Here is a 140,606-nt window from a genome sequence, read left to right as displayed (position 1 = left end):
TTTCATACCGATGCTAGTGCTCCTAAAGTCCTGTAGCAAAGACCCTCTCAGATGTTTATGAAATGAACAGACAGGCCAGATGCAGTGGCTCACGGCTGTAATCCCAACACCTTGGGAGGCGGAGGTGGGAGGATCACCTGAGGTCACGAGTTCAAGACCAGCCAACCCCATCTCTACTAAAAATACAAAAATTAGCCGAGTGTAGTGGTGTATGCCTGTCATCCCAGCAACTCAGGATGCTGAGGCAGGAGAATCACTTGAACCTGGGAGGCAGAGGTTGCAGTGAGCTGAGATCATGTCATTGCACTCCAGCCTGTGCGACAAGAGCAAGATTCCATCTCAAAAAAAAAAAAAAAAAAAAAGAATAGATATATATATATAACTGAAGTGTTTACAGATGAAGTAATACTATCTGGGATTTAATTCAAGACAACTGAGAGGGAGTAGAAGATAGAGATAAAAGAAGATTTCCAAGTTTTGATAATTGTTGAAGCTTGGCAATGGGTATATGGGTGTTAATCACACCACTATTTACTTCATATAATCTTTCCATAGTAAGTTTTTTAAATGTTTCTAATTTTAATTACTGTACTTCTAGGAATAAGGATTTAATAGGAAACACAGAAAAACAAATACATAATTGAGCTCCTTGTACTTTTATTTCTAACTTTTTTTTTTTGAGATGGAGTCTCACGCTTGTCCCCCAGTCTGGAGTGCGATGGCACAATCTCGGCTCACTGCAACCTCCGCTTCCCAGGTTCAAGCGATTCTCTTGCCTTGACACCCCCCAACCTCCCCCCCCCGCCAACTTCACCAGTAGCTGGGATTATAGGCACCTGCCACCACACCCGGCTAATTTCTGTATTTTTAGTAGAGGCAGGGTTTCACCATCTTGGCCAGGCTGGTCTAGAACTCCTGACCTCAAGTGATCCGCCTGCCTTGGCCTCCCAAAGTGCTGGGATTACAGGCATGAGCCACCACACCCAGCCTTATTTTTAATGCCCTAAAAAAACTAGATATACAGTGGGCGCGGTGGCTCACGCCTGTAATCCCAGCACTTTGGGAGGCCAAGGCGGGTGGATCACCTGAGGTCAAGAGTTTGAGACCAGCCTGACCAACATGGTCAAACCCCACCTCTACTAAAAATGCAGAAATTAGCCAGGCGTGGTGATGCACACCTGTAATCCATTACTCAGGAGGCTGAGCCAGGAGAATTATTTGAACCTGGGAAGTGGAGGTTGCAGTGAGCAGAGATCGTGCCACTGCACTCCAGCCTGGACGACACAGCAAGACTCCGTCTCAAAAATGAATGAATGAATGAATGAATGAAATACCATTCAGCCACAAAAAAGAATGAAATTCTGTCATTTTCGGAACATGGATGGAATTGGAGAATATTAAATAACATGAAATAAACCAGGCACAGAAAGAGAAGTATCACGTGTTCTCGCTCAAATATTAAAGAACTAAAAAGCTGATCTCATAAACAGAGAACAGAATGATGGACACCAGAGGCTGGGAAGGGTGTGTATGAGGGGCAAAGGGGTGCATAAAGAGAGGATGGTTAATGGGCATGAACATACAGTTAGAAGGAATAAGTTCTGAAGCTCAGTCGTAAGTAGGGTGACTATAATTAATAACAATGAAATATATATATATATATATATAATTTATTTATTTATTTATTTTTTTTGGAGACGAGTCTCATTCTGTCGCCCAGGCTGGAATACAGTGGCACGATCTCAGCTCACTGCAAGCTCTGCCTCCCGGGTTCACGCCATTCTCCTGCCTCAGCCTCCCAAGCAGCTGGGACTACAGGTACCTGCCACCACACCTGGCTTATTTTTTGTATTTTTTAGTAGAGACAGGGTTTCACCATGTTAGCCAGGATGGTCTCGATCTTCTGACCTCATGATCCGCCCGCCTTGGCCTCCCAAAGTGCTGGGATTACAGACGTGAGCCACCGCGCCCGGCCAATAACAATGAATTGTATATTTCAAAATAGCTTGAGAGGAGGACCTGAAATGTTCCTATTAAATATTCAAGGTGATAAGATGCCCCAAATACTCTGACTTGGTCATTACAATCTATGCATCTAATAAAGTATCACATGTACCCCCAAAACAATATGGAAAAATTGTTTCGCATATGAAGAAATGGTTAAATAATAAGGGACAGAAGTAAATGGATGGGTATCTTCAGATGCTTGTGTTCCCCAAAATATAATGTTTAGGAGAGTTCCTAATATTTTCATCGATGAGACAACGTGGAGTGACATTCCAAAGAGAGGGGGATAAACTGAGAAAGTGCCCACAAAGCTAAATGAGTAGTATTTATCAACCTTTGACTTGAGCAAGCGTGAGGTAAGAGGTCTGGAGAAAAATTAAGTAATCCATGTAGTAATTAAAATATAGCGTTTTTTAAACTAGTTCTACCTAATAAAAAGTGATCCAAATCTATGGTGATACCTCATGACGTTAACCCAGAATCTCTGGTAAGGTTCTTCATAAAGTAGACTCAATAAATAACTGGTGAATTAAATATGCTACTAGAGACAGAAAGGTTAATATAAATAAATCAAAAGTATACTTGTAACTTTTTTTTTTTGAGACAAAGTTTCACTCTTTTTGCCAGGCTGGAGTGCAATGGCACAATCTTGGCTCACTGCAACCTCCGCCTCACGGGTTCAAGCAACTCTCCTGCTCCAGCCTCCCAAGTAGCTGGGATTACAGGCGCCTGCCACAACGCCTGGCTAATTTTTTGTATTTTTAGTAGAGGCGGGGTTTCACCATGTTGGCCAGGCTGGTCTCAAACTCCTGACCTCAGGTGATCCACCCGCTTCCACCTCCCAAAGTGCTGGGATTACAGGAGTGAACCATCGCGCCAGGCCTACTTGTAACTTCTTTTAAGGTTTTCTTGAGACAGTCTTGCTATGTTGCTCAGGGTGGTCTTCCGGCCTATATTCTTTGTATAAAACCATGATTTTTTTTTTTGAGACAAGATCTCACTCTGTCACCCAGGATGGAGTGCAGTGGCGTAACCATAGCTCACTGCAGCCTTGACCTTCCAGGCTCAAGTGATCCTTCCACCTCAGCCTCCCAATTACCTGGGACTAGAGGTACACGCCATGACAGCCAGCTAATTTTTGTATTTTTTGGAGAGACGGGATTTCGCCATGTTGCCCAGGTTAGTCTCCAACTCCTGAGCTCAAGCCTTGAACTCCTCCTGCCTTAGCCTCCCAAAGTGTTGGGATTATAGGTGTAAGCCACCGTACCCAATCCACAAACCATGGTATTCTCTCTCAATTGGTGGTACCACCCATCAACCAGGAACTCAACCTAAGAACACAGGAGTAGGCCAGGTGCGGTGGCTCACGCCTATAGTTCCAACACTGTGGAAGGCCAAGATGCACACATCAGTTGAGGTCAGGAGACCAGCCAGTGCAACACAGTGAAACCCGGACTCTACTAAAAAAATACAAAAATAGCCAGGCATGGTAGCACATGCCTCTAATCCCAGCTACTCAGGACCTGAAGCAGAAGAATCACTTGAACCCGGGAGGCAAAGGTTGCAGTGAGCCAAGATCGTGCCAGCACACTCCAGACTGAGTGACAGAGCGAGACTCTGTCTCAAAAAAAAAAAAAAAAAAAAAAAAAAAAAATAGCAGCAGCAACCTTGCAACCTTTGGGCCAGTCGTGGTGGCTCATGCCTGTAATACTAGTACTTTGAGAGGCTGAGGCAGAAGGACCACTTGAGCCTAGGAGTTCAAGACCAGCCTGGGCAACCAACGTAGACAGATCCATCTCTAAAAAACAAAAAGAGGCTGGGTGCAGTGGCTCACGCCTGTAATCCTAGCACTTTGAGGGGGCCGAGGTGGGAGGATCACCAGAGGTCAGGAGTTCAAGACCAGCCTGGCCAACATGGAGAAAACCCATCTCTACCAAAAATACAAAAATGTGCTGGGCGTGGTGGTGGGTGCCTGTAATCCCAGCTACTTGGGAGGCTCAGGCAGGAGAATCATTTGAACCTGGGAGGCGGAGGTTGCAGTGAGCTGAGATCATGCCACTGCACTCCAGCCTGGGGGACAAAGCGAGACTCCGTCTCAAAAGAAAAAAGAAAAAAGGAAAAAAAAAAAAAAGTAGCAATCTTTGGCTGGCAGGGCTGCAGGGTACACTTACTTGCCCTGGCTTGGTTAACTGGTGTCACCAGGAAGGGCGTAGTAATGGGCCCCTTCTGTACTCACTGAAGGTTATTTAAATAAGACTTAAGGAGCATGGTGGGGGGAGAAGCAGTCTTCAAAAACTTAATACTACTGCCTGTGATTCAAGGATACTGTGCCTAAGATACCATTAGTGGTTTAGAAAAATGTCAGCAAATTCAACTGGCAGGAAATATGAAGAAACGATTTTAAAATAACTTTAAGCTGTGAAGTGTGAAATTAAGGTAGCTACCTCTAGTTAATTTTTTGTTTCCAACAAACAGAAAAACTGCTACAACAATTCCAATGGTTCTCAAACTTTACCATCTATCAGAATCACCTGGAGAACTAGTTGAAACACAGGCTGTTGAGTCCCCACTGCCAGACTTTCTGATTCAGTACGTTTGGGGTAGGATCCAAGAATGTAGTGGCACAATCTTGGCTCGCTGTAACCTCCACCTCCCAGGTTCAAGCAATTCTTCTGCCTCAGCTTCCCTAGTAGGTTGGATTACAGGTGCACACCACCACACCCAGTTAATTTTTGTGTTTTTGGTAGACATGGGATTTTGCCATGTTGGTCAGGCTGGTCTCGAACTCCTGACCTCTGCTGATCTGCCCACCTCAGCCTCCCAAAGTGCTGGGATTACAGGTGTGAGCCACCGTGCCCAGCCCAAGAATTCCCTTTCTAACTAGTTCCCAGGTAATGTGGTCTGGGGAGCACACTTTGAAAACAACTGGTTTAAATTATTAGAACTAAGAACCTTGTAGGTGAATAAAATAAAGCTAGATAACTAACCTATGCAACCTGACTAGCAATCTAAGGTTCTTTTCATTGTTGAAATTCACTTACTGTGTTCTCTACATTTTATGTATTTTTAGGACTACATAACACATTTTTGTTCAATTCAATAGACAAGTTTTGAGCACTTGAATAAAACATATTCCTTGACTTATAGAAGTCTACTCTTACTAGGTAAAAAGAGACTCACGGTCAAATACAGACTTGTGCCACTTAACGGCATTTCACTCAACAACTGTATATGTGACGGTGGTCCTATAATATTATAATACTATAGTTTGGCCAGGCGCGGTGGTTCACGCCTGTAATCCCAGCACTTTGGGAGGCTGAGGCAGGCGAATCACAAGGTCAGGAGATAGAGATTATCCTGGCCAACATGGTGAAACCCCGTCTCTACTAAAATACAAAAAATTAGCCGGGCATGGTGGTACATGCCTGCAGTCCCAGCTACTCGGGAGGCTGAGGCAGAAGAATCACTTGAACCTGGGAGGCAGAGGTTGCAGTGAGCCGAGATCGCACCACTGCACTCCAGCCTGGGCGACAGAGCTGAGACCCCTTCTCAAAAAAAGACCCAATCATATGCCAGTAAGTCCTTCCTTAGACCCAGAATCATACCCAATTATCTACTCAACAGTTCTACTGTGATATTTCACAAGCACTTCTCATTTAACCTTTTCAAGTTTTCTCAAAACTGAACTTATGCTCCTTTGCTCAGTCCCCAAACCTGCTCTTCCTTCAGTGTACCCTATTTCAATAAAAGAACTGTATTATAAGCCATGCACTAGGAAAACTTGGGAGTCATACTTATATTTACCTCCTTTACACTGACCCTCAAAACATTCAATGAAAAGTCCCATGATTCTATTTCATATATAGTTCTCATAGAATCAATCATAGAATCTCAATCATAGAATCAATCTCCTCTCTAGTTCTGTCAGCACTCAACCATACCACATCATTGTCTTACCTGAACCAATATAGTAGCCTCCTAATTAATCTCCCCAAATCTATTCTTGCCCTCTCCCTGACCCTTTCTCTACATTGCAACCACTGACATTGGTCCAAACGCATTACTACTCTGCTGAACTTCTGCCTTCCCAATGCCTTCAGGATAATGCCCTATTTGATCTGACCTGTCTACCTTGTCAAGAATTTTAACTCTCTCCTTCACTTATGTTTCTTCAGTTACAATGGCTTTTTTGGTGTTTTGTTTAGTTGGTTGGCTTAGCTGGTTGGCAGGTTTCTCAAACATGTCAAATTCTTTCCAACCTTAAGAGTTTCTGCATGTGCTAATCACTCTGCATCTTTGCCTGGTTACCTCCTAGTCACCCTTTAGGTCTCAACTTCAAAGCCTCTCTCAGGAAAGTGTTCCCTAATGTTTCTATCTACTACTGAAGTCTAGATTAGCTCACTCTATCATATACTGTTACTGCAGCCTATGTTTACCTTTGTAGCCCTTTGTGTAACTGTAATTAACATTACTAGTATTTGTTTAATGTCTGACTTTTCCACCAGACCAGAAGCTCCATGAGAGGGACCATACCTGTTTTATCCATTACTGTAAGCCAGAGCCCTACATGGTATCTGAACATGGTTAAATGCTTAGTATTATTTTCTCATTCCTACCTTAGGACTTTGCATTGCCTGTTCCCTATACCTAGGGCCCCAGACCTGGTCCCCAGAACCCCTGAACATCACAAGATTGGCTGTTCATCACTCAGGTCTCAGTACAAAATGCCACCTTCTCAAGAAGCCTTTCACTGATCACTCAATCTCAAGGAATTCTCCATCCTACAAGTATCTCATCATCCTTGTAATTTCTTCAAAGCACTCAGCATTATCTGAAACCACAGCATTTAGAAGACCCAAATAAAATGCTTAGTACAACATAAGCACTCAACAAACATTTGTTTAAGTGAATGAATCTCCTGAATGAGAACAGATGACTTGGGAAACACCCTCAATTCATCAGTGAAACATTTATAAACTGTGTCCCAACAAAGTTGATGAAGAGGCAGTATAACTTAAGTATGCTCTGGAATCACCAGACTGTTTACTTTGAATCCTGGCTCTGTCCCTTAACTGGATAATCTGAGACACTTAACTGCACTTTGGATCTGTTTCCAAAACTTTAAAATGGGAGTCAAAGAACCCATTTCAAAGGGTTCTTGAGAATTAAATTAGTGAGTATATCGAAAATGCCAGTACCAAGCACACAGTACACATTCAATCAATGTGTGCTATTATCCATGAGATTGGGTTTTTATCTCCTACTTTCAAATATGCAGTGTGACTTTTCCTTTACCTTATCCCCCAAAAATGGTTTCTGGCCTGGTGAAAAAGTCAGATATTAAACAAACACACTAGTAATGTTAATTATAGTTACACAAAGGCAACAAAGGTAAACACAGAATGCAATGAAAGTATATGATAGGATGAGCTATCTAGAATCTAGACTTCAGTAGTGGGTAGAAACATCAGTTCATAGTTCTACAGGGTGTGCACCATTGAATTCCAAGGGCATCTTTATTCACATAGATTAAGATATGTGAATGGCAACTTTTGGGATTACCCAACATGTAGCACTGTCCACAAGTTCTGGCAACCCCAAGAGTGGTGATGATCAAAAGACTAAGATGGGTGATGATCAAAAGACTAAAATGACAAAAACACACAAGAGACAAAGAAGTACTTTGCAAACTATAAAACTACTATAAAACGATCACTACATTTATGAATATATATTATCTTGAGGTCACTTTCAGAAACGAGTCATTTACGCAGATTACTGCCTTGACAAACAAAAAAGTTGCTAACGTCTGTGATCCAGGATCTAAAGAGATGAATTAAGGCTGAGGGCCACAACCAGCTCATGAGGCAGTTTTTCAGAGTGATCATGCGGTCTTCAGCTACAGGGCAATTAAAAATATTTTAACATTTGCTCACAACAGCACCACAACTTTTATCTCATTTCCCTATCCTTCAAAGAGAGTATCAAAAGGAAATCTGTGCTGGGCGCGGTGGCTCACGCTTGTAATCCCAACACTTTTGGAGGCCGAGGCAGGTGGAACGAGGTCAAGAGATCGAGACCATCCTGACCAACATGCTGAAACTTTTTCTCTACTAAAAATACAAAATTAGCTGGGCAGGGTGGTGCATACCTGTAATCCCAGCTACTCGGGAGGCTGAGGCAGGAGAATCGCTTGAACCCAGAAGGCGGAGGTTGTGGTGAGACGAGATCGCGCCATTGCACTCCAGCCTGGGCAACAAAAGTGAAACTCCGTCTCAGGGGGAAAAAAAAAAAGAAAATCTTATCTGCTGTAGCTTAATGACTGATGTCTAGACAGTGAATGCTTATGTTACCAAAATAAGTTGATCTTTGCGTATGTTAAAAGGAGTAAAGAAAATATGCAAGTGGGTTGAGGATTGTCATGACCATGAAGTTAGTTTTGTGAAAATTCAACAACAGAAAAAGGGCTTCATGCTTACTTTTGCAAAGCATGATATGGGAAACACAATGTGAGACTGCTTTTGAGATGTTTTGTGTTAGATTTATCTAAAATTCAAGGCCAGGTGAGGTGGCTCACACTTGTAATCCCAGCACTTTGAGAGGCTGAAGCGGGTGGATCACCTGAGGTCAGAAGTTCGAGACCAGCCTAGTCAACGTGGCGAAATCCTGTCTCCACTAAAAATATAAAAATTAGCTGGGCGTGGCGACGCATACCTGTAATCCCAGCTACTCAGGAGGCTGAGGCAGGAGAATCACTTGAACCCAAGAGGCAGAGGTTTAAGTGAGCCGAGATCGCACCACTACATTCCAGCCTCGGCAACAGATTGACTGTCTCAAAAAAAAAGTAAATAAATAAATAAAACTTTAAAAAATAAAATTATAAGATGAATAGCAGATAATCAGGACGGAAACACGCAACCTATCTACTGGGTATTTCCCTTTACATCAGGGTTTGTCAACCTTGTACTACTGACATTCTGGACCTGTTCATTCATCGTAGTTAGGGCTGTCCTGTGCACTGCAGAATGCTTTAGCAGCATCCCTAGCCTCTACTCATTAAATACCAGTAGCACTACCCCAGTCTGACCATCAGAAATGTCCACTGCTAAATGTTTCCTTGGTGGCAAAATCATCCCCAGTTGAGAATCTGCTTTAAATCTTCTAGTATCTCCAACTGTCTAAAGCCTCATCCACTCATATTCTCTCCTCAAAGTTTCAAAAAATCTTTCCCCCGGTCTTCCTGGTAATCCAAGCTAAATCCCAAAGTCTACCTTAATATTTCATTTGTCTTTGCCTTCAAAATCCTCAGAAAGCACACTGTACAACTTCAACAAGGACAGGTCAGTTTTCTTGTTTAAAACCACAGTTGGTGCCGGGCATGGTGGCTCACGCCTCTAACCCTAGCACTTTGGGAGGCCGAGGTGGGAGGATCACAAGGTCAGGAGTTTGAGACCACTCTGACCAGCATGGTGAAATCCTGTCTCTACTAAAAATACAAAAATTACCTGGGTGTGGTGGCGCAGGGCTGTAAACCCAGCTGGCTGAGGCAGGAGAATCGCTTGAACCTGGGAGGCGGAAGTTACAGTAAGCCGAGATGGCGCCACTGCACGTCAGCCTAGGAGCCAGAGACTCTGTCTCAAAAAAAAAAACCACAGTTGGAAGCCGGGTGCAGTGGCTCACGCCTGTAATCCCAGCACTTTGGGAGGCCGAGGCGGGCAGATCACCTGAGGTCAGGAGTTCAAGACCAGACTGGCCAACATGGCAAAACCCCGTCTCTACTAAAAATATAAAAATTGGCTGGGCGTGGTGGTGGGAGCCTGTAATCCAAGCTACTCGAGAGGCTGAGACACAAGAATCACCTGAACCCAGGAGGCAGAGGTTACAGTGAGCAGAGATTAGGCCACTGCACTCCAGCCTGGGCAACACAGTGAGATTCTGTCTCAAAACAAAAAATAAAAATAGGCCAGGCACGGTGGCTCACACCTATAATCCCAGCCCTTTGGGAGGCCAAGGCAGATGGATCACTTGAGGTCAGGAGTTTGAGACCAGCCTGACCAACATGGTAAAACACCATCTCTACAACAAAAAACACAAAATTAGCGCGGTGTGGTGGCGCACACCTGTAATCCCAGCTACCTGGGAGGCTGAGGCAGGAGAAGTGCTTGAACCCTGAAGGCGGAGATTGCACTGAGCCGAGATAGCACCATTACACTCCAGCCTGGCCAACAAGAGTGAAACTCCCTCTCAAAAAATAAATAAATAAATACAAATAAAAGCACAATTGGTAAGAGACTTGATACTAAAACTCAAGGCTCAACATCCCCAATTAAGTACTCTTCTCTATCATAACATGCTGCTATCCATCAGTTACAAAGTTTAGTCAGTCCTTCACTGCCAATGTGTCTTGCTTCTATCTCTTCCTTTCCATTTCTACCTAAAACCCACAGCAATGGTTCTCAAACTTTTGCGTGGATCAAAATCACCTGTCTTGTTAAAACACAGATTGCTAGGCCCCAACTCCAGAGTTTCTGTTTCAGTAAGTTTGGGGTGGGGCCCAAGAATCTGCATTCTAATATGTTCCTACTCAGTTAATGCTCATGCTGCTAATGAGAGACCTACACTTTGAAAACCACTGCCTTAAGAGTTCAGGGTTCCTGTCACCTCAAAAGGCAAGCTATTTGAATTTCCTTCTAGACCACCCCCTGACCTGAAACTGGAGACATTACTCCCAAAATGCCACTTTGGCCAAATCACTGTTATATTAAAACCAAACTGGCTGGACGCAGCGGCTCATGCCTATAATCCCAGTACTTCGGGAGGCCGAGGCAGGCGGATCATTTGAGGTCAGGAGTTCCAGACCAGCCTGGCCAATAATAGTTGAGACCCCGTCTCTACTAAAAATACAAAAAATTAGCCAGGCGTGGTGGCACGTGCCTGTAATCCCAGCTACTTGGGAGGCTGAGGCAGGAGAATCGCTGGAACCCAGGAAGCGTAGGTTACAGTGAGCCGAGATCGTGCCATTGCACTCTAGCCTGGACATCGCAGTGAGACTCCATATCCAAAAAACAAAAAAAACAAAACTTCTAATGGCTATGTCCATACTTGGCTTTCAAAGTTGTTTAAAATTTCTACCCAACGTTATCAGCAGTGCCCCTCAAAAGACACCACCTACTTCAGTCTGCTCATCTATCAGAGATCCACAGAATAGGCCTTATAGTAGTAGTATAAAGCTTATGCTGTCTTTACCAACTGAAAGGCCACCCTCTTCCCTCCTCCTCTCTACCTACCTGAAGGAGGCCTTCACCAATGTATTTGCCAAAAACATTCGTTTGGTCACTATTTGCTGCCTTTTATCTTTAGGGTTTAACTTTTTACCAAGTACTCACAGACAGAGAAAAACCCCAAGAACCTAAAATTTAAAACAGAAAACAAGGATATGAGTGACATACATAAATAAAAGCCTTGACATACACACAAACTGCACAATACTGCCGTTTTAACAGATCAAGTGCAATAAGTTCAAAGTTCATGAAAAGAATGAATGTGCCATCTTTGTTTGAAACATAATCAAACACTGGCTATCAAATATTTATAGCTATCTAATTCAGGATGTTAAGCAGACAGACGTTAGCAAGAAAATGTTAAAGTAGGCGGGAAGTGGTGGCTCATGCCTGTAATCTCAGCATTCTGGGAGGTCAAGGCAAGTGGATCACCCGAGGTCAGGAGTTCCAGACCAGCCTGGCCAATATGGTAAAACCCCATCTCTACTAAAAATACAAAAATTAGCAAGGCGTGGTGGCACACGCCTGTAATCCCAGCTACTAAGGAGGCTGAGGCAGGAGAATTGCCTGAACCTGGGAGGCAGAGGTTGCAGTGAGCCAATATCGCACCACTACACTCCAACCTGGGCGACAAGAGCGAAATTCCATCTCAAAAAGAAAAGAAAAGAAAAGAAAAGAAAAGAAAAGAAAATATTAAAGTAGCCTCAAAAGAGAGAAAGTACTCAGCCTACACACCGTGGAGTAAGAGTGTTATTATTATTTTTTTTTTGAGACGGAGTTTCGCTCTTGTCACCCAGGCCGGAGTGCGATGGTGCGATCTCAGCTCACTGCAACCTCCACCTCCCGGGTTCAGGCGATTCTCCCACCTCAGCCTCCCGAGTAGCTGGGACTACAGGCGTGCACCACCATGCCCAGCTAATTTTGTATTTTTAGTAGAGATGGGGTTTCGTCATGTTGGCCAGGCTGGTCTTGAACTCCTGACCTCAGGCGATCTGCCCGCCTCGGCCTTGCAAAGTAGTTGGGATTACAGGCGTGAGCCACTGCACCCGGCCTGTTTTCTATATAAAGTACATAAGAGACGTTGGATGGTATGAGAGAAGAAACCTGGGAGTTTGGAGTCAGGGTACCTGAGTTCAAGGTCTGGTTTCACCTCTTACCGACTCTGTGATCTTGGGCAAGTCATGGCCCCTCCCTGGGCCTCTCTCTCCATAATTTAAAAAAAAAAAAAAAAAAAAAATCAAGGTTTAAAACGATACCATCTACCTTCCAGGGTTGTTTTGAGAATTAAATAAGGTAATATATATGAAAGAACCTAGCCTACTATCTGGCATATAATAAATGTTTACTGAATTTTAACCCTTTTTGATGTGAAAGTGCAAAGCAAAAATAAAGTATTATTCCAAAAGTGAGATAAACAGAGAAAATTAATGAAACCTAATTAAGAGTGTCCGTTACCCCCCCAAAATAGAAAGATACAAAGAATGTATGTCTATCTACATGATATACATAATGTATCAATTCCTTGACTTAATAACCAAAACCAAGACCCGAGAATAACACAAACATCATCACTTGCAACTTCACAGCTTTAAGGCTGTCTAAAGGTCAGCAAAAGCTAGGCACAGTTTAGGACAGGATTAGAACAGGAGAGCTTAAGGCCGGGCATGGTGGCTCACGTCTGTAATCCCAACACTTTGGGAGGCCAAAGTGGGCGGATCACTGGAGGTCAGGAGTTTGAGACCAGCCTGACCAACATGGTGAAACCCTGTCTCTACTAAAACAATATAAAAATTAGCCAGGTGGGGTGGCGGACGCCTGTAATCCCAGCTACTAGGGAGGCTGAGGCTGAAGAATCACTTGAACCCAGGAGGCGGAGGTTGCAGTGAGCAGAGATCGCACCATTGCACTCCAGCCTGAGTGACCACAGTGAAACTGTCTCACAAAAGAAAAAAAAAAAAAAGAATAGGAGAGCTTAAAATTCAGACTAAACTTTAATTTTTTTAATTTTTTTTTTGAGACAGAGTCTCTGTCGCCCAGGCTGGAGTGCAGTGGCACGATCTCGGCGTACAGCAACCTCTGCCTCCCGAGTTCAAGCGATTCTCCTGTTTCAGCCTCCTGGGTAGCTGGGATTACAGGCATGTGCCACTACGCCCGGCTATTTTTCTTTTTCTTTTTTTTTTTTTTTTGAGATGGAGTCTCGCTCTGTCACCCAGACTGGAGTGCAGTGGCGTGATCTGGGCTCACTGCAAGCTCCGCCTCCCGGGTTCACACCATTCTCCTGCCTCAGCCTCCTGAGTAGCTGGGACTACAGGCGCCCGCCATCACGCCCGGCTAATTTTTTGTATTTTTAGTAGAGACGGGGTTTCACCGTGTTAGCCAGGATGGTCTCGATCTCCTGACCTTGTGATCCGCCCGCCTCCGCCTTCCAAAGTGCTGGGATTACAGGTGTGAGCCACCGCGCCCAGCCTATGCCCGGCTAATTTTTGTATTTTTAGTAGAGACGGGGTTTCACCATGTTGGTCAGGCTGGTCTTCAACTCCTGATGTCAAGCATTCCACTGGCCTTGGTCTCCCAAAGTGCTGGGATTACAGGCCTAAGTCACTGTACCTAGACAGACTAAACTTTTAAAATCAACTAGACACTTTATTATTTGTTCTAAATGGTCCAAATACCAAATATCATCAATGTGGTAGTCTGACATGTGTGCTACACATACGTTTTTATTTGTTACAGTTTAGGTCTCTGTTTCTTATCTACACTGCAAGACCCAATATCCAGATATCCTCCTCATCCCTACCTGCCAAAGTGTCCTCCATTCTAATTTATTCATTTTTTTAGAGACAGGGTCTTGCTCTGTAGCCCAAGCTGGAGTGCACTGGCACAGTCATAGCTCATCACAGCCTTAAGCCCCTGGGCTCAAATGATACTTCTGCCTCAACCTCCTGAGTAGCTGGGACCACAGGTGAGAGCCACTGCATCCAGACCCTCCTCCACTCTAGTGGCTTAATCCTAGCATTCAAGAAAATTGGTAGCAAAGAAGAGCATATATCCGGGCTTTCAACAATATCAACAAATACTTATTCAGCACTTGCTATGTGTTACGCCCTATTTGAAGCATCTAGCACACAGCATAAACAAAAACAAAGCCCCAACTCTCAAGAAGCTTATACTCTAGTGGAAAGCTATACACAAAGTACAGTAGTGATTAATGCTCAGCAAAATAAAACAACAGAAAATAATAGGGCTTAAATTTAATCCTCATTCTAGGGGCCCAAAATATAGCTTACTGTGGAAGACTGATGTATAAGAATAAAAAATTAGTTGTCATTATCTGCATTTTTGAATCACCCAAAAATGGTCAAGTTTTTCCTACATTATTAGGAGGGAGGCCGCAACAATGAGACCAGTGCGCTCTCTACCAACACAGACTAAAGACTAAATCTCATAAAATAATTAGAAATAAACTAATTCAACAATGTAGACCACATATAATTTTTTCTAGCTAACATTATACTTTCATACTAGAAAAAAAAAAAGGCTTAAAATAAATATTCTATTTTATCTAGTCCATTCTCAGTCAGAAAGACCTCAGAGTGGGAACGGGTCCAGGCGCAGTGGCTCACACTTATAATCCCAGGAGGTGGGGAGGCTGGAGAGGCCTCCAGGCAGGAGAGAGGATCACTTAAGCCCAGGAGTTCGAGACCAGCCTGGACAACACAGTGAAAACCTGTCTCTAGAAAGAATTTAAAAATAAGCCAGGTGTGGTGGCATGTATCTGTGGTACCAGCCACTCAGGAGGCTGAGGTAAGAGGATCACTTGGGGAGGCTGATGCTGCAGTGGTAGTGCCATTGCACTCCGGCCTGGGCAACAGAGCAAGACCCTGCCTAAAAAAAAAAAAAAAAAACGCCGGGTGTGCTGGCTCACAACTGTAATCCCAGCACTTTGGGAAGCCGAGGCAGGCAGATCGCCTGCCTGAGGTCGGGAGTTTGAAACCAGCCTGGCTAACATGGTGAAACCCCATCTCTACCAAAAATACAAAATTAGCCGGGCATGGTGGTGCATGCCTGTAATCCCAGCTACTCAGAGGCTGAAGCAGGAGAATCGCTTGAACCCAGGAGAGGGAGGTTGCGGTGAGCCCAGATTGCGTCATAGCACTCTACCCTCGGCAACAAGAGCAAAACTCCATCTCAAAATAAATAAATAAATTAATTAATTAATTAATTTAAAAAAGATAATCTGGTAATCGCTGCTGAATTTGGGGAGGCACTTTCAAAGGTAAACCAAGGAAAGGTGGGACTATTGCCAGAGTTTCAGTGGCCGCAGTTCCTTGTAACAGATAAATGATTTAGCTATTTCATAATTATATGTAAGACAGGTTAACAGGATTGAATATGCGATAATAACATCTTTTATAAAAGCTCTCAATTTCTTATTTTTTATTTTTTTTTGCTAGGTGAAAGTGCTAAAAACTCTCAATTTCATCAAGATTGACAAGCATACCAGGCATAGTGGCTCACACCTGTAATCCCAGCACTTTGGGAAGCCAAGGTGGATCACTTGAGTCTGGGAGTTCAAGACCAGACTGAGCAAAAAAAACCAGACCAGCCTGAGCAGCCCGAACAGGGAGAGCCTGCCTTTACAGAAAAAATTAAAAATTAGCCAGGCATGGTGGCACATGCACGCCTGTAGTCCCAGCTACATGCTGAGATGGGAGGACCACTTGAGCCAGGCGGTTGAGGCTACAAAGAGGAATGATCACACCACTGCACTCTAGCCTGGGCAACGGAGTGAGACCCTGTCTCCAAAAAGAAAAAGAAATACAGAAATAAATCATTGTTACCTCAGAACAACCCACCCCAGGATCAAAAGGAAGCTTCTATCCCTCCCACTTGAGTACCTTCTCAGGTATACAAACTTGCATCAGAGTTCTGGCTTTGTTCTGGCAATCAATATACAAAAGTACTAATATTTTCATTACCTAAAAAAAATTAAGTCTTGCTTAAGAGAAGCCAAACATTGTTTATCCACCCTTGTCATTTCCTAGCTGTTCCACTCCAACACTGCAAAACATTCTGGTTCCAAGTTCCAGAAAGTGTAGCTTATGTTCCAAATCTACACATACACACAATCTTCAAAGGTGCATTTCTTTTCCACACGTAATAGGTAAATAATGAATCTTGGCAAAAAATACTTTTTTTTTTTTTGAAACGGAGTCTCGCTCTGTCGCCCAGGCTGGAGTGCAGTGGTGTGATCTCAGCTCACTGCAACCTCCACCTCCCGAGTTCAAGCAATTCTCCTGTCTGAGCCTCCTGAGTAGCTGGGACTACAGGCGCCTGCCACCACATCCGGCTAATTTTTGTATTTTTAGTAGAGACAGGGTTCCACCTTGTTGGTCAGGCTGGTCTCAAACTGCTGACCTCAGGTGATCCACCCGCCTCAGCCTCCCAAAGTGCTGGGATCACAGGCATAAGCAACCGCACCCGGCCAAAAAACAATCTGTGTGTGAGAAACAGGGGTCTATGTTGCCCAGACTGGTCTCGAACTCCCGGGCTCAAGTGATCCTTCCTCCCTGGCCTCCCGAAGTGCTGGGAATATAGGTGTGAGTCACCATAACTGGCAAAAGACAATTTTTTTAAACTAGTTATTCCTTTTTTTTTTTTTTTTTTTGAGACGGAGTTTTGCTCTTGTTCCCCAGGCTGGAGTGCGACGGCATGATCTCAGCTCAGCACAACCTCTGTCTGGCGGGTTCAAGCGATTCTCCTGCCTCAGCCTCCTGAGTAGCTGGGATTACAGGCATGTGCCACCATACCCAGCTAATTTTGTATTTTTAGTGTAGACGGGGTTTCTCCATGTTGCGTCAGGCTGGTCTCGATCTCCCGACCTCAGGTGATCCACCAGCCTCAGCCTCCCGAAGTGCTGGGATTACAGGCGTGAGACACTGTGCCTGGCCTTTTTTTTTTTTTTTTTTTTTTTTGAGGTGAAGCCTTGCTCAGTCACCCATGCTGGAGTGCAATGGTGCAATCTCAGCTCACTGCAACCTCTGCCTCCCGGTTCAAGTGATTCTCCTGACTCAGCCTCCTGAGTAGCTGGTATTACAGGCGCCCTACACCACGCCCGGCTAATTTTTTTTTTTTTTTTTTGAGATGGAGTCTCACTCTGTCGCCCAGGCTGGAGTGCAGTGGCGCAATCTCTGCTTAGTGCAACCTCCACCTCCCAGGTTCAAGCGATTCTCCTGCCTCAGCCTCCCAAGTAGCTGGGATTACAGGCACGCACCACCACCCCCAGTGCCCAGCTAATTTTTGTATTTTTAGTAGAGATGGGATTTCACCATGTTGGCCAGGCTGGTCTCAAACTCTTGACCTCAGGTGATCCTCCTGCCTAGGCCTCCCAAAGTGATGGGATTTCAGGTGTGAGCCACCACACCCAGCCCTTAACTAGTTATTTCTGATTTTTTTTTTTTCCCCAAAAAAATGACTTGTTGGGAGGCCAAAGCGGGCAGATCGTTTGAGCCCAGGAGTTCAAGACTAGCCTTGGGAACACGGCAAAACCCCACCTCTACAAAAAATACAAAAATTAGCCAGGCATGGTGGCACAGGGCTGTAGCCCTAGCTACCTGGGAAGCTGACATGGGAAGATCACTCGAGACCAGGATGTCGAAGCTGCAATGACCTATGATCATGCCACTGCACTCTAGACTGGGCAACAAAAGACCCCTATCTCAAATAAAAAAAAAAAAGAAAAAAAAAAAAGAAAAAAAAAAAAGACAGTTCCCTCCAGGCTGGGTGCGGTGGCTCAAGCCTGTAATCCCAGCACTTTGGGAGGCCGAGGCAGGCGGATCACGAGGTCAGGAGATCGAGACCATCCTGGCTAACATGGTGAAACCCCATCTCTACTAAAAAATACAAAAAAAAATTAGCCGGGTGTGGCGGCGGGCGCCTGTAGCCCTAGCTACTCGGGAGTCTGAGGCAGGAGAATGGCGTGAACCCGGGAGGTAGAGCTTGCAGTGAGCCAAGATCGCGCCACTGCACTCCAGCCTGGGCGACAGAGCAAGACTCTGTCTCAAAAAAAAAAAAAAGAAAGAAAAAGAAAGTTCTCTCCAAATAGACGATGTGTCCTCTTACACAAACACTGCTAAGATAGCACATTAAACAAAAGAAAACATATGCTAGTTAAGGGTTAATGTATGCAACAAGTACCAATCACCTTACAACTTAAAGAAAAAAAGAGAAAAAAAAATCTTGCCAAGACAGAAGTCAAGAGTACTTGACTCTCCTTCCCACTACTCCTCCCTACCTTGTTTAAAAAAAAAAAAAAAAAAAAAAAAAAAGGGGGCCAGGCACAGTGGCTCGCACCTGTAATCCCAGCACTTTGGGAGGCCGAGGTGGGTGATCATCTGAGGTCAGGAGTTCGACACCAGCCTGCCAATATAGCGAAACCCCGTCTCAACTAAAAATACAAAAAAATTAGCCGGGCATGGTGGCAGGCGCCTGTAATCGCAGGTACTTGGGAGGCTGAGGCAGGAGAATCATTTGAACCTGGGAGGCAGAGGTTGCAGTGAGCCAAGATCGTGCCACTGCACTCCAGTCTGGGTAACAGAGTGAGTCTCCATTTCAAAAAATATATATAAAAATAAAGTGAAGCCGAGCACGGTGGCTCACACCTGTAATCCCAGCACTTCGAGAGGCTGATGTGGGTGGATCGTCTGAGGTCAGGAGTTCAAGACCAGCCTGGCCAACATGGTGAAACTCCATCTTTACTAAAAATACAAAAATTAGCTGGGTGTGGTGGTGGGCACCTGTAGTCCCAGCTACTCAGGAAGCTGAGGCAGGAGAATCACCTGAACCCGGGAGCCAGAGGTTGCAGTGAGCCCTGATAGTGCCATTGCACTCCAGCCTGGGCAACAGAGCGAGACTCACTCTCAAAACAAACAAACAAACAACAACAACAAAACCCAAAAGTTCGGGTCCAGTGGCTCATGCCTGTAATCTCAGCACTTTGGGAGGCCAAGACAGGCGGATCACCTGAGGTCAGGAGTTCGAGACCAGCCTGGCCAACAAGGTGAAACTCAGTCTTTACTAAAAATACAAAAATCAGCCAGGTGTGGTGGTAGGCACCTGTAATCTCAGCTACTCGGGAGACTGAGACAAGAGAACCACTTGAACCCAGGAGGAAGAGGTTGCAGTAAGCAGAGATAGTGCCATTGGACACCAGCCTGGGTGACAAGAGTGAAACTCCGTCTCAAAAAAAAAACAGTTAAAAGTTTTGCTTGCTGGAAAGGCTCTTCCTTTAAAGTCTGGACTGCAAAATTCCTTAGATACCTACCTAACAACTTGACATGATAAAAGTGAATTCCATATAGCAGTAACTACCTGGGAAAGGAGTTTTATGGCATCATCTTTTTCTGTTCCCAAAGAAAAGTTAAATTCAAGAAATGTAAAAATAAAAATAAATTCCAACGATACAATATTCTACTACAGATATGCTTAATTTCTACAAAATTAGAGATAAAGAATTATAATCTCAACACATGAACTGGGAACAAGACAAATCTCTGAAATTAGGCTCACCGGAATATATGCATGCTGAATATATACTTCCCAATACACACCAAACCTTTCTAGCAGTCACAAAAAAAAAAAAAAAAAAAAAAAAAGCCAGGTACTGTGGCTCACGCTTGTTAATCCCAGCACTTTGGGATGCCAAGGTGGGAGGATCGCTTGAGGCCAGGAGTTCAAGACTAGCGTGGGCAACATAGCAAGACCCCGTCACTAAGAAAAAAAAAAAAAAAGTCTGAAAATTACCCTGGCATGGTGGCACACGCCTGTAGTCCCAGCTACTCAGGAGGCTGGAATGGAAGATTGCTTGAGCCCAGCAATTTGAGGCTACAGTGAGTTATGATCACACCACTGAACGTCACCCTGGGCAGAGCAAGATCCTGTCTATAAAAATAAAAATAAAAGGCCAGATGCAGTGGCTCACACCTGTAATCCCAGCACTTTGGGTGGCCGAGGCGGGCAGATCACAAGGTCAGGAGATCGAGACCATCCTGGCTAACACAGTGAAACCCCGTCTCTACTAAAAGTACAAAAAATTATAAAAGTACAAAAAATTAGCTGGGCGTGGTGGTGGGCGCCGATAGTCCCAGTACTCGGGAGGCTGAGGCAGGAGAATGGTGTGAACCCAGGAGGCGGAGCGTGCAGTGAGCAGAGATTGCACCACTGCACTCCAGCCTGGGCAACAGAGCCAGACTCTGTCTAAAAAAAAAATAAATAAATAAATAAAAATAAAAATAAAAAATAGGCCATGGCCAGGCGCGGTGGCTCACGTCTGTAATCCCAGCACTTTGGGAGGCCAAGGTGGGTGGATCATGAGGTCAGATCGAGATCATCCTGGCCAACATGGTAAAACCCTGTTCTTTACTAAAAATACAAAAATTAGCTGGGCGTGGTGGCACGTGCCTACAGTCCCAGCTACTTGCGAGGCTGAGGCAGGAGGATCACTTGAACCCAGGAGGTGGAGGCTGCGGTGAGCTCATATCACGCCACTGCACTCCAAGCGTGGGCGATAGAGTGAGACTCGATCTCAATAAAAATAAATAAATAATAAAGAAGTCTCTTCTCAAAAAGAGTAAGGATCACTAGAAAATGTATTCGAGAACCATTCTTTTTCTCCTAAATGCAGAGCCAAATAAAACCACCATGAATTCCTTTAGTAATCTTCTAGGCCTTTCAGGTCAGCAAATTTCACATACTACATACAATTCTGTCGCTTTCCTCATAGCCCACTCTTCAAACACAAATTCAAATTTTTATTAATACTGTGAGACTATTATTAAAGCTCTCTTTGGCTAAGAAAAACAAAAATTGAATTCTTAAAACTCCAATAGGGAAACCTTACGAGGAAAGCATGGCTTAAAGGATCCAAGTGTTCATATACAGATATAAGCCAATCCTTTCAAATCATGTCTAAAATTTCTTTCAACAAGATCTATCTCGTACATTCCTCCCAAAACACAGAACTTTATCAGCATCCAGTATTCTACCTGTCTTCAATCAATCCCAACAACCCTTCAAAGCTACCAAAGGTGTTAATTTATAAAATAAAAGAAAATAATCCATAGTTCTCCCCGCTCAAAGTCACAAATCCTGGGACAACAAAATCTTAAAAAACGTATTGAACTATCCTTCCTCAAACAGCTTTGCCCCCAAAATTTATATTCTAATCTAACGTAATCAGATGTATTACAATGTCCGTACTGTAAAATCAGGAATCTTTGTCACATTGTAATCCACAAAATCCTTTGGTATACAATGGTTTCTATAAAAACTAAAGGCTACATATAACTCCATTTCCAAACAAGATAAATATATAAAATATAAAACATTTTTGGCCAAAAGCCAAATTCGATATTAATACACCTTTCCCCCTCCTCTGGTGCACAGAAAAGTCACCCGAAAAGTTTTAATCACACATTCACAGTATATTCACAACTGGAAACAAAATAGTTATCCTACTTCAAAACTGGAGGGTGTGGTGGGGGGAGAAAATACTAACCAATCTCTGGCTGTAACGAATCCTTTCTTCTTCGGGTTCCATCTCTCACTCTTCTGTTGAAATTACTGTAAAGAAACCACTCCAGGGCTGCCTTCCTCTTCCTCCTTAGGAACCAGATTGCAACACTAAAGAATAATGATATAAGCAGAAATGAGAACTCATTCTCAAACTTGTGCTTTCTGTTCACGGAAAGGAGTATTTAAGGTAAGTGTTAAAGGCTCTCTGAAAAATCAGGTTCCTCTTCATGAGTTTGGGACCTTTCTGCTCTTGGGCAAGTGGTTCCATGTCATGTTCAACATTAATCACATTACAACTGTCGGAGGCCTAGACGAAACGAGATGTTGGTTTCAGTTCCTTGTGGAAGGGCCACACCACCAGTTTCTCCCCACAGGATTACAACTAGCAAGGATCTCCTTCATGGCAGCATCAGCAAGAAAAAAAAAAGCCCAGGACTTTTATCTCCAGAGAGCTGACCAGGTGAAGCACCACTGAACTAATCCAGATCCTAACCAAATTAGTTCTCTCTCACCGGTAATCAGAAACTAAAGGAAAGAAGGGCAAACTGACTATGTAAAAAGAGGACAAAAAATTAGGATTTAAATGACCCCAAAACAATTTCCCATACCCCTCCTGTAAGGCCGTGCACAATCGTCGCCTTCCTTTCTAGACTCCCCGGATCTTATCATTCCCAAATCTACCCTCCACCCCAACACAAGATGTGCACAACTCTGAAACAAATTTCAGAGGTGCAAATCAAGGACCAAAATTCCATCTGATCTTTTTGGATAAAGTAATAAAATAAACGATTGCATCTAAGGATACAAGGAAAATACATCTTGTCCAAAAAGACCGGCCGGCGCGACGGTCAATACGTAATACCAAGAAAGGGTTTTCTTTTTTCTAAATATTCTCGTGGATAATGGCTTCCATTGAGAACACAGGTTCCCCCCGTTTTTGTCACTACATTACAGCCACGTTAACAGCATCCTTTCAAAACTGCTACGAGACCAGAGGACCCGATGACACAGTTTGCAGAGCAGTTGGAGGCAGAGCCCTCCCGGAGGAAGCCCTGGCCCGAAGTCGGGAGGGAAACCGTGCTTGCACCCCCTGGGCGACGACCGCCTGGGCATGGAGCAGCCAGGGCCGGAGAGGAAAAAGGGCGAATCTCGCTGGGCTCCCCCAGGAAAAGGCGTTTCAATGGTTCACCCATCGGAAAAAGAGATAGAAACTTTGCATTCAGTCTTTGGATAACACAGTCAACCAAACTTCCAAATGAGGGGGGGAGGGGGAAACTCACCGGAGATTCTGCTCTTGAGTTCTTGTCCAAGTGAGAAGTAAAAGATTCCAAAGCTGAGAGGAATAATTAAATCCCAAACGTCGTCTTCGGTTTTTCCGTGGATCACCCCAGTATCCAGAGAGGGTCAGAGCGACCAGGAAAAGGGAGCAAACAGTTGCTGAATCAAACCTTCTCTTCTGGCTTTGGAGACCGGGAGTCGGAGGCGTCAGGAGAGGGGAGCGCGACCCCTCGGCGCCGAGCCCGGGGCGCCCCCGCCTCCCCCAGGCCAGCGGTCAGCAGCCCGGGCCCGAGCCCCGGGCCGGCCCCGGCCGCAGGGAGCGCCCTCCTCGCCGTGCCCTCGGCCAGCAGGGGCTGGTCGCCTGCGGGAGCAGCGGCCGATCAGCTGAGACCGGCCGGCCCGAGGCTCCCCGCGCCGCCCCGGCCCCCCGGAACGCGGGCCCCGGCCCCGGGGGGCGGACAGGGCGGGAGCGGCGCGGCGCGCCGGGATGGGGGCCCTGGCTGCCCTCGCGTCTCCCCCTCAGGTCTGGCTCCGCGCTGCGGGACGAACCCCCCGGCTACTCCCCAGTCGCAGAAGAGGGATTCCGGGGGATGGGCCCCCTGGCGTTGCCCCTCCTCCCGGAGCGTCCCCTGCCCAGGAAAGACAGAGCGGCGACGGGCCCAGCCGCTGGGAAGGTGCTCCGAGAGCCGCCGCCGCCGCCGCCGCTGCCGGGGAGGGGTGTTGTTTCCCTCACACAGGAGGAGCCGCTGAAGCAGCCGCCGCCATTTTGAACCCGTCAGACTCTCACATACACACAGCTCCTCCGAGGCGCACTGCGCAGGCGCCACCTCCCCACCCCTCCTCCAGCTCGCCTCTCCACCCCCCACCCCCTTCAGGCCTCCCTGCGCTTCTTACCGCTCTCCCGGGCGCGCGTGAACGCGCACGCGTCACTCCCCTCTAACGCGAACACGCCGCCGGCGCGCGCACGCGCGGATGCGTCGGCCTCGAATCGCCCGCGCCCCGCGACGCCGACGCGGCTCCCTGCGCCCCCTCGCGTCAGGCCGCCCGCCCTCCCTCCCTCCCTCCCGCCGGCCCGCCGCCCCCGCTCCCGCTCCCCGTCGGCGTTCTTCCAGGGCTCGGGCCAGGCTGGCTGCTCGCGCCTGCGCGCAGGGCACCGATCCTCCTCCGCGCGCCCTCCCCCCACACACCCTCACACACACTTTGCCTCTGTGACCCCGCCCCTCGCGGCCAGCTGTGCTGGCCGCCCTCCCCCACCCCCCTGGGAGGGTGGTGACCCCCGACCCCCCACAAAGCACATCACCCCCCACAAGCAGTGGGAGACCTGCGCCCCCTTCCCCTTCAACCGCCTTTGGCCCCAGGCGGCCCGTCACAGTCACACAACCTGAGGGCCGGGAGGCCTGGGCCAGGGCAACCGATACCCGCCTCAAAGCAGGGTCTCCCGGGGTCAAGCCGCCGGGCTGGGCCCGCGGGACCTGGGCTCCCGGCTCAGGCCTGCCCAGGGCGAGAGGGCGCAGGGAAGGGGCGCATGGCCGCCGGCTGCCCTCCCTTCGCGTGCCGGCCGGTGGGCCGAGGCCGGCTTGCCCGCCATTCCCGGGCAGGCCCCGGCGCCGCCGCCACGGGGCCCGTCTGCCCTGGGCCCGGGGGCTCCTCGGTGCAGCGGCCTGGCCCCGCCTCACCCACTGCTCGTCGCTCCAAAGGGGCAGGAAACAGGAGTAGCATGTCTGTCCTGGGCTCGGCTCCCCGGGGGAGCTGCAGGCGCTTAACAAGGGCGTCCACAGGTACCAGGCGCAGGAGCGGTCTCCGCGACGGCCCGGGGGCGGTGGCGGCCGGCGCGCCCACCGCCGGCCGGAGGCGCCCGGCGAGGTGGCCCAGGAAGCCCCCGCTCCTCGGCCACGCTCAGCTTTCCGCCGCGCCGGTGCCCCCGGCGGCCCGGGTGGGACGTGACCCCGCCCCCGGCGAGTCGGGGCGCCCCCCACGGAGGGGTGCGCGGGCCGCCCCCGGCCCCCGGCCCGACCCTGCCGCCCCGGGCCGTGGCGGGCGCGGGAGGCCGGGCCAGGAAGATGTCTCCTGTTGGTGCGCGCAGCTTCGCGCGGGGGTCAGCGACGGGGCAGCGGCCGCCCGAGCTGCGCCGGCCCTGCCCACGGACCGATTCCCGCGGCCCGACAGCTGCCCGACGGGCCAGCAGGCTCCGAACGTCGACGGAGCCCGGCCGGAGGTACCCGAGCAGTGCCATGCGAGCAGCCCAGCCGCGATCCGGGCATTTCCCCAGCCAGTCTCTTGCTCTGGGGCCCGTTTAAATTCTAAATCCCACAAAGGACGGTGGCTGGGGCGTTACACATCGGGGTTGGCACTATTGGCTCCACTACGCCCTTGCTGAGCGGTGTCACACAAATCTTTTTCTCCCTGCCTTGGTTTCCCACTCTTTAAGCTCTGACTCCTGGAAGCAGGGAATGGAGCAGAGAGGTAGGGCATGGAGTGAATCGTATAACCTGCATAAACAGCCATCAACTCTTTCAGGAGGACGTTAGCGAGACAATTAAAATAATGATATCTTCTAATTCTATCAAGGCTTGAACTCCAAGGTAAAAGCGCTACGTAAATGCAAGGTATTATTATTTATTACCACAGAAGGTTTTTCTGCATGCACAACTTGGGGAGTTTGTACAGACATTCTCTGCTTTGTTTCACAACCTCCTTAGGAGACAAGCTAAAGTGCCTGTTAGCGCTATATTCATTTTAAAGATAGACAACTGAAGTATAGAAAGGTTAAAGAGCTTGCATAATTACTCCAACAGCCGACTGAAACATCTCACAAACAGCAAAAAAGGTTTGTTAATAAGATATCATCTTCTTGCATTCTAGTCACTGGGAAATATTCTTTATTTTGATACCAGTTTTGTTCAGACTTCTTAGATTTTCAGAGCACTGATACGAAGAAGATAATCACAGAAACTGTATCAGATCTAAAGCCTCTTTAAATCTTTCCGACTATGGTAAAATATATTTTAAAAGCAGCAGTCTCTCACACTGGTGCTACCAGATATGGCCCCATAAGCATCTGGCTCTCTGTAGTTATAGAAAAAGTCAGCAGCTTGTTTTGTTTGTTTTTTAAGCAGGAGAGAAAGCTTTTGCCATTGTCAGATTAAGTGTTGGGCCTTGTTGCTATTTGCAAAATAAACAGCTTTATTTCCTTCCCACTCACCCTTATAACCCAGGGAATACTTGGCGGCAAAGAGAAAGTCTCTAGGAGTAGCTCAACTTGGTCTTGCCCTTTTTCTTAACATTCAGACCCCCTTAAGTAATTAACCCTCAAGGAGGTGAGTTGCACACCCTTGGCAATCAGATACCTCCAAGTTTAATTCAGATGGGCATGCTGGGAGAACCCTAGAAAGGCTTTAGAACAGGCCGGGTGCGGTGGCTCACGCCTGTAATCCCAGCACTTTGGGAGGCCAAGGCAGGTGGATCACCTGAGGTCAGGCGTTCAAGACCAGCCTGGCCAACATGGCAAAACCCTGTCTCTACTAAAAAAAAAATACAAAATTAGCCGGGCGTGGTGGTGCATGCCTATAATCCCAGTTACTTGGGAGGCTGAGGCAGGAGAATCACTTGAATGCAAGAGGTGGAGGTTGCAGTGAGCCGAGATGGTGCCATTGCACTCCAGCTTGGGCTACAGAGTGAGACTCCATCTCCCCACCCCCCCCCCCAAAAAAAGGCTCTAGAACAATAATAGTAGTACTTATTTTGAATGGGACTGCCAGTAGAGCAAGATTTGTCAGATTGCAGCCAGCTCTTTTGCCGTAGAAAACCATTTGTTAAGTAGTCTGCGTTGGGGGAACGGGACATTTAAACAGATACACCCAATGGTTTCTCCACAGGCAGGCTTTGTTAATAATCCAGAGCAGATATACAGGGTGAGATAAGAGGTAGACAGATGGCTAGTGATTCCTCCCGCCATCACAGTGGCTCTGATTGGCAAGGACAGATCTGTGAGGCTGCATTGCCCTAAAACAGCCATTTGCAGGGAGAATAGAGCTTGGGGGATTCCCTAACTATGAACTCTCTGGCTTCAACCCTGACAATGGTATATGGGAAGAAGGAAATAAAAATGCATTCTAGAGGCATTGAGAACAGGGTCCCTGGCTGGAATAAATTGGCACCTTAATAAGATATTAATAAATCACTGCCTTTTTGAGCAAAGCTAAGACTCAACAAATGCTGAGAGTGAAAATCCAGTCACCATTTTCTTTTCTCTTATTTTCTCTTCTTTTCTTTTTTTGGGATGGAGTTTTGCTCTTGTTGCCCAGGCTGGAGTGCAGTGGCTCAATCTTGGCTCACTGCAACCTTCACCTCCTGGGTTCAAGCAATTCTCCCGCCTCAGCCTCCAAGTAGCTGGGATTACAGGCGTCCGCCACCACGCCCGGCCCACCCATTTCTTTTGGGAGACTTTAGGGTGTGAAAAGAGAACTCTTTAGTCTGGTTAAGCTAAACTACTTCCAATTTCTCCTTAAATGTTAAGGAGGAAGTAAAGATGTCCCAAACAGTGTAGGTCTAAACTAAAATAGAGAAGTTGGTTGTGAAGGTTCCCCAGGAGGTAGCATAATCAGTGGCTAAAAAGCTTTGGCCGGGCGCTATGGCTCACGCCTGTAATCCCAGCACTTGGGGAGGCCGAGGCAGGCGGATCATGAGGTCAGGAGTTTGAGACCAGCCTGGCCAACATAGTGAAACCCCATCTCTACTACAAATACAAAAAATAGCTGAGCATTGTAGTCCCTGCCTGTAATCCCAGCCACTCGGGAGGCTGAGGCAGGAGAACCGTTTGAACCAGGGAGGCGGAGGTTGCAGGGAGCCGAGATCGCGCCATTGCACTCCAGCCTGGGCAACAGAGGGAGACTCCGTCTCAAAAAAAACAAACAAAAAAAGAGGCTGAGGTGGAGGATTGCTGGAGCCCAGGAGTTGGACTATGAACTATGACTATGCCACTGCACTTCAGCCTGAGTGACAGTGAAACCATGTCTCTAAAAAAAAAAAAAAAAAAAAAAAGAAGGGAAGGAAGGTTTTAAGTAAAGATGCTTCAATATTTAAGAAACTTGGAAGTTTTCATGTGAGTCAAGAGTTTGCATAGACCTTAAGTGTGATGACTTATTCCTCGATTCTCTTCCCCCTCCTTTTTTTTTTTTTTTTTTTTTTTTTGAGACAGTCTCACCGTGTCACCCAGCCTGGAGTGCAATGGCATGATCTTGGCTCGCTGCAACCTCCACCTCCCGGGTACAAGCAATTCTCCTGCCTCAGCTTCCTGAGAAGTTGGGATTACAAGCACCCGCCACCATGCCTGGCTAATTTTTGTGTTTTTAGTAGAGACAGGGTTTCACCATGTTGGCCAGGCTGGTCTCAAACTCCCTATCTCAGGTGATCCGCCCCCCTCTGCCTCCCAAAGTGCTGGGATAACAGGCATGAGCCACCGCACCCGGCCCTCTTCCCTATCCTAACTCCTGGTTTCTCTCCCCGACCCCCGACCCTGGTGTCTCCGCTTTCTATTCTTCCCTCTTCCCTGACTCCAGCTGCCTCTTTCTCCTCATCACCTGCCTCCTGAAGTCTCTTTCTTTCCAGCCTTCTCTCCATCATTTGGCCCACCCCCTCCTCCATGTTCATCTCACTCTCCTGGCCCAGTATCATCTGACTGAATGGCTTTCCCACTTTCCTTTACCATCCATTTGTTGCCCTTAATCACCTCAATCCCGTGCTCTCTGATTTTGTTACTTAACCATTTCCTGAACATCTCCCTCCACCCGCACCCCCCACCCCGGGAAAAAAGAAAAAAAGAAAGAAAACTTCTTCTAGGGTTAAAGGGTGTTGGGGGGTGATTATAAGCTTTAAGTGATAGAAAGTTTTCTTTTTTTTCTTTTTTTGAGATGGAGTCTCGCTCTGTTGCCCAGGCTAGAGTGCAGTGGCGCGATCTCAGCTCACTGCAAACTCCACCTCCTGGGTTCAAGCGATTCACCTGTCTCAGCCTCCTGAGTAGCTGGAATTACAGGTGCCCGCCACCGTGCCTGGCTAATTTTTGTATTTTTAGTAGAGACGGGGTTTCACCATGTTGGCCAGGCTGGTCTCGAATTCCTGACCTGGTGATCCACCCACCTCGGCCTCCCAAAGTGCTGGGATTACAGCCATGAGCCACCACGCCCAGCTGAAAGTTTTCTTTCTTTTTTCTTTTCTTTTCTTTCTTTCTTTTTTTTTTTTGAGTTTGGAACCTGAATTGATCAGGGGGAAAAAAATGAAGCAGAAATGCCCTGCAGATTCTTGGATCATCAAACATGGGTGTCACATGAGGTTCTTGCATGGAATGTGGCTGACACTTTCCTTGGGACCATGGGACCACCACCCTCCCTGGCCCTGTGCTTCCTTGCTGCCATCTTTTCCAGGTATGTCACCTTCCGCTGTGCAGACCCACTGCTCCTGAGCGCTGGGGTGTACTTTGGCTGTTGGGGCAACTGCAGCAGTGTCTGGGCCCCACCTGCTCTTTAGCAGCCTTAGCTTCGCTTTGGGGCCAGGCCACCCTCATTTCTCACTTCTAAAAGGGTGGGACTTCCTGCTGTGCCCAAGAGTGGAGCTCTAAGATGCAGAGCCTGTGCCTCAGCTACACCTGTGCTTGCTGGGGGAAGTTTCTGGCACCCTGGGGTTTCAGGGTCTGTTTGCAACCTTGCACTAGCTTCCCAGCTTGGGTTGGTGGTGACAGTCATACAGGGCTCCAGCCACTTCCCCAAAGGGCCAAATGCTTAAGCACTTAGACCTGTTTAGCCCCTCCCAATGAGTCTGATCTTTGTTTATCTTCTTCAAGGGCATTCTCTACCTTTCATCAGTTTCTGCTAAAGCTAGTGTTCCTTCAGCCACTTTGTGAGAGGTTCTGCACCCGTCAGAACTTCAGTTCTCTTTAATAAAACAGAGTAGGCTGGGCGCGGTGGCTTAAGCCTGTAATCCCAGCACTTTGGGAGACCAAGGCGGGCAGATCACCTGAGGTCAGGAGTTCAAGACCAGCCTGGGCAACATTGTGAAACCCTATCTCTACTAAAAATACAAAAATTAGCTGGGCGCGGTGGCACATGCCTGTATTCCCAGCTACTCGGGAGGCTGAGGTAGGAGAATCACTTAAGCCTGGGAGGCAGGTCGAGGTTGCAGTGAGCCGAGATCGTGCCACTGCACTCTAGCCTGGGCAACAGAGCAAGACTCTGTCTCAAAAAAATATATATTATATATAATATATGTATATAAATATATATAATATATATAAAACATAATACATGTATATAAATATATATAATATATATAAAACATATATTTTATATATATAATGTATATAAATAAAACAGAAGTAGTGACTCCTGCCCTGTTTCCTCCTAGGATTGTTGTGGAGTGAAATGGACTAATGGACATGAATACCCTTTGGAAACTAGAAGACAACTTATTTTAGAAAGGATTTCTGAGGTCTTGCACAGTGCCTCATGCCTGTAATCCCAGCACTTTGGGAGGCCAAGGTGGGCAGATCACCTGAGGTTGGGAGTTCGAGACCAGCCTGACCAACATGGAGAAACCCCATGTCTACTAAAAATACAAAATTAGCTGGGCATGGTGGCACATGCCTGTAATCACAGCTACTTGGGAGGCTGAGGCAGGAGAATCACTTGAACCCGGGAGGCAGAGGTTGCAGTGACCTGAGATCACGCTTTTGCACTCCAGCCTGGACAACAAGAGTGAAACTCCATCTCAAAAAAAAAAAGAAAAAAAAGGATTTCTGGTTTTCCTATTTTTAAAAAATTTTTTACTTGTTAATTTTTTTTTTCATAGAAACAGGGTCTCACTATGTTCCCCAGGCTGGTCTCGAACTCCTGGCCTCATGTGATACTCCTGCCTTGACCTCCCAAAGTGCCTGGGATTACAGGCATGAGCCACTGCACCTGGCCAGTTCTCCTATTTTAAATTTATTTTTATTTTATTGTGGTAAGAACACTTGATGTGAGATTTACCATTTTAACAAAGTTTTAAGTGTACAATGCATTGTCCAGTTTCTTTTTCTCCTACATGTAGGATTTGGGTACTTACTGAGTACACTGTGCCCAATGCTAAATTAAGTGCTTGGATAGAGAAAGGAGATTTGAAAAATTAGAAGGCTTGACTTTTACCTTCGAAGACTTCATATCGAAGAAAGGACACCATGAAGATGTGACATACTCAAGAGAACAATCATCATTCCAATGAATTGCTGGAAGATCATTTAGACCATAAGAACTGGTCTTCAAATTGCACTTGGATATAAGCCCCGTGGGGCAGGAAGTTTTGTTCATTGCTGGATTCCCCAATGCCTAGAACAGTGCCAGGCATAGTTGGCACTCATTCCTTCATATTTATTGAATCAGCCAATAAAGTAGTGCAGTGTTGCTTTTGAGGGAAGGAGTATGAAGGCTGGAGAGCATTGAATCCTTGCAGAGAAGCTTGGTTTTGTGAGAGCAAGAGAGGCACATATGTTCTGGAGCAGAGAAGGTTGATGTAATAGTAATTGTTCCAGAGAACTGTTCCTGCAGCTGTCATTGCAGCTGGAATAGAAGTGATAGAAACCAAATCCTGTACTACTGCAAACCAAGCCAGGAGGTATGTGAATCTTAGGCCAAGTTCTTCACTGTCTTTTTATTCCAGCTCCTCTGGTGATCTTGTCTTTCTGCTCCACTTACCTCTACTGTCTCCAGTTTAGGATGTTGACTTTAGAGTCCACGTCACAGTGCAACTTTTTTTATTTTGTTTTGTTTTTAGACAGGGTCTCGCTCTGGCACCCAGGCTGGAGTGCAGTGGTGCACTCTCAGCTCACTGCAGTCTCCACCTCCCAGGCTCAGGTGATCAGTCTTCTCACCTCAGCCTCCTGAATAGCTGGGACTACAGGCACATGCCACCACACCTGGCTAATTTTTGTATTTGGATTTTTAGTAGAGATGGGTTTTTGCCCTGTTGCCCTGGCTGGTCTCCAAATCCTGGTCTCAAGCTATTGGCCTGCCTCCCAAAGTGCTAGGATTACAGGCATGAGCCACTGCACGTGGCCACAAGATTTTTTTTTTTTTTGAGACGTAGTATCGCTCCATTGCTTAGACTGCAGTGCACTGGCGTGATTTCGGCTCACCACAGCCTCCGCTTCCCGATTCAAGCGATTCTCCTGCCTCAGCCTCCCGAGTAGCTGGGATTACAGGCGCCCACCACCATGCTCAGCTAATTTTTTGTATTTTTAGTAGAGACGTGGTTTCTCCATGTTGGTCAGGCTGGTCTCGAACTCCTGACCTTCTGCCTCAGCCTGCCAAAATCCTGGGATTACAGGCATGAGCCACCACACCCGGACTTCTTTTTTTTGAGATGGAGTCTTGCTCTGTTGCCCAGGCTGGAGTGCAGTGGCATGATCTCGGCTCACTGCAACCTCCGCCTCCCAGGTTCAAGTGATTCTCCTGCCTCAGCCTCCCAAGTAGCTGGGACTGCAGGCACTTACCACCATGCCTGGCTCATTTTTGTATTTTCAGTAGAGACAGGGTTTCACCATGTTGGCCAGGCTGGTATCAAACTCCTGACCTCAGATGATCTGCCTGCCTCGGCCTCCCAAAGTGCTGGGATTACAGGAGTGAGCCACTGCTCCCGCTCGTTTTTGGTTTTTTTTTTTGAGACAAGGTCTTGCTCTGTTGCCCAGACTGGAGTACAGTGGAGTAATCTCGGCTCACTGCAATCTCTGCCTCCTGGGTTCAAGCGATTCTCCTGCCTCAGCCTCCCAAGTAGCAGGGATTACAGTTGCACGCCACCGCACCTGGCTAATTTTTGTATTTTTAGTAGAAACAGGGTTTCACCATGTTGGCCAGGCTGGTCTCAAACTCCTGACCTCAAGTGTTCTGCCCACCTTGGCGTCCGAAAGTGCTGGGATTACAGGCATGAGCCACCGCGCCCAGACAGGAGTGCAGCTTTTGATGTGATATTATAAGCTTAATATCTCCAATCAATTATTTTTCATTATATCTCTTTAATTATAATGTACATTATATTTAAACAGTGTAACTTTAAAATGACAATATTGTTTTTTCCCCCAAAAAATGCTTGCTAAATATTTAAACTCTGAAAATGTATTTGGTCTTTACCTTCTTTCTGGCTAAATCTATTTTCACACTCTCTGGGGGCATGCAAGAAAATATTGACTGAGTTTAAGGTAAGATTTTCATGTTTTTTTTTTTTTTGCAATTATACTTGATTTGCCACAGCTTAGAGTTCATGTTCGATTTGGTCATAATTTCTAGATCTACTTTTACTGTTGATCAAATTATCTTCCTATTGGTGAGCTTCATATCATTAACTTTCTATTCCTGCATAATGTTATTGGTGGAAGAAATGTGGGAGACCCTACATCTATACCTCATTCCTTTATTACTGGAGCTGATGACAGGATTTACCCATCTGTCTATTTATTTCATTTTTTTAATTTTTATTTTTTTATTATTATAATTCTTATTTTTTGGGATGGAGTCTCACTCTATCACCCAGGCTGGAGTGCGGAAGTGCAATCTCAGCTCACTGCAGCCTCTGCTTCCTGGGGCTTCCTGGGGGTTCACGAGGTTCTCCTGCCTCGGCCTCCTGAGTAGCTGGGTTTATAGGCGTGCGCCACCACACCTGGCTAATTTTTGTATTTTCAGTAGAGACAGGATTTCACCATGTTGGCCAGGATGGTCTCAATCTCTTCACCTCAAGTGATCCGCCCACCTTGGCCACCCAAAGGGCTGGGACTACAGGCGTGAGCCACTGCGCCCGGCCCCCTAGCTAATTTTTAAATTTTTTGTAGAGATGGGGGTCCCACTATGTTGCCCAGACTAGTCTCAAACTCCTGGCCTCATGGGATCCTCCTGCCTCAGCCTTCCAAAGGCTGGCTTGGGTTTACAGAAATGAGTCACTGTGCCTGGCCCGATATATTTTTAGTTTATATGTTTCCATGGGTGAAGGTTTATGCTTTGCATAAATGTTGGTAGTTTCTATAATATGTCTTACTATTTTACATTTCTTTCCTTTTTTTTTTTTTTTTGACAAGGTCTTTCCTTCTGTCACCCAGGCAGGCTGGAATGCACTGGCACGATCATAGCTCACTGCAGCCTCAACCTCCTGGGCTCGAGTCCTTGTGTTGTCCCAAGCCGATCTCAAAACCCCTGACCTCAAGTGAGGCCACCTGACTTCCACACCTCATCCTCCCAAAGTGCTGAGATTACAGGGGTGAGCCACCATGCCCAGCAGTATTCAGTATTTTATTTTCTTTTTTTTGTTTGTTTTGGAGACAGAGTGTCACTCTGTTGCCCAGGCTGGAGTGCAGTGGCACAATCTCAGCTCACCGAAACCTCTGCCTCCTGGTCTTAAGCCATCCTCCCATGTCAGCCTTCCCAGTAGCTGGGACTACAGGTACACACCACCATGCCCAGCTAATTTTTTTTTTTTTTTTTGAGATGGAGTCTTGCTCTATCACTCAGGTGGAAAGCAGCAATGGCACAATCTCTGCTCACTGCAACTTCCGCCTCCTGAGTTCAAGCAATTGTCCTGCCTCAGCCTCTCAAGTAGCTGGGATTACAGGCATGCACCACCAAGCCTGGCTAATTTTTTTTTGTATTTTTAGTAGAGACAGAGTTTCACCATGTTGCCCAGGCTGATTTCGAACTCCTGACCTCAAGTGATCTGCCCGCCTCAGCCTCCCAAAGTGCTGGGATTACAGGCGTGAGCCACCACGCCCAGCCAATTTTGTATTTTTTGTAGAGATGTGGTGTCACTATGTTGCCCAGGCTGGTCTCAAACTCCCAAAGTGCTGGGATTACAGGCATGAACTACCATGCCCACCACCGGAAGTATTTTCTATTTCATTTTACTATTTACTACTCATGTAATATATCCTATAATGTATTTTATGCATTTTTCTTGTCAATGAATTCAGAAAAGTGGACAAATGGAATACGCAATTCTGACTTGCCATAACATAATGTGGAATCCTCAGTGGCTTCCTTTTTCTGAAACCACATTGTGCCTCTTGATGGGACCATATTTCTTTCTTTCTTTTTTTTTTTTCTTTGAGACAGAGCCTTACGCACTCTGTCGCCCAGGTTGGAGTGCAGTGGCGCGATATCATATCAGCTCACTGCAACCTCCACCTCCTGGGTTCAAGCAAGTCTCCTGCCTTAGCCTCCAGAGTAGCTGGGATTACAGGTGCACACCACCATGCCCAGCTAATTTTTATATTTTTAGTAAAGATAGGGTTTTACCTTGTTGGCCAGCCTGGCCTGGAACTCTTGACCTTAGGTGATCCACCCACCTCAACTTCCCAAAGTGCTAGGATTACAGGCATGAGCCACTATGCCTGGCCTCCATGTGTATTTAAGTTGCTCCTTAATACACAGGCATAGGCATATAATTTTGATGCTTTTGATAGGACAATGCCCATAATTTTCACTGCTTTCTCTTTGTTCTCTGGTGTATTTCTTTTCTTTTATCTTCTTTTGTGTGTTTGTGTGTGTGTGTGTGTGTGTGTGTGTGTGTGTGACAGTTTCGCCCTTGTTACCCAAGGTGGAGTGCAGTGGCGCGATCTTGGCTCACTGCAACCTCTGCCTCCTGGATTCAAGCGATTCTCCTGCTTCAGCCTCCCGAGTAGCTGGGATTACAGGCACACACCACTGTGCCTGGCTAATTTTGTACTTTTAGTAGAGATGGGGTTTCACACCACGTTAACCAGGCTGGTTTCGAACTCCTGGCCCCAGGTGATCCGCCCACCTAGGCCTCCCAAAGTCCTGGTATTACGGTCGTGAGCCACTGCGCCTGGCCTCTTGTTTTTGAGATGGAGTCTTGTTTTGTCACCCAGGCTGGAGTGCAGTGGCGCGATCTCGGCTCACTGCAACCTCCACCTCCCAGGTTTAAGTGATTCTCCTGCCTCAGCCTCCCAAGTAGCTGGGATTACAGGCGCCCACCACCACACCTGGGTAATTTTCGTATTTTCAGTACAGACACGGTTTCACTGTGTTGGCCAGGTGAGTCTCAAACTCCTGACCTCAAGTGATCTGCCCTCCTCAGACTCCCAAAGTGCTGGGATTACAGGCATAAGCAACTGTACCTACCCTTCTCTGGTGTATTTCTGATTAAACCTGCCATCCACTGTCTAACATTTGATTTGATTGGATCTCCATATGACCATTATTGTCAACCACAGAACACATGCCAGGTTCTAACTTAACTTAAAGGGCCTCAAGATGTAAAACATAAGACTTGGAGCCTATCCTCAAGAAGCTTACAGTTTAATTGGAGAGAGAAACAAAAAACAAAAACAAAAAACAGCACCGTGCATATTAACCAAAGAGACAGCAGCATGACAGAGCTGGCAGAGGGAAAAATGAAGGTGGTTCCTGCACAGCTTCAAGAGCAGCACCAACACTCTCCATCGTCCAAGACTTCCTGGTGTGTGTACTCAGTGCCACACTAACTTCTTCCATTTAGGGTCTGCGAGGTCCTCGTCTATTAAGGGGATAACTCTGAATCACAGAATCTTAGAGCAAGCATCGAGGGCAGAGGTCATTTAATCCTACTTGCTCATTTAAAAACTGGCAGTCTGAGGCCCAAAGATGTTAAGCAGCTTGGCCAAGGTCATGCAGCTAGTTTCGTGATGAAATTAGAACTATAAACCATGGTCTTCTGATAGCTAGTCCAGTGCACTTTCTGCTACTCCCCAAATTGATGGCATTTTCTAACCACCAGATCAAATGTTCATTTATTCTTTCCTTCCCTAGAAAGAGCACCTGCCTGTGCGGGGCACTGGGATTGCAATGTGAGTGACATGGAGCCACATTGTCAGGGGGCAAGTCAGGTGAACAAAGAAATTAGCCTCTACACTGAGACACTTTCAGAAAATGAAAGGGGCTAATAATAGCTATGTGTGCATCTCGGTTGTAAACCAGGACTGAGTGCCATGATGGACATCAGGTCTATACAGGATATAGACAAGTCTCCCATTCAGGGCAACATAGTGAGACCCCCATCTTTACAATGAAAAACCAAAACAATTAGCTACTCAGGAGGCTGAGGGGGGCAGATTCCCTCAGCCCAGGAGTTCAAGACTGCAATGAACTGTGATTGTGCCACTGCACTCCAGCCTGAGTGACAGAGCGAGACCCTGTTTAAAATAATAATAATAATTAAAGACAGGGCGTGGTGGCTCACGCCTGTAATCCCAGCACTTTGGGAGGCCAATGCGGGTGGATCACCTGAGGTCAGGAGTTTGAGACCAGCCTGGCCAACATGGTGAAACCCTATCTCTACTAAAAACACAAAAAATTAGCTGGGTGTGGAGGCAGATGCCTGTAATCCCAGCTACTCGGGAAGCTGAGGCAGGAGAATCGCTTGAACCCCAGAGGCGGAGGTTGCAGTGAGCTGAGATCACGCCATTGCACTCCAGCCTGGTCAATCTATAAGAGCAAGACTCCGTCTCAAAAAAAAAAAAAAAAAAAAAAAGAAGCACAGTTTCCAGAGGAATCTGTGAGGGCGCAAAGGTGGGAGGGGCCACTTCTGCTGTAGGGAGGAGTATCAACTCAGGGAAAGCTTCATGGAGGAAGCAGCATTTGAGCTGACTTAGAAATTACTGGTTATGGGCCAGATGCAGTGGCTTATGCCTGTAATCCTAGCACTTTTGGAGGCCGAGATGGGTGGCTCACCTGAGGTCAGGAGTTTGAGACCAGCCTGGTCAACATGGTGAAACCCTGTCTCTACCAAAAATACAAAAATTAGCCGGGCATGGTGGCGCACCCCTGTAGTCCCAGCTACTCGGGAGGCTGAGGCCAGAGAATTGCTGGAACCGGGGAGGTGGAGGTTGCAGTGAGCTGAGATTGCGCCAGTGCACTACAGCCTGGGCGATGCAGCAAGACTCCATCTCAACAAAAAAAGAAATTACTGGTTACAGACTGGGTGCAGTGGCTCATGCATGTAATGCCAGCAGTTTGGGAAGCTGAGGAGGGTGGATTACTGGAGGCCAGGAGTTCCAGACCAGCCCAGCCAACATGGCAAAACTCTACTAAAAATACAAAAATTAGCTGGGCATGGTGGTGGGCACCTGTAGTCCCAGCTACTTAGGAGGCTGAGGCATGAGAATTGCTTGAACCCGGGAGGCGGAGGCTGTAGTGAGGTGAGATCGTGGCACTGCACTCCAGCCTGGACAACAGAGTGAGAGTCCGTCTCAAAAAAAAAAAAAAAAAAAAGAAATTGGGACAGCTTCTCTGAGCAGGTGACACAGGAGACAGGAGTTGAGATTGTTTAGCAAAAAGGAACCTCCTAGGCAGAGGGAACAGCTTGAGCAAAGACCTTCCATGGGAACAGGTGTTGGTGTACTCAAACAGCAGCAGCCGGAACGTCTGGGGCAAAGTGGCCAAGGTGGAAAATGGTGCGAGATGAAGTCACAGAGTGGCTGGCCAAGTCACATGAGGCTTGTGGCAAGACAGGAGTATACTCTTTTTTTTTTTAAGAAGGAGTCTCGCTCTGTCGCCCGGGCTGGAGCGCAGTGGCGCGATCTCGGCTCACTGCAAGCTCCGCCTCCCAGGTTCACGCCATTCTCCTGTCTCAGCCTCCTGAGTGGCTGGGACTACAGGTGCCCGCCACCACGCCCGGCTAATTTTTTGTATTTTTTAGTAAAGATGGGGTTTCACTGTGTTAGCCAGGATGGTCTCAATCTCCTGACCTCGTGATCTGCCCACCTCGGCCTCCCAAAGTGCTGGGATTACAGGTGTGAGCCACCGCGCCTGGCTTTTTTTTTTTTTTTGAGACAGAGTCTTGCTCTGTTGCCCAGGCTGGAGGACAGTGGCACGATCTCTGGTCACTGCAACCTCCACCTCCTGGGTTTAAGCGATTCTCCTGCCTCAGCCTCCCTAGTAGGTGGGAGCACACCCCACCATGCTCCACTCATTTTTGTATTTTTAGTAGGGACGGGGTTTCACCATGTTGGCCAGGCTGGTCTCAAACTCCTGACCTCAAGCAATCCGCCCGCCTCAGCCTCCCAAAGTGCTGGGATTACAGGCGTGAGCCACCGTGCCCAGCTTGGCTGTTTGCATTTCTATTGTCAGCTGCCAGCTGAGGTTTGTTTAAACCTCAGGAGGTATCCCCTGGTTCAAGTGGGTTACTGCTCCACCCAGGACTAGAATTTCACAAGTAGGTGTGCGTTGCACACATCCTATAGGTCTTGCCTGGAATTGGGGCAGTTCACATCTTACGCTGCACACATGCATTTACTGAACAGTGCTCTGCACTGAGGGAGGCAGATGGGTTGCTATTGGGTCTCTGGGACCTACCCTCAGCCAGTATGCCATCTAGGTGCCAGTAGGGGCAGCCCTCAGGTGACCCACCCAGCCAGGGCAATGCAGCAGGCAGGAATAGGTGCTCAAGGACGCAACTCAGGCCTAACAGATTAGGGCCTTTAGAGGCTCTTCAGTGCTGAAGGATTAATAGATCCATCCCAGCATAGATAAGACAATCTAAAAAGGGGGCTAACGGAAGTCCTAGGACTTCCAACCTACTCTTGGGATTTCACCTGACTACTACTGTAATTTCTGGTGGCTACTTTGATTTTTCTTTTTTTGAGACGGAGTCTCACTCTATTGCCAGGCTAGAGTGCTGTGGCACGATCTCAGCTCACTGCAACCTCTGACTCCCTGGTTCAAGCGATTCTCCTGCCTCAGCCTCCCGAGTAGCTGGGACTACTGGCGCATGTCACCACGCCCAGCGAATTTTTTTGTATTTTTAGTAAAGATGGGGTTTCACCATGTAGGCCAGGATGGTCTCAATCTCCTGACCTCGTGATCCACCCGCCTTGGCATCCTAAAGTGCTGGGATTACGGGCCTGAGCCACTGCGCCTGGCCTGATTTTTTAAATAACCATTCTACTTTAGAACAGTTCTAGATTTGCAGGAAAAGTATGTTTCTATATAGCCCTGCACCCAGTTTCCCCTATTATTAATATCTCAGATTACTGTGGTACGTGTGTTACAAGTAATGATACATGGCTGGGCGTGGTGGCTCACGCCTGTAATCCCAGCACTTTGGGAGGCCAAGGCGGGCAAATCACTTGAGGTCAGGAGTTCCAGACCAGCCTGGCCAACATGGTGAAACTCTATCTCTACTAAAAATATAAAAAATTAGCCAGTCACAGTGGCGCACGCCTATAATCCCAGCTACTCAAGAGGCTGAAGCAGGCTGGACACGGTGGCTCACGCCTGTAATCCTAGCACTTTGGGAGGCCGAGGCCGGCGGATCACGAGGTCAGGAGATCGAGACCATCCTGGCTAATATGGTGAAACATCCTCTCTACTAAAAATACAATTAGCTGGGCGTGGTGGTGGGCGCCTGTAGTCCCAGCTACTCGGGAGGCTGAGGCAGGAGAATGGCATGAACCCGGGAGGCAGAGCTTGCAATGCCACTGCACTCCAGCCTGGGTGACAGAGCAAGACTCCATCTCAAAGGGAAAAAAAAAAAACAGAGAGGCTGAGGCAGGAGAACCTCTTGAACCTGCGAGGCGGAGCTTGCCATGAGCCGAAATTGCACCACTGCACTCCAGCCTGGGCGAAAGAGTGAGACTCTGTCTCAAAAACAAACAAATAAACAAAGAAAAAGGAAAAACAAGTAATGATACATACAATATTGACACATTATTTTTAATTAAAGATCATACTTTACAAACTAACACAGGAACAGAAAACCAAACACCGCATGTTCTCACTCCTAAGTGGGAGTTGAACAATGAGAACACATGGACACAGGGAGGGGAACATCCCACACCGGAGCCTGTCAGGAAGTGGGGGACAAGGGGAGGGAGAGCATTAGGACAAATATCTTTTTTTTTTTTGAGATGGAGTTTCACTCTCGTAACCTAGGCTGGAGTGCAATGGTGTGATCTTGGCTCACTGCAACCTCTGCCTCCCAGGTTCAAGCGATTCTCCTGCCTCAGCCTCCCGAGTAGCTGGGATTACAGGCGTGCACCACCACGTCCGGCTAATTTTGTATTTTTAGTGGAGACAGGGTTTCTCCATATTGGTCAGGGTAGTTTCGAACTCCCAACCTCAAGTGATCCGCCTGCCTCGGCCTCCCAAAGTGCTGGGATTACAGGTGTGAGCCACCACGCCTGGCTTAGGACAAGTATCTAATGCATGCGGGGCTTAAAACCTCGTTGATAGGCACAGCAAACTACCATGGCACATGTATACTTATGTAACAAACCTGCACGTTCTGCACAAGTAAACAAAACAAAACAAAACAAAGAATACTTTATTCTGATTTCCTTAGTTTTTTGTTTGTTTTGTTTTTTTGAGACGGAGTTTTGCTCTTGTTGCCCAGGCTGGAGTAAAACGGCACAATCTTAGCTCACTGCATCCTCTGCCTCCTAGGTTCAAGGATTCTCCTGCCTCAACCTCCCAAGTAGCTGGGATTACAGGCATGTGCCACCATGTCCAGCTAATTTTTGTATTTTTAGTAGAGACAGGGTTTCACTGTTGGCCAGGCTGGTCTCGAACTCCCGACCTCAGGTGATCCTCCCACCTCGGCCTCCCAAAGTGCAGGGATTACAGGCGTGAACCACTGTGCCCAGCTTGATTTCCTTAGTTTTTTTTTTTTTTGTTTTTTTGAGACGGAGTCTCGCTCTGTTGCCCCGGCTAGAGTGTAGTGGTGCGATCTCAGTTCACTGTAAGCTCCGCCTCCCGTGTTCACGCCATTATCCTGCCTCAGCCTCCCAAGTAGCTGGGACTACAGGTGCCTGCCGCCACGCCCTGCTAATTTTTTGTATTTTTAGTAGAGACAGCATTTCACTGTGTTAGCCAGGATGGTCTTGATCTCCTGACCTCAGGTGATCCGCCCGCCTCAGCCTCCCAAAGTGCTGGGATTACAGGCGTTGAGCCACTGCGCCCGGCCTGATTTCCTTAGTTTTAACCTAATGTCCTTTTCTGTGCCAGAATCCCATTCAGGACACCACATCGATGGCATTGAGTTGTCATGTCTCCTTAGGCTTCTCTTGGCTGTGATGGTGTCTCAGACTCTCCTGGTTGTTGTTTTTTGAGACATGGTCTGAGGCTGGAGTGCAATGGTGCGATCACGGCTCACTGTAGCGTTAACCTCCTGGCTCAGGCAGTCCTCCCATCTCAGCCTCCTGGGACTGAGGTTTGAGCTACAATACCAGGCTAATTTTGTTTGTAGAGACAGGGTCTCACCACATTGCAGAGACTGCTGGTCTTGAACTCCTGTCCTCAAGCAGTCTTCCCACTTCGGCCTCCCAAAGTTCTGGGATTATAGGCATCAGTCACTGCTCCTGGCCTTTTCCTTGTTTTTGATAACCTTGACAGTTTTGAGGACTGGTCAGATTTGTACAATGTCCCTTAATTGGATCTGTCTGGTATTTTTCTCATTATTAGACAAGGATTGTGGGATTTTAGGAGGAAGATCACAGAGGTAAATTGCTTTGGTTAACTTATCTTTTTTTTTTTTTTTTTGAGTCTTGCTCTGTCACCCAGGCTGGAGTGCAGTGGTGCTATCTTGGCTCACTGCAAGCTCCGCCTCTCAGGTTCACGCCATTCTCCTGCCTCAGCCTCCTGAGTAGCTGGGACTACAGGCGCCTGCCACCACGCCTGGCTAATTTTTCTTTTCTTTTCTTTTCTTTTTTTTTTTTTTTTGTATTTTTAGTAGAGACGGGGTTTCACCGTGTTAGCCAGGATGGTCATGATCTCCTGACCTCATGATCCGCCCGCCTGGGCCTCCCAAAGTGCTGGGATTATAGGCATGAGCCACTGCAGCCGGCAACTTTTCTTTTTTATTTTATTTATTTATTTATTTATTTTTTTGAGATGGAGTCTTGCTCTTTCACCCAGGCTGGAGTGCAGTGGCATGATCTTGGCTCACTGCAAGCTCCACTTCCTGGGTTCATGACATTCTCCTGCCTCAGCCTCCCCAGCAGCTGGGACTACAGGCGCCCGCCACCATGCCCGGCTAATTTTTTTGTATTTTTAGTAGAGACGGGGTTTCTCCGTGTTAGCCAGGATGGTCTCGATCTCCTGACCTCGTGATCCGCCCGCCTTGGCCTCCCAAAGTGCGGGGATTACAGGCCTGAGCCACCGCGCCGCCCGGCCAAGTTTTCTTTTTTTTAAAAAAATTATTATTATTTTTTGGGATGGAGTCTCACTCTGTCATCCAGGCCGGAGTGCAGTGGCTTAGTCTTGGCTCACTGCAACCTCTGCCTCCCGGGTTCAAGCAATTCTCCTGCCTCAGTCTCCTGAGTAGCTGGGATTACAGGTGCCCACCACCATGCCCAGCTAATTTTTCGTATTTTTAGTAGAGACAGGGTTTCACCATGTTGGCCAGGCTAGTCTCAAACTCCTGACCTCAGGTGATCCACCCGCCTCAGCCTCCCAGAATGCTGGGTTACAGGCATAAGCCACTATGCCTGGCCCTGGTTACCTTTTCATATAAAAATCAAGTTGTCGGCCGGGTGCGGTGGCTCACGCCTGTAATCCTAGCACTCTGGGAGGCCGAGGCAGGCAGATCACGAAGTCAGGAGTTCGATACCAGCCTGACCAACGTCGTGAAACCTTCTTTCTACTAAAAATACAAAAATTAGCTGGGCGTGGTGGCTAACCCCTGTAATCCCAGCTACTCGGGAGGGTGAGACAGGAGAATTGCTTGAACCCGGGAGGCGGAGGTTGCAGTGAGCCAAGATCAAGCCACTGCACTCCAGCCTGGGTAACAGAGCGAGACACCGTCTTGGAGGAAAAAAAAAAATACCCAGCTTGGCGGGCGTGGTGGCTCATGCCTCTAATCCCAGCACCTTGGGAGGCCGAGGTGGGTGGAGAAACCCCATCTCTACTAAAAATACAAACATTAGCCAGTGTGGTGGTGCATGCCTGTTATCTCAGCTAGTCCAGAGCTGATACAAGAGAATCGCTTGAGCCCGGGAGGCGGAGGTTGCAGTGAGCTGAGATCCCGCCACTGCACTCCAGCCTGGGTTACAGAGCAAGAATCCATCTCAAAAAACAAAACAAAAGAATAACAACAAAAAACAACCAGCTTATTGGGGTTTGTTTTGTTTTTGTTGTTGTTTTAGACGAAGTTTCCCTCTTGTTGCCCAGGCTGGAGCGCGATGGCGCGATCTCCGCTTATGGCAACCACTGCCTCCCAGGTTCAAGTGATTTTCCTAATTATCGCCACTGGGTTGGCCATAATGATCTGATCTTGATCAGACAATGAATCAATGTATCTAAAACCAGGGGTGTCATTGGAAAATTCAGTAAGTTTTTTTTGTAAAACCTTTGTCCTGGTCCGGGCGTGGTGGCTCACACCTGTAATCCCAAAACTTTGGGAAGCCAAGGGGGGCAGATCACTTGACGGCAGGAATTTGAGACCAGCCTAGCCAACCTGGGGAAGCCCTGTCCCTACCAAAAATAAAAAAATTAGCCAGGTGTGGTGGTGTGTGCCTGTAGTCTCAGCTACTCTGGAGGCTGAGGTGGAAAATCACTTGAACCCGGGGGGTGGAGGTTGCAGCGAGCTGAGATCGCGCCACTGCACTCCAGCCTGGGCGACAGAGACCCTGTCTCAAAACACAAAAGAATATTTTAAATTTTTTAAATAAAAATAAAAATAACTGGGCGCGGTGGCTCACGCCTATAATCTCAGCATTTTGGGAGGCCGAGTCGGGCAGATCACTTGAGGCCAGGAGTTTGAGACCAGCCTGGCCAACAAGGCAAAACCCTGTCTCTACTAAAAATATAAATAAATTAGCCAGGTGTGGTGGTGGGTGCCTGTAATCTCATCTACTTGGGAGGCTGAGGTGGGAGAATTGCTTGAACCTGGGAGGCGGAGGTTGCAGTGAGCCGAGATAGCACCACTGCACTTCAGCCTGGGCGACAGAGCAAGACTCCCTCTCAAAACAACAACATCAACAAAATAAATAAACAAACAAACCTTTGTCCTAGATCCCCTTTAACAATTCTGAGACCAAATGTAGTGGATCACGCCTATAATCCCAGCACTTTGGGAGACCAAGGTGGGAGGATTGCTTGAGGCTAGCAGTTTGAGACCAGCCTGGGCAATATGATCTCTACAAATTTTTTGTTTTTTAGACATAGTCTCGCTCTGTCACTCAGGCTGGAGTGCTTGATCTTGGCTCACTGCAACCTCCGCCTCCTGGAGTCAAGCGATTCTCGTGCCTCAACCACCCAAATAGCTAGGATTACAGGCACACGCCACCACACTGGGCTAATTTTTATATTTTTAGTAGAGATTGGGTTTCCGCATGTTGGCCAGGCTGGTCTGGAACTCCTGGCCTCGAGGGGGATGTGCCTGCCTCAGCCTTCCAAAGTGCTGGGATTGCAGGTGTGAGCCACCGTACCCAGCCTACAAAAAAAAATTTTTTTTAATTAGTTGGGTGGACGGGCGCGGTGGCTCACACCTGTAATCCCAGCACTTTGGGAGGCCAAGGCGGGTGGTAACTTGAGGTCAGTAGTTTAAGACCAGCTTGGCCAACATGGTGAAACCTCATCTCTACTAAAAATACAAAAATTAGCTGAGCGTGTTGGCACTTGCCTGTAATCCCAGACTCCATCTAAAAACAAACAAACAAATGGCCGGGTGCAGGGGCTCACACCTGTAATCCCAACACTTTGGGAGGCTGAGGCGGGTGAGTCACCTGAAGAGTTCAAGCCCAAAATGGCAAAACCCTGTGTCTACCAAAAAGACAAAAATTAGCTGGGCGTGGTGGTGGGTGCCTGTAATCCCAGCTACTCAGGAGACTGAGGCAGAAGAATCACTTGAACTTGGAAGGCAGAGATTGCAGTGAGTCGAGATCACACTACTGCACTCCAGCGTGGGCAACAGAGCAAGACTCTGTCTAAAAAATATATATATATACTATTTTTAAATGTTTTGCAGTTTTTCTCTTACTTCTTTTTTTTTTTTTTTTTTTTTTTGAGATGGAGTCTTGCCCTGTCACCCAGGCTGGAGCACAGTGGCGCGATCTCGGCTCACTGCAAGCTCCACCTCCCAGGTTCACGCCATTCTCCTGCCTCAGCCTCCCGAGTAGCTGGGACTACAGTCGCCCACCACCACGCCCAGCTAATTTTTTGTATTTTTAGTAGAGACGGGGTTTCACCGTGTTAGCCAGGATGGTCTTGATCTCCTGACCTCGTGATCCACCCGCCTTGGCCTCCCAAAGTGCGGGGATTACAGGCATGATGCACTGCGCCCGGCCTCTCTTACTTTTATTTATTTATTTATTTATTTATTTATTTATTTTTTTGAGACGGAGTCTTGCTCTGTCGCCAGGCTGGAGTGCAGTGGCGCGGTCTCGGCTCACTGCAACCTCTGCCTCCTGGGTTCAAGCAATTCTCCTGCCTCAGCCTCCCGAGTAGCTGGGATTACAGGCACGCACCACCATGCCCGGCTATTTTTGTATTTTTAGTAGAGATGGGGTTTCACCATGTTGGCCAGGCTGGTCTTGAACTCCTGACCTTGTGATCCGCCCGCCTCGGCCTCCCAAAGTGCTAGGATTACAGGCTTGAGCCACCGCGCCAGCCCTTTTCTTTTGTTTTTAAATGACAGGATCTTAGTCTGTCACCCAGGCTGGAGTATAGTAGCGCAATCATAGTTCATTATAACCTTGAATTCCTGGGCTCAAGTGATCCTCTCACCTCAGCCTCCCGAGTAGCTGGTACTACAGACACGTGCCACCCTGCCTGGCTGATTTTTAAAAAAATATTTTGTACAGATGGGGGTCTCCCTATGTGTCTACACTGGTCTCCAATTCCTGGCCTCAAGCGATCCTCCTGCTTTGGCCTCCCAAAGGGCTGGGATTATGGGCATGCCCCGCCATGCCTGACCTGAATTTCTGTTTAATATAGGATCTGAACCAATGAGAGCTCTTAAGAAGCTTCAGACATCAAAAAGGGCTTGTTAATTTCAGCAGAAAAGAGCCTTGTGGGAAGGCTATCTGATCACTCTGAGTCAGTGACAGGGCTGGGAGCAGGCCCCCACAGCCTGGGTTACAGACCACTGGACACTGTGGACCTGCTGTCCCCATCCATGGCCTGAACACATTGTTCGTTCTGGGACCATCCAGACTGGATTCAAATCCTAAATGTCCCTTGTCAGCTTGTGATTTTTGGACAAATTTTTTAACCCCTCTGCCCCTCAGCAGTTTTCTCATCTGTAAAATGGGGCTGCTGATAACTGTACCTACGTTGCAGGGTGGACATGAAGGTTTAATGAGTTAGTATTCGAAGTGTTGTTGCAGAAGAAATGAGGGTTAAAAATAATTTTTTTTTGAGTTGGAATTTTGCTCTTGTTGCCCAGGCTGGAGTGCAGTGGCAGGATCTCGGCTCACGGCAAACTCCACCTCCTGGGTTCAAGCGATTCTTCTGCCTCAGCCTCCCGAGTAGCTGGAATTACAGTCACGCGCCACTATGCTCAGCTAATTTTTGTATTTTTAGTAGAGACGGGATTTTCCCATATTGGCCAGTCTGGTTTCGAACTCCTGACCTCAGGTGATCCACCCTTGGCCTCTGAAAGTGATGGGATTACAGGCGGGAGCCACCGCACCCAGCCTATTTATTTATTTATTTATTTACTCATTTATTTATTGAGACAGAGTCTTGCTCTGTCGCCCAGGCTGGAGTGCAGTGGTGCAATCTTGGCTCACTGCAACCTCTGCCTCCTGGGTTCAAGCGATTCTCCTGCCTCAGCCTCCCAAGTAGCTAGGATTACAGGCACACACCACCACGCCCAGGTAATTTTTGTATTTTTAGTAGAGACAGGGTTTCACCATGTTGGCCAGGCTGACCTCAGGCAATCCGCCTGCCTCGGCCTCCCGAAGTGCTGGGATTACAGGCGAGCACCACCACGCCCGGCTTTTGTTTTATTTGTTGAGATGGAGTCTCACTCTGTCACCCAGGCCGGAGTGCAATGGCGCCATCTCATCTCACTGCAACCTCCACCTCCCGGGTTCAAGCGATTCTCCTGCCTCAACTTCCCGAGTAGTGGGGATTATAGGCATGTGCCACCACGCCCGGCTGGTTTTTGTATTTTTTGTAGAGACGGGGTTTCACCATGATGGCCAGGCTGGTGTCGAACTCCTGACCTAAAGTGATCCTCCCGCCTCAGCCTCCCAAAGTGTTGGGATTACAGGCATGAGCCACCACACCCGGACTAAATATTATATTTAAAAAAAAAAAAAGTGTTGCACGGGGGCTCATGCCTATAATCTCAACACTTTGGGAGGCTGAGGCAGGAGGATTGCTTGAGTCCAGGAATTTGAGACCAGCCTGGGCAACACAGTGAGTCCTTGTCTCTCAAAAAAAAAAAAAAAAATTAGCCAGGCATGGTGGTATGCTCCTCTAAGTCCAAGCTACTCAGGATGCTGAGGTGAGAGGACCACTTGAGCCCAGGAGGTTGGGACTTCAGTGAGCTGTGATTGAACCACTGCACTCCATCCTGGACAACAGAGTGAGATCCTGTCTCAAAAAAGTGGCAGACATGTAGTAAGCGCTATATATTTTTTTTCTTGAGACAGAGTTTCACTCTTGTCGCCCAGACTGGAGTGCAGTGGCACCATCTCAGTTCACTGCAACCTCCGCCTCCCAGGTTGAAGGGATTCTCCTGCCTCAGTTTCCCGAGTAGCTGGGATTACAGGCACAGGACACCATTCCCGGTTAATGTTTTGCATTTTTTAGTAGAGATGAGGTTTCAGGCCTCGTCTTGCCCAGGCTAGTGTTGAACTCCTGACCTCAGGTGATCCACCCACTTCAGCCTCCCAAAGTGCTGAGATTACAGGCGTGAGCCACCGTGCCTGGCAGGAGATTCATTTTTACCACAAATCTTAGCAACTTCAGCTTTCGATTTTTTTGTTTCTTTAAGTTGAGAACTTTCACCTTTTCAGTGAAAGGAAGCTCTCTACAGTTTCTCTTTGGCATATCAGAATTGCCAGCATCACTACTCTTGTGCCCTGGGGCCACTGTTAAATACAGTAAGGGTTACTTGAAACCAGCACTGCCATACCACAGTGGATCCCAACCAAGCCAGCTACTAAGTAACTGATGTAATGATTCCACACTAACTAATAGGTAGTGTCTACCAGGAAGGATGGAGTGGGAATTGGGGAGATGTCATCACGCTACTCAGAATGGTGTACAGTTAAACTTACGGCCAGGCTTGGTGGCTCACGCCTGCAATCCCAGCACTTTGGAGGCCGAGGTGGGGGGATCACCTGAGGTCAGGAGTTTAAGCTCAGCCTGGCCAACATGGCAAAACCCTGTCTCTACTAAAAATACAAAAAGTAGCTGGCCGTGGTGGCACATGCCTGTAATCCCAGCTACTTGGGAGGCTGAGGCAGAAGAATCGCTTGAACCCTGGAGGCAGAGGTTGCAGTGAGTGGAGATCACACCACTGCACTCCAGCCTGGGCGACAGAGTGAGACTGTGTCTCAAAAAAAAAAAATGAATTGTTTATTTCTAGAATTTTCCATTTAATAGTTTTGGGCCAAGGTTAACCATGGGTAAATAAAACTGTGGAAAAGGAAGGATAATTCATTTAGGAGGAGATCCCGGGTAGGAGGAGTGAGGGAGGGAGGGGGAGAAGGAAATGGGGAAAGAGAAGCTCACGTATTCTGTTAATGCCCTAGGTGAAGGCTGCGCGTGGACTCTGCTGAGACCCTCCAAGATGTGATCAGAGTGGTATGACTTCCTCCTGGATGGTGGGCCTGAGGACAGGGGGGAGGGGAGGATGTAGGTGAGGGGATTGGGAACTTTCAGGGAGATGGTCCTGGGGGATGTGATGAGTGACAAAGGTATAAAATATTCTTGGCAGGCCGAGCGTGGTGGCACACGTCTGTAATACCAGCTACTCCAGAGGCTGAGACAGGAGAATCGCTTGAACCGGGAAGGCAGAGGTTGCAGTGAGCCAGGATCTCAACACTGCACTCCAGCCTGGGCGACAGAGCAAGACTCTGTTTCAAAAAAGGAAAGAAAAAAATTCTTGGCCAAGCGAGGTGGCTCATGCCTGTAATCCCAGTACTTTGGGAGGCCGAGGTGGGTGGATCACCTGAGGTCAGGAGTTCGAGACCAGCCTGGACAACATGGTGAAACCCCATCTCTACTAAAAATACAAAAATTAGCCGGGCATGGTGGCATGTGCCTATAATCCCAGCTACTGGGGAGGCTGAGGCAGGAGAATCTCTTGAACCCAGGAGGCGGAGGTTGCGATGAGCTGAGGTCGCACCACTGCACTCCAGCCTGGGCAACAAGAGCGAAACTGTCTTAAAAAAAGAAAAAAAAAAATTAGCCAGGCATGTTGGCACACGCCTGTGGTCCCAGCTATTCAGGAAGCTGAGGCGGGAGGATCGCTGCAGCTCGGGGAGTTCGAGGTTATAGTGAGCTAGGATAGCGCCACTGCACTCCACCCTGGGTGACAGAGTGAGATTCTGTCGCTAAAAATAAAAAATTCTTTATCAGGCCATTTCTTTTTTGATTCTCAACAGAGGTGTTGGGGTGGGGAAGTGAAAAGAACTGGAGAGCTGGGAGTGTCTGAAGAGGCTGGGCTGGGCCAGACAGAAGCTCCTGAGAGGTGTCACCTCTTGGCATTGTGGAGGCAGCAGCCCTTCGCTGTTGGGAGGACGAGGAGGAGTTCACAGCTCCGAAATGTTTCCCAGTGCCCCACATGGGGGCTGGGTCTCTGCATGGGTTTGTTCTCCAGCAGGAAGGTCCCGCCGGCCATCCAGCCTGCCCCGAAAGGTCCTCCAGCTCCACCCCTTCTCTGGCAACCCTCCAGGATTATTCTGGCCACACGCAGTGGGGTGTGCCCCCTGGTGCCTGCCCATAGCACCTCTCTTTCTGGGATCCCTCTCTCGGGGTTCCTTAACACTCTTAAGTATTTTGATCATCTCCCTGAACTGCGTTGCAAATTCTGGGGTGGGGTCAGGAGAGAACAGCAGTGGTGCTCTTACTGCGCTTCCCACGTTTGATCTCACTCCAGCCAGGCCCGCCTGACGCTTGACAAGAATCCTGCCAGTTGGTAGGTGCAGGGGAGGGATTCAAACCCGCATCTCTCTGACCTTAGAACCACAACTGATTCAGGAGAGCATGATTCTCTTTTGGGTCTTTCTAGACTAACTGAATGGTCAACTTACTCAGCCACTCTGAGCCCCAGTTTTATTTCTGTAAAATGTTGGTGGGGCGGGCAGGGCTCAGTGGGTGGGGCTGGTGGCACTTGTGTGTTGCTAAACATGCCCCAGGCAGGAGCGATGGGGCAGATCGCCACACCTTTCCCGTGGGCCTCGCGAGCAGTGGGGAAGGCACCTCTCCTTGGGCCCTGCTGCCCTCTGGTGGTCGAGGTCCAGCACCTGGACAGTACCCAGGGGAGGCCAGGAGCTGAGGCTGAGAGTTGGGGTCCTGTGTCCAAGCGCCCAGCTTTGCCACTCACTGCTTTTGATCCTGCCTTTTATCTTTCTTATTTTTTTCTGTTCCACTAATTTTTTTTTTTTTTTTGAGACAGAGTCTCACTCTGTCACCCAGGCTGGAGTGCAGTGGTGCAATCTTGGCTCACTGCAACCTCCACCTCCCAGGTTCAAGCAATTTTCCTGCCTCGGCCTCCCAAGTAGCTGGGATTACAGGTGTGCGCCACCACACCCGGCTAAGTTTTGTATTTTTAGTAGAGGTGGGGTTTCACCATGTTGGTCAGGCTGGTCTGGAACTCCTGACCTTGTGATCTGCCCGCCTTGGCCTCCCAGAGTGCTAGGATTACAGGCATGAGCCACCGCTCCCAGCCTGTTCCACTAATTTTTTAAAAATGTACCAGCCTTGGCAACATAGTGGACCCTATCTCTACAAAAAAAATTTTTAAATTAGCCAGCTGGAGGCCGGACACGGTGGCTCATGCCTGTAATCCCAGCACTTTGGGAGGCTGAGGCGGGCGGATCACGAGGTCAGGAGATCGAGACCATGCTGGCTAACACGGTGAAACCCTGTCTCTACTAAAAATACAAAAAATTAGCCGGGCGTGGTGGCGGGTGCCTGTAGTCCCAGCTACTTGGGAGGCTGAGGCAGGAGGATGGCGTGAACCCAGGAGGCAGAGCTTGCAGCGAGTTGCCGAGATCATACCACTGCACTCCAGCCTGGGCGACAGAGCGAGACTCCATCTCAAAAAAAAAAAAGAAAAAAAAAAAAGCCTGCTGTGGTGGTCTGAGCCTGTGATCCCAGCTACTCAGGTGGCTGAGGCGGGAGGATCGCTTGAGCCCAGGAGGTCGTGGCTGCAGTGAGCAGCGACCCTGCCACTGCACTCCAGCCTGGATGACCGAATGAGACCTTGTCTCAAAAATAAAAAATACTTTGTGTGTGTGTGTGTGTGTGTGTGTGTGTGTGTGTGTGTGGAGATAGTGTCTTCCTATGTTGCCCAGGCTGGTCTCAAATTCCTGGGCTCAAGCAATCCTCCCACCTTGGCCTCCCAAAGTGCCAGGATTACAGGCATGAGCCACTGTGCCTGGCCTAACCCTGTTTTAGCTGAACTCCTCCTGTTTGTCTCAATGGCAGGAGCTGGCACCCACACTTGTGGGCTGCTGAGTGAATGTTGCACACTCCCCTCCCCTGCTGGTTGTATCCACATCTGAGCTCCCACGGAGGATGGAAGATGGAAGCTTGGAAGGCAAGGACCACATCCTGCTCACCTCACCTCTGCACCCTGCGTCCTGCGCTTGGTGCTCAGTAGACACAGTGCCTAGAGCAGGGCCTGTGGTGGCATGCGCTGTGTAGTCCCAGCTACTTGGGAGGCAGAGGCAGGAGGATCACTTGAGCCCAGGAGGTTGAGGCTTCAGTGAGCAGAGACTGTGCCACTGCACTCCAGCCTGGATGACAGAGTGAGACCCTGGCTCAAAAAGAAGTAAAGGCTGGGTGTGGTGGCTCACGCCTGTAATCCCAGCACTTTGGGAGGCCGAGGCAGGTGGATCACCTGAGGTCAGGAGTTCTAGACCAGCCTGGCCAACATGGTGAAATCCCATCTCTACTAAAAATACAAAAGTTAGCTGGGAGTGGTGGTGGGTGCCTGTAATCCCAGCTACTTGGGAGGCTGAAGCAGGAGAATCGCTTGAACCTGGGAGGCAGAGATTGCAGTGAGCTGAGATCACACCATTGCAGCCTGGGCAACAAAAGCGAAACTCGGTCTCAAAAAAACAAAAACAAAAAACCATAAATAAATAAAAATTAAAAAATTTTTTGGTAGGAGCTGATACTACACATTTCCTAATCAGACGTATTCACATTGTCAGCCCTGGGCTGAGCACTGCTCAGTTTGGTGTGTCCCGTGCAAATAGGAGCCCTGGAGGAAATTCCAGCCCCATCCTCCCTGGCTCTGCTGAGGGTCCAGCCCGCTCCTGCAGGCCTGCAAACAGCAGTCGGCCTCATGTTCCATTCCGTCTCCTTGATGAAGCTTCCCTCTCTTCTCCTCCCAGGCTTGGTGACCCAGATTGGGAAGAAGAGGCCAGCATCAAACACATACATGCTTGTTTCTGCTTCACAGGCCCTGCAACAACCCTGCACAGTAAACAATTATCCTCATTTCATAGTTAATAGCTCTAGTTAGGAGTTAGCACTGAGGGAGTGAATAAGCACTATTTGCTTATTGAATCCAACCAATGTAGGAGGTCAGAACTACTCATACCCACATTTGACAAATAAAGAAACTGACACATAAGAAAGCCCTAGTGTCTCCTTCAAGGTCACACAGCTGGTAAGTTGAAGAGCCAGGATTTGAGCCCAGGAAAGTCCCCTTCTAGTCACAATCTGACCTTTTTTTTTTTTGAGATGGAGTCTCTGTCGTGCCTAGGCTGGAGTGCAGTGGTGCGATCTTGGCTCAGTGCAATCTCTGTCTTCTTGTTTCAAGCGATTCTCCTGCCTCAGCCTCCTGAGTAGCTGGGACTACAGGTGTGTGCCACCATGCCTGGCTAATTTTTTGTATTTTTAGTAGAGACAGATTTTACCATGTTGGTCAGGCAGGTCTCAAACTCCTGACCTCAGGTGATCCGCCCACCTTGGCCTTCCAAAGTACTGGGATTACAGGCGTGAGTCACCACGCCCAGCAATCTGGACCTATTAATCAGCAGCATTACCGTGGAGATTACGCCCTTGAATGCACGGGTGGGCGGTCAGCCATTCCACTCATTCGATGCTTACTGCCCTCAGCCTGGCCATATGCTTTGTTGGTTTCCTAACCAGCGGCTGAGCGATGACTTCCTGGGGGCTGTGAGTGGTTATCCTCCGAAGGACAGGACCCCAGGAGGAAAAGGAGGCTGGAGAGCAGAGGGTGGCCTGGAGTAGGGTGATCTGCTGGCCACCATCCTCTCCCTGTGTCTAGACATGGGATGGGGCCCAGAGTGCTGCCCTGGCACAGGGGGAGAGGGAAGCTCTGTGACTCACAGACAGTGTGTGCCTCACCCTCCTCCTCACCCTGAGGGTGTCAGGGAGTGGCCTGTCCTGGAGGAGATGACTTGAGGTCCCCACCCCTGCCCTCTGCCTTCCCAGCAGACAACCCCAAGGCTGGGCGGAGGCGGCATGGGGAAACGAAGACGGTGGTTTGTGGCTCTTGGCTTGCGCTGGCCTCCAGGCTGGGCCTTCCCCAGCTCCCACCCGTCTGGCCGTGCCTGCCCTACCAGGCTGGGTAGTGAGGAATTGAAAGAGGGGATTGTTGGGGGGAGAAGGAGGAGGAGAATAGTAATAACTCTGGCTCCTCACAGGTGTCTCCAAGGACCCCCCTGCCCCCCGCCCCCGTGCCCTCCTTGGACACTTTGGAGAGCTGTGTGTGGCGGGCTAGGCAGGATGGGGCCTGAAACAGGCGGGGCAGAGGGAGAGAGGCCAGAGTGAGAAAGCGGCCACCCAACTAAGGTCCCCGCCTCTCCCAGTGCCGGGTCTGGGAGAAGTGCTCGCCCTCCCCACATTCCTCCTGCCCCCCCCACCCCGACCCCAGGTGGGAGAGGCGTGCGTTCTTCCCTCCCTCCCAACGTCCCCACCCTTCCCAAAGTCCACCCTTGGTGCTACAGCTTCCAGCCCAGAAGTCACCAAGCCTTGACTTGTGGTGGCTTGTTTCTTGTGTCTGGACATCTGCAGCTCCCCAGCTGGTCTCCAGGCTCCCGCCTCCCTCCTCCCAGATAGCCCACCTGGTCCCACCACCAGACCTGTCATCTTAGGGAGTCTAACCTGGCCCTTCCCACAGCACAGGAAGAAAAGCCCAGTTCCTTAGCCAAGGGGTCCCGTGAAGAGAGATTTGGTGCGCACAGGCAGGCGTGCAGTGAAGAGGGAGAGAGGCGGCAGGCCCGGCCCACAAGCTTCCTGGAGAGGGTGGTGTCCCAGCTGGACCCTGAAGGATTTGGGGGAGGAGGGGAGGTTTGAATAGGCGGTGACTGGGAGTCAGGGCTTGCCGAGGTGGGGAAGCAGTCTGAGCGAAGGCTAGGAGGTTGGTGCTCCTTGGATGTGGCCCCTGGGTGTGGCCGGAGTGGGTGTGGGGAGGTGTCCTGGGGATAAGGCCCGGATCAAGGTGGGCTAGGGCCAGATACTGGAGAGCCCCAGGCCCCAACTGTGGACTCTGGCCCTTCTTCTCTGGGCAGAGGGGGCTGCTGAAGGCTTCTGTGCAGGGAGGCACTTATGCTTTGGAGGATGGCTCTGCCAGGGTGAGGAGGATGGAGGAGGCCGAGAGCCTGCAGGCTGGGAGACTTATGTGATGGTCCAAGCCCGAATGGATGAGGGTCTGAATGGAGCACGGATTCATGGCATTCATTAATTCATTCACTCATTTCTCACCTATGTATTTGGTGTTTACTCTATGCTAGGCATTGTTTGAGGCACAGGGGATTTCTTTCTTTCTTTCTTTCTTTCTTTCTTTTTTTTTGAGACAGAGTCTCGCTCTGTTGCCCAGGCTGGAGTGCAATGGCGCAATCTCAGCTCACTGCAACCTCCGCCTCTGGGGTTCAAGAAATTCTCCTGCCTCAGCCTCCCGAGTAGCTGGGACTACAGGCGCCTGCCACGACGCTCGGCTAATTTTTTCTATTTTTAGTAGATAGGGGATTTCACCATGTTGGCCAGGCTGGTCTCGAACTCCTGACCTCAGGTGATCCACCCGCCTCGGCCTCCCAAAGTGCTGAGATTACAGACATGAGCCACTGCGCCCGGCTGGCACAGGAGATTGCAACAAGCCCAGCCTGTGCTCTCAGAGAGTTGGCATGACCACGGGGAGACAGACAGGACCATTTCAGGTGGTGATGAGCTCTCAAAGAAGGAGAGGAGGGCAGCCCTTGGCAGGGAAGGAAAGTCCGATGTGTGTGCTCCTGAGTCCCACTGTCTCTCCCAGGAACTCTCTCCCCCGCACAGCAGGCAGGTGCCGACTTCCCTCCTCTTATTTGGTGGCCCCAGATGCCTCTCCCCAACTTCTGCACACCACTGGATCTTTCAGCTCCCCAGACCATCCTGTTTCTCTTTTGCCCACAGAGCTCGGTTCCTCACTGACCTTGATCTCCCAGCACGTGTCCTCAGTGAAGTGCCATGAGAGGCTGAGCTGAACTTCAGCCCTACCTCTGGCCACATGACTCTACACAGACCACTCTCCTGCTTTGAGCCTTATTTTCTTCTCTGAAATGGGTCTAATAATGGCATCTCATCAATCAAGCGTCTGGCATGGGGTGGGAACCCAATAAATCCCAGCACCTGTTCCTTCTGCTGGGATCCTCAGGTGCTGCTCAGCCTGCTTCAGCGGGACTTCTGTGAGCTGTAGCTCTGCTGGTGTCTGGGTCAAACCACGTGGTCTTCACAGCCTTGCACCTGCCATGTTGTCCCCAATCCCTGAAAGACAATTCTAGGCCTTCTTGTCTCTGTAAACTCTGAGCTCCTTGGGGTCTGGAAATACTGGTACAAAGCAGGGGTCCAGGGCTGGGGGTCTGGGGAAGAGGTGACTCAGGACAGGGGTCCAGTGTAGTGGCTGACAGCCAAGATTCTGGACAGTCAGACTGTCCTGGGCTTAAACCTTGGCCCTGCTACTTCTTCTTCTTCTTCTTTTTTTTTTTTTTAGAGACGGAGTCTTGCTCTGTCACCCACGTTGGAGTGCAATGGCACAGTCTAGGCTCACTGCAACCTCTGCTTCCCAGGTTCAAGTGATTCTGCCTCAGCCTCCCGAGTAGCTGGGATTACAGGCACACACCGCCACACCTGGCTATTTTTGTATTTTTTGTAGAGACAGGGTTTCACCATGTTGGCCAGGCTGGTCTCAAACCCCTGACCTCGTGATCCACCCGCCTCGGCCTCCCAAAGTGCTGGGATTACAGCCTTGAGCCACCACGTCCAGCTGCGGCCCTGCTACTTCTTGAGGTCATGAGCATTTGACCGAGCCCTCTGTGCTTCCGCCTCCTCATCTGTGAGGTGGGTGTGTACCTGGTCCTAGCTCACTGGGGCCTGTGACTACTAAATGGGATACTTCATGGAAAATGACTAAGCACAGCACTAAGCACATAAGTGGGTCTTTTATTTATTTATTTATTTATTTATTTGAGACAGAGTCTCGCTCTGTTGCCCAGGGGGAGTGCAATGGCGTGATCCTGGTTCACTGCAACCTCCACCTCCCGGATTGAAGCAATTCTCATGCCTCAGCCTCCCTAGAAGCTGGGATTACAGGCACGTGCCACCACACACTGCTTATTTTTGTATTTTTAGTAGAGATGGGGTTTCACCATATGGGCCAGGCTGGTCTTGAACTCCTGACCTCAGGTGATCCACCTGCCTTGGCCTCTCAAAGTTCTGGGATTACAGGCGTGAGCAGCCACGCCCAGCCTCAGTGAGTCTTAAGTCAATGTGAACTTATTAAAACCAATTCAGTGACAAGCCCACCCCATGATCTGCTCTCCTCTATAGCACTTAGAACCCTGCAGGGGGATTAGCCAGGTGTGGTGGGCAACTGTAGTCCCAGCTACTCGGGAGGCTGAGGCAGGAGGATTGCTTGAGCCCAGGAGGTTGAGGCTGCAGTGAGCTATGATTGCACCACTGCACTCCAGCCTGGGCAACAGAGCAAGACCCTGTCTGTAAAAAAAAAAAAAAAAAAAAGAATCCTGCCGGGGCTTGAGGGGGAGGTCATTCCTAAGAGAGATCTTGGGGTGTCCTGAATCAGATGAAGTTTGAGCACCCCCACTGTCTACCCATCTGGCCAAGCCACAAGGTGAGCAGGGCACTTATGACTCCCCCACCACAGCTTCATTTCTGGCCTGAATGAGTAACTTTCTTATGCTCAGAGGCTCGATCTGAACCAAACCATGAACCAGCAGCCAAAGCTGCACTAAGCTACTCTATGGCCATGTGCTCTGGACTCAAACCCAAATATTCTCCAACTGTACTGTGAGCCTAATTAAAGCTCTTGGGAAGTTCCAAAACCAAACATGTATTTTCTTTTTTTTGAGACGGAGTCTCACTCTGTCATCCAGGCTGGAGGGTAGTGGTGTGTTCTCAGCTCACTGCAACCACTGCGTCGCAGGTTCAAACAACTCTCCTGCCTCAGCCTCCTGAGTAGCTGGGACTACAGGTGCGTGCTACCACACCTGGCTAATTTTTGTGTTTTTTATAGAGACAGGGTTTCACTATGTTAGCCAGGCTGGTCTTGAACTCTTGGCCTCAAGCAATCTACCTGCCTTGGCCTCCCAAAGTGTTGGGATTACAGGTGTGAGCCACCGCACCCAGCCGAACTGGACCATTTCTTTTGCGCTGATACACATGATCCTTAATGAGAACCAGCTGCTGACACCTGTCCCGGAAGTTTCATCAGAAACAGCTCCAGGTGAGGGACTGCTTCAGCAACGTGGGGCCTCACACCTCAGATTACAGGGCCGAGCTGCCACAAGTGAAATAGTGTTAGGGGCCAACGTGGAAAACCCTACCTAGATTCCAGTCCCCACTGTGAGGTTTCTTTTTTAAAAATTTTTATTATTTATATATTTTATTTTTAAATTATTATTATTTATTAATTTATTGTTATGGTTCTTTTTTGAGACAGAGTTTTGCTCTTGTTGCCCAGGCTGGAGTGCAGTGGCGTGATCTCGGCTTACTGCAACCTCCGCCTCCCGGGTTCAAGTGATTCTCCTTCCTCAGCCTCCTGAGTAGCTGGGTTTACAGGTGCCCACCACCATGCCCAGCTAATTTTTTTGTATTTTTAGTAGAGATGGGGTTTCAACATGTTGTCCAGCCTGGTCTCGAACTCCTGACCTCAGGTGATCTACCCTTCTCAGCCTCCCAAAGTGCTGGGATTACAGGCGCGAGCCACCACACCAGGCCCCACTGAACTTTTAATCTCACCTGCTCAGGGATGGGAAACAACTTTTCCCAGCTTCCATTTCCAGCCTGATTGCTCTTCCCCTAAGCATACCCTGCACCCAGAATATTCTTCCCTATTCTCCCCAAGCCTAGTGAGCTTAACCTAGCTCAGACAGCTCTCCTCTGTAACTTCCCTGTGTTCTTGGAGCCCTTGATGGGTTTTTTTGCTGTTATGCTTTTTATGCAGACTTCTTGCAGATTTTTCTTCTTGCACAAGCCTCAACTGCTCTGAGGTCAGAAGTCAAGATCCTTTTTTTTTTTTTTTTTTTTTGACAGAGTCTCGCTCTGTCACCCAGGCTGGAGTGCAGTGGCGTGATCTCAGCTCACTGCAACTTCCACTTCCCGGATTCAAGTGATTCTCCAGCCTCAGCCTCCCAAGTAGCTGGGATTACAGGGACGTACCACCACATCCAACTAATTTTTATATTTTTAGTAGAGACCGGGTTTCACCATGTGACCACCAGGCTGGTCTCGAACTCCTGACCTCAGGTGATCCATCCGCCTCAGCCTCCCAAAGTGTTGGAATTACAGGCGTAAGCCAACACACCCGACCACTTTTTTTTCTTTTTTTTTTTTTTTTCTGCTTTGTAGCCCAAGCTGGAGTGCACTGGTACAATCGTGGCTGGGACAGGTGTGCCACAGCACCTGGCTACACCTTTTTTTTTTTTTTTTTGAGAAGGAGTCTCGTTGTGTTGCCTGGGCTGGAGTGCAGTGGTGTGATCTCGGCTCACTGCAACCTATTCTCCTGCCTCAGCCTCTGGAGTAGCTGGGATTACAGGTGTGGGCCACCACGCCTGGCTAATTTTTGTATTTTTAGTAGAGACGGGGGTTTCACCATGTTGGTCAGGCTGGTCTCAAACTCCTGACCTTGTGATCCACCCACGTCGGCCTCCCAAAGTGCTGGAATTACAGGCATGAGTCACTGTGCTCGGCCCTGGCCGAACCTTTTGTGAGCACTTACTGCATGCTAGGCACCTACTAAGCTCTTTGCGTGTGTTGGTCCTCATGACCCTCTTACTCATCCAAAAGTTCCATGGCTTAGTCTGTGATCCATTTCACAGGTGAGGAAGCTGAGGCCCAGAAGAACTTGCCCAAGGTCGTGGAAGCAATAAAGCTGGTTTGGATCCAAGCAGTCCCATCCCAGTGCCTAGATGGGGTGGGCTTTTACCTACCTTGGAACGTGTGTGTAAAGCCACCTTGAAACAAGAGGCATAGGCCGGGCGTGGTGGCTCACGGCTGTAATCCCAGCACTTTGGGAGGCCGAGGTGGGTGGATCATGAGGTCAGTTCGAGACCAGCCTGACCAACATGGTGAAACCCCGTCTCTACTAAAGAAAATACAAAAATTATCCGGGTGTGGTGGCGCGCGCCTGTAATCCCAGCTACTCAGGAGGCTGAGACAGGAGAATCGCTTGAACCCAGGAGGCACAGGTTGCAGTGAGCTGAAATGCGCCACTGCACTCCAGCCTGGGCGATAGAACGAGACTCCGTCTCAAAAAAAAGAAAACAGAAAAAAGAGGCAAGACACAATGATAAGTGATGTCGTTTTTCTTGTTACAGTTACCAGTATGACAGGTGGGAAGGGGCCGGGTGTGGGTTCTGGCCAGAGGGACCTAAGAACATTAGGTCCTGGCAGGTGCAGCCCTGGGAGCAGCCACGAGGGGGCATCAGGCTGCACAGGCGGCTCCAGGATGTTGGTCCGGGACCGGGCATAGGGGTTAGCGAGTGATTCTCGGGCACCGCAGGACGAGCCCTACACAGAGCAGGTGGGCCCAGGAACCCCCTTTCTCAGTCCAGGACTCCCAGGCCTCAGGGCCTGGCTTTGGTGGCGCCCGTCTGTTGCGGTGCAGTTCGGCGGTCACAGCCTAGGGACCGGGTCCAGCCCAGCCAGCTCAGCAGCAGGTCAGCGCCCTGCCCCTACCCGCGTCGCTGGGACGCCCCGAGCCGCTCAGGTCACCACGCAAAAGCCCTGGGTAATCCGCCGCCAGAAGTTGCGACCGTGGCTGCTGAGGGCCACCTCGGCGGCCTCCTGGAAGACGGCGTGGACGTTGTCATGGAGCCGAGCCGAGCACTCGAGGTAGGCCACCGCGCCCACGGACCTCGCCATCTCCTGGCCCTAGAGGGAGAGGTGGATGGGGCTGCGGTGAAGGGGGCACTGGGCAGGCCTCACGTTCTCGCTTCCTTTTCCCGGACAAGAGTGGAAGGTGGGGTCGGCGGAGCACCCACGGCTCCCGTATCCCTGCTTGCCCAAGCGCCCTCATGTACTTCATCATGTTTCTTTTTCTTTTCTTTATTTTTATTATTATTATTTTTTTGAGACGGAGTCTTGCTCTGTCGTCCAGGCTGGAGTGCAGTGGTGCGATCTCAGCTCACTGCAGCTCCTCCAACCGGGTTCAAGTGATTCTCCTGCCTCTGCCTCCAGAGTAGCTAGGACTACAGGCACCCGCCACCACACCACTTGGCTAATTTTTTGTATTTTTGGTAGAGACAGGGTCTCGCTATTTTGCCCTGGCTGGTCTCGAACTCCTGACTTCAAGTGATCCACCCACCTCGGCCTCCCAAGTGCTGGGATTACAGGCGTGAGCCCCTGCGCCCTGCCAGCCTTCGTTGTTTTTAACCTCCGTTCTGGGCCTCTTTGCCTCTCAAGGCACCAAGAAATGAACTTCCCATGAACCCAGGCGTGTAGCGGAGAGGGACCCACGGTCTGAATATGTGGGTGCCTGCCTGGGCCCCCTCTCTGGGTCTCAGGCTGGTGGTGGAACTGACTCTGATATGCCTACTTCCTTGTTCTCCCTTTTGCCGGTGGAGGCTCCCAGAATATTCTAGGGACCATTTCCAAGTGCTGGAAGTTTCTGACCTCTGACAGCCTCTAAGACGACCCCAGCTCTGACCTACACCCTGAGCGTTCTGGACACCTGGTGCCACTGAGAGGCATCCAGAGGTCCCCTCACCCAGTCCTCCCCAACTCCCACCTCGGGCTGGGTTTCCTACCCTGTGGTAGGTCACAGGCTCCAATCCGTTTCTTCGGAGCTTGTTCACCAGTGATTTGTCCTTGCGCAGGTCAGTCTTGCAGCCCACGACGATGATGGGTACCTTCTTGCAGAAATGATTCACTTCTGGGTACCACTGCAGGGGGGCGAGGGGGCGTGTGGGGGGCATGTGTGAGCCCTGGAGAGTTCTGGCCCTCTCAGTGGACCACTCTCTTGCTCCCCAGCCTGAGCTCTGATATGGATAATCAGCAAAGCCAGCACCTAGTGAGAAACTATTTGGTACCAGACTCTCATCTAAGAATTTACACGTATGGACCCATTAATTCCCTGAGGCCCCGGCAGCAAGTTCACAACCAATCCCACTGTACAGGTGCGGTAACTGAGGCACAGAAAGGCGATGTAACTTGGCCTTGGCTGGAAATGGCAGGATTTGAGCCTGGGGGTGGGGCTCAGAGCCCTGCTCCTGCCCTTCTAGAATCTTTCCTCTCTGCAGGGTAAGGGCCCTCATGGACACCCACCAAACTGAGCAAAACATATAAGGAAGTAAGGGATCCTTTAAAAACAAATCTGGGCCAGGTGTGGTGGCTCATGCCTGTAATCCCAGCACTTTGGGAGCCTGAGGCGGGTGGAGCACCTGAGGTCAGGAGTTTGAGACCAGCCTGGCCAACAGTGAAACCCTGTCTCTAGTAAAAATACAAAATTTAGGTGGGCATGATGGCGGGTGCCTGTAATCCCAGCTGCTCGGGAGGCTGAGGCAGGAGAATGGCATGAACCTGGGAGGCGGAGGTTGCAGGGAGCTGAGATCGTGCCACTGCATTCCAGCCTGGGCGACAGAGTGAAACTCCATCTCAAAATAAATAAATCAATCAATTAAAAAGATAAAAATAAATCAATCAATCCATGCCGGGCTTGGTGGCTCATGCCTGTAATCCCAGCACTTTGGGAGGCTGAGGGCAGGCAGATCACCTGAGGTCAGGAGTTCGAGACCAGCCTGGCCAACAAGGGGAAGCCCCATCTCTACTAAAAATACAAAAATTAGCCGGGCGTGGTGGCGTGCACCTGTAGTCCCAGCTACTCTGGAGGCTGAGGCAGGAGAATCACTTGAACCTGGGAGGCGGAGGTTGCAGTGAGCTGAGATGGAGCCACTGCACTCCAGCCTGGGCTACAGAGTGAGACTCCGTCTCAAAAAAATAATAAATAAATAAATCTGCTCACAAAATGGTTGCAGCAGCTGTCTGCCTCAACTGCTTGCCTGGTGGAGGGAGGGCTGCTCTGCAGAATGTGAGGCCACCAGGGCCGAGTTCTTTCAGCCTGGACTACAGCTGGGGAGCCGGAGATCCCGGGAGGGGGCTTCCTATCTCCAGGAGCACTAAGTCGGGTGGTTCGGGCATCAAACTTGCCTGATAAAAATTGGCATCAGCCGGGCTTGGTGGCTCAAGCCTGCAATCCTAGCTACTCGGGAGGCTGAGGCAGGAGAATCGCTTGAACCCAGGAGGTGGAGGTTGCAGTGAGCCCAGATTGTACCACTGCACTCCAGCCTGGGAGACAGAGTGAGACTCTGTCTCAAAACAAACAAACAAACAAACAAAGAAAAATTGGCATCAAACTACCTCATTCCTGGAAGCAAATGGGGCCTTTGTGGGGTCCCTGGCAGATTCCCCACACCCCCGCATCCACCGAAACTGCCCATGAGAAAGGTTTCCTTGGTGGCTCCCACTGAACCCAGCAGTGAATCCTCTCTTTTTTGAGACAGTCTCGCTCTGTCGCCCAGACTGGAGTGCAGTGGTGCAATCTTGGCTCACTGCAACCTCCGCCTCCCGGGTTCAAGCAATTCTCCTGCCTCAGCCTCCCAAGTAGCTGGGTTATAGGCATGTGCCACCACGCCCGGCTAATTTTTGTATTTTTAGTAGCAACGGGGTTTCACCATGTTGGTCAGGCTGGTCTCAAACTCCTCAAATAATCCACCCTCCTCAGCCTCCCAAAGTGCTGGGATTACAAGGCGTGAGCTACCGCACCCGGCCACCATCAGAGAATCCTTAGCCCTGCTCCTACCGATCCCTCGATAACCCCGACCCTGGGCATCACTCCCTCCTACCTGACTGAGCCTGCACTTCACCCCAGGACCCCACTCTCCTGGCTCTCCTAGGTCTTATGGGGCCTTGCCCTCCTCCTCTCCCTGGGGTTCAGCCTGTGGTCTTTCCTCTCCTCTAGCTGCTCTCCCTTCCTGGGCAGCCTCCCCCAGGCTTTACTGCACCCGTAGCTTCTAAATATGCAGCTGCATTTAGGCTGCCCAGCTGGACTGCCTGCTTGGAGGAACTGCAGACGCATGCATCGCACTGCCTGCCGGACACCTCCACTAGGATGTCCCACTCCCGAACCCAGCTTGCTCCTTGTCACCTTGGCCAAGGGCAACTCCACCTTCCAGCTGCTCTGGTAAAAACTCCTCCCAGGCTAGGCGCGGTGGCTCATGCCTGTAATCCCAGCACTTTGGGAGGCCGAGGCGGGCGGATCACGAGGTCAGGAGATCGAGACCATCCTGGCTAACATGGTGAAACCCCGTCTCTACTAAAAATACAAAAAATTAGCCGGGCATGGTGGCGGGCACCTGTAGTCCCAGCTACTCGGGAGGCTGAGGCAGGAGAATGGCATCAACCTGGGAGGCAGAGCTTGCAGTGAGCCGAGATGGCGCCACTGCACTCCAGCCTGAGTGACAGAGCAAGACTCCGTTTCAAAAAACAAACAAACAAACAAAAAAACTCCTCCCTCCCACCCACATCCAATCCAACAAGAAACTCCGATCATCAGCAAACTCCGCCTTCTAGACCGATTCAGAATCAGCCCCCTTCTCGTCACCCCCACTGCTAGCACCCTGGCCCCAGGCACCACCATCTCTCCTGGTACCCAATGCCCAGAACAGCACCAGAACGAATGTGCTCAATCATTCGTTCTGAATGAATGGGCGGAGCAGCCTGCCTGGGTTCAAATCCCAGTGTTACCACTTTAATAGATGTGTATCTTTGGATGAGTGACTGGATCTGGGAATAATAATACTCCATAAGGTTGGCCGAGGGAGTAAATGAGTAAATACATGCAAGTACCAAGAACACTGCCTGGCACGTGGTCAGTCCTTAAAATTGTCACTGTTGTTGTTGCTGTTGCAAATACTGTCATGGGCTGTACCCTGCGGAAACTTGGAGGCCCTGGCAGCAGTGGGTGAGGGGCTGTGCCATGGCTAAAGGCAGCTGGAGCAGAGGAATTCAAGGGGCCACATCCCTGATGCCCATGAGCAGCCTCTGAGAACCAGCAGCCACGCAGAGCTGCTGGACTCTGACTTGACGGTTCATGCACCTTGGGCGGGCACAGGCTGGGGAGATGCAGCAGCCTCTGGCTCACCCAGCAACCTCAGGCAGAGACGCCGTGGAAAGAGCCACAGTGTTCAGAGTCTGCAGCATAGGGTAGGCAAGGAGCACTGTACTGGGAGTCAGAAGGGCAGACGCTGCCACCAAATCCCTGTGCCAGCAACCCTGGGCAAGCCACTGCCCCACTCTGGGCCTCAGTTTCCCCATATATACGCCAAAAGCTCTGGAATCAATATCATTTCGGGCCTGCCAAGCTCTGACAGTCAGCTGGGTCAAGGGTGGGTGGCAGAGTGGAGTGGCCTGGCTATGGGGGCTATGCCTCCCTGCCCCCCAGTACCTACCCGGTTAAAGATGTTGTCAAAGCTGTTCGGGCTGGTGACATCGAAGCAAAGCAGCAGGACGCTGGCATCAGGGTAGAACAGGGGCCGCAGGCGGTCATAGTCATCTTGCCCTGGGCAGAGTGGAGGTGGTCACTGCCTTCAGGGCTCCTGGCCCCTGTCAGCACTGCCCCAATGTCAGGAGGTCACCTCATCAGATGGGGAGCTTCTGGGGACAGGGCCTAGTTTTTTGCCTCAGAGTTTGGCACAAATTTGGCTCTGAGGTGGCTACTCCATGTGAGTGCCCCCTTGGGGCAGTGCTCACCTCTGCCTGTGGGATGTCTGGAAGGGATGACGGGCAAGGCAGAGGCCAGTCCTGGCACCGCCTGGAGGAACTGGGGCCAATTGCTCAGAAGCCAGCTTTGCCCTGAGCTTAGGAGTGAGAAATAAGGGGTAGGTGGGAACCTGGCAAAGACATCTTAGCCCATCCAACTAAGAGGGCTGCTGGGAGGCCCTGAGTTTAGCTTAGAGCTCACCCTGGTATAGGCAAGGTCAGGAGGCTGGAGGGCAGAGGCCACGGACAGACAGATCCTACAGAAACTAAAAGCAGAGTGGAGTGCTCAGAAGGCCAGGAACAGTCCTGAAAGCAAGCTGCTGGACTCCCGCTTGCCTCCAGGACGTAGCGGGCGGCCCTGGGGTGCTGGGGGTGCAGGAGACACTGCTGCAGAGGCAAGGAGGGCTCAGACTCCTGGGCCCACTCCTGGCCCACACCTGTCCCTTGGAGACTGGCTGGCCTCCCTGGTTCAGAAGGAAGCACAGCGGAATCTGTCCCAGGCATCAGGGGCCCACGGAAGCCCCTCCCACCCTGCCCCACCCCTGCACACCCACCTGCTGTGTCCCAGATGTGGAGGTGCACAGGTTTGCCTTTCACTTGCAGGTTGACCATGTACCGCTCAAACACCGTGGGGGTGTAGCTCTGAGGAGAAGCAGGGCGGGGGAGGGTGTGAGGAGGCTTCGGAGAGGCACTGGGGACTTGGTCTGTCCACAGCGCTGCTCCCTCCTTGGGGGTCAGTGGAGTGTAGTTGTTTGTGAGAAGCCTCCTCCTTGGCCTGCCTGGGGTGGCGGCCTAGAGCCTGTCTGCTTTTGCAAAGTCCTGAACCTCCCCAGCTTTGTTCTCAGTTGTGAAATGGGAATATTAAAAGTCCCTACCAGCCAGGCACCATAGCTCACCCTGTAATCCCAGCACTTTGGGAGGTTGAGGTGGGCCTTGAGGCCAGGAGTTCGAGACCAGCCTGGCCAACATGGTGAAACCGTCTCTACTAAAAATACAAAAATTAGCTGGGAATGGTGGGCCTGCCTGTAATCCCACTACTTAAGAGGCTGAGGCACGAGAATTGCTTGGGACTGAGGTTGCAGTGAGACGAGATCGCACCACTGTACTCCATCCTAGGTGACAGAGCAAGACTCTGTCTCAAAACAACAACAACAACAATGAAAAGGCCGGGTGTGGTGGCTCACGCCTGTAATCCCAGCACTTTGGGAGGCCGAAGTGGGCGGATCATGAGGTCAGGAGTTTGAGACCAGGCTGACCAACACGGTGAAACCCTGTCTCTACTAAAAATACAAAAATTAGCCAGGTGTGGTGGCACATGCCTGTAATCCTAGCTACTTGGGAGGCTGAGGCAGGGGAATAGCTTGAACCCGGGAGGTGGACGTTGCAGTGAGCTGAGATCGCGCCATTGCATTCCAGTCTGGGTGACACAGTGAGACTCCGTCTCAAAAAAAAAAAAAAAAGTCCCTACTGCAGTGCCGCTATAAGGATTCAGTGAGATATTCCATGCGGAGCCCTTAGCTCAGGGCCTGGCATAAAATAAGCACATCTACATGCCAGCTACTGTTATTTTTATCATTGCCCTCTGGATGGGGGCAGGGGACTCCTGTTTTTCTTTTTTTTCACAGACAGGGTCTCCCTGTGTTTCCCAGGCTGGAGTGCAGCAGCTATTCACAGGCACCACAGCTCACTGCAACCCCAAACTCCTGGGCTCAAGCAATCCTCCTGCCTCTGCCTCCCAAGAGCTGGGACCACCGGCACACACCGCTGGGACTCCCATTTCTGAGCCTTCATTCATGTTGTCCCCCCTTCCTAGAACAACATTAACCTACATGTTTATTCATTCCTTGCTTTGTTCATTTGTTCATTCACCTACTCATTCAGCAGCATTAGCACCTTCTCTAGGCCCAGTTCTGGACACTGGGAAGCAGGCACCAAAGACTCAATACCTGCTCTGGGGAACTCGCAGCTTTGTGGGGTTCCTCCTTTGCCTCTCAACCTCTCACAATCCAAACAAGACCACTATTAAATGCTACCTTCACCTTTCTGGGATGCCTTTCCTGATCCCTTACCAGAATGCCCCAATGCGCCCCTCCACCGTTTTTTTTCTTTCTCTTTTTCCTTTTTTTTTTTTTTTTTTGAGAGGGAGTCTCACTCTGTCACCCAGGCTGCAGTGCAATGGCATGATCTGGCTCACTGCAACCTCCGCCTCCCGGGTTCACGCCATTCTCCTGCCTCAGCCTCCTGAGTAGCTGGGACTACAGGCACCCGCCACCACGCCCAGCTAATTTTTTGTATTTTTAGTAGAGACGGGGTTTCACCGTGTTAGCCAGGATGGTCTCGATCTCCTGACCTCGTGATCCGCCCGCCTCGGCCTCCCAAAGTGCTGGGATTACAGGCGTGAGCCACCGCGCCCGGCCTTTTTTTTTTTTTTTTGAGACGGAGTCTCACTCTGTCACCCAGGCTGCAGTGCAGTGGCGTGATCTAGGCTCACTGCAACCTCCGCCTTCTGGGTTCAAGGGATTCTCCTGCCTCAGCCTCCCGAGTAGCTGGCATTACAGACATGTGCCACCATACCCGGCTAATTTTTATATTTTTAGTAGAGACGGGGTTTCACCATGTTGGTCAGGCTGGTCTCGAACTCCTGACCTCGTGATCCGCCCACCTTGGCCTCCCAAAGTGCTGGGATTACAGGCATGAGCCAGTGTACCCGGGCTTTTTATTTTTTATTTTTATTTTTGAGAGAGAGAGTCCTGCTCTGTCACCCAGGCTGGAGTGCAATGGTGTGATCTCTTGAGTCAATGCAACTTCTGCCTCCTGGGTTCAAGTGATTCTTCTGCCTCAGCCTTGTGAGTAGCTGGGATTACAAGCACATGCCAGCACACCTGGCTAATTTTTTGTACTTTTAGTAGAGATGGGGTTTCACCATATTAGCCAGGTTGGTCTTGAACTCCCGACCTCAAGTGATCCACCCGCCTCGGCCTCTCAAAGTGCTGGGATTACAGGCATGAGCCACCACGCCTGGCCTTTTTTTTTAAAAAAAAAAAAGATAGGGTCTCACTCTGTCACCCAGGCCTGAGTGCAGTGGTGCGATCTTGACTCACTGCAACCTCTGTCTCCCAGGCTCAAGTGATTCTCCTACCTCAGCCTCCCGAGTAGCTGGGATTACAGGTGTGGGCCACCATGCCTGGCTAATTTTTCTTCTTTTTTCATAGAGACAGGGTTTTGCCATGTTGCCCAGGCTGGTCTCGAACTCCTGAACTCAAGCAATCCACCCACCTTGGCCTCCCAAAGTAATTTTTTGTATTTTTTGCAAAGATGGGGTCTTGCTATGTTGCCCAGGCTGGTCTTGAACTCTTGGACTCACACGATCCACCTGCCTTGGCCTCCCAAAGTGCTGGGATTACAGGTGAGCCACCACGCCCAGCCCAGTGCCCCATGTTTGGGCCTTTCTTCTTTGTCCTGCCTGGGCTTGGGAGGAGGTCACCCAGGACAGAGGCCCCTTACTCCAGCCCTGCCCAGCCTAAGCTCACTGCTGCCTTTCCATGAAGGTGAGATGAACGGGCAGCAGGCCAGGTTTTGTACACAGATGAAAACGCAGGAATGAAGAGGGAGCTTTTGTAAGATGGGTTTGCAAAACTCTGCCACAACCTGTGCCCTCTGCTCTGAGGGGATGCTGGGCCGCCTGCTCTTGGGTCCCTAAGCCTCGACTGCCTGCTCAGGGCTGGTTGATGGGGCCACAGTCTGGGGGGCCCCTATCCTCTTCCCTTCCCATGCCGGGTGCGGCCCACACCTGCCCGTGACTCAGGAGAATTTCACGCCTGCCTGCCCGCTGGCCCTCTGAGTCAGGCCCTGGCCAGCTGGGAGGGGCAGCACCTGAGCAGTGGGTCAGCACCGTCCTCCAGGGAAGCTGCAGGGAGTGGGGTGGGGAGAAAGGCAGGTCCCAGAGTGGGCAGCTGAGGAAGATGGAGAAGTCTGGATAGCCTTGAGGTAAGGGCTGGCCCCACCCCAGACTCTAGACATGCTGTCACTCCCTCTACCAAAAGGAACCAACAGGAACAGACAAGGGCCTCACCTACCTCTCCATCCCCCCTTGCCTGCTCAGGGTGCCCTCCCTCAGGCCCTTTGCCTTTGCCAGGGCAGTGTGATCTGGTAGCTAGGAGCACTAGCTTTAGGTTTAGATATGCCTGGCTTAAGACCGGGCTCCAGCACTCACCTGCTATGTGTCCTTAGGACAGTCTCCTCACTGGTTAAAGGGGGAGAGTGTCATGCCATGATGTGGGAGGGAGGATGGACTGGCAGGTGAGGCCCCAGCATAAATGCTCACCACCAGGGAAGCTGGTGGCCAGGGGCAGTGTCCACACGAGCCCCCGTCCATCCTTCCAGGTGGTGACACTTTCTCCAGTGATATGGATTGGCTGTGTCCCCAAGCAAATCTCATCTCGAATTGTAATCCCCACGTGTCAAGGGAAGGACCTGGTGGGAGGTGATTGAATCATGAAGGCGGTTTCCCCCATGCTGTTCTTGTGATAGTGAGGGAGATTGTTTTTTTTCGACGGAGTCAGGCTGGAGCGCAGTAGTGCAATCTTGCTCACTGCAGCCTCTGCCTCCTGGGTTCAAGTGATTCTCCTGCCTCAGCCTCCTGAGTAGCTGGGATTACAGGTGTGTCACCACGCCTGGCATATATATATATATATATATATATATATATATATATTTTTTTTTTTTTTTTTTTTAGACAGGGTCTCGCTCTGTCGCCCAGGCTGGAGTGCAGTGGCCTGATCTCGGCTCACTGCAAGGTCCGCCTCCCGGGTTTGATTTTTTTTTTTTTTTTTGAGACAGAGTTTCGCTCTTGTTGCCCAGGTTGGAGTGCAATGGCACGATCTCAGCTCCCCACAACATCTGCCTCCCAGGTTCAAGCGATTCTCCTGCCTCAGCCTCCTGAGTAACTGGGATTACAGGCATGTGCCACCACACCCAGCTAATTTTGTATTTTTAGTAGAGATGGGGTTTCTCCATGTTGGTCAGGCTGGTCTCGAACTTCCGACCTCAGGTGATCCACCCGCCTCGGCCTCCCGAAGTGCTGGGATTACAGGTGTGAGCCACCACGCCTGGCCAATAGTGAGGAAGTTCTTACGAGATCTGATGGTTTAAAAGTGTGGTGCTTCCCCCTTCTCTCTTTCTCTCTCCTGCTGCCACATAAGAAGTGCCTTGCTTCCACTTCACCTTCCACAATGATTGTAAGTTTCCTGAGGCCTCCCCAGCCATGCAGAACTGTGAGTCAATTAAACCTCTTTTCTTTATAAATTACCCAGTCTCGGAAAGTTCTTTATAGCAATGTGAAAATGGACTAATACACCCAGCCCCTCCGCAGCTTCTGACCTTTGTCCTAGAGTAGGGGCCTGTCATTGTGAAGGGCACTGGTGCCCTTGCATCTGAGCTCCCAGCTTGACCACCCACTCAGTCACCTTCTTGATCTGAGCTGCAGCGCAGCCTGCTGGAAATCTCTTGGGAGACATGTTTCAGTGCTTTGCAAATGCCCATGGTAATGACACCATCACCCACCATTCTCTAAGGATCTTCTGTGTGTGGCTGTGTACTGGCACCATCTCCGATCCTTGCAAGCTCGGAACGTCAGTACAACCTTCACTTTCTGATGATGCCCAGAGAGAGGAAATGACTTGTTCAAGGTGACACACTGAACAGCTGGCTAGTGACAGAGCCAGGTCTTTGTGGCTGCAGAGACCAGGCCTTGTCCTCAGCCACCTGCCTTTCCTGAGGTTACCAACTCCAGTTCCCGGAGACGGAAAGGGGCTGGGTTTCCCCTCTGGCTTGTAACTGTCACAGCCCTTTCCCCCACTCGGGACGTCATCCTAGAGACTCTGTCTGTACCTTTTGTTGTGTTGTTCTTTGACCCCCAGGCAGGGTCACCCTCTGTCCATGGGATCAATGGCACCTAATCTTATCTGTTAAGCCGTCCTCAGCCAGAAAAGAAGGACTGGGCCTGTGCTGGACCAGGACGGAGATGACTCAGGCTCAGGTCTGCCCTCCAGGGGCTCACAGACAGAAAATGGATCATTACCAAGATGGGGGACCTGGCTCAAGAGGGAGTGTCGGGGCATCCCTGGTTAGGACACCCATGGGAGTCCAAGTGCGAACCAGGAAGGACCCAGGGGGCTCTAGCCAGCAGGGCCGGGTGCTCCCTGCCACCTCCTATCCCCATGCTGGTGTGGGGGCTGCTAGGCTTTGAACCTGTGGGAATGGTTGCAGCCACAAATGCCAGCCAGGACTGGGCAGAGGCTGGCACCCCAGCCTGGGGCTTCCCCCTGTCCTAGGAGCTCTCTCCACCTTGCCCTCCCCTGCTGCCCTGAATCCAGGGTTGGGTCACAGCCAGATGAGGGTCACTGAGGTCCCTCCAAATCCTCAGGCTGCTCTCAGCCCTTTGCTGTGTGCAGGAAGTCTGGGAGATGGGACTCCAGCCTCCTGGCTGCTGGCCCCTTGGGCTTCGAGGGCTGCCTAGAGGAAGAGTCTGGTGCTAGGGACAGGGGCAGGAGGAGGCTGGGTCCAGCAGGCAGAGCACTGGGGGCTGTGGAGAAGGCCCTGGTCGGGAGGGGGAAGACGTGGGCTCTAGATCAGTGCTGCCACTGCCGGGCCATGTGCCCCCAGGTAAGCCTCTGGGTTCTGGACTCAGTTTTCCCATCTGCAAAATGAAGCCTTTCCAACTCTTACACGTTGTGGGTTCTTTTAATTAATTTATTTAATTACATATATATATATATATATTTTGAGACAGAGTCTCGCTCTGTTGTCCCCGAGCTGGAGTGCAATGGCGCGATCTCGGTTCACTGCAACCTCTGCCTCCTGGGTTCAAGCGATTCTCCTGCCTCAGCTTCCCGAGTAGCTGGGATTACAGGCGCCTGCCACTATGCCTGGGTAATTTTTTTTGTATTTTCGGTAGACATGGGGTTTCACCATGTTGGCCAGGCTGGTCTTGAATTCCTGACCTCAGGTGATCCACCCGCCTTGGCCTCCCAGAGAGCTGGGATTACAGGTGTGGGCCATTACGCCCAGCCCATTGTGGGTTCTTTAAATGAAGAGGACTCTCCTGCTCCAGGGAACTCAGAGCCCCCAGACGGGAGGAGCCTGGACAAATCCAGCCCATTTTCCTGGTGATAAGCATGCCCTCCCCCCATTTCTGGCCAGCCCCAGCATGTCCTCCCCCCATTTCTGGCCAGCCCCAGCATGTCCCTCAAAGCATTCACATCTTATCAGCTGGAAGAGGCCCATTTCCACGTCATAACTCCTCTGAAGTTGGGATGGTCTCGCCATCAAGGACATCTCAGAGCTGGTGGTGAGGCATCAGCCCTCCAGCCCCCGCCCATCAGGTGCCTTCCCCTGGGCCTGGGCCACCTGTCCCTGTGTGGTGCTCTTCCCCGGGTGCCCTCATTGTTGGGTTCCCATGGGAAGCATCTAGGGGCCCAGAAACATGTTTCCCCCAACTTAAAAAAATGTATGACTGGTCAAAGGAGGTGACACCAGCTCCACAAGCTACTAAACAAAAGTGGCTCAATGCCACTGCAGCAGAAAGCACATGGGCCAAGGGTGGGAGACAGGCAGACAGACATCATCCTGATAAGAACTACAGTGTGATAAGAACCAGGGTAGGCCCGACCGTCCTGCTTGTGCTCAGATGCTCCAGCACCTATACAACCCCAGGGGCTTAGAGGATGCTGGGAAGAAAAGGAGGAAGAATGCCAGTTGCGGTGGCTCAGGCCAGTAATCCTAGCACTTTGGGAGGCCGAGGCGGGCAGATCGCTTGAGGCCAGGAGTTCGAGACCAGCCTGACCAACATGGCAAAACTCCATCTCTACTAAAAATAAAAAAATTGGCTGGGTGTGGTGGCTCACACCTGTAATCCCAGCATTTTGGGAGGCCGAGGCGGGCGGATCACCAGGTCAAGTGATCGAGACCATTCTGGTCAACATGGCAAAACCCTGTCTCTACTAAAAATATACAAAAATTAGCTGGGAACGGTGGCACGCGCCTGTAGTCCCAGCTACTCGGGAGGCTGAGGCGGGAGAATCGCTTGAACCTGGGAGGCAGAGGTTACAGTGAGCCGAGATTGTGCCACTGCACTCTAGCCTGGCGACAGAGCGAGACTCCGTCTCAAAAATAAAATAAAATAAAATAATTAAAAAAATTAGCCAGGCGTGGTGGTGGGCGCCTGTAATCCCAGCTACTTAGGAGGCTGAGGCAAGAGAATCGCTTGAACCCGGGAGGCGGAGGTTGCAGTGAGCTGAGATTGTGCCAATATCACTCCAGCCTGGGTGACAGAGTGAGACTCTTCTCAAAAAAAATAAAAATAAAAAAAAAGAAGAGATGCTGGAAGCAACTCCATGGACTCCCAGGACAACAGGGCTGAGAGGCGGCAGAGCAGGGGCCGCCTGGTGCCCGTGGAGTCTGCCTGGGCAGTCAGTGAGCATGTCAGGAAGGATTAACGGTGGGCATGCCTACAGCGCCAAGGACATGCCAGCTACCGCACGGGAGCTGCCTGTCAGCCTCCCCTGGGCTCCACCTCACCACTGCCCTACAGTCCCTCTACCCCATGGGGTTGTTGTGAGGAAACTGAGGCTCAGAGAAGCTAAGCAGGTTACAAAAGGGCACGGGGCTCAGAGGAGAGCAGAGACGCGGGCCCAGCAGCTGAGGCTACAGCTGGCGTGCTCCCACCCTCCAAGGCAGAGCCCATGGCATGTGCATTCCAGCGGCAAGAGCTGGAGGGGAGACAATGTTTCCCAGGAGCGACATGTGCCAACTCTCCGTGAGTCCTTCCTGTGCACCGGCCGGGGCTGAGTGCTTGAGGTCTATTAACTCTCTGTCACAGTGACCCTGTGCGGTGGGCACTGTCACTCACCTGTGATGTAGTGAGGGACACAGGCACAGCAGGGTTAGGGGACTTGCCCAAGGGCACACAGCTATAAGAGGCAAAGCCATAATTTGAACCTCGGCAGTCTGGCTTCCAAGCTCTCAGGCCCTCAGCGGAATTGTGTGGCCAAGTGCTGTCTTAGGATCCTGTGTGCACCCAGGTCGCCTCACTCAGTCCTTGTGACACCTCTCCCCGGTAGATGCCATTCCTCCGGCTTTACAGATAACATCACTGAGGCCTTCATTCCCAAAGGCTGGGGCGGAAGAACTCTGCCCTGGACCCCAGGCCCCGCTGGGACACCCCTCGGAGGCCGGGTTAGGCGCACAGCCTGGGCCGCTCCGGCACGGACCTGTACACCCGGGCGCGCGAGCGGAACCGGGCGAGGCGGAGGCGCGGGGCACTCACCTCGGGGAAGGCCCCATCGGCGAAGACCATCAGCAGCGACGTCTTCCCGCAGCCGCCGTCGCCCACCAGGACCACCTTGACGGACCGCACGCCTGGTGGCGCCTCCTCACCCGCGGCCTGGGCCGCCGTCATCCCGGGGCCGGGCGCTGAGCGGGCGGGCGGGCGGCTGCGGCGCAGAGACCCAGACTGCGCGGGGCAGGCCCGGCGGGGCAGGAATGTGGAAGGGGCGGGGCGGCGGGAGGAAGTGCGAGCCGGGCGCCCCGAGAGCCAGGTGAGAGGCCCGGGCGGCTGGGCTGGGGCCCTTCCTCTCCAGGCCGTCTAGGTCCCTGAAGAAACGCTGCCCGAGCACCTACGGTGAGCGGGCCGCGCTGGGGCCACGGGAGGTCGGAAGGGAGAAGACAAACAGCGGGACCATGACAGTGGGGGCGGGGGTGTGCTCAGGGGCTGGGTCCCAGATCCCAGGCAGGAGCCAGTGACCTTTAGTGAATGAATGAATGAATGAATGAATGGTGCATTTCCCCAGGGGTCTCAGGACGCAGCACAACACAGGCGTTTCATGCCAGGTGGGAAGGGGATGACCCCCTTCACTGGCCCCACCAGGCCTGGCCTGCCCCCTCCGGCAGCACCAGGAAGCTCTGCTGCAGGTGGGCAGCCACCTGACACCGTGGCTGGCCACGATCTAGGGAAAGCGATAGAACCTTCCCTCTGTAAAGTGTGAGTGTTTCTTATTATTGCACCATGAGATGTCCCCCTGGTGCCCAAGGGCCCGGGGACCCTGAACTGTTTAAGACAAAATCCAGGCCCTGCCTTGAGAAGCCCACGGCTTAGAATGGTAGACACGCAGGACATCAGTGTGATCAGAACTACAACGGGAGTAGGGACAGGCAGCGGGACGGGAGTAGGGACAGGCAGCGGGACGGGAGTAGGGGAAAAGAGCTCCTCGCCCACGTTGAGGGAGTCAGGAAACCTTTCAGAGTCTTGAGGAAAAAGTGAGACACAGTCAGATGGGGGAGGGAAAAGGTGTTCCACCGGAGACAGCGGCACGTGCGAAGCTGCGGAGGCCGGAGCGGAATGCTGCCCCCCCCCACCCCGCCCCCGCAGAGGGTGAGGCTCGCTTGCACAGTGGTGCAGCATGAGGAGCTGGTGCTTGCCCAGTGGAGCACGTTGGATGCCAGCAGTAAATCCAGCATTGAACTGGGAACTCATTGTCACCTGATCTCTCCACTTCTCCTAATGGCCAGAGTTGAAATCTTTTAAAAATGGGCACAAGGGTCTTCCCAGATCTTGGACTGAGTGTTTCTATTGAAGCTTAAAAGAACAAGGGGCAGACGTCATTAGGTTCCCCCTAATTTATGCTGGTCATGACATCCCCCCTCATGGAGTTCCAAGTCAGGCAGGTGAAAAAGCACCTTCAACCTCCTTTAAACTCACTGTGGTCTAAAGAGGCAGCCAGGGCAGGAGTCACTAGGTGGAGAGGCAGAGCCCAGCTCCTTGACTCCTCTGCCCAGCTCCCGCTCCGGGCTGTGGTCTGCAGGCTGGATGGAGCCCCACTTGGAGGGAAGGATCCTCCCCAGCACAGCTCTGCCTTTCCAGGTGCCCCTTCCTCCCCCAAACTGCCACAGGGCTCGGCAGTGACTTGACACTGGGCTGGGCAGGTAGCTCCAGAGCAGGGCTCCCCGCCCCAAGGAGTGGTGAGAGGGGCCCCACCCCCTCGGATCAGCTGTCAGCATCTTCCTCCCAACTGCTGCTGTCATCAGGCCTTGGGTGGCAAGGCTGGAAGGCAGGTGGGGCCAGACTGGGGGTGGAGGGAGCCGAGAGTCAGGCAGAGGCGTTTGGCCTTGGTTGCTATAAGGATAATCTCTGTAATGACACACTTGATGTTTGTCATGCTATACAGTTTCACTGAACATTTCCTAATAATAACAACACCCATTAGTGGATTGCAAGCCACGTGTAGGCACTGTTCCCTAGGAGGTAGGGACTCTTAGCTCCATTTCACAGATGAGGAGCCTGAGGTCCAGAGAGGCTAAGTTGTTGACTAACATCCACAGCTAGTAAGAGGCTGAACTAGAATTTGGATCCAGGCGTGACCCCAAAGCCAAGTGGTCTCCCTCCATCATGCCTCATCTGCACAATTGCAATTTCATTTAGCTCTCAGACCACGAGGTAGACCAAGCAGATGACCTGCTTCCTCCCATTTTACAGATTTGGGAACTGAGCCTCAGAGAGAGGCAGAGGGGTGTCTTAGACCAGCAGGACACAGCAAGGATTCAATCTCCTGACGTCAAGCCCCAGCCTCCGCTCCCCCACCATGCTTACGCTCCTGCGAGAGGGAGCTTAGTCACCAGGCCACAGAAATCGGCTCTGGTTGGCAGGGAATGTCCCTGAATCTCAGACATTGCTGGACCTGGGACCATACTGTTTTCCTGGAATTTATTTTTAGAGTGGTGGCCCAGGTCACACAGTCTGCCTGGCCAGGGTACTGTTTACTGTTTTAGTGTTTACTGAGGCTTCTCAGGACTTGCAGCCTGTGGGAGACTTAGGCCCCTCGAGGCCCCACCAACCCCAGGCCCAGATCTGTGGGGAGCCCAGCACCGTGGCCTACTGCCCTGAACCCTTCAAGGGCAGGGGCCAAGGCTCACCGTATCCCCTAGAGGAGTGCCTCTCTCAGGCTGGCACCCAGCTGTGGCTCAGGACGGTATGTCCAGTTGATCTCCTGGCCAGACAAACCAAAGGGACAAGAAAGAAAAAAACAGAGTGAGAAAGAGAGGAAGGAAAGAAGGAAGGATGGACGGAAGAGGGGCTGGCTTACAAGAATAAACAAACTGAAGAAATGAATAAAGGAACAAATGCTTGCATGGATGACGAATACCACATGTGACATGAATGGGGAGTCTGTGGACAGGCAACCACTCTCCAGCCTCCGCCTACTCCAAGGCCCCCTGGCCTCACCCCTCTCCCCATTTTCTCACATCCCACCCCCATCCTAAGGCCAAATCCTATGCGGTCCTGATCGAGTCTCCACTGCCCTCATGTGGTCGCTCAGCTCCCTGCACAGTCATCACCTGGGGCTGCCTCCCTGCTTGGGGTTCCTGGCTTGGGGGTGTGGGGTGTTTGTGGATGGCTGAATGAAGGGGAGAGATACAGTCTTTCCCCTTGGAGTGGCTTGGCAGGGTGCACGGGCCCTGGTGTGTAGCTCCCGAAGCTCTTGGTTCCGCCTGCATCCCCTGTCCTCTGCTCTCTCTCTTTTTTTTTTTTCCATGGGGAGTCTTGCCCAGGATGGAGTGCAGTGATGTGATCTCGGCTCACTGCAACCTCCGCCTTCCGGGTTCAGGCAATTCTCCTGTCTTAGCCTCCTGAGTAGCTGGGATTAGAGGCACCTGCCACCACGCCCAGCTAATTTTTGTATTTTTAGTGGAGACGGGGTTTCACCATGTTGGCCAGGCTAGTCTCAAGCTCCTGACCTCAGGTGATCCACCCGCCTCGGCCTCCCATAGTGCTGGGATTATAGGCGTGAACCACCGCGCCCATCCCTGGCCCACATTCATCTGAAATACTGGATCCTAAGAGCCTTTGCCCTCAGCCTGAACTCCTCCACCCAAAGCCTTGACCTCGCATTTACTGAGCACCTACCTGTGCCGGACACTTGGCACATGTCATTTCATGCCATCCTATGAAGTATGTTCAATTCTTATCCTCCTTTGACAAGTGAGGAAACTGAGGCCCAAAGAGGTTGGATAATTTGCCCAAGGTCCCGCAGCTAGTAAGCAGAGAAGCTGGGATTTGGACCCAGGCCCTTGGGCTCCGGAGTCCATACACACAGAATCTCCAAAAGTCAGAGGTACAGGGCTCTTTAGAGGCCATCTTATCCAACACCCCCATTCTTCAGATGGGGAAACTGAGGCCTGAGAAGGGAAGGAACTTACACAGCAAGTGAGCAGCAGACTCAGCTTTACGCCAGGTGGAAACCAGAGGGCCTCTGCTCCCAAGTTTCTTTTTGTCTAGCCTGCCCAGACAGCTCCAGCCTGGCTGCCATCTAACTGGAGCCCCAGGCCACGGGGACGTGCCCTCCTGCCCTGGCCTCCTCTCCCTGCCAAACCATTATTGATCTTTCAGGTTGGGACGGAAGGGCTGATAATAGGGTGGGAGGGGTGGAGAGAGATGAAGTCTGGTGGCCCCATCCTGGTGCTTATTAAGCCTTTTGATTTGTCCCTTTTGGGGGTCTGCAGGCACAGACAGATGGGAGAGAGGAAGGGAAGTTTGGAGCTTAGAGCTGCTGCTGACCGTGATGCAGTGGCTTGCTCTGCTTCTCCCACATGCAGGCCTAGCCCAGGCAATGCTGCTGGGCAGGTCAGAGACCTCCACACCTGTCCTCTTCGGTGGGGCTCCCAGACAGAGGGGGCCTGGGACCCTGGAGGTGTGTCCTTGGGCCCAGGGCTGGAGGAGGGGAGATGAAGGGGTGGGGAGAGATGGGACCCTGGATGTGGGGTGGCCTGAGAAAGGAGGGAAATAGGTTGGGAAGATTACAAGAGAGAAGAAGGAGGCAAGACAGCTTCTCAGAGCCTGGGTTGTCCCAGCTTCTCTCCAGGATGGCACCTCAGTTTGAGTCCTGCTGAATGAACCCAAACCTAAAGGCAGCTCAGAGGCCTCCTGCCTGCCCCTCCTGCCACTCACTGGCGAGGGTAACATTCACTGATGTCCCTCTGTGTCACCTCCAAAGCTTCTTAGAGTGACCCCTCCCTCCCTTGGACCTGCTCCCGCTCAAGACCCCACCATGGCTCCCCACTGCCAGCAGGACAAGGAGCTTCTCCCTGAGCTTGGACACACAGCCTCCACAGCCCAACCCCACCTGGCCTCTCAAGCCTCAGCCCAGCTGTGTCTCCCCAGACACTGTGACACCTTTGCTCAGGCAGTTTGAGACCCCTCTCCCTCCTCCATGTGTACAGTCCCCCTGCTGCAAAGCCAGCTCTCATGCTTCTACCTCCTCCAGGAAGCCCTCCCTGGTCTCTGCCCCTCTTACCGGCTCCTGCCACAGCCCGTCTCATTGGTTGCCTCAGAAGCTCTTCGGAGTCAGTCCCTGTGGTGGACAGGCCTCCCAGGAGCTGCTGGGAATTCTCCATCAGCTCATCCTTATCCATGCTGGATGTCCCACGCTTGTGATCTTCCAGGGGTGGGGAGGGGAAGGCAGCAGCCTGGGACCCAGCGGGGGTTTCTCTTATGCCCTCAGCCTTACATTCAAGGAGCTGGGGAAGGGGGCGTTGTTGCTGAGTGATCCAGAGCACTGGCTCTGTAGCAAAGACAGGCCGAGCTTGAGTCCCAGCTCTGTGACTTTCTGGCTGTGTGGCCTTGGGCTAGTTACCTAACCTCTCTGAGCTCTTTTCCACATCTGCAAAAAAGGGGATAGCAGCAGCACTTACTTTGAAGTGTTGCAGGCTGAACACCAGCACTCGCTGAATGTGGAAGACCCTTCTACCCTTCAGAACTCCCCCTTGGCTCCCTTCTTCCCACCCTGCTCACTCCCTCCACCATCCCCCACTTTATTCTGGCCAAATGGATACACTGGCCAAGTTTTCGCCCCCTTGTGCCCTTTTGTATATGGGGTTCCCTGCTAGGAATGCTTCTCCTGCCGTGTCTACCTGATCTCCTCCTTCTGGCCCTGAAGCCTCAGCTGGGTGTCACCACCAGGAAGCCTTCCTTGATACTCCCCATCATCCTACTCTCTCCTGCCAGAGCTGGCTCAGTGGCCCCTCCTCTGAGCTTCCCAAGGAGTCTGATGCATTGGTCCTTCCTTTTTTTTTTTTGAGACCTTTTTTTGAGTCTTGCTCTGTCGCCCAGGCTTGAGTGCAGTGGCGCGATTTCAGCTCACTGGAGCCCCCGCCTCCCAGGTTCAAGCGATTCTCCTGCCTCAGCCTCCCGAGTAGCTGAGATTACAGGCACATGCCACCACACCTGGCTAATTTTTGTATTTTTAGTAGAGATGCGGTTTCGCCGTGTTGGCCAGGCTGGTCTTGAACTCCTGACCTCAAGTGATCTGCCCACCTCAGCTTCCTAAAGTGCTTAAATTACAGGTGTGAGCCACCATGCCCAGCATGCATTGGTCCCTGTGATGGTCTCCCCAGCAGAGAGAGGCCTCACTCCCCTCTGGGCACCCGGTAGCAGGAAGGAAGGTGCACAGTAACACATAGGAGGCCTGAGTCCCTGATTCCTAGAGAAGAGACGAAGGTGATTCAGGGCCGAGCAGGGCTCCCTGGAAGCCCCCTCTTCCTGCCCCAGCTTTATTTTGGTTCTAGAATCATTCCAGTTGGCATACCCGGTCCCCACCACGGCTGTCCTGGGCACACAGTTAACATGTCATGCAGTTAGGGGGAGGGAGAGAGGGGAGAGGGCAGGGGGGGAGTCAGTGGCCTGCACCGCACAGCCACTGGATTAGAGAAAGTCGGGGTCTCCCAGGCTGCAAAGCCTTGTCCAGCCATGCGTCTCCTGGCCCTGGGCTGACCTCCTGCTGTGGCCATAGGGTAGACAGCCTGGCCTTGGGGCTGGGCCATGGCTGTGTCAGGTGGGGAAAGCCACCATCCTGCCTCCAGTCCCCTGGGCCCTTGTTCTAGCCCCTCCTCCCCCCATATCACTGGGGATAATTTGTTGGCCTGGGTCTCCATAGCTCACCAGTTATGGACCAAGGAACAGGGGCAGCCAGCCTGAGGGTCCATGCTGTCACCTGTGGGTGGCCCCACTGAGCAGATGATACCCCACCTGCTGGTCTGGGTGAGCTCAGCCCTTCCCAGCACTCAGCCATGAAGGCAAGAAGCGGCTTCCTGGGACTGCGGGACACCAGGCTGGGGATGACAAGCTCTGCCTGCTGTCCTCCTACTGGGGCTGGGGGGTCACCAAAGACTGATGCCAGTAGAGGTGCAACAGCCCAGCCCCTCTGCTTCTGGGTGGGAGCCCCCAGGGTGCCCCTCGCACTCCAGGCCCCTGCCCCCACAGCGATCAGGCCAAGGCGATGGATCTTGAAGCCACACTTGCGTGGCTTCCTCCATCCAGCCTGAGCTCCCTTTCTTGATCTGGTAAGTTTCTCTGAGAACACTCACCCGCAAGAAGCTACTTGCCCCAGAATCCCCCTCTCAGATTCCGCTTCTAGGGAACTCAAGCTAGGAGACCCGGTGTCGGGGGCACCCACCCCGTGATCGAGAGCCGCCTCCTTCCTAGCCTGGCATTCAGTCTTCTCCTGGCGTCCCTCAAGCCGCCCTTCCACCCTGGCCTTCCCCAGCTTCCCATCAGGCCTCAGCCACCTGGGCTGTCCTTCCGCTGCCACCCCTCCAAGGCCCAGCCGGAGAGCCTCCTTGTCCACCACATCTTCGCAGGCACGTGCAGCCCACCAAGACCTCTGCTGTCAGTATTCTCTCTGCCCCACCCCTGCCACCCCCAGGCTGAGACCTGCCTGAGGCATCTTTCTCCCAGTGGGCCTGCAAGGGCATCAACAAATGCTTGCAGGGTCCGGGCCTGGTTTGCGCAGGACTGAGCACAAGGACCTGGGTCTGGGCCTCTTTGGACCTCTGGTTCTTGCCATGGTTGAGGTCCGGGGAGTAGATTTGACAGAGAATAACTCCGGAGCCAGTGTTCCACGTGGCCGGTAGGCTGCTGCCCGGGCCTGGTCTCTTGGTCTCTTCTCCGGCCCCGAGAAAGGCCCTTCCTTGTATCCACTGCAGTGGGCTGAGGACTGCATTTGCGATGGGGAAGTTCACATCCTGCCATTGCTCAGGCTGGGCCCGCTGCCTGCGACATGCTCAGTTCTTTTCCTGCCCCTCCAAGCACAGCTCCTACCTTGTCAAAGAGACCCTTCCTGTTTCCCTAGCCCTCAGAGCCCCCTGAGTCCACACAGCTGGGCTGCCATCAGCACTGAGCAGATCCTCCGGGGCAGGGGAGCTAGTCTTCCTGATGCCCTGAGGGCCGGGTCTTCTTCGTGTTACCCTTGCTGGTGCCTAGCACAGTGCCTGGCCCCCAAGATTCACTGGGTTCCAGAACATAGCCCGGCTCGGCAGCTGGCCTGCCAGGAGGAGCAGGGTTGAGTCCTCTGTCCTGGCCCAGCCACAGCTGGTCCTCAGCAGGAGCAGACCCTGGGGCCCTGGACACAGAGCCACGCCCACTCCTCTGCTGCAATCTGGACAGAGAGACCAGGATGGGTCATGAGGACTCTGCCAGGGGACCCCAGTGTTCACGGCTCCAGCTGGGCTATGGAGAGGGCATCAGACAGAGCTGAGTGGGTACCGGGCTCCAGCAGCTCCATTGCCCAACTGGCCCGCCCTGGTTGCTAGTTTCGCCGGACAGCGTGCCACATGGACACGGGCCTGCGCAGCGTGGCCAACATCTGGTTCCAATGTGTGGTTCCCATGCCACTGGCTGACGGCCCAATGATGACATGGCCCACGTTGTCCCCACGGCCGTCGCTGCTGCTCTCAGCCACCGTCACGCGGAGAGACAGGTCCTGAGGAAGAGACAACATGGGTGCTGAGGACCAGGAGCAGTCAGAGGTACTTCTTGGCCTCTGGGTTCAAGGTTACAAATGTCAGGCCCCAGTGGGGTGCCAGGCACAGCTCCCTGAATCCTCACCTCTGATCTAAGAGGTGAGGAGACTTGCCCCAGGTCACTCAGCAAATAAATGGCAGGCAAGAGTTTGAACTAGGCCTGCCTAGGCCCTCAGGTTTCTCTTGCTGCCTCCCTCCACAGTGGCAGCACCTGCCTGCCAGGTTTCAAATGCTGGCCTCCCCAATTCCCCCTGATCCTTTTTTTTTTTTTTTTGAGACAGTCTCACTCTGTTACCCAGGCTGGAGTACAGGGGCATGATCTCAGCTCACTGCAACCTCCGCCTCCCAGGTTCAAGCAATTCTCCTGCTTCAGCCTCCCAAGTAGCTGGGATTACAGGCGCCTGCCACCATGCCTGGCTAATTTTTGTATTTTTAGTAGAGATGGGGGTTTTGGCCGGGCACGGTGGCTCACGCCTGTAATCCCAGCACTTTGGGAGGCCGAGGCGGGCGGATCACGAGGTCAGGAGGTCGAGACCATCCTGGCTAACACGGTGAAACCCCGTCTCTACTAAAAATACAAAAAAAAAATTAGCCCGGCCTGGTGGCGGGCACCTGTAGTCCCAGCTACTTGGGAGGCTGAGGCAGGAGAATGGCGTGAACCTGGGAGGCGGAGCTTGCAGTGAGCCAAGATAGCGCCACTGCAGTCCAGCCTGGGCGAAAGAGCGAGACTCCGTCTCAAAAAAAAAAAAAAAAAAAAAGAGATGGGGGTTTCATCATGTTGGCCAGGCTGGTCTTGAACTCCTGACCTCAGGTGATCCTCCCACCTCAGCCTCCCAAAGTGCTGGGATTACAGGCATGAGCCACCATGCCTGGCCTCCACTTCCTTGCTGTGTGACCTTGGGCAGTGACTTGGGCTCTTGCTACCTCAGCTTCTCCATCTGTGAAATGGTGATGATAATATTTGTTCTGGCTGGGCATGGTGGCTCACATCTGTAATCCTAGCACTTTGGGAGGCCGAGGCAGGCAGATCACCTGAAGCTGGGAGTTCGAGACCAGCCTGGCCAACATGGTGAAACCCTGTCTCTACCAAAAATACAAAACTTAGCCAGGCATGATGGTGCTTGCCTGTAATCCCAGCTACTCGGGAGGCTGAGGCAGGAGAATCACTTGAACCTGGGAAGTGGAGGTTGCAGTGAGCCAAGATCACTCCACTGCACTCCAGCCTGGGTGACAGAGCAAGACTCTGTCTCAAAAAAAAAAAAAAAAAAAAAAATTGGGGGTGGGCACAGTGGCTCACACCTGTAATCCCAGCACTTTGGAAGGCCGAAGTGGGCGGATCACCTAAGGTTGGGAGTTTAAGACCAGCCTGGCCAGCGTGGTGAAACCCCATCTCTACTAAAAATACAAAAATTAGCCAGGTGTGGTGGCAGGTGCCTGTAATCCCAGCTACTCAGGAAGCTGAGGCAGAAGAATCATTTGAACCCAGGAGGCGGAGGTTGCAGTGAGCTGAGTTCACACCATTGCACTCCAGCTTGGGCAACAGAGTGAGACACTGTCTCAAAAAAAAAAAAATTGGTTTCTATCTCATAGGGCTGTTTCAGGAACAAAAAGAGTGAACTGTGTAGAACGGCACCTGCGCACAGTCAGAACATGCTAGAGGTTGCGTTGCTATTACTAATATCACCACGTTGCACTCACAACTGAGGACGGGAGAGACTGCTTGAGATGAGAGCGGGAGCTGAAACTCAAACCCAGCCCGATCTCTCTCCTCCCCCACTTCCCCCATGGTCCCAAGAAGTCTCTTGCTTTTAGAGGCTGTGGAGAAGTGGCACTATGACACCCAGGGAGAGGCAGAGGACACATGGGCAGCCTGCTCCACGAGGGTGGCAGGTGAAGGCTACGATACCCAGGATGGGCCAGAGATGCTGGGGTGTGCCTGGGTTAGGAACACTCAGAGTGAGGCAGATTCTGGGCCTTTACATGCTGGCGGGGTCCCCGGGTTGGGGGAGATTAGGCGGGTTCTGTACAGCCCTGGGGCTATGGAGGCAGGTTTTGGCTCAAGGCACAAAGGACTTTCTCATTGTCAGGAGTGCCGAGGAGGGCTAGAGATAGTGAGGGAAGGTGGTGCGAGCCCCATCCTCCGAGGCATGCAAGCAGGGCCCAAGCCCTATCTTCTGCAGTAGGATGCAGAAGATAGGCCCAAGCCCTATCTTCAAGCCCCACCCATGGTCTGTGATGTCCCTGCTGGGAGAGGTCTCCCTGGAGCATGTCACCTTCTGAAGACCACACGAACTTGGGGAGTTCAGCAGAACCCTGAAATAGAGCTTGGGAGATTCAGAGCAGGAACTCTGGGTGCCTGGCTCACCCCAGCTCCTCTCCAACCCTCTGCAGTTCCCTCCACCAGGAATGGTCCTCCCTCAGAGCTGGGTATCCCCTCCTGCAGGAATCCCCCCTCACCTGAGGACACTCTTAGTGGATTAGGGACTCTCCTGCCTGTCCCTTGTGAGCACCGAGAAAGCCGTGCCTGTGTCCCCAGCACCCACCCTAGGGCTGGCCCCAGTGGCACTCAATAACTGCTAGAAAGTGATGGCTGGAGGCAAACCACTACCCCTGCAGGGGCCCTGAGAAGTGAAGGTGGAGAGATGCGGCAGCCCCAGAGCCCTGGGGTGACCTGGCCCCTTCCCATCCCCCAGCCCCCCTCACCTGGAGCACAATGGCTGGCACCGAGAAGATCATGGCTTCGTTGAACACCGGGTCGGGGTCGTCCCTCTTCACGGCTGTCTTCTTTTTGCTCATCTTCCTCCCATCCTGCAGCAGGTACACCTTGACGAAGGGGTCTGTGGGCAGGCGGACAGGTGAGGGCCAGTGTCACACTCACTCACCACAGCCCTGCCCAGTTTGGCTCCACCCACCGACTCCAAACTCCCCAATGCTTAACTGTTGCTGTGACCTCCTGCAGCCCTGCCATTCGTCCTTTATTATTTTTCCCATTTCACAGATGAGAAAACTGAGGCTCACACAGCACGTCAGGTGAGGGCTGGGCTTTGTGCTCAGGCAGCTGCCTCACAGCCCACGCGCTCCCCTCCTAGGATGCTCTGGGGAACTCAGCAGCCCCACCGTGTTCCTTCTATAAATGGCCCGAGTGCAGACGTCAGCCCTGAGTCACCGGGCACCCGCACAGCAGAGCCTGACTCAACCGTGTGCGGCTCTGAAATAACAACTTGCCGTCTGCCTATCACCTATTGCCCACGGGGTGTCCTTGCCGCACCTGCCTGGAGCTGCCCCCCCCACCTACCCCCGCCCCAAGGCTTGCAACTCCCAATAGATCAGGCTCCCCCAGCCCCTGGTCTTCAGTTCTCTAGAATACAGCTGCCTCCACGGTCACTGCTTTGAGAGGGACTGGGGACTCCTGCAGACCTAAGGCATCGGGTCCTGCCTAGCACCCACCCCAACCCCATGGCCCTGGTCCCTTTTTGGAGTCTGGGATACTGCCCTGTCTCTGGGAATGGAGTCTCCACCATGAATTCCAGTTCCAGGGAACAGATGCCCACCTTGGTTCCCTGCCCAGTGCCCCCAGCCCTGAGTGCGGCCTCCTGCCCTGAGACCCCCGCATCACTCTGACCCCCTTCACTCTGCCCTCACAGGGGCCCCTGCCACCCTCCAGGGATCTCATGTTTCCCCGGCTGGATTAATTGTCCCCATGCCACCCCCTACCCATCTGCATGACTTCTGGGCTCAACAAAGCTGAGGGGGACCTTGGCACTGTGTCCCACACCTGCCGATGCCTCCAGGTGCCCACAGCACAGCAGCTGGGCCACAGCTTCCACTGAGCCACGTGGAGGAGCCGGGCTGCCGGTTGGGCCTTACCCGCTGTGGTCTTGTCGTTGGTCCAGATGAGGTTCTTGGCCTTAACCACGACCACGGTGAGGCGCTCGGCTGTGGGGAGGTAGCTGAGGGAGAGCAGGATCTCCCCCACAGCATCGGCGGCCTGGGGGATAGACAGGTGGCTCAGAGGGCTTCTCCCCACCCAACTTGAGGGGTCCAGGGAAAGCCTTGGTTGCCAGGGAAAGGCTGGGGCTTCCTTCTCCATAGAGAAGTGGCTGCACTGGGGGCCCCTTACCACAGGGCTCCAGGCAGGCAGGGACAGCCTGGAGAAAGGGACAGCCACCCACCCCCCGCCACTGCATGGAGCATGCCCCACTCCTCCCTTCCACCGGGAGGGTCCTGCCTGGGGCAGAGGGTCAGAGGCGGCCTGTCAAATGTAGCTATCAAATGTAGTTTCGTTCCCTCATTGCAGGCCAAGGAAAACACTGCGGTAGTAATACACAGCGATCAGAGTGGAATGGAATTAGATTCTTTGATTAAACAACAATGATGTTCTGTGAGCATTCCTACAATTATAAAACTAAAGTGCAGCTTGGCGTCTGTCTGAAATCATCCCCTCTAAGGCTAGAGGAATGTTTCTCTAGCAGAAGCTCAGTAGGGGTAGAACCTCTGAAGCTTTGGTGGCAAAGCAGCAGACGAGCTGTAAACAGTGGTCGGGATGTTTTTGAAATTTGCCTGCAGCAAGCAGTTTCCTCGGATGTGGCTCAGGTCTTCTTCTCTGCTCTCCTAATGATGATGGGGCTCAGGCTATTGCAGAGGATGATGAGGATGATGGAGTCCCTTCCTGGAAGTGTATGTGTGTGCACGCTCTTCCGAGGTGGACGAGCAGGCAAGTCACTTACCTTGTTCTGGTCCTGTAAATAGAGCCAGCCACTGAAGGGCTGCAGCGGGAGGTCAAGCACAGAAAGCTTCAGCTCCACCACCCCCGTGCTGACGTTGCGCTCATCCTCATCAATGCCAAATACAGAAAACCGCAGGCTCTTCTCCAGGGCTGTGGGATCCAGGGGGATGGAGAACTTCTCATCAAAGAAGATGGAGTAGGCATTTCTCTGGATCTGCAGGAGAAAAGGCCATGGAGGGCGCTAGGGGCCTGAGAGGCCACAGCAGGGAGACAGCACTGGACAGGGAGTCCAGAGGCCCAGGCTAGAGTCCTGGCTCTGTTGTCTTGACACCCTCAATGCCAATCTTTCCTTTGGTGGCTCAGCCTTGAAGGTTTAAAAGCCTCCTGTCCTCTCCTCAGTGGCGGCCAATCTAGTGGCCTGGCGTTTTAAGCTCCCACAATCTGATCCCAACTAATTTCCGTCCTCAGTGCCCATGGCACCCCAGAACCCTCAAGATGCCCTGGACGAGCTGGTCTCCATCTTTCTTGCATCTGCTCGAGTCTAGCCCTAGGCCAGGCAAGCAGTGGAGTGGGACAGTTGCCTGTGGAGTCACGAGCCACTGACGTCCCAGGTTCCTGCAGAGCCTGGCCCAGGACTGTTTGAACACCGTAGGCTGGATGGGTGGATGGAAGGGAGGACTAGGCGAGGTTGGGCCAACTCGGTTTCCAAGCCCAGTCCTGCCTGGTGGGCACCACTGGCCTCCTCCCAGGAAGTCGTGGGCAGGCCCTCTGGGAAGGTGCATTGCGGGCACTGTCTCTGGGGAATAAGGGGGATGCTTTAGTCACTGCCTGGTGATATTTAAAGAAAGGCGCTCATCCCTGGACCCTGCCTGAGGCTGGGGGGCTGCCTAGCCTGGGGGCAGCACCCCCTGGTGGGATTGCCCAGGCTGTTAAGCTGGGAAGCTTGCCTTCCCTGGAATAAATCCCCCAGCGCCACCGGCCACCATGACCACGCTCTTCTGTCACTGCCTGGGTGTGGGAAGGCTCCTCGCACAGTGCTCACGTTCCCTACACAATCCCCTGCTCTTGAAGGGCTCCTTGCCCCCAAGGGATAAAGCCCACCTGGCCTCCTGACCTCGGCATTTAGGCTCTTCATGATCTGGCTCTGCCTCTCCCTCCTTCGGCTAAATTAGCCTCTCAGCTGTCCCCTGCTCATGGGGGCCTGGGCTCCCCAACCAGCCATTCTCTGAGCGTGTGCTTTATGTGCACATGGGTGGAGGAGGATGGAACCCTGGGTTCGAGTCCTGGACCTCCTGCTTCCTTACTGGCGTTGTCTTGGGCAAAGCACTTTCCCGAGCCTCGGTTTCCTCATCTGTAAGATGCCCTAACAATCCATCCTGTTGGCGTCAGGGGCTAATGAGAGAATCATGGATGCACTGGGCTCTGTGAACCAGGTTCTCAGCACACATCAGGCTGTGGTGGCTGCTGTCTGCCAATGTCTCTCCTCAAGGAATGCATCCCCAAACCACAGGCAACATGGCTGGGCACAACAGGAGCTCTGCACAGTCCTGAGAGCCAACCTGCTAGGCACTGACCCAGGCTGGGCTAAGAACTTCACATACATTAACCCATCTCTTCCTCAATAACCATGATGCCCATTTGACAGATGGGGAAACGGAGTCATGGGGTACTAAACTGACTTATCCAAGATCATACTGCTAGGAAGAGGTGGAACAAGGATTTGAACCCAGGCAGTCAGGCCCCAGGGTCCTGCTCCTAATCGCCCACTATACTGCCTCTCAGAAGCTGGGCCACCCCAACTTGATGCCCTAAACACGCCCTCCTCGCACTCTGCTCACAGGCTGTCCCCACCCTTCAGCCCAGATGTGGCTCTGTTGGCTTGGTTCTGTGAGTTACAGCGATGTGTGGAGGGTAGCCTAAGGGACTGGGCACCTTCCCTGCCCCTCACGCTTTATTCTTCACCCTTCCCCACTCTGCTCTGGCCCTGAGAGTTGACCTCCATGGGCTGTGTCAACAGGTTCCCTTGGCCTTTGGCTTCTGGTTGGGTCAGCCAGTGGAGGTCACCAGAAGGAAACTGGAGGGGGAGGGAAGTCCCTCTCTGCAGTATTGTTGCAGGATGACCATGTCCCTTGGCCAAAGGGCAGAGCTTCCACCAAGGTAGCCCTCTCCACACAAGGTGGCCCTCTATCCTTTTGGGCCCAGTAACCTCACCTTCCCCTCACCCCTTCAGATCTAGAGTGGGACAGCCCCTCCTGTTATGCCCTTCCAGGGTACCATGCCATCCCTGAGGCTGCCCCACACCCCATCTGTGCCACTCTAAATGGTCTTATTATTTTCATTTTTAAAATTTATTTATTTATTTATTATTTTTGAGACGGAGTCTCACTCTGTTGCCCAGGCTGGAGTGCAGTGGCATGATCTCGGCTCATTGCAACCTCTGCCTCCTGAGTTCATGCAATTCTCCTGCCTCAGCCACCTCAATAGCTGGGATTAGAGGTGTGCACCACATGCCCTGCTAATTTTTGTATTTTTAGTAGAGATGGGGTTTCACCATATTGGCCAGGCTGGTCTCAAACACCTGACCTCAGGTGATCCACCTGCCTCAGCCTCCAAAGGGCTGGGATTACAGGTGTGAGCCACTGCACCTGGCCCTATTTTTATTTTTTGAGATAGGGTCTCATTCTGTCACCCAGGCTGGAGTGCAGTGGTGCAATCGTGGCTCATTGCAGCCTCAACCTCCTGGGCTCAAGTGATCCTCCCATCTCAGCCTCCCAAGTAGCTGGGACTATAAATTAGCTGGCACTACCACAGCCAGCTAATTTATTTTATTTTATTTTTTTTTTTTTGGTAGAGAAGGAGTTTTGCCATGTTGCCTAGGCTGGCCTTGAACTCCTGGTTAGGCTCAAGCAATCCTCCCACCTTGGCCTCCCAAAGTGCTGGGATTACAGGCATGAATCACTGTACCTGGACAGTCCTGTTTTATTTTTATTTTTATTTTTATTTTTTGAGACAGAGTCTCGCTCTGTCGCCCAGGCTGGAGTGCAGTGGCACGATCTCGGCTCACTGCAAGCTCTGCCTCCCGGGTTCACGCCATTCTCCTGCCTCAGCCTCCCGAGTAGCTGGGACTACAGGCGCCTGCCACCACGCCCGGCTAATTTTTTGTATTTTAGTAGAGATGGGGTTTCACCGTGTTAGGCAGGATGGTCTCGATCTCCTGACCTCATGATCTGCCCGCCTCGGCCTCCCAAAGTGCTGAGATTACAGGCATGAGCCACCACAACCAGCCCCAGTCCTGTTATTAAGCCCTCCCCAAATTAGCCTTCTTAAGCATGTCATCCCTTTTCTGCCGGGACCCCATGTTGACACAGGGCAGATGTGGACAACGACAGTTGCCACATTCTGTATTCACCTGGTGGGACCGCTAAGAACTCCACACAATGGGAGCCTTCAGGTGGAGCCCCCCACCTCCCAGCTCTGTACAGAGCTCCCTCTACAGTCTGAAGCTTCAGCTCTGGGATCAGCATCCATACTTGCACTCTAGTGCCTTTCTGGGATCCTGCCGGGCCCCACCGCCCTGCCTGCCTGGGAGGCATCTAGTGAGCCCAGAGCACCCTTCTGCCCCGCCCTGAGCCCCACTTACCCGAGAAATGCCCACGATCTGCTCGTCCGGCAGCAGGCTGACGCGCATGAAGCAGGACTCGAAGCTGGCCTCCTCCCGCTCCAGGAGGTCCTTGCCCTGCATCACCGCCACATGCAGCGTGTGGGAGGCAGTGTCGTATTCCATGCTCACCTCCACCTGGCCCAGTGTGAAGTCCTGCCCAAAGGTGTTGCTCACGGAGGAGATGGAGTTCAGGGAGTCGGCCGACTGGGACTTCCGGAGGGTCCCATAGGGGGCCAGGTCCAACTCCCGGCCCATCAGCTCCAGAGGCCCCAGTTCACTGATGCTCTCAAAGGTGTCCTCAATGCTGAGACTGCCTTTGCGGCTGGGTGGTCCCCGCGTGCTGGCCCGCTGGGCATTCCAGGCAGGCACTCTCTAGGGGTGAGAAAGAGGGACGTGGGAGCATCATGGGGGCCATAGGCAAGGTCACTGGGAGACGGCAAAGAGATGAGTAAGGCCTGTTCATTCTCGAATCTCCAAGTTCCCCTTTCACAGAAGCCCTGCATCCCTTAGCTAGGAAGGTCGCTGTTTAATATTATTTCATGTCACTTATTTATTTACTCATTTTTTTGAGATGGAGTTTTGCTCTTGTTGCCCAGGCTGGAGTGCAATGGCGTGATCTCGGCTCACTGCAACCTCTGCCTCCAGGGTTCAAGTGATTCTCCTGCTTCAGCCTCCTGAGTAGCTGGGATTACAGGTGCGCGCCACCATGTCTGGCTAATTTTGTATTTTTAGTAGAGATGGGGTTTCTCCATGTTGGTCAGGCTAGTCTCGAACTCCCAATCTCAGGTGATCTGCCCACCTACCTCGGCCTCCCAAAGTGCTGGGATTACAGGCGTGAGCCACCGTGCCCAGCCTAGGGGTATATGAAACATTTCTTTTTTTTGAGAGAGTCTCACTCTGTCACCAGGCTGGAGTGCAGTGGCGCGATCTCCATTCACTGCAACCTCCACCTCCCGGGTTCAAGCAATTCTCCTGCCTCAGCCTCCTGAGGACCCGGGATTACAGGTGCACACCACCACGCCCGGCTAATTTTGTATTTTTAGTAGAGACAGGGTTTCTCCATGTTGGCCAGGCTGGTCTGGAACTCCCGACCTCAGGTGATCTGCCTGCCTCGGCCTCCCAAAGTGCTGGGATTACAGGTGCGAGCCACCACGCCTGGCCAACTATTTATTTATTTATTTATTTATTTATTTATTTTTTGAGACACAGTCTCGCTGCATCGCCCAGCCTGGAGTGCAGTGGCATGATCTTGCCTCACTGCAACCTCTGCCTCCTGGGTTCAAGCAATTCTCCTGCCTCAGCCTCCCAAGTAGCTGGGACTACAGGCGCCTGCCACCACACCCAGCTAATTTTTCTATTTTTAGTAGAGACAGGGTTTCAGTATGTTGGCCAGGCTGGTCTTGAACTCCTGACCTTGTGATCCGCCTGCCTCAGCCTCCCAAAGTGCTGAGATTACAGGCGTGAGCCACCATGCCCAGCCCTTCAACTTTTTCTTAATATGTATATTTGTAGGGACAGAATTCCATACATCAAGTTGTCAATTGCAGTGATGTTTAGAAAAAGGAAAAGCAGCTAGCAATCTAAGTGTCCCAGAAGAAGAATGGGTAAGAATATCAGAAGCCAGCTACTCAAGAGATGATGGAGCAGCCACAAGGGAAGTTTACAACACAGGAAGCTTTCATGTTGGGTGACACTCACCCAAATATTAATTTTTTTTTTCCCTTGGCCAGGCACGGTGGCTCATGCCTGTAAAACCAGCACTTTGGGAGGCTGAGGTGGCGGATCGCCTGAGGTCAGGAGTTCAAGACCAGCCTGGCCAACATGGTGAAACCCTGTCTCTACTAAAACTACAAAAATTAGCCGGGTATGGCGGCATGCACCTATAATCTCAGCTACTCAGGAGGCTGAGGCAGGAGAACTGCTTGAATCCAGGAGGCGGAGGTTGCAGTGAGCTGAGATTGCGCCGCTGCACTCCAGACTGGGCGACAGGGTGAGACTCTGTCTCAAAAATAAATAAATAAATAAATAAACAAATAAATAAATAAATATTTTTATTTTCCCTAAATTGACCTTGGGATTTGAGAAAACAAGAACCTTTTATTCCATAAGCATCTTCCATGCCTTCATTACCATAATTTTTTTTTTTTTTTGAGACAGGGTCTCACTTGCCCAGGGTGGAGTGCGATCACAGCTCTCTGCTGCCTCAACCTTCTGGACCCAAGTGATCCTCCCCCCTCACTCTCCCAAGTGTCCGGGACCACAGGTGTGACCTACTACACCTGGCTTTTTTTTTTTTCTTTCTTTCTTTTTTTCTGAGGGGGAGCCTCGCTCGGTCGCCCAGGCTGGAGTAGAGTGGTGTGATCTCTGCTCACTGCAAGCTCCACCTCCTGGGTTCAAGCGATTCTCCTGCTTCAGCCTTCTGAGTAGCTGGGATTACAGGCATGCACCACCACGCCCAGCTAATTTTTTGTATTTTTAGTAGAGACGGCATTTCTCCATGTTGGTCAGGCTGGTCTCGAACTCCCAACCTCAGGTGATGCCCACCTCAGCTTCCCAAAGTGCTGAGATTACAGGCATGAGCACTGTGCCCATCCACACTTAGCTAATTTTATTTATTTATTTATTTATTTATTTATTTATTTTGGTAGAGATGAGATCTTGCTTTGTTGCCCAGGCTGGTCTCCAACTCCTGGGCTCAAGCGATCCTTCTGCCTTGGCTACCCAAAGTGCTGGGATCACAGACATGAGCCACTGCACCTGGCTGCTTACCATAATTTTCATGGTTCCCCAATTTTCCATTGAGCAGATAATCATAATTTAATTTACCCTTCCCCACCGTTGGACATTTATGTTGCTTGTACTTTTTCAGAAATACAAATACTGCAGTACTGAATAGTCTTCTTAAAATCCTGGCTCAGAGGACACAGTCCCTTGAAGGTTTTTTGTTTTTGTTTTTGATGGAGTCTCACTCTGTTGCCCAGGCTAGAGTGCACTGCCACGATCTCAGCTCCTAGGTTCAAGCAATTCTTGCGTTTCAGCCTGCTGAGTAGCTGGGATTACAGGCGCCTGCCACCATGCTCAGCTAATTTTTTTGTTTTGTTTTGTTTTGTTTTATTTTGTTTGAGACAGAGTTTTGCTCTTGTTGCCCAGGCTTGGAGTGCAATGGCATGATCTCAGCTCACTGCAACCTCCACCTTCTGGGTTCAAGCCATTCTCCTGCCTCAGCCTCCCGAGTAGCTGGGATTACAGGCATGCGCCACCACACTTGGCTAATTTTGTATTTTTAGTAGAGACCAGGTTTCTCCATGTTGGTCAGGCTGGTCTCGAACTCACGGCCTCAGGTGATCCACCAGTCTTAGCCTCTCAAAGTGCTGGGATTACAGGCATAAGCCACTGTGCCCGGTCAATTTTTGTATTTTTTTTAGTAGAGACAGGGTTTCACCATGTTGGCCAGGCTGGTCTTGAACTCCTGACCTCAAGAGATCTGCCCGCCTCGGCCTCCCAAAGTGCTGGGATTACAGGCGTGAGCCACCACACCAGGCCTGGAAAATTTTTTTCAAATTTACATTCCCCCAACAGTGTGTGAGATAGTCCCCCCAGACACCCTAAGTGAGTGAACATGAGGGACTCTAATCTGGTAATAGATTCTGGCTGTGCTCTCTGGAACTCTACCTGACATTCGGAAAACTCTCTGCCATGTGTTAAATGATAAAACTTTCAGCAAGGTATAGTGAGAGCCCTAAGAATGTGTGTGCCCCCAATACAGCAGTATCCAAAGCACACTATCCCAAATGAAGACAAAGTTTTACCTACAGAACATCCACTGCATTATTTATCATGACATTTAGTCAATCATGGCACATGTACAAAAAAGAATCTCATACAGCCATTAAAATAATGTTTATGATGTGTGTTCAACAGTATGTCAAAATGCTTCAGCTACAAGGGAGGTGAAAAGAGAAGGACCTGGCACGGTGGTGCATGCCTGTAATCCTAGCACTTTGGGAGGCCAAGGCGGGCAGATCTCTTAGCCCAGGAGTTCGAGGCCAGCCTGGCCAACATGGTGAAACCCCGTCTCTACAAAAAATAAAAAAAAAAAATTAGCTAGGCATGGTGGCTTGGGCCTATAATCCCAGCTACTCAGGAGGCTGAGGTGGGAGGATTGCTTGAACCCAGGAGGTGTAGGTTGCAGTGAACTGAGATTGTGCCAGAGCACTCCAGCCTGGCTGACAGAGTGAGACCCTGTCTCAAAAGAAAGAAAAGAAAGAAAGGAAGGAAGGAAGGAAGGAAGGAAGGAGGGAGGGAGGGAGGGAGGGAGGGAGGGAGGGAGAGAGAGAGAGAAAGAAAGAAAGAAAGAAAAGAAAGGAAGGGCCGGGCGCGGTGGCTCACGCCTGTAATCCCAGTACTTTGGGAGGCCGAGGTGGGCGGATCACGAGGTCAGGAGATCGAGACCATCCTGGCTAACATGGTGAAACCCCGTCTCTACTAAAAATACAAAAAATTAGCTGGGCATGGTGGCGGGTGCCTGTAGTCCCAGCTACTCAGGAGGCTGAGGCAGGAGAATGGCATGAACCCGGGAGGCGGAGCTTGCAGTGAGCCGAGATTGCCCCACTGCACTCCAGCCTGGGTGACAGAGGGAGACTCCGTCTCAAAAAAAAAAAAAAAAAGAAAGAAAAAGAAAAAGAAAAAGAAAAAAAAGAAAGTAAGAAGAAAAATATATCAGGTTACTCTGGGCACTTGGCCTATGGGGTAGCCCTGCTCTGCAAGGAGCATTTTGAAAAAAAAAAAAAAAGAAAGAAAGAAAACGTTAGTAGTTAAAAAGCAGGCCAGGTGTGGTGACTCATGCCAGCACTTTGGAAGGTCGAGGCAGGTGGATCACCTGAGGTCAGGAGTTCGACACCAGCCTGACCAACATGGTGAAACCCCGTATCTACTAAAAATATGAAATTGGCCAGGCATGGTGGTGCACGCTTATGATCCCAGCTACTTGGGAAGCTGAAGCAGGATAATCGCTTGAACCCAGGAGGCAGAGGTTGCAGTGAGCCCAGATCATGCCATTGCACTCCAGCCTGGGCAACAAGAGGGAAACTCTATCTCAAAAAAAAAAAAAAAAAAAAAAAAAGTTGAAGACGTGAAAGGGGAAGAGGGAGGTCTACTCCCCTTTCAAAGGAGGACATTAACCAGGAGGAGGCGGTGACGGAGGGAGAGGGGCTGAAGACTGATCTGAGTGGATGGTAGGGGCATGGGGTTGCACTCGCTGTGCACCTGCAGGAGCAGAAGCCTCACCTTCTCCCTGGCCTCTGCGCAGCTCTCGCCGTACTTCTGCTGAAGGTACCTGTAGTCGTAATTGGGGAACGGAGAGGGGCTGGGGAAGCTCCCCGACGTCCAGAGCTTCCACAGGCTCACAGCTGCGATTCCCAGCAGGGCCAGGGCCCCTGCAGCATAGACACCCACCTCCCAGCCAGGGGGGCTCTTGATGACTGCAAGGCAAGGGCAGCCTCTCATTAGGGCTTCCTAGTGGATACAGACCCCCATCCGGGGAGCAGCACCGACTTCTTCATTGAATGGATATTTATTGAATGCCTACTATGTGCTAGGTGCTGGAGATCCCATGTCGAACAAGACATACACTTTCCTGTGTTGCTTGGGACCAGAAGTGTTTTGGGTTTCAGATTTTTTCTGATTTGGGGATATTTACATTACACTTATAGGCTGAGCATTCCTAATCCAAAAATCTGAAATCCAAAATGCTCCAATAGACATTTCTTTCAGCATCATGTCGGCCCGCAAAATATTTCAGATTTTGGATTTTGGATTTTTGGATTTAGGATGATCAGCCTGTGTACATAATATCCAGAAAAGGCAAATCGATGTAGACAGAATTGACACCAGTCTATACAGTAGATTAGTGACTGTCAGGGGCTGGAAAGTTGGGAGAAATAGGGTTTCTTTGGGGGATGATGAAAATGTTCTAAAAATAGATCGTGTGGTTGGTTGCACAATATACTAAAAACCATTGAATTGTACACTTTAAGTGGGTAAATTGCTTGGTATGTGAATCTTCTCTCTCTGTGAATCTCTTACCAAAACAAACAAACAACTCAGCCACAAGTGAGAGGTGGTTGCAGGCTGTGCAGGGCTTGGAGACAAATCCAGATGCTCAGAGGCTTTTGCTCTGCTGATGAGTCAATAACCTTCTCTCTCTGAGCCTTGCTGCCCCCGAAAACGGAAATTAACAACCTCCTCAACTGTGGCAGGCGAGTCCTCCCCAGCATCGCGCTTGGCACGCGGCAGGACCATACACGTTCCAAGGTTTTGCCTCCCTCTCCCAGGAAACCTGGCTCTGCTTCCCCAAAGGAAGCCAAGGAGACACTGGGATTCATTGTGCAGGTCACAGTGCTGGCAAATACAGTTCTCTAAACTGTTCTTAGTACTGCGTCTGTCTCAATTCAAGTGAGGAAACTGAGGCACAGAAAGGCTAAAGAACTTGCCCAAGGTCACAGAGCCCAGAAGGGGTGGTGCTGGGACCCCAACTCTAGCAGCCAGACCCCAAAGCAAGTGGGGTAACCACTGCCCCACCCGGCCTCAACCCCGCACAGTTCCCTCGAAGCAAGGTGGGGAGAGGTGCGAAGAGCACCTCAGGGCTGGAGATTCATCACTGCACATCCATTGAGCACCCATCCTGGTGTGCCAGCAGCCTATGGGCATGGGTAGCCAGGGTTGAGTCAGCCCCAGGCCAAGTCCCTGTCCTTAAGTAGCTGGCAGTCTAGGGGTGGGGTGGGGCAGGCAAATAAATAGACAGATCAGGGTACTGGGAATGGGAGCAGCCCAGGAAGGCCTCCTGGAAGAGGGACATGTAAGCTGAGATATGAGGAGGGGCAAGAAGTGTGCCAGGCCACGGCAACAGGAGCTGGAAGTCAAGGGCGGGAAGAATAGAGGGGTATAAAAAGCCCAGAGTGGGCAGAGTGGCCGGGGGAGGGAGGGAGGGGACCCGGGGCTAGAGGAGTTCCTCATCACTGCTGCCCTGAAGCCCGGCCACACAGGAATGGATCACACAGTGGGGCAGCCCCTCTAGCCTGCCCTGCTGTCTGCTGAGCTGCCTTTGGCCAGAGTCCACAGCACTGACTCACTGGCCTCCAGCCCTGACGCCCTCCCAGCACTGAGCACCCTGTAAGGCTCTACTTTCTTTTCTTTTCTTTCTTTTTCTTTTTTTTTTTTGAGATGGAGTTTCACTCTTGTTGCCCAGGCTGGAGTGCAATGGCACGATCTCGGCTCACTGCAACCTCTGCCTCCCGGGTTCAAGCGATTCTCCTGCCTCAGCCTCCCGAGTAGCTGGAATTACAGGCGTCCACCACCATGCCCAGCTAATTTTTTGTATTTCTAGTAGAGACGGGGTTCCACCATATTGGCCAGGCTGGTCTCAAACTCCTGACCTCAGGTGATCCACTCGCCTTGGCCTCCCAAAGTGCTGGGATTACAGGCGTGAGCCACCGCCCCTGGCCAAGGCCCTACTTTCTAAAAGAGGAAAACTGAGACCAAGGAAGGGTAATGAGCACATCTGTTTCTCCACTCAAGGCCAGCGGTGAGAAACGGCAGAGCCAGGCACCGGTACCTTGGCTTCCAGGCAAGTCACCCAGCACCTCTGGGCTTCATACTCCGTTTGGAAAATGCGGATGACAAGAACATCCCCCATCCAGCGGTCCCACTCTGGTGAATTTATTCTAAAGGGAAAATCCCAACAGGTTTTGTGTCTGGGATGAGTCATCGAGGCTGTATTTATAACAGCAGAAATCTGGAGACAGCCTGAAGGTCCCACCGAGGGGGCCAGTGAGGGCTGGTGGCTCTGTCTTGGGAGGAAATGTCACTGGCCTTCGAGAATGACAATTGAGGTCATTAGGATGGCACTGTGGCAATGCAGAGACACATTTCTGGCATTGTTAAGAGAGGAAAAAAATGAATCCCCAACATGGTCTAATCACGCAATTGTGTGACGTGCGCAAAAGTCACGCAGCACATAGTCACGGGCTGGGCAGACCAGGGAAAAACAGAAGGAATGGGTAACGACGGTGGAAGGGCTGTGAAGAAACCCTCCTTCCTCCTGCCGCTGTTGACAGAATGTCACCTGTGGGCTACGTATGCCCATAACAAAGAGATCCATGGAGGCTCCCGGGCCCCGCCCTGCCAAGGCTTGGCGTATTCTGGGAGTCCTGGGAACAGGGTCACAGCAGGGCTGGGTGGTAGCCGGGGGTTGGCTAGAGGGCAGGACCAGAGGCCCAAGGTCTCTAAGCAGGCTGTGGGCACAGCCAGGTGGCAAAGCAGGTTCAGGCTCCCCTGTGCCTGAGGCTCTTTGGGAGCTGAAGGGTGGAGCCCATGCCCGGGGTGGCAGAAAAGGGGGCAGGGCTGGGGGCACAGAAGGAAAAGCCCCAGGAAGGTGACATGAAATGACAATTCGCATTCGTTTATTGATTTTATGGAATACCAGTCTTGGGGTGATATTGGAAGTGGGGTCTAGGCGAAGACCAGAAACGAGTGGGATGAGGAGGAGGAGGAATAGCTCCCCTTATGAAGCACTTACTATTTATGATTTGCCAGGCCCTGTTCTAAGCACGTCACGTATATTAACCCATCAAGTCAAGGCAATCCTGTGAGGTTAGTTCTATTGTTTTCCCCATTTTACAGATGAGGAAGCTGAGGGACGGAGGAGAGATCTGCCTCCAGACAGACTGGGTCCAGATCTGCACCTATAACCCCACCACCAGGCGCCAGGACTCAGGCAGGCAGTGGCAGAGGCAGGGAAGGACTCCAGGACAGGGGAACAGCGTGTGCAAAGCGCTGCCACTGGAAGAGTGGTGTTTGCACCATGCTGGGCGCTGCACAACCATCAGCTCTCTAAATCTTCCCAACAGCCCTGAGGCAAGCCTCATCTTTTGCATTTTACAGATAAGTAAGTAGAAGTTCCGGTTTCACCACTTGCCCAAGGCCATACGGGTAGGGGGCAGGGTGGGGGGGGGGCAAGACCTGTGAGCCTGAGGGTGAAAAGTGCGGCTCCCTGGCTCACTTTTGGGAAAAAGTGATGGGAAAGGTGATTCCCGGGCACACCCTTCAGATCAGCCCTGGGCTCCCCAGGGGCTGCGTTAGGGTAGGGGCTAGAGTGATGGGGAGCACGGGGCTGGGAGTCAAGAGACCTGAGTGCACATCCTGACCCCGTTACTCTCTAAGCCTCACTTCTCCCATCTGTGAATGAGGAGAGGAACAAAGGGAGAAAAGACGGCTGGTATGTTTCTTCTCTGACCCCATCTTCTCTGACGCTGTCCATGGGGAGGGCTGCAGGAGTATGTCTGGAGTCTCGAGGCATCTCCCAGCCAGCTCCCATCTCCCTGCTGAGGCATAGGGTGACAAGGTGGGAGCCATGGCCCTGGACTGGGTGGCCTCTTTTTTTTTCTGATGAGACGGAGTCTCACTCTGTCGCCCAGGCTGGAAAGCTGGAGTGCAGTGGTGTGATCTCAGCTCACTATAACCTCTGCCTCTGGACTGGGTGGTCTCTGAGTTTAATGCCCCATGAATCTAACCTTGACCTTCCTGGGTTTATTTTCCCTTGGCTACTTGACAGTCTCCACAGAAGGCCTCGGTGAGTGGATTCCGAGTCACAGGCTCATCCCCAGGGTGCAGCAGGATGAGGGTCTCCCCGGGGACCCTTTCAAGTGAAAGAGAGAAAGTCACTTCAACAAGAAGGAGCCACTTGAGTGGCAAGATGAGGAGACCCCAGACTGGGCCAAGCTTGATGTCCCCAGGGCTGTCTGACCTTGGACAAGTCACTGACTGTCCTTGACAGTGAAGACATTAATGGCAAGGACTAATTATTCATGTCCCACAGACACCTCCCACCCAGGCCTGGTGTAAGGGTCTCGCAGGCGTGATCCAGGAGGGGTTTGCCCTGGGCACTCACCGCTCAGATGATATTCTGCCACATCCACAGCCATGATGTCTGCTGCGGTGACTGTGACTGGAAGGGAAAAGAGAGTGAGAGGAGAGGGCTGCAGAGAGTCAGCGTCCCGCTCCTAGGTCCTGGCCTCCTGGCACCCACGTGCCTGTCATCCAGAGCTTACACTCAGCTATAAGGGGAGTGCCACCAAAGGGAGGCTTGGCATTTTAAGAAATGATGTTTAAAGCTCTTTTCAAGCATTCTAAGACTCTTCTCAGGATTGCCAGATAAAACACAGGATGCCCAGTGGCATGTGAATTTCAGATTTTGTTTTGTTTTGTTTTGTTTTGTTTTGTTTTTTCAGATGGAGTCTCTCTTTGTTGCCCAGACTAGAGTGCAGTGGCGCGATCTCGGCTCACTGCAGCCTCTGCCCCTGGGTTCAAGTGATCTCCTGCCTCAGCCTCCCAAGTAGCTGGGATGACAGGCATGTGCCACCCCACCCGGCTAATTTTTGTATTTTTTGTAGAGATGCGGTTTCACCATGTTGGCCAGGTTGATATCGAACTCCTGGCCTCAGGTGATCCACCAGCCTTGGTCTCCCAAAGTGCTGAGATTACAGGTGTCAGCCACAGCGCCTGGCCAAATTTCAAATACGTTTTTAATATGTGTGTCCCAAATATTCCACAGGACATACTTACGCCAAAATCTTTTCCATTGTTCATCCAAAACATCAATGCTCCTGGGTGTCCTGTTTTTGTATTTGCCAAATCTGGCAACCCCAGCTCATTTCCATCCTAACAACATCAGGCTGACCAGCGGCGACGCAGTAGGTGACTCATTAGAGCAAGGCCCCCCTGGTTTGAGCCAGAGCCTTCCTTCAAATGCTTCCATTTCGATTGGGAAGGAAAGGCTGCGTGTCTGCAATATTCTATTATCAGTCCTTTCACTGCTTGGCATGGTTTCTTCCCCACCCCATCCTCCACCCCCAGCTTTTAGGAACGACTGAGGCTTAAGTTGTTCTAGAAAGGTCTGGGAGCTCCTACAACCCATTACCTGAACCTAGGTGACTGCTCATTGTTTTATTAGTGTGCTAAGAAGTAAATCTGGCTCACAGATGTGTTCTAAGTGGGTGTATGTGGGAGTCCTGGAAAAAGGAATTTGGGATGGGCTGCACTGATCTCAGGTCAAGGGCACCGAGGGCCAGGATAATGCCCACCCCAATTTCTGGATTCCCTTGTAGTTCAGAGAGGTGGTTACACATGGTAAGCCTGCAGGCCTGGTGCAGGGTGATAGGGCAAGGGGAGGGGGAGGTAAGAACTGCAGAGTGATGGCCTAGCCCAAGGGCAGCTGCATTTTTGCCCCAGCAGGAATGCCAACCACCGTGGCTTGATCTTCTGGCACTTTAAAGAAAAGCCAGATACCTGAATTTTTTATGTGCCATTTCCTGAGTTTTAAAGGTAGCAACCAATTTGCAAAAAAATGCAAACACCATTCAGGCGCAGTATAAAAAGTCCTTGGGGAGTGTGACCCACCAATTCCCAACCCCTCGGAGCATCCTGTAGGTTCCCTTTGGGACTGGGGTCGAATCAGAGGGTAAAGCTAAGGCCCTCCACATTTTCAAGAATTCCGGGGTTCTCCCCAGTCTGTGGCTTTGGAGTCAAGAAGCTGGGGTGCCATGCTCCAGTCAGGGTTATCCAGCACATTTGGGGTGCCATAAGTCCTAGTCTACCCCCTTAAGTCCTGGAGGTGCCCAGGAGCCTCTAGAAGCAGGTCAGATAAGGTGCACAGCCAGCTCCTGGCTCCCAGTTCTCCTGATGCTGCCCCCACTCCCACAAGGAGATGTGCGTTGTCATGGTGATGGAAGGGTGGTGCTAAGCCAGGAAGGGCTTCACCCATCCTGACTAGAGTGGAAGCTCATTCCTGGGCCTGGGCTGGAGATAATGATAGTAATAGAGAACCTTGCCAAGCCCTTCTTACACATCAAGCGCCATTCTAAGCACTTTGCATTTATCTGACCTCATTTAATTTGCCTAACAGCCCCATGAGGTAGGTACTATTATTATCTCTGGTTTGCGGGTGAGAGTCCCAGGGTGTAATTTGCCCCAGGCCACACAGCTAATAAACTGTTCAACCCAGGCCAACTGGCTCCATGCTCCTAACCACTGTGTCTCACTGCAAGTGGGCATATGGTTTCCAAAAAGTTTCCTAAGAATCTGCAGGTCAAATGGGTCACCATGTACCTGCCCAAGGTGGTCCTAGCTCCTGGCGGAAGCTGGTCTGGATACGCTGAAACACATGCTAATGTACACACACGCACCTCCCAGCCTGCTTCTGCCTTGCCGGGAATCAGATAAGCCATCGGCTTTTTCCTGCTTACCTGGCACAAGCTGACTTTGCAAGAGTGGGGCCAAGCTGGGACAGCCAATGCCAGCAGCACGCGAGCAAGGTATGCATGGCAAAGTACACCCCACAGCACAACAGGCGTGGTACGGGACAAAGCCTCAAGCTGCATCTGGCCTCTGGCTGTCGGGGGCCCCATCACCTCCATGGCTGGCCCAGCTCAGACCCCAGACTCCCACGCTGTCTGTTCTTTCCTCTCCCTTTAACACGACATCCTTTCCCAGGGAGCTGAGATTTCAGTGAGGGTGTGAATGACTGCTAGGCACACCCCAGACAGAAGTTCCTTTTTTTTTTTTTTTTTTTTTGAGACAGAGCCTCACTGTGTCACCCAGGCTTGAATGCAATGGCGCGATCTCAGCTCACTGCAACCTCTGCCTCCTGGGTTCAAGTGATTCTCCTGCCTCAGCCTCCCGAGTAGCTGGGATTACAGGCATGAGCCACCATGCCCAGCTAGTTTTTGTATTTTCAGTAGAGACGGGGTTTCATCATGTTGGCCAGGATGGTCTTGAACTCCTGACCTCAATGATCCTCCCACCTTGGCCTCCCAAAGTGCTAGGATTACAGGCGTGAGCTACCGCCCCTGGCCTCCAGACAGATGTTCCAGCCTGGTGCCCTGTGAAGGCAGAGCTCATTTGCCTGAGTGGAGGGAGAAGAGAACTGGGAGAGAGGTCGAGGCTCCTAGAGGGTGTCATCCTGAGCACAGGGTTTGTAGTCAGCTGCACCCAGCTCTGACTCCCATACCTGCCCCTGGCTAGCTGCAGTGGCCTTGGGTAATTTTCTTAGTCTCTTAGAGCCTCAGTTCCCCACCTGTAAAGCAGATGTGAGGCTGCCAGGAGGGTGGAATGAGAAGGTACGTGTAGTCAGGCTTGGCACATATTGGTTGCTGTGGTTAGCAGCCTGGTGATGGCCCATACAGACCCCCTAACCCCTAGTCTGGGCAGTGTGGGCAGCACTGCCAGCCTACAGATGTGTTTATTTGTCTTACATTTAAGTGAGTTGCCAACATTTTAAAATTGAAAAATTTAGCTGGGTGCAGTGGGTCGTGCCTGTAGTCCCAGCTACTGGGGAGGCTGATGTGGGAGGATCTCTTGAGCCCAGGAGTTCAAAACCAGTCTGGACAACATAGTGAGACTGTGCCTCAAAAAAAAGTGTGTGTGTGTGTGGGGGGGAATTTCCCATTAAAAATTGATTTAAAAAGGATTTCCAGCTTCCCTTTGAAAATTAGAAGATCTGGCCGTGCGCGGTGGCTCAGGCCTGTAATCCCCGCACTTTGGGAGGCCGAGGCAGGCGGATCACCTGAGTTCGGGAGTTTGAGACCAGCCTGACCCACACGGAGAAACCCCATCTCTACTAAAAATACAAAATTAGCTGGGCTTGGTGGCACATGCCTGTAATCCCAGCTACTTGGGAAGGCTGAGGCAGAAGAATCGCTTGAACCTAGGAGGTAGAGGTTGCAGTGAGCCAAGATCGCACCATTGCACTCCAGCCTGGGCAACAAGAGCAAAACTCCATCTCAAAAAAAAAAAAAAAGAAAGAAAAGAAAAGAAAAAAAGAAAGTTAGAAGATATGGGGACAATGGGTTTGCATCCCCCGACTCCAACAGGAGTTGGAGCTAAGTCGGCATTGCCCCTTCCCTGGCTGCTCCCATCCTTCCATTCACTGCTAGAACCTGTTGAGCCCTGGAAGCATCCCTGCTCATAAGCCTGGTAAAGTGGACTTTGAATGAGCTACTTTTTTTTTTTTTTAATTAATTTATTTTTTTGAGACGGAGTTTCGCTCTTTCACCCAGGCTGGAATGAAGTGGTGTGATCTCACCACGCCCAGCAAAGCTGTGGGAGATTAAGAGAGGTTAAGTGACTTGCCCAAAGCCACATAGCCAGCGGTGGTAGAGCTGGGCCTGGCAGTCATTCCTGTAGCCCAGTCCAGCCCCTCTTCCATTAGCAGTGACAACCCTCATGCCATCTTCCCCATCACCCGTAAGACCCATGGGGCAAACCCTGTTACTACCCCCTCCTCCACGGAGGAGGAGAGGGAGGCTCAGAGAAGGGCAGTGAATTGGCCCGAGGTCACCCAACCAGTGAGGAGGAAGCTCAGACCAAGCCGCAAGTGCTGCTGTGTAGCCAGTGCCCTTCTCAAGGGCTTTGCTCACTATCCCCGAGACCCCCTGACTCTGTCTCACCTGGGACCACCTCAGTGGGCTCCCGCTGGCAGCCTGGAGGTCTGCCAGGCAGAAGGACTGTGGCTTTGGCTAGAAGAGGATAGCAATGAGGTACAGTGGGACCAGGGCAGCCTGTGACCAGAGCATCCCCGGTGTCCAGACACACAGCAAAGAGCATAACATGGGGGACCAGAGTGGCTCCAGACCCTCACTGAGCTCCCAGACTGCACATCCCTACCTCTGCAGCACCTCTCCCCATCTGACCAATTCGTTCAGTCCCAAATCCCCAGACCCTAAACTGCACAGAGCTTACTCATTGAAAACAGCTCTAGGTTCAAATTCCAGCTCGATCATACCTACCTAGCAATATCTCCTTACTGCTGCATGCATGTGGACATAACATGTGCTAAGTGCTTAGCACTGTGCCTGGTTGTAGTAGGTACACAATGTGGACATGATGATTCAATGGATTAATGGATCCCCCTTTTATAGATGAGGAAGCTGGGGCCCCAGGTCACCTAGCATACAAGTAGCAACACTGGGATTGGTGCCAGGGTGCAATGGATCTGGGCCTGGGCTCTTGGCCACCATGCTGACTCCTGAACAGGCAGGCCTTTTGGGGTGGGGAGTTGGAAGAGCCCCCCACTTCCCCCAGCTTTGCTGGAATCAGACCATGGCAGAGGCCCCTCCTGGGCTTGTCAGAGAATTGGCTTTCCATGAACGTTGTGCCTCGGCAGGGGAGAGGGGCCCTCTGTCCCTGCCTTCTGCTCCACCCCACCTCCTTGCCCAGTGTCCTCACATCATTCTCTGGCTAGCAAGGCAATGGGAAGGGTCGGGAGTTGGGCCCAGGAGAGCCTCATCCTTCAACCTGTGAGCCTCTTCAGGATCTTTAGGTTGAAACCTTTTCAAGTACCCCTCCTCCGCTTTCTGAGATAACCACATCCTGCTGCCATCCCCCAAACAGCCCACAGAAACCGCAGGACAGACTGGCTGGGAGGTGCTGGCTGGCATTTCTTGGGCACCTACTGTGTGACTTGCCCTGTGTTATCTCAGCACCGCAGCCCTCTGAGGGGGCTGCTACCCTGCTCCTTGTACTGGAGAGGAAACTGAGGTGCAGTGTGGGCAGCGCTGCCAGCCTACAGATGTGTTTTATTTGTCAGTCAGTCACCAGAGCTGACAAGTGGCAGAGTCCGGGTTTGAAACCCAGGCTGGGAGCCCCCACTCTGCAGAGCTGCTTAGGAAAGCTTTCAGACTTCAGAGTAGGGAGGCTGGGGGCTTGGGGACTTGTCCTAACCCTTCTTCACACTGGCTGTGGTAACTTCGGTGGGTCTCCTGCCCTCTCTGAGCCTCAATTTCCCCATTTCTAATAGGAAGCACTATTGCTGCTGCTCTCTAAAACTGTCATCCCCTGACGGGGAGAAGGAGCTGACATTCCATGGTGCAGCTTTCCCAGGCTTTTGGGAATGGAGGAGGGTGCACACAGTCTCTCTGCAGCCCCTGGAAGAGGGCTCCCAGGATGGCCAGCTCAGGGCCTTCCACCCACAGGCCAGGCTCCCGGCCCCCCACCTCCCTCCCCCAACTTCAGCCCAAATCTACAGCCTTGAGGCCCTGAGTCTGGGCAAGCTTCCTCCCCTGCCCCGCCATACCCCTCTCCTAAGCTCTGGAAAGCCCCCCACTCAGGCTGGTGCCACCGGCGGCTGAGGGTCATATCTGGCTCTTCACACGGCCAGGGCCTCCTCGGGCTGGGGTGCAACGTTCCCCTCCAGATTGGTACGGTTCCTGCAGACCCAGCGCTCCTGCCTCGGGAACCTCCAGGGTGTATGGGGACCGGAGTGTCGGGAGGGGGTGCGAAGCCAGAGCAGGGACAGTGAGGACAGTCAGGGCGCTGAATGCGAAAGTGAGGGGCGTGTGTGCAGCGTGGGCGCGGGGAGGCGTGTAAATGGCGGGGTGAGCCGCGTGTGTGCACATGCGGGGCGTGCGATGCGATGCGCACTGCGCGGAGTGGCCGGGCCGGGTAAGGGCGCCCAGCGTGCGCGGTGCCCGGCATTCGTTCGTGTGCAAGCGCGGCGCGGAGGTGCAGGCGCGCGGAGTGCGCGGGGCTCTGGGGTCCCGGGCCCAGGAGGGGGCTGCGTGCGTCCGCGATCAGGGTGCGATCCCGGCCGCGCCCGGGGGTCGGCAGGGTGCGTACTCACCCGGGCTCCGCGGAGGGGCCGCCGCTCCGGCTGGGCTCCAGCTGCCGGCCCGCCTCCCGCAGCGCGCACGCACCTGCGCCTAGCCCGGCCGCCGGCGGCAACGCCACCCCTGCAGTGTCGCCGGGCTCCCGCCTCCGAGGAGCGCGGCGCGGGCCGGGGGCTCGGCCGGGCCGGGGCGGCGGACCGGAGCTGCGCCGCAGTCCGGGCACGCTCCCAGGAGCCCGCCGCGCGCTCCCTCGCGCTCGCCCGCTTGCCCGCCCGCTCCCTCTTGAATTTAAAGTGACAAGCTCGAGCGCTGTCTCTGCTCCTGGGGTCCGAGCCGGAGATCCCCAGGCGAGTCCGGGATCCAGGGACGCCCTGAGGCCAAGCCCAACCCCTCGCTCCCACGTCTGGGGACAGGGGTGGGTGGGGACGTGCCCACAGGCCTCTGAGAGGCAGGCCAAGCACTGGACTCAGAGCCAGCTGGCCTGGGTTCTAGCCCCAGCCTCCGCGCCCTGGGTTATCCTGTTCCCTTTCTAGGCCTCAGTTTCTTTACCTTAAAAACGGACCCGATACTGCGCACCTCCGGGAGCCAAAGAAAACAGCGACAGGAGGTGCAGCGGAAAGTTTCCCCTTTTCTGAATGGATAATTACTCCCTCCCACCACGATTGAGCTGTAGGTCAGCTCTGTGCTGGTGCCTTACAACATCATCTCAGTCCTCACCGTGGCCTAATCTGGTCGTGGTGACTCCATTTTTTACATGAAGAAACAGGCTCAGAGAGGTGACCAAGGTCACAGAGCCAAAGGTCAGAGCCAGAATTGAACCCAGGTCTGTGTGACTTCAAACTCCATACCTTTAACCACTAAGGGGTCATGCTTTCTCTCCCAAAGGAATGAATGAATCATTCAGGAGATATTTATGACGCCCCCGCAGGGGCTGGGCACAGTGCCAGGTGTGGGCGATCTTCCATCTTCCGGGAACAGGGGACAGGTCCCTCCCTGCCCGCGCAGTCTGGCAGTGAGGCACGGCTTGCACTGGGAGGGGCTGGATGCGGGGGAAGGTGCCACATGTTGTGGGCACAGTAACCAGGGGAGCAGGCTGGGTGGACACCTGGGGAGACCTCTCCAACGGTCTGGGGTAGGGGAGGAAGAGGGGCGAGGATCCCAGATGGGGAGCAAGTGTGCAAGGGTGGCAGTGCTTCCTGGCTCATCTACACTCTGGGCCTTTAGAGCTGAGGGCAGCCTGTGGGCACTGACCTCTCAGTGGAGGCTGGGTCTGTGCTGGCTTGGTGCAGTGTGGGCATCCTTGGTCTAGAAGACAGGATGCTGGGGAGCCCTAGAAAGAGAGTTGCATCTGGCTAACACGGTGAAACCCCGTCTCTACCAAAAATACAAAAAAATTAGCCAGGTGTGGTGGCGGGCGCCTGTAGTCCCAGCTACTCGGGAGGCTGAGGCAAGAGAATGGCGTGAACCCAGGAGGCGGAGCTTGCAGTGAGATCGCGGCGACTCCGTCTCAAAAAAAAAAAACAAAAGAAAAAGAAAAAGAAAAAAAGAAAGAGAGCTGCATCTTACCTTCACCCACAGGGGGCGCTTTTGTCTTCATTTCATTTCCTGGACCTGGAAGAGAACAAAGAGAAAGGGCATTATCATGGGGCGGGGGGCCTGGGTAATGGGCCCTGAGCTTTCATTGCCATTTCCCATTTAACTCAACCTTCACAGCCAGCTGCAGCTTTGGTACGATTGAGTCCATTTGAGTCCATTTTCTTCGCAGGACACCCAGGCCTGGGGAATGAATGGCCGAGTTTCTGGTTTGGAAGGGAGTTGGGAGTCAGACACATCATCAGGGCGTAAAAGGGGCCAGACTCTAATAGGGTATTCTACCCAAGCAACAAAAGACAAAGTTGAGGCCAGGCACAGTGGCTCAAGCCTGCAATCCCAGCACTTTAGGAGGCTGAGGTAGGGCGGATCACTTGAGGCCAGGAGTTCGAGACCAGCCTGGCCAACATGGTGAAACCCTGTCTCCACTAAAAATGCCTGTAGTCCCAGCTACTCCGGAGGCTGAGGGAAGAGAATTGCTTGAACCTGGGAGCATAGGCTGCAGTGAGCCGAGGTTGGCCTGGGCAGCAGAGCAAGACTCCATCTCAAAAAAAAAAAAAAAAGCAAAGTTGAGGCTGGTCCAGTTCTGGTGTCACACTGGGGAGCTGATGCAGGGGCGGGAGTGAGCTTGAAATGAGAGATCTTGTCAATTTCATGTTGAACACCCTTCAATGATCAGAAAAGCGTACACGGGTGCACCAAAAGACAAGGATAGAATGTTGACAGTAGCCCCAAACAGGAGACCACAAATGCCCATTATGAATCAAATGCACAGATGCATTGTGGTGTAGTGACACAATGGAAGACTGTGCCACTAAGAAGAGAAGCAAAACTACAACCACTGATGAAAGGCGAGTGAATCCACCTTTCAGGCTCACGCCTGTAATCCTAGCACTTTGGGAGGCCGAGGCAGGTAGATTGCCTGAGCTCAGGAGTTCGAGACCAGCCTGGGTAACAAGGTGAAAGGCCGTCTGTACTAAAACATACAAAATTAGCTGGGCGTGGTGGTATGCACCTATAATCCCAGCTACTCGGGAGGCTGAGGCAGGAGAATCGCTTGAACCCAGGAGGTGGAGGTTGCAGTGAGCTGAGATCACGCCACTGCACTCCAGCCTGGGCGACAGAGACTCCGTCTAAAAAAAAAAAATGGTGGGTGAATCTCACAAACGTACTGCTGAGCAACAGAAGCTGGACACAGAGAACGCTGCTGATGGGTGCATTTATAGGAGGTTCAAAGACAAGCAAAACTACTCTGTGCATGGGACTCTGGTCCCCATGGGGGTGGTGACTAGAGGGGCCTACGGGAGGATGCTGGGGTGCTGGTCACATTCTGGTTTTGATCTCAGTGCCCATCTCCTGGGTGTGTTCACTTTGTGAAAATTCATGGCATTGTACACTGATGATTTGTACACTTTTGTGCATGTGTGATATGCTTCTGTACAATTTACAAAAACAAACACATCTCATGTGGCTGCATGCTGCTCTGGAAATGGAAGCCAAACTCCTTTCTGGGGCCTACAGACCCTGCTGGCCTCTCTGAACTTTCATGCCACCATCCCTGTCACCTGCTGAGCTCCTGCCTCCTGGGCCTTCTGGCCTTCCTGACGCCTGCCAAGCCATTTTCCGCCTCAGGGACTCTCCCTTGCTGGTCCCTTTGCTTGGAGTGTTTTCCCTGCTCTCACCAACAGCTTCCTCCGTCTTCTGTGGATCACACCCTACAGAAGTCACCTTCTCCGAGCAAAGCCCCTACTCATTCTTCCTTGACCTCTGGGACCTTTGGGACCAGTTCCTGAAGAGCAGTGCGCCTCAGGGGAGGCCCCACCCTGAGGTTGGCCTGAAGGATGCTCCATCTGAGCATCACAGAGATGCTGTGCGTGGAGTCAGTGACACTTAAAGGTGAAGAGACTAGAAAGAAAAGGCGCCCAAGGCCACACAGCTGGGCCCCAAGACTAGTGCTCCAGCAAGCGGCTCGCCACTTTTTTTTTTTTTTTTTGAGACAGGGTCTCACTCTTTCACCCAGGCTGGAGTGCAGTGGCACAAAGACGGCTTACTGCAGCCTTGACCACCCAGGCTCAGGTGATCCTCCCACCTCAGCCTCCTGAGTAGCTGGGTTACAGGCTCATGCCACCACGCATGGCTAATTTTTTGTTTTGTAGAGACAGGGTTTTGCCACGTTGCCCAGGTTGGTCATGAACTCCTGGGCTCAAGTGATCCCCCCTCCTCGGCCTCCCAAAGTGTTGGTGATACGGTTTGGCTGTGTCCTCACCCAAATCTCATCTTGGATTGTAGTTCCCATAATTCCCACGTGTTGTAGGAGGGACCCAGTGGGAGATAATTGAATCGTGGGGGGCGGTTTCCCCCGTACTGTTCTCGTGGTAGTAAGTCTCATGAGATCTGATTTTTTTTTTTTTTTTTGAGATGGAGTTTCGCTCTTGTTGCCCAGGCTGGAGTGCAATGGCACGATCTTGGCTCACTGCAACCTCCGCCTCCCAGGTTCAAGCGATTCTCCTGCCTGAATCTCCCGAGTAGCTGGGATTACAGGCATGCACCAACATGCCCGGCTAATTTTGTATTTTTAGTAGAGATGGGGTTTCTCCATGTTGATCAGGCTGGTCTCGAGCTTCCGACCTCAGGTGATGTACCCACCTCAGCCTCCCAAAGTGCTGGGATTACAGGCATGAGTCACCACGCCCGGCGATCTGATGGTATTATAAGGGGAAACCCCTTTCACTTGGCTCTCATTTTCTCTCGTCTGCCACCATGTAAGACGTGCTTTTCGCCTTCTGCCGTGATTGTGAAGCCTCCCCAGCCATGAGGAACTGTGAGTCCTTTAAACCTCTCTTTCTTTATAAATTGCCCAGTCTTGGGTATGTCTTTATCAGCATCATGAAAATCGATGAATACAGTTGGAAGAGTAGGCGTTGAGCCACTGCACTTGGCCTCAGTTCTCTGCTTTCCAGGCCCCGGCTCAGCTCATGAGGCACCAGCCACTTGTCTGCCCTGTGCACCCCACAGGCCCAACTCTTTCACTTTTGCACTTTTGTTTTTTCTTTTTTTTTTTGAGACGGAGTCTTGCTCTGTCGCCCAGGCTGGAGTGCAACGGCGCCATCTCAGCTCACTGCAAGCTCCGCCTCCCAGGTTAATGCCATTCTCCTGCCTCAACCTCCCGAGTAGCTGGGACTACAGGTGCTCACCACCATGCCCGACTAATATTTTTGTATTTTTAGTAGAGACAGGGTTTCACCATGTTAGCCAGGATGGTCTCGATCTCTTGACCTCATGATCCGCCTGCCTCGGCCTCCCAAAGTGCTGGGATTACAGGCTTGAGCCACCGCGCCCGGCCTCTTTTTCTTTTTTAAGAGACAGAGTCTTGCTCTGTCACCCAGGCTGAAATGTGGTGGTAAGATCATGGCTCATTGCAGACTTGAATTACAGGGCTCAAGCCACCCTTCCACCTCAGCCTCCTAAAGAGCTGGGACTACAGGCACATGTCACCATGCCCAGCTATTTTTTTTTTCTTTTTCTTTTTTGGTACTGCTCCTTGTGGAGCAGGGCTACCCCACAGGCAGTGTACCCAGAGTAGCCAGCCCAGTTATTTTAAAAAAAAAAATTTTTTTTTTGAGACAGAGTTTCGCTCTTGTCCCCCAGGCTGGAGTGCAGTGGCACGATCTCAGCTCACTGCAACCTCTGCCTCCCAAATTCAAGAGATTCTCCTGCCTCAGTCTCCCAAGTAGTTGGGATTACAGGCACATGCCACCACGCCTGGCTAATTTTTGTATTTTTTAGTAGAGACGGGGTTTCACCATGTTGGCCAGGCTGGTCTCGAACTTCTGACCTTAAGTGATCCACCTGCTTCGGCCTCCCAAAGCATTGGGATTACATGTGTGAGCCACCGCGCCCGGCCTTTAAAATTTTTTTTTCTTTGATATGTAGCCTCACTCTTGTCCTCCAGGCTGGAGTGCAATGGTGTGATCTCAGCTTACTGCAACCTCCGCCTCCTGGGTTCAAGTGATTCTCCTGTCTCAGCCTCCTGAGTAGCTGGGATTACAAGCGCCTGCCAACACACCCAGCTAATTTTTGTATTTTTAGTAGAGACGGGGTTTCACCATGTTGGCCAGGCTGGTCTCGAACTCCTGACCTCAGGTGATCCACCCGTCTTGGCCTCCCAAAGTGCTGGGATTACAGGTGTCAGCCACTGCGCCTGGCCTTTAAAATTTTTTGTTGTGGCTGGGCGAGGTGGCTCACTCCTGTAATCCCAGCACTCTGGGAGGCTGAGGCAGGCAGATCACAAGGTCAGGAGTTCGAGACCAGCCTGGCCAACATGGGGAAACCCCATCTCTACTGAAAATATGAAAAATTAGCCGGGCGTGGTGGCAGGCATCTGTAATCCCAGCTACTCAGGAGGCTGAGACAGAAGAATCACTTGAACCTAGGAGGTGGAGGTTGCAGTGAGCCTAATTCGCACTACTGCACTCCAGCCTGGGCGACAGAGCAAGACTCCGTCTCAAAAAAAAAAAAAAGGTTTACATCTTGTAAACAAAGACAAAGGACTTGAATTCCAGCTTCAAGAAGATGGAAACGACTTTGCACCCAAGACTGTGTGGTAGATAGAGCTCCCTCTCCCCTCTCCCCTCTCCCCTCTCCCCTCTCCCCTCCCCCCTCTCCCCCTCCCCTCTCCCCTCTTTCCAAGGTCTCCCTCTGATGCCAAGCCGAAGCTGGACGGTACTGCTGCCATCCCAGCTCACTGCAACCTCCCTGCCCGATTCTCCTGCCTCAGCCTGCCGAGTGCCTGCGATTGCAGGCGCGCGCCGCCACGCCTGACTGGTTTTCGTATTTTTTTGGTGGAGACGGGGTTTCGATATGTTGGCTGGGCTGGTCTCCAGCTCCTAATCGCGAGTGATCCGCCAGCCTCGGCCTCCCGAGGTGCCGGGATTGCAGACGGAGTCTCCTTAACTCAGTGCTCAATGGCGCCCAGGCTGGAGTGCAGTGGCGTGATCTCGGCTCGCTACAACCACCTCCCAGCCGCCTGCCTTGGCCTCCCTAAGTGCCGAGATTGCAGCCTCTGCCTGGCAGCCACCCCGTCTGGGAAGTGAGGAGCGTCTCCGCCTGACCGCCCATCGTCTGGGATGTGAGGAGCCCCTCTGCCTGGCTGCCCAGTCTGGAAAGTGAGGAGCATCTCTGCCCGGCCGCCATCCCATCTAGGAAGTGAGGAGCGCCTCTTCCCGGCCGCCATCACATCTGGGAAGTGAGGAGCGTCTCTGCCCGGCCGCCCATCGTCTGAGATGTGGGGAGCACCTCTGCCCTGCCGCCCCGTCCGGGATGTGAGGAGTGTCTCTGCCCGGCCGCCCTGTCTGAGAAGTGAGGAGACCCTCTGCCTGGCAACCGCCCCGTCTGAGAAGTGAGGAGCCCCTCCGCCCGGCAGCCACCCCGTCTGAGAAGTGAGGAGCGTCCTCCCTCCTCGTCCGGGAGGGAGGTGGGGGGGTCAGCCCCCCGCCCGGCCAGCCGCCCCGTCCGGGAGGTGAGGGGCGCCTCTGCCCGGCCGCCCCTACCGGGAAGTGAGGAGCCCCTCTGCCCGGCCAGCTGCCTCGTCCGGGAGGGAGGTGGGGGGGTCAGCCCCCCGCCTGGCCAGCCGCCCCGTCCGGGAGGCGAGGGGTGCCTCTGCCCGGCCGCCCCTACTGGGAAGTGAGGAGCCCCTCTGCCTGGCCAGCCGCCCCGTCCGGGAGGGAGGTGGGGGGATCAGCCCCCCGCCTGGCCAGCCGCCCCGTCTGGGAGGGAGGTGGGGGGATCAGCCCCCCGCCTGGCCAGCCGCCCTGTCCAGGAGGTGGGGGGGCGCCTCTGCCCGGCCGCCCCTACTGGGAAGTGAGGAGCCCCTCTGCCCAGCCAGCCGCTCTGTCTGGGAGGGAGGTGGGGGCGTCAGCCCCCGGCCCGGCCAGCCGCCCCGTCCGGGAGGGAGGTGGGGGGGTTAGCCCCCCGCCTGGCCAGCCGCCCCGTCCGGGAGGTGAGGGGCGCCTCTGCCCAGCCGCCCCTTCTGGGAAGTGAGGAGCCCCTCTGCCCAGCCAGCCGCTCTGTCCAGGAGGGAGGTGGGGGGGTCAGCCTCCCGCCCGGCCAGCCGCCCCATCCGGGAGGGAGGTGGGGGGGTCAGCCCCCCGCCCGGCCAGCCGCCCCGTCCGGGACGGAGGTGGGGGGGGTCAGCCCCCCGCCCGGCCAGCCGCCCCGTCTGGGAGGGAGGTGGGGGGGTCAGCCCCCCGCCCGGCCAGCTGCCCCGTCCGGGAGGGAGGTGGGGGGGTCAGCCCCCCCACCCGGCCAGCCGCCCCATCCGGGAGGGAGGTGGGGGGGGTCAGCCCCCCGCCCGGCCAGCCGCCCTGTCCGGGAGGTGAGGGGCGCCTCTGCCCGGCCACCTCTACCGGGAAGTGAGGAGCCCCTCTGCCCGGCCAGCCGCCCCGTCCGGGAGGGAGGTGGGGGGGGTTAGCCCCCCGCCTGGCCAGCCACCCCGTCCGGGAAGTGAGGGGCGCCTCTGCCCGGCCGCCTCTACCGGGAAGTGAGGAGCCCCTCTGCCCGGCCAGCCGCCCCGTCCGGGAGGGAGGTGGGGGGGTTAGCCCCCCGCCTGGCCAGCCGCCCCGTCCGGGAAGTGAGGGGCGCCTCTGCCCGGCCGCCCCTACTGGGAAGTGAGGAGCCCCTCTGCCCGGCCAGCCGCCCTGTCCGGGAGGGAGGTGGGGGGTCAGCCCCCCGCCCGGCCAGCCGCCCCGTCCGGGAGGGAGGTGGGGGGGGTCAGCCCCCCGCCCGGCTAGCTGCCCCGTCCAGGAGGTGAGGGGCGCTTCTGCCCGGCCGCCCCTACTGAGAAGTGAGGAGCTCCTCTGCCCGGCCACCACCCCATCTGGGAGGTGTACTCAACAGCTCATTGAGAATGGGCCATGAAGACAATGGCGGTTTTGTGGAATAGAAAGGGGGGAAAGGTGGGGAAAAGATTGAGAAATCGGATGGTTGCCGTGTCTGTGTAGAAAGAGGTAGACATGGGAGACTTTTCATTTTGTTCTGTACTAAGAAAAATTCTTCTGCCTTGGGATCCTGTTGATCTGTGACCTTACCCCCAACCCTGTGCTCTCTGAAACATGTGCTGTATCCACTAAGGGTTGAATGGATTAAGGGCGGTGCAAGAAGTGCTTTGTTAAACAGATGCTTGAAGGCAGCATGTTCGTTAAGAGTCATCACCACTCCCTAATCTCAAGTACCCAGGGACACAAACACTGCGGAAGGCCGCAGGGTCCTCTGCCTAGGAAAACCAGAGAACTTTGTTCACTTGTTTATCTGCTGACCTTCCCTCCACTATTGTCCTGTGACCCTGCCAAATCCCCCTCTGCGAGAAACACCCAAGAATGATCAATAAAAAAGAAAAAAAAAAAGAGAAAAAAAAAGGAAAAAAAAAAATTGTAGAAATGGGGTCTCCCTATGTTACCCGGGCTGGTCTTGAACTCCTGGGCTCAAATGATCTTTCTGCCTCCGCCTCCCAAAGTATATGGATTACAGGTGTGAGCCACCATACCCGGCCTCAACTCTTTCACTTTTAGAGAGGCTCAGCCTAATGCTATGGGGTCAGGAAGACATGAACTTGAATTACCATTCTGGACCAATGGCTTTCCTTCCCTGAGCTAAATGCCTTTCATCTGTAAAATGGGGATGAAGCTGTTCTCACTCATGAGGTTGGAGGACGATTAAAGGAGCTCATGCCTGGTATAGAGCAAGTCATCAGCAAATGAGAGCTGCAGCTATGACCCTCCTCACATCTTTTCTTTGAAATAACAATAATTACAGAATTTACGTAATATTTGACATTGTGCAAAGTGCTTTCTTATTTACGACCTCATGTAATCCTCACAGCGCTGGTGCTGTTGAGGCAGATGATCCCACTTTATGAGACAACTGAGGCTGGCCACAGAGAACTTTCCTGAGCTCCCAGGCAGAGCTGAAGGTTCCTCTGGGGCAGTGCTGGCTTCTAGGGAGAAGTGTGAAGAGCTGAGGGCCTCTTGGGAATGGCTGCATGGGCACGAGCATAGCTCCCAGACACCCTCAGCTGAGAACCACAGTTCCAGAGCTGGGTCTTGCAGCACCGCGTCCCATCGTGCCAACTTCTACTAGGCTCACAGAATAGGGCATACGGTTTCAGAACAAGACCACCTTGGAAAGCTTTTGGGAAACTCTTTTTTTGGATAATATACACACTTTCAGGCTCTGTTTTAGCATATTTAAAGAAACACCAGTCTAACATGTAAACTGGCCGAGAAGTGATTTACATCTTTCTGAAGCCTCTCTAGAAAATGCCAAAGAAGTGCATTCATAACCCCTGGCAAGCATCCTTTCTTCCCATAGTCTCTTACCCATGTCTGCTGCTCCCCAAATTTCTCTCTGCCCCAGCTCCAAGCTCCTTCCCAGGCCCTCAGTTCACGCCTTCTCAGCAGCCCACTTCCCTCCCGCAACATCTTTTATTTATTTATTTATTTATTTTCTTAATGAGACAGAAATCTCACTCTGTCGCCCAGGCTGGAGTGCAGCGGTGCGATCTCGGCTCACTGCAACCTTCATCTCCTGGGTTCAAGCTATTCTCATGCCTCAGCCTCCCAAGTAGCTGGGATTACAGGTGTGTGCCACCACTCCCGGCTAATTTTTGTATTCTTAGTAAAGATGGGGTTTCACCATGTTGGTCAGGCTGGTCTCGAACTCCTGACCTCAGGTGATCTGCCCACCCCAGCCTCCCGAAGTGCTGGAATTACAGGCGTGAGCCACCATGCCTGGCCCTCCCATCATCTTTTCGTGTATGATATTTTTCTCTAGCATGAGCCCACTGGCCTTCCCAGTGTGACCTGGCCAGGCCTCTGGCTTCTCAAACCCCCTTCCTCCTGCTCCCAGCCTCCTGAGATCCAGAGTCCTCCTTTCCAGCAAGGGAGGAGGGAGAGGCTGTGGACCCTCCTGCACTCACATGGCTTCTGGCTATGAACGTGAAGGAGCTTTACGAAGATCCCAGAGTTTACCATATGAAAGGATTTTAGCAGTGAAAGCCACAACAGCTGGGAAGTGTCACACATGTCCCAAACCCTCTCCATATTCATTACCTCCTTGACGCCATGAAGGCGATGCTGTTTCTAACTCTTATTGCTAAGGAGGAATCCACGTCCAGGACAGCGAAAATCCCTGGGCCTGGCCATGTGCAGCCCACCAGTCCTGGCTCCAAGTCCTGAGCGCTTTTCTCTCCTGAGGAGAGAAAGCCCTTCCCTTTCCCTTCCCTTTGTTCCCAGCTGGGACTCCCATCATGCCACAACCCCCCACCACCGCCTCCACACCAGGGTAAAGATGTGGCCCCTGGAAGCAGTTGTCCATAGCACAGATCACTGGAGAGCAGCCTGTGGGGTGCAGAGAGGATGCTGAGGAGCTGGGCCTGCATTGGGGGCCAGCACTCATGGGGCCAGGCTGAGGCCAGCAGGGGTGGCAGGGACTTGCTCTCTCAGCACTGGCCTTGGCCGCCCTGCCCTCCTGTTGCGACCCCCTGCCCAGGGACTACTGGTCTCTACTTCCACAAGACACCTGCGCTGCCTTTCCACCTGTCACCAGGATCCCCTTGGTTGGGGGAAGCTTAAGAAGGAGCCGCAGCTCTGGATGCAAGGCAGGGATCTCCCATTGTTGTGGGAAAGTAAGGGGCCAGAGAGACCGAATTGGGTGAAGGAGTTTATTTAAGGTGTACACCGGCTCAGTGGACTTGCATCTAGAAAGTTTGGCACTAGACAAAGAAAGCAGCTGTCTTTTAAGTAGTTTGTGGCGGGAGCTACATGATGCAGGAACATTTTACTGTGAAAAATAATTTTTTTTTTTTTTTTACTTCATTCCAGCCACCCTGCATATACCCAAGGCAGCCTGACTGCCACCAGCCTCCAGGGAGCATCGAGAGTGGCAGTGAGGAGGCCACGAGGATCCCTGCTGCCCTGGAGGGCAGGACAGGGAACCTGGCCAGGTATGTGGGCCACGGACAGCCAGCCAGGGCACCTAGGCCCCTCTGGGTTCTCAGACCCCCATGCCATGCCTCAAGGCTGCCTCCATATCAGTCAAAACAGCCTTGGGGCCTGCCTGCTACCCCCACCTCCACCCCAGTCCTACCTCCACTGTGATCCCTCAGCCCCTTATTGTCCAGTCTGGGTCTCGCCCACAAGGCCCCAAGCTCCCAGTTGCTGGGTCCCCTGCCTGGCTCACAGACCGGCCTCAGTGCCTGGCAGAGGGCAGCCCGGCAGGAGCCGCTTCTCCAACCCTCTCCAGAGAAGCTGGTGCTGGGTGCGTCAGGGAAGCCAGCCCTTGGATCTGTGGGTCCTCGCCTGTTCCCCGCCCTCATACTCAGCTATCCCAGGCATCTGCTCTGGGCGTGCTGCTTGGATTCACAGTCATCAAACCCATTAACAAGATCTTCACTCCTTCCAATGAGCACTTTCCATGGGATGTGGAGGTGAAGGGACACCCTCCCTGATCCCGGACACATCTACACACATCTAGGCTGATGGGATGGTTGCAGCGAGTTGACTTGTGACCCCCCCAAAAAGATACATCTGAGTCCTAACACCTAGCACTTGCGAATGTCATCTTTTTTGAAAATAGGGTCTTTGCAGATGTAATTAAGTGAAGGATCTCAAGCTGTAATCACTTTAGATTTACAGTGGGTCCTACATGCGATGGGTGGTGTCCTTATAAGAAAGAAAACAGGGACATCTCAGCCATGAAGGCACAGAGAGAAGAAGGCCACGTGGAGACAGAGGCAGGGGCTGGAGTTATGAAACCCTCAGCCAAGGAATATCAAGGGTTGCTGGCAGCCCCCGGAAGCTGGGAGAGAGGCCTGGGATGGATTCTCCCGGAGAGCGTCTGGAGGGAACCAGCCCTGCCAACACCTTGATTCTGGGCTCTGGCCTCCAGAACTATGAGAGAATTAATTTCTGGTTTTGTAAGCTGCCAAATTTGCAGTAATGTGTCATGGCAGCCCCAGGAAACGAATGCAGACGGCATTAGCCCCAGCCTGTGCTAAGGGCGCTGAGCAGACTGCAGCCAAGTGGAGGGCAGGGAGGCCCTGCGCCGGGGGCCACACTTGACAGGGGCCTGTAACCTCCTGAGAAGACACACAGACAGGGGAGGATCCATTCAGTAACAAGGTAACTGGCTGGTGGGATCCCGGCCCAGGGAGGGGGCTTGTGGGCCAGGAGCCTCGAAGGGTGAATGGGATGGGCTCAAGGACTAAAGGCCTTGACTGTCAGGGTTGGGGGCTGGGACAAAGAGGAGAGAGGCAGGAGCCCTGGCTGAAGACGAGAAAGGCCCAGACGCTCACTCAGCTCCTGGAAGGGCTGCAGGGAGAAAGGGGAGAAGGTGCAACCCTGCCAGGCCCTGAGCACCAGCGCCCTGAGGACCAGCACCCTGAGGAAGCTGCAGGGAGGCAGGTATCAGCTCGGCAGACACAAGAGCTTGCATGGCCAGGGCCCCCACAGTGAAAATGACCCCGAGTTGGGGCAAGCTCCCCATCAAGGGAGATAAGTAAATAAAAGTGCCTGGTAGGGATCCTAGCCCCAACTAAGTTATGTTATGGGTGGTCCCTGAAGACCCCTTTGCAACCCGAGACACTACATATTGCCTGGCTGAGCTGCTCCTCCCCACTCTGCGTGTCAATTACACTGAATTGATCCGGCTCAAGCCACTTATACCCACTTTCCTTCCGGACTCTGGGGCCTGCACCTGTGAGGACAGGGACTCACTCCTGGAGATCCGGAACTCAGGAATGACGGGCAGATTCCCAACCTCCTCCCAAAGGAAAGGATGACCCCCCAGGTTTCAAAAGCCTTCTCTCTTCACAGTCCCCTCCATTTGAAGGAAGAAACACAACAGCCCCCTTTCAGTGCGTGGTTACTTCATGCTAAATCTCTGACACAGCACGTGTGGTTAAGAACACTAAAGTCACTGTGTGACCTTGGATTAGTTTCTTACCTTCTCTGTGCCTCAGTTTCTTCAACTGCAAAATGTAGTTAATAACCGTGCCAACCTCCTAGATGAGTGAGACGCTGAAATGAGACCCTGAAATGTGACAGCTCTTAGCATTTTAAGGTGGATACAGAACCAGCCCCAGTGCTGACTTCAAGGTTCTTTTGCCTCGTTTCCCTGCTGATATTTATAAGCACTTACATTTTAAGAGGGATGCTGGTCTGAGGGCCAATGAATGAGACAGACCCTACCCTCTTGGACTCATAATCTGATGGAAGAGGCCAACTCGTAGCCAAGAAGTTACAAGGCAGTGTGATGTGGCAGCACAAAGGTGGGATAGCTCAGTCAGTCTGAGGTGGGAGAGCTTCAGAGAGGGTTTCTTGGAGGAGGTGACTTTTATTTATTTATTATTATTTTTAAAAATTTTTTGAGATGGAGCCTCACTCTATCACCCAGGCTGGAGTGCAGTGATGCAATCTCAGCTCACTGCAACCTCCGCCTCCCGGGTTCAAGCGATTCTCCTGCCTCAGCCTCCCCAGTAGCTGGGATTACAGGCACACACCACCACGCCTGGCTAATTTTTGTATTTTTAGTAGAGACAGGGTTTCGCCATGTTGGCCAGGCTGGTCTCGAATTCCTGACCTCAGGTGATCCGCCCGCCTCGGCCTCCCAAAGTGCTGGGATTACAGGCGTGAGCCACCATGCCTGGCTGGAGGCGACTTTTAAACCAAGACCTGGCCCGGGCGCAGTGGCTCACACCTGTAATCCCAGCACTTTGGGAGGCCGAGGGGGGTGGATCACAAGGTCAGGAGTTTGAGACCAGTCTGGCTAACATGGTGAAACCCTGTCTCTACTAAAAATAAAAAATTAGCCAGACGTGGTGGTGGGCGCCATTAATCCCACCTACTCGGGAGGCTGAGACAGGAGAATCGCTTGAACCCGGGAGGCAGAGGTTGCAGTGAGCCGAGATTGTGCCACTGCACTCCAGTCTGGGCGACAGAGCAAGACTCTGTCTCAAAAAAACAAAACAAAAACCAAACAACAAACAAAAAACAAAACCAAGACCTGAAAGATGATCAGGCATCAGCCAGGCAAGGTGGGTGGGAAAAGACAGTCCAAGCAGAGGAAACTGGGCAGATACCAAGAGCCTCTGTGGAAGCGTTTTCATAGCCTACTGCCTCAGACCCAGTGTGGAAAGAGCCGGCAATGCCTGCCATCTGGGGACAATGATTGGCTTCCAAATAAGAAAAGAAAATCAGGCCGGGCGCAGTGGCTCACGCCTGTAATCCCAGCACTTTGGGAGGCCCAGGTGGGCCGATCACCTGAGGTCAGGAGTTCGAGATCAGCCTGACCAACATGGTGAGACCTCATCTCTACTAAAAATACAAAAATTAGCCGGATATGGTGGCACGCGCCTGTAATCCCAGCTGCTCAAGAGGCTGAGGTAGGAGAATTGCTTGAACCCAGGAGGTGGAGATTGCAGTGAGCCAAGATCGTGCCATTGCATTCCAACCTGGGTGACAAGACCAAAAGTCCATCTCAAAAAAAAAAAGAAAAGAAAATCAAAGTTAATATACATACACTTTATTATTTCATTTCATTTTGTTAGAGATGGGGGTCTCATTATGTTGCCCAGGCTGGATTCAAACTCTTGAGCTCAGATGACCCTCCCCCTCAGCCTCCCAAGAAGCTGGGGCTACGGGTAGGTTCTACTGCACCTAGCTAAAGTTAATATTGACCGTGCACAAATATGTTGTCAACTAGAATACTGCACCTGAATATAGTGTGATAAAGAATTCTACTTACTGTGAAATATGATGTGTGTTTGTGTGTTATGTGACATATTTGTGTGGCGTGCTGTGGGTTGAGGCCTTTAGGAGAAAGAAGACCCAGGCCCTAGGCAAAGTCTTAAACGGCTCTGACCCCAAAATTCTTTCTCCACTTTCCCAGGTCTGGAATTCCTTTGGTTCAACTTGTTCTAGGAGTCAAGACAAAAAAAGGTGTGGGCACCATCAGCGACAGACGCCTGTTCACACAGGACAACCAGAAGAACCACAGGAACGCATCTCCTGACCCCTCCCCAGGCTCTGAGCCACATCTGGAAGCTGCCCTTTCCCAGGCTGCCTAGGGACAGGTCCCAGGGCCTCACTGGCATAAGCAGGATGTAGGGCAGCCACAGAAGGCATTTGGAGGTGGTGGCAGGTGTCACCAGCAGGGTACTGGGCAGCCAGTTAACACGCAGCTGGAACAGGCCTGGCAAGATGAAGGGGCATGAGCTCAGGGTTGGGCACAGAGCCCAGGGAGGGGTGGGGGGACCCGAGGGTTACTGGGGCTTGGCTACATCATGCTGTCCACTGTCTGGACACTACCCCTGTCTTGGCTGCAATCTCTCCTGCCCGGCCCTTGGGGCCCAGCATGTTAGAGCTGGAGCCTGGACCTGGGCAAGGTGGCTCGCTCCAGAAGTCACACTGTCACCACCCGGCTCACCATGAGGGAGTCTGGGAGAGAAATGGCACAGATGTTGCTGTGGGGCAGAGTGGATGAGTGGAGATGCTGCTTCAGGGTAATCCCTAGGACTCAGTTCTGTCTTTTTCTAGCCTGGGAGGGACAAAACCTTTTCTCTACATGTCTCCGTAAAGCCAGAAATCAAAGGTCAGATGGTTTCAGTGTTTTCTCACCTGTCACTTCAGCTTCCTGTCCGGCTGTCACTGTCCACGGGCCATACACTTTAAGCTTCTGCCACCACCATGCCCTACTCACTGTTTCTCAAACACACCAAGCCCTTTCTTGCCTCCATGCTTTTACTCGATGCAGTTCCTTTTGCCTGGAATGCCTTCTATTTGCTTCTTTCCAGAGGATGTAAACTCTTCATCCTTTCAAACTCTCTCCCATGGAGCTGAGATCGCGCCACTGCACTCCAGCCTGGGCGACAGAGCGAGACTCCGTCTCAAAACAAACAAACAAACAAACAAAAAACTCTCCCATGAAGACTTCCATAAATGCTCCAGCAAGCCACTCACTCCCCTTTCCCACAATAGCTGGACTCTCCTTCTAACACATTTATAGTGTCTGTCCTGGAATTATTTGTTCCTGTGCCTGTTCCTACTAGATGCTGGGAACTTGAAGCAGACATGAGGTGTCTTATTCATCTCTCTAGCCTTCAGGCCCAGCATATAGCAGGTGCTTTGTCAGTATTTAAATCAAGGGCTGGGGCTGGGCACAATGGCTCCCGCTTATAATCCCAGCACTTTCGGAGGCTGTGGTGGGTGGATCACTTTAGGCCAGGAGTTCGAGACCAGCCTGGCCAACATGGTGAAACCCAGTCTCTACTAAAAATACAAAAATTAGCCAGGTGTGGGGGCACATACCTGTAGTCCTAGCTACTTGGGAGGCTGAGGCATGAGAATTGCTTGAGCCTGGGAGGTACTGGTTGCAGAGCCAAGATCGAGCCACTGCCCTCCAGCCTTTTTCAAAAAAAAGAAAAAAAAATCAATCAAGGTCGGGGCACAGTGGCTCACGCCTGTAACCCCAGCACTTCAGGAGGCCAAGGCATGGGGATCACTTAAGCGCAGGAGTTCAGGACCAGCCTAGACAACAAAGTGAGACCCCATCTTTACAAAAAATACAAAAATTAGCTAGGCGTGGTAGCACATGCCTGCGGTCTCAGCTACTCGGGAGGCTGAGGTGGAGGATCGCTTGGGCCTGGGAGCCAAGATGCACTGTACTCTAGCCTGGGCGACAGAGCCAGACCTTGTCTCAAAACAACAACAAAAGCCCCAAGAACCCACATGCATGAAGTCCTTATATACCTGGCACCATTCTCAGTGCATTACACATATTGGCTCATTCAATCCTCCCAGGACTCTTTATCACCAAGGTTCCTTTATCAGCCCACAGGTTACACATTCGGAACCTGAGGTACAGAGAGGTTAAGAAATGTAGCCAGGCTGGGTGCAGTGGCTCACGCCTGTAATCCCAGCACTTTGAGAGGCTGAGGCGGGCGGATCACATGAGGTCAGGAGTTCATGACCAACATGGTTGAAACCCCGTCTCTACAAAAATACAAAAATTAGCCGGGCATGATGCCGCATGCCTGTAATTCCAGCTACTCAGGAGGCTGAGGTGGGAGAATCACTTGAACCCAGGAGGTGGAGGTTGCAGTGAGCCGAGCTCATGCCATTGCACTCTAGCCTGGGCAACAGGGTGAGACTCTGTCTCAAAAAGAAAAAAAAAGAGAGATGTAGCCATCTCACACCTGTAGTCCTAGATACTCTGGAGGCCAAGGTGGGAGGATCACTTGAGCACAGGAGGTTGAGGCTGCAAAGAGCTATGATCACGACACTGCACTTAGCCTGGGCAACAGAGCAAGAACTTGTCTCTAAAAAAAAGAAGAAATGTAGCCAAGAATAAACACCAGCAGGTGACAGAGGTGGGATTCAAACCAATAGTAACAAGTAATAGTAAAGAGTTGATGAATTAGCAGTGAATAAAAGAACTGAAAGGAGGAAAAATCAGATTAAGAAGGGCTTCCTGGCCGGGTGCGATGGCTCAAGCCTGTAATCTCAGCACTTTGGGATGCTGAGGCAGGCGGATCACGTGAGTTCAGGAGTTCAAGACCAGGCTGGCAAACATGGCGAAACCCTGTCTCTACTAAAAATACAAAAATTAGCCGGGCGTGGTGGCACGCGCCTCTAGTCCCAGCTACTCGGGAGGCTGAGGCAGGAGAACCGCTTGAACCCGGGAGGCGGAGGTTGCACTGAGCCGAGATCAGGCCATTGCACTCCAGCCTGGGTGACAGAGCGAGACTCTGTCTTAAAAAAAAAAAAAAGTTAGGGCTTCCTCAGGATCAGGAAGGAAGTGCTCCTTGTCAAAAATGAAAAGGAAAAAACCCTCTTTCCAAATCCACTTTTTAAAAAATAGGCCCGGGTGCAGTGGCTCACACTGTAATCCCAGCACTTCGGGAGGCCAAGGAGGGTGGATCACCTGAGTTCAGGAGTTCAAGACCAGGCTGGCCAATGTAGGGAAACCCCGTCTCTACTAAAAATACAAAATTAGCCGGGCATGGTGGCACATGCCTGTAAGCCCAGCTACTCTGGAGGCTGAGGCAGGAGAATCGCTTGAACCCGGGAGGCGGAGGTTGCAGTGAGCCGAGGCCGCCCTGTTGCACTCCAGCCCGGGCAACAACAGTGAAACTCTGTCTCAAAATAAACAAATAAATAAATAAAAAAGAAAAGAAATATACGAATTCCTCCTCCCCACCCACTCCCTTTTATTATTGCCTCCCACTCAGGAACTGAGAACTCCGCAGATAAAAATAGCAAACCTGAAGGAGTTTGAAGGAAGTGTTCAGTGGAGCACCCCACACAGCTGTGACCCCTGGGTCCTGCAGAGCCTGAGAGGGAGGCCCCTGGGTAAGGCTGGGGACAGGCCATGGTGCAGTCCCTGGGAAGGCCCTTCGCCCACGAGCCCGACGCAGGGCATGGGAGTTCCTCAGTCTCAGGCTTCCCTTAGGGATGAGTGTCTTCTGGGCTTCCCGTCCCAGCCCCTCTGGGCCAGGAGATCTGGAGCCCTGCTGTGGTTCCTTCGGCCTCCTACTCACTGGGTAGCCTACCCTGCCTCTCCATCACCCCAGGTCTTGGCCTCAACTTGCCTCCCAGGTGTTCAGACGCCCTTAACCCCATCAGGAAGTCCACTCCCTCACCATGAGGCCCACTCCCGTAACTTGCTCATCCTTCAGGACCTGACTCATTTTCCCTTCGTCGGCTAAGCCTTCCCAACCCCTAGCAAGTAACAGAAACCCGCTCAAGCTGGCTGAAGCAACAGAGGTGGCTTTAACAAAAAGATAAAGCATTGCAAGGCACCTCAAGGCAGCAGCGCTGCCAAATGTCCATAAAGGACAGGATCAGGGTTGGAGAGACCATTATGAGCCCAAGTGCCCTTCAGCTTCCTTTTTCCTTCTCTGCCAGCCACAGCTCCCCCAATTAACATTTTCTAGAACTTCAACCTGAGCCAGTGTCAGGAGAGAGCTCTGATTGGCTGACTTGGGTCAGGTGATCAGCCCTCCTCCAACCCACAGTGACCGAGAGAGGGGGTCACGTGATACATACGAACATGGCTGCTGAAGCCTGCCCTTGACAAGGGGTAGAGTGAGGGATAGTGACAGCTAAGAATGCATCTCTGATGGCTGCTCATTCTTCACTTCGCTTTTCCTGTCTCTGCTTGTGTTCTGCTTGCTGTTTGAACTGGTTATATGCGTGCCTACCTCTGTGCATGAGCACATATGAGGACTCCAGCCTGCATTACGCACGGACCCCTGACCTCTGTATCTAGTTCAAGGCCTCCATCCTGAACCTCTCTTTAGGGTTGGCTTCACAGGTGTAAAACCTGAGCTTGCACACAGGGCCCAGTACATGGTTAATGCTCTGCTGTTGCTGTCTTAAAATTCTCTCTCTCTCTTTTTTTTTTTTTTTTTTTGTCGAGACAGGATCTATCTCTGTTGCTCTAGGCTAGAGTTGAGTGGCGCAATCACCGCCCATGGTGTTACCGGATATGGGTCCTAGTCCAGACCCCAAGAGAACGTTCTTGGATCTTGCACAAGAAAGAATTTGGGATGAGTCTATAAAGTGAAAGCAAGTTTATTAAGAAAGTAAAGAAACAAAAGCATGGCTACTTCATATGCAGAGCAGCCCCAAGGGCTGCTGGTTGCCCATTTTTACGGTCCTTTTTTTTTTTTTTTTTTTTTTTTTTGAGAAGGAGTCTCACTATGTCATCCAGGCTAGAATGCAGTGTCACGATCTCGGCTCACCGCAACCTCCGCCTCCCGGGTTCAAGCAATTCTCCTGTCTCAGCCTCCTGCGTAGCTGGATTACAGGTGTGCACCACCATACCTGGCTAATTTTTTGTATTTTCAGTAGCAACAGGGTTTCACCATGTTGGCCAGGCTGGTCTCGAACTCCTGATCTCAAGTGATCTGGCTGCCTCGGCCTCCCAAAGTGCTGAGATTACAGGCATGAGATTAGTTCTTGATTATATGCTAAACAAGAGGTGGATTACTCATGCCTCCCCTTTTTAGACCACATAGGGTAACTTCCTGGCATTGCCATGGCATTTGTAAACTGTCACGGCGCTGATGGGAGCGTAGCAGTGAGGACGACCAGAGGCCGCTCTCATCGCCATCTTGGTTTTGGTGGGTTTTTGCCGGCTTCTTTACTGCAACCTGTTTTATCAACAAGGTCTTTATGACCCGTATCTCGTTCCGACCTCCTGTCTCATCCTGTGACTAAGAATGCCTTAACCTCCTGCGAATGCAGCCCAGTAAGTCTCAGCCATATTTTACCAAGCCCCTACTCAAGATGGAGTTGCTCTGGTTCAAACACCTCTGACAATTGCAGTCTCAACCTTCGGGGTTCAAGGGATCCTCCTGCCTCAGCCTCCTGAGTAGCTGGGACAACAGGTGCGTGTCACCACACCCAGCTAATTAAAAAAATTTTTGTAGAGATGAGATCTCACTGTGTTACTCAGGCTGGTCTCAAACTCCTGGGCTCAAGTGATCCTCCTGCCTCAGCCTCCCAAAGTGCCTTGAAATTCTCAATAATTTTTGAACAGGGAGTCCAGCGTTTTCATTTGGCACGAGGCCCTGCAAATTATATACCTGGTCCTGCCTTTCTCCTTGAGCCATCTTGAGTCATTATTCCCAACCTGACAATATTAGTCTGCTGGGGCTGCCATAACAAAACAGCGTGGACTGGATGGCTTACACAGCAAAAATCTATTTTCTCACAGCTCTGGAGACTGGAAATCTAAGATCAAGATGCCATCAGGGTTGGTTTCTGCCCTCTTCCTAGCTTGTAGAGGGCTGCCCTCCCCTATGTCCTCACCTGGCCTTTTTCTCTTTGCCTCGTGGAGCCTCTTCCTCTTTTTTTTCTTTTCTTTTCTTTTCTTTCTTTCTTTCTTTTTTTTTTTTTGAGACAGAGTCTTGCTGTGTTGCCAGGCTGGAGTGCAGTGGTGCGATCTCGGCTCACTGCAACCTCCGCCTCCCTGGTTCAAGTGATTCTCCTGCCTCAGCTTCTTGAGTAGCTGGGATTACAGGCACGAGCCACCATGCCCAGCTAATTTTTGTATTTTTAGTAGAAACGGGGTTTCACCATGTTGGCCAGGATGATCTCGATCTCCTGACCTTGTGATCCGCCCGCCTCGGCCTCCCAAAGTGCTGGGATTACAGGCGTGAGCCACCGCGCCCGGCCGCCTCTTCCTCTTATAAGGACACCAGTCTTGTTGGATTACAGCCCCACTCTTATGACCTTGTTTAACCTTAATTACCTCTGAAAAGCCTTATTTCCAAAAATAGTCACATTGGGGTAGAGCTTTAACGTGGATTTTGGGGGACACATGAAGTCCTAACACCGACCTTGCACCCTGTGCCTCGCCCGGTGCCCATGCCTTGGATCTCCCTGTTGGCACTGCCCTTTGGGGTTGACCTCTGGTTACCTTGCTTTGGACACTTGCCTGCCCTACCCAGTCTATCATGGACCTTGTTTGACACAGCATTTTAGGGCCAGCCTGGAGGAGGATGGGGCTACACACTGTACTCCACTGGACAGGGAGATCTCATGCCCTCCAGAACTTTGTCATCTGCCTCGATAGTGCTTTCCCCATCTGCCTAACTCATACTCAACTCGGCTGAGACCCCTCTTCATCTCACATGCCATTCCTACCCACTGCCCGTTGCCCCCATGGCTGGGTTCAGAGTCCTTTATATATGCCTTTATCTTAACCAATTAGAGCTCCTACCATCCCCTATCACAATGGCCAACCTTGTGCCTGTTGGAACCACTAGTCCATTTTTGATGTCAGGGGCATTCAGTAACATTATTTATTTATTTATTCGTTTATTTATTTTGAGACAGTCTTGCTCTGTCATTCAGACTGGAGTGCAGTGGCGTGATCTCAGCTCACTGCAACCTCTGCCTCCCGAATTCAAGCAGTTCTGTGCCTTGGCTCCCGGAGTAGCTGGGATTACAGGCACCTGCCACCACTCCTGGCTAATTATTTTTGCATTTTTAGTAGAGACAGGGTTTCGCCATGTTGGTCAGGCTGGTCTCGAACTCCTGACTTCAGGTGATCTGTCCACTTTGGCCTCCCAAAGTGCTGGGATTACAGGTGTGAGCCACCGAACAAGGCCAGTAACATTTTTAAATTACAGAAGTAATACACTTATATCCTCACTGTGCCAAAAATCAAACAAATGGCTGTAGTTTAAGATCCTAAAGATAAGAATTGGTATGAAAAACGTAACCTTTTCTAACTCTCTAATAACCAAACTCATCTCACCAGCCTGACCTACACAGAGACTTTTTGTAGTCTTTGAGAAAATTTTTCCCATATTTTTGGCCTTGACTAACAGTGGGAAATCCAGTGCACTTTGAAACCAGCACAACATTTAATCAATAATCATGTAGCAAAAGTTTCATAAAGTAATACTCTGTTACTTGACTTGATTCTATTGTATTTTGTCAACCCACTGAATTTCATGAAACCAGTTTTTCTCCCTGCCCCTTATCCTCTTGTCCCAGGGCAGAGCCAAGCACCGCAGGTTTAAGTTGGTCCTAGCATTAGGAAGGGGGCACCTAGTCCCCACACCTTTCTCTGTCCTTCCCCTGAGGGCCTCTTGCCTCTCAGCTCCTGGACATTGGCCTTTGTCCCTGCTGGCCAGGGTCTGACGAGACCTCTGTTAACAGGTAGGCAGGCCACATGAGGGCGGGCAGCGGCCTCCCCTCCTGGTGCCAGGTCCTCTAGTCCTGCAACCCTCTCCCATACTTATGAGGCTCGAGAAACATTTAGAAGCCCTTCCGTCTCCATGGGATACAAGGGTGGTGGCAGGGGTCCCCCTGCAGTTTCCTGAGGCCTGAGGACCCAGACTCAGCCTCCTGACCTTTCTGGTTTTATTTTTTTATTTCTGGTTTTTCGGGCATGGCTAAGTTATTCTCCCAGGGGCTTGAAGGCACTCAGCACTCCCGGGGGCAGGGCCCGGGGAGGTGAGCATGGAGAGAATGTCGGGTTGGGGCAAGGCCTCAGGCTACCTCAGAAACAGGAAAATGTGCCTACCTGCCCCCAGCTTCTTCTATTCCTATGTGGCTGCTGTACACCTTTGGCTGTGAGCCTGTAGCTCTTTTCTCAACAAACCTCTTCTCCCTCAACAGCCCAGCCATGAAAGGCTCCTACATGGGAGGCTTGTTCTCAAGGCCATTGTTCCTGCTGTGGGCTTTGAAAAAGTCTAATTTGAAACGCATAGCTTAGCAACGACTTCTTTGTTCCCCTGCATCCGCCCTCCCAGGAGGTAGTGCTGGGAGAGCTGGTCCAGTGGCCAGTGTCTCTGTGCTGCGGGTGGGGCAGCTGCAGGGAAGAGAAGAATGAAAGGAAAAACACAAAAAAACCCCACAGGATCAAAATAATACTCGTTCATGCAGATCCGGTCAAAGTCTTATCCACTCCCCCATCCTCCCGCTTTGCCCTGGAAAGGTAAGATGCTTATCAGGTTGCTGGGCTGTGGAGACCTTTCAGGTGTTGTTTATGTATTTGCATATATGTAAGCATATGCACACAGATTTGAGTGGGTACGTGTGTGTGAGTACGTGTGTGTGTGTGTGTGTGAGTGTATATAGTTGGTGGTCGTGGTTTTTATTTTTATTTTTGTGAGACAGGGCCTCACTCCATCACCCTGGTTGGAGTGCAGTGGCGTGATGATAGCTCACTGTAGCCTCGAACTCCTGTGTTCAAAGGATCCTCCCTCCTTAGCCTCCCAAGTAGCTGGGACTACAGGCATGTGCTACCATGCTCGGCTAATTTTTTTTTTTTTTTTTTTTTGTAGAGACAATGTCTTGCTATGTTGCCCAGGCTGGTCTCAACCTTCCAGGCTCAAGAGATCCTTCTGCCTCGGGCTTCCAAGTAGCTGCGACTACAGGTGTGTACCACCATGTCCAGCTAATTAAAAAAAAATTTTTTTTTTTGGTAGAGATGGGTGTCTCACCATATTGCCCAGGCTAGTTTTGAACTCCTGGACTCAAGGGGTCCTCCCACCTTGGCCTCCCAAAGTGTTGAGATTACAGGCCTCAGCCACTGCACCCAGCCTGTTGTTGTTTAAAGCAGCTTACTTGGGTTCAAATCCTCACTCTGCTATTTATTAAGTGTGCAATCTTGAAAAAGTTACTTAACCCCTCTCTGCCTCAGTTTTTCTCATCTGTAAAATGGGGATAATAATAGTAATTAACTCACAGAGTTGTGAAAATTACATTTTGAGAGAGGCTGGCACATGAGTGCTGCACAGTGTTAACGGGGATCATTGCTCTATTTGCACTGTAAACGCACCTCAGGCTTTTTTGTCATTCGCAGAGTATTTCATTGTGTATGTGCATCCTAGTCTCCTATTGATGGACTAAGGTTGTTTCTGGTTTTTGTTATTACAAATAATGCAGCAAGGAACACACTGGGTATGTGCATTTTTATCTTAAAAGTCATAGGCTGGGCGTGATGGCTCATGCCTGTAATCCCAGCACTTTGGGAGGCTGAGGCAGGTGGATCACGAGGTCAGGAGAGCGAGACCAGCCTGGTCAACACAGTGAAACCCCGTCTGTATTAAAAATACGAAAATTAGCCAGGCATGGTGCAGATCAGGTCAAACCCAAAGCTGAGCAATGATTTCTTTGGTCCCCTTGTTGCTTGGTGGCACACTCCTATAGTCCCAGCTACTTCAGAGGCTGAAGCATGAGAATTGCTTGAACCAGGGAGGCAGAGGTTGCAGTGAGCCAAGATCGTGCCACTGCACTCCAGCCTGGGCAACAGAGCAAGACTCTGTCTCACAAAAAAAAAAGAAAAAAGAAAAAAGAAAAAAGAAAAAGAAAAGAAAACTTATAGCCAAATTGCCTCCTCCAAAGGTGGTACCATTTTATCTGCCTACACCACTCATCTCCCCACGCCCTCTTCAACACGGGACGTCATCAATTTTCTCTAACTTTTACCAATCTCATTGGGAGAAATGATGGTTTATTGTTGTTTTCATTTGCATTCTTTGATGACAGGGTGGTCAGGCATCTCTTCATGTGTGTATTGACCTGTTTGTCTTCTCCTCTGTGAACTTGCCATTTCCTTCCTTTGCCCATTTTCCTGCTGGATTGTTTTCTACTGGGTTAAAAAAAAAAATTATAGGCCGGGCGCAGTGGCTCACGCTTGTAATCCCAGCACTTTGGGAGGCCGAGGTGGGTGGATCATGACTCAAGAGATTGAGACCATCCTGGCCAACATGGTGAAACCCCGTCTCTACTAACAATACAAAATTTAGCTGGGCGTGGTGGCGGGTGTCTGTAATCCCAGTTACTCGGAAGGCTGAGGCAGGAGAATCGCTTGAACCCAGGAGGCGGAGGTTGCAGTGAGCCGAGATCGTGCCACTGGACTCCAGCCTGGCGACAAAGCGAGACTCCATCTGAAAAAAAAAATTATAGGCATTCTTATGTTTTCTGCCTATAAATGCTCTCCTCACTGCAGCCTCAACCTCCTGAACTCAAGGGATCCTCCCACCTCAGCCTTCTGAGTAGGTGGGACTCTAGGCGGATGCAACCACGCCCGGCTAATTTTGTTTATTTTTTGTATAGATGAAGTGTCCTTGTATTTTCTCCCAGGCTGTCTCTTGTCTGTTTTCTTTTTTAGTATATTATTTAATTTAGAATAGTTTTAGATTGACAGAAAAATCACAAAGATAGTAGACAGTTCCCATATAGCCCACACCCAGCTTCCTCTATTATTATTTTGTTATTATTATACATTTGTCACAGTTAATGAACCAATATTGATACATTATTGCTAAGTCCGTAACTTATTCTGATTTCCTTAGTTTTTACCTACTGTCCTGTCGTGCCTGACCCCTATTGATGCCAATAGCGATGGCACTGTGTCCAAGAGGCTGAAGAAGAGACCTGGAGGCAGGGAATGAGACATAGGGTTTATTTATTTATTTATTTATTTATTTATTTTTATTTATTTTTTTGAGACAAGGTCTTGCTCTGTTGCCCAACCTGGAGTGCAGTGGCATGATCACTGCTCACGGCAGCCTCATCCTCCTGGACTCAAGTGATCCTCCCATCTCAGCCTCCCGAGTAGCTAGAACTACATGTGCATGCCACTACACCCAGCTAAGTTTTTTAATTTTTTGTAGAGATGGAGTCTCACTGAGTTTCCAGGGCTGGTCTTGAACTCCTAGGCTGAAGCAATCCTCCCACTCAGCCTCCCAAAGTGCTGGGATTATAGGTGCGAGCCACCACACCTGGCTGAGACACAGGGCTGATTGAGGGGGACTTACATACGAGGACAGTCCAGTGGCAGCAGGCTGGACAAGAGAACTGCTACTGTTTATAAACGGCATGCAGTTTATATAGCATTTTTACTTAGCAACCTCCACCTAACCCAAAGCAAAAGGGCCTTGACCCTGTACATGACCTGAGTTCCAAGGGATGGGCCAAGGGTTCTTCATAGATAAGGGGTGAATCTCTAGAGTGGCCACTCTCAGATTCCTTAGCTCAGGACCGTCACGCGTGTTTCTTACGTCTTTCTCAGGGTATGCTTACATTATTGGCGTCAGATGCATCTACCACACATGTCCTTTTTCTGTCCCAGGGTCCCCCCCAGGACACCACATTACATTTACTCATCATGTCTCCTTAAGCTCCTCTTGGTTGTGACAGTTTTTCGGCTATCCTCATTTAAAACCTTTTTTTGGTTTTGTTTTTTGTTTTGGGTTTTGTTTTTTGTTGTTGTTGTGTTTTTGAGACGGATTCTCCCTGTGTCGCCCAGGCTGGAGGGTAGTGTCACAGTCTCAGCTCACTGCAACTTCCACCTCCTGAGTTCAAGCGATTCTCCTGCCTCAGCCTCCCGAGTAGCTGGGATTACAGGTGTGCACCACCATGTCTGGCTAATTTTTGTATTTTTGGTAGCAACGGGGTTTCACCATGTTGGCCAGGCTGGTCTCAAACTCCTGACCTCAGGTGATCTGCCTGCCTGGGCATCCCAAAGTGCTAGGATTACAGGCGTGAGCAACCACACCCAGCTTTGGGTTTTTTTTTTTTTTGAGATGGAGTCTTGCTCTGATGCCCGGGCTGGAGTGTAGTGGGGTGATCTCAGCTCACTGCAAATTCTGCCTCCTGGGTTCCATCAATTCTCCTGCCTTAGCCTCCTGAATAGCTCGGATTACAGGCGCCCACGACCACGCCAGGTTAATTTCTGTATTTTTAGTAGAAACGGGGTTTCACCATGTTGGCCAGGCTGGCCTCGAGCTCTTGGCCTCAAGTGATCGGCCCACCTCAGCCTCCCAAAGTGCTGGGATTACAGGCATGAGCCACCGGGCCAAGTCTAAAACCATTTTAAAATTTTACTTATTTTTTATAGATGAGGTTTTGCTATGTTGCCCAGGCTGGTCTCAAACTCCCAGGCTTAAGTGATCTTCCCACCTTGGCCTCCTGAGTAGCTGGGATTACAGGTTTCCTTGTTTGTTTTTTAAATGACCTTGACAGTTTTGAGAAGGACGGCCATCTGTTTTGCAGAATGTCCCTCAATTGGCATTTGTCTTTCTCATGATTAGGGAAGGCTTATGGGTTTTAGGTGAAAAGATCATAGAGGGAAAGTGCCTCTTTCATCGTAACCCTCATGTTGCTGATGTCGGCCTTAGTCACCTGGCTGAGCTAGTATTTGTCAGGCTTCTCCACTGTATTTTTATTTTTTTTCGAGTGGGAGTCTTGCTCTGTCACCCAGGCTGGAGTGCAGTGGCACAATCTTGGCTCACTGCAACCTCCACCTCCTGGGTTAAAGCGATTCTCCTGCCTCAGCCTCCCAAGTAGCTGGGATTACAAGCGCCCGCCACCACGCCCAGCTAACTTTTGTATTTTTAGTAGAGACCTGGTTTCACCATGTTGGCCAGGCTGGTCTTGAACTCCTGACCTCAAGTGATCTGCCTGCCTCAGCCTCTCAAAGTGCTGAGATTACAGGCGTGAGCCACCGCGCCCGGACTTCTCTACTGTAAGTTACTCTTGTATTCCCTTGTCTCTTGTCTTTTACTGTGTTTATGGTGCCTTTCATACAGAAATTTGACATATTCAGTCTTGTTAGAACTGGACATCTGTCGTCTAAAAGACAGCAGCTGTGGCGGTGGCAGCCCCTAGGTTTCAAGTGCTCCTGGCACACCTAGCCCTGTGCTAAGAGCTTCCAAACGTCACCTCACTGATCCCTCAGGACAACCCATAAGCTTGGTCCCGACATTGTCGTAGATGAGACATTTTCAAAGATGAGAACACAGGATCTTCCAGCCATGAGCCACACTGGAGCTGGCAAGTGGCAAAGTCAAGATTCATACCCGGGTCTGTGTGACCCTGCACATAACAGCTGAAATGTAGAATCAAAGCCCAGAGATGCTTGTCCAAGCTTTGCCCAGGGCCCTCCCTATGGCCAGGCCACCTCTGGCACCACTGAGTCTGCAGTTAGTTCTCACCCACCACGCCCTGCCTGACCTCAGTGTCTGCTTCAGGCTGCCCATTCCTGACCCTCCTCCAGCTTGTGTCCTTCGGCTGCCATGGCTTCCAGCAGCCCCAGGGGAAGAGACCCAGACTTCCCAGCAAATAAACACCGCCCACAGATGTCCAAATATACAGAGATAAGTGCTCCCTCTTGCCACAGCTGAGACTGGCTGGAATTCTAAACATCTCATTTAGCTTCTGCTTCTCCTGGTGATGGCTCTGGGTCCTGAGTTCTCATTGGAACAGCACGTGGCCTCTTCTGTATGGTGGAGGTGATACCTGCACCGTGAGGCATAGTCACCATCAACAACGGCAGTAATAGGAACTAACAGCCACAGTCCTGGTTTGGATGCATTTTATATTTATTTATTTATTTATTTTTAGGGACAGGGTCTTCCTCTGTCACCCAGGCATGAATGCAGTGGGACCTTGTTTTGTTATTGTTATTATTGTTGTTTAAGGCAGGGTCTTGCTCTGTCGCCCAGGCTGGAGTGCAGTGACGCGATCTCAGCTCTCTGCAGCCTTGACCTCCCAGGCTCAAGTGATCCTCCTACCTCAGTCTCCCAAGTAGCTAGGACTACAGGCATGCACCACAATGCCGGGCTACATTTTTTGTATTTTTTGATGGGTTTCGCCATATTGCCTGTGCTGGAAGTGCCACCTTCTTAGCTCACTGCAGCTTCGAACTCCTGGGCTCAAGCAATGCTCCAGCCTCAGCCCCCATCCATGAGTAGCTAGGTCTTGAATACGTTTTATAGAACAATTGTGAGCAAAGTCTTCACAGACATCTTGGAAGCATCTTCACCATCAGATGGAGCCCCTTTGTGAGTTTTGGAACAAGGCTGTTGTTCCTCTAGTCCCAGCTACTCAGGAGGCTGAGGCAGGAGAATTGCTGGAACCCGGGAAGCAGAGGTTGCAGTGAGCAGAGATCACACCACTGCACTCCAGCCTGGGTGACAGAGTGAGACTCCGTCTCAAAAAACAAAAACAAACAAAAAAACCCACTCTATTTTGAACATATACAAAATTAGATACTCCCAGCCCCACCCAGCACCCAAGCTGATCTTGCTTCATGTACATTCTCGTCCATTTCCCTCACCTTTGAAGCAAATCCCAGACATTAGATTATTCCATTCATCACAAGGAAAATAATCTAAAAGATGAGGAGTCTTTTATCAGCGTAACTTTTTTTTTTTTTTTTTTTTTTTTGAGACGGAGTCTCGCTCTGTCACCCAGGCTGGAGTGCAGTGGCGCGATCTTGGCTCACTGCAACCTCTGCCTCCTGGGTTCGAGCGATTCTTCTGCCTCAGCCTCCTGAGTAACTGGGACTACAGGCGCTTGCCACCACACCCGGCTAATTTTTGTATTTTTAGTAGAAATGGGGTTTCACCATATTGGCCAGGCTGGTCTTGAATTCCCGGCCTCATGATCCGTTCGCCTTGGGCTCCCAAAGTGCTAGGATTACAGACATCAGCCACCGTGCCTGGCCTCAGCATAACTATTATACCAAGCAAAAAAATTTTTTTTAGGAATAAATAAGGACTGTACTTTCAAGGATCATTTCTATAGTTTATTACTAAAGAAGTTTCTCTGAACATATAAAGCAAAACATTTTTTAAGAAGAAAAAATAGACCAGATGCTGTGGCTGACACTTGTAGTCCCAGCACTTGGGTAGGCTGAGGTAGGTGGATCACTTGAGGTCAGGAGTTTGAGAACTGCCTGGGCAACATGGTGAACCCTGTCTCTACTAAAAATACAAAAATTAGGCCAGGCGCGGTGGCTCACGCCTGTAATCCCAGCACTTTGGGAGGCCAAAGTGGGTGGATCACGAGGTCAGAAGTTCAAGACCAGCCTGGCCAACATGGTGAGACCCTGTCTCTACAGAAAATCCAAAAATTAGCTGGGCTTGGTGGCACGTGCCTGTAGTTCCAGCTACTCAGGAGGCTGAGGGAGAATTGCTTGAACCTGGGAGACAGAGGTTGCAGTGAGCCAAGATCGCGCCACTGCACTCCAGCCTGGGTGACAGAGCGAGACTCT

At 51.5% G+C, this 140,606-nt stretch overlaps 3 protein-coding genes, 2 long non-coding RNA genes and 1 pseudogene across 10 annotated transcripts in view; 2 read left to right on the top strand and 4 right to left on the bottom strand.

Annotated features, from left to right (window-relative positions):
- KDM2A (lysine demethylase 2A) overlaps positions 1 to 23,960 on the bottom strand; it is a 145,738-nt gene extending 121,778 nt beyond the window's left edge. The window contains exons 1-2 of the mRNA XM_003828711.6: positions 23,141 to 23,960; positions 21,844 to 21,968 (exon numbers count right to left, since the gene is read on the bottom strand). Of these exons, the coding sequence (XP_003828759.1) occupies positions 21,844 to 21,885 (42 nt within the window). The 5' untranslated portion in view covers positions 21,886 to 21,968; positions 23,141 to 23,960. The remainder of the gene's footprint in view (positions 1 to 21,843; positions 21,969 to 23,140) is intronic.
- Positions 23,961 to 27,675: 3,715 nt separating this feature from the next.
- On the top strand, positions 27,676 to 53,753 carry LOC129393387 (uncharacterized). Its single transcript, XR_008620217.2, has 4 exons — positions 27,676 to 29,557; positions 30,534 to 31,778; positions 49,846 to 49,897; positions 50,031 to 53,753. It is a non-coding gene; the product is annotated as an uncharacterized LOC129393387 (long non-coding RNA).
- Positions 53,754 to 61,077: 7,324 nt separating this feature from the next.
- On the bottom strand, positions 61,078 to 76,083 carry RHOD (ras homolog family member D). Its single transcript, XM_034933119.3, has 5 exons — positions 75,870 to 76,083; positions 67,099 to 67,186; positions 66,235 to 66,344; positions 62,536 to 62,670; positions 61,078 to 61,660 (listed from the first exon to the last, which is right to left on the bottom strand). The coding sequence occupies exons 1-5, from the start codon at positions 75,999 to 76,001 to the stop codon at positions 61,493 to 61,495; spliced, it is 633 nt and encodes a 210-aa protein (XP_034789010.2). The 5' UTR covers positions 76,002 to 76,083; the 3' UTR covers positions 61,078 to 61,492.
- A 5,988-nt stretch (positions 76,084 to 82,071) lies between these two features.
- SYT12 (synaptotagmin 12) lies at positions 82,072 to 111,021 on the bottom strand. 6 transcript variants are annotated; one of them, XM_034933116.3, is made up of 9 exons: positions 109,451 to 109,654; positions 102,725 to 102,781; positions 102,348 to 102,472; positions 98,065 to 98,258; positions 92,758 to 93,150; positions 89,119 to 89,331; positions 88,259 to 88,379; positions 87,095 to 87,228; positions 82,072 to 84,351 (listed from the first exon to the last, which is right to left on the bottom strand). In XM_034933116.3, exons 5-9 carry the CDS (start codon positions 93,031 to 93,033, stop codon positions 84,178 to 84,180), a joined length of 918 nt encoding a protein of 305 aa, XP_034789007.2. In that variant the 5' UTR covers positions 93,034 to 93,150; positions 98,065 to 98,258; positions 102,348 to 102,472; positions 102,725 to 102,781; positions 109,451 to 109,654; the 3' UTR covers positions 82,072 to 84,177. The 6 variants fall into 6 exon arrangements, with proteins under 6 accessions (XP_034789007.2, XP_034789005.2, XP_003828756.2 ...); XM_034933114.3 differs by lacking the exons at positions 102,348 to 102,472; positions 109,451 to 109,654 and adding an exon at positions 111,003 to 111,021; XM_003828708.4 differs by lacking the exons at positions 102,348 to 102,472; positions 109,451 to 109,654 and adding an exon at positions 109,986 to 110,004.
- Positions 111,022 to 123,700: 12,679 nt separating this feature from the next.
- On the bottom strand, positions 123,701 to 130,433 carry LOC129393386 (uncharacterized). Its single transcript, XR_008620216.2, has 3 exons — positions 127,273 to 130,433; positions 125,696 to 125,939; positions 123,701 to 124,995 (listed from the first exon to the last, which is right to left on the bottom strand). It is a non-coding gene; the product is annotated as an uncharacterized LOC129393386 (long non-coding RNA).
- Positions 130,434 to 140,106: 9,673 nt separating this feature from the next.
- LOC117975165 (small nucleolar RNA U3) lies at positions 140,107 to 140,254 on the top strand (annotated as a pseudogene).
- Positions 140,255 to 140,606: the final 352 nt, after the last annotated feature.

The sequence above is a fragment of the Pan paniscus genome, chromosome 9, assembly GCF_029289425.2.
Source record: "Pan paniscus chromosome 9, NHGRI_mPanPan1-v2.0_pri, whole genome shotgun sequence".
Classification (NCBI taxonomy): Eukaryota; Metazoa; Chordata; class Mammalia; order Primates; family Hominidae; genus Pan; species Pan paniscus.
Note: the sequence above shows the minus strand (reverse complement) of the source record. Positions and strands in the feature narration are given on the sequence as shown.

Excerpts from the sequence above, each read along its gene's own strand:
- SYT12 (XM_034933114.3), bottom strand. The coding sequence starts at position 102,758 with ATGGCTGTGGATGTGGCAGAATATCATCTGAGCG. Across the intron at positions 98,259-102,724 it reads GGCAGAATATCATCTGAGCG|TCATCAAGAGCCCCCCTGGC; the intron begins GTGAGTGCCCAG and ends CTTGCCTTGCAG. Across the intron at positions 93,151-98,064 it reads GCGCAGAGGCCAGGGAGAAG|AGAGTGCCTGCCTGGAATGC; the intron begins GTGAGGCTTCTG and ends TCTCACCCCTAG.
- RHOD (XM_034933119.3), bottom strand. The coding sequence starts at position 76,001 with ATGACGGCGGCCCAGGCCGCGGGTGAGGAGGCGCCACCAGGCGTGCGG. Across the intron at positions 67,187-75,869 it reads CCGATGGGGCCTTCCCCGAG|AGCTACACCCCCACGGTGTT; the intron begins GTGAGTGCCCCG and ends GCTTCTCCTCAG. Across the intron at positions 66,345-67,098 it reads CCACATCTGGGACACAGCAG|GGCAAGATGACTATGACCGC; the intron begins GTGGGTGTGCAG and ends CACTCTGCCCAG.